The sequence below is a fragment of the Sebastes umbrosus genome, chromosome 19 (genome assembly GCF_015220745.1).
Source record: "Sebastes umbrosus isolate fSebUmb1 chromosome 19, fSebUmb1.pri, whole genome shotgun sequence".
Lineage (NCBI taxonomy): Eukaryota > Metazoa > Chordata > Actinopteri > Perciformes > Sebastidae > Sebastes > Sebastes umbrosus.
This window is the reverse complement of record NC_051287.1, coordinates 6,312,656-6,439,220: the sequence shown is the minus strand read 5'-3', so window position 1 is coordinate 6,439,220 and position 126,565 is coordinate 6,312,656. Positions and strand designations below refer to the sequence as shown.

The 126,565-nt window shown below is 39.7% G+C and overlaps 5 protein-coding genes across 8 annotated transcripts; 3 read left to right on the top strand and 2 right to left on the bottom strand.

The window, feature by feature from the left end:
- The first annotated feature begins 6,674 nt into the window (after nt 1–6,674).
- mvb12ba (multivesicular body subunit 12Ba) lies at nt 6,675–13,633 on the top strand. 2 transcript variants are annotated; one of them, XM_037753617.1, is made up of 11 exons: nt 6,675–6,888; nt 8,525–8,612; nt 9,087–9,209; nt 9,381–9,488; nt 9,618–9,714; nt 10,075–10,204; nt 10,470–10,613; nt 11,092–11,186; nt 11,960–12,015; nt 12,406–12,465; nt 12,560–13,633. In XM_037753617.1, the coding sequence occupies exons 3-11, from the start codon at nt 9,099–9,101 to the stop codon at nt 12,644–12,646; spliced, it is 888 nt and encodes a 295-aa protein (XP_037609545.1). In that variant the 5' UTR covers nt 6,675–6,888; nt 8,525–8,612; nt 9,087–9,098; the 3' UTR covers nt 12,647–13,633. The 2 variants fall into 2 exon arrangements, with proteins under 2 accessions (XP_037609545.1, XP_037609544.1); XM_037753616.1 differs by lacking the exon at nt 8,525–8,612 and having other exon boundaries at nt 6,676–6,888.
- Nucleotides 13,634–18,243: 4,610 nt separating this feature from the next.
- On the top strand, nt 18,244–31,007 carry mapkap1 (MAPK associated protein 1). Its single transcript, XM_037753355.1, has 12 exons — nt 18,244–18,461; nt 21,415–21,914; nt 24,498–24,587; nt 24,991–25,139; nt 25,706–25,878; nt 25,965–26,141; nt 26,260–26,369; nt 27,886–27,993; nt 28,246–28,386; nt 28,775–28,912; nt 29,651–29,748; nt 30,115–31,007. Exons 2-12 carry the CDS (start codon nt 21,632–21,634, stop codon nt 30,235–30,237), a joined length of 1,590 nt encoding a protein of 529 aa, XP_037609283.1. The 5' UTR covers nt 18,244–18,461; nt 21,415–21,631; the 3' UTR covers nt 30,238–31,007.
- Nucleotides 31,008–39,918: 8,911 nt separating this feature from the next.
- ajm1 (apical junction component 1 homolog) lies at nt 39,919–55,424 on the bottom strand. 2 transcript variants are annotated; one of them, XM_037753683.1, is made up of 3 exons: nt 55,143–55,424; nt 47,732–47,757; nt 39,919–45,286 (listed from the first exon to the last, which is right to left on the bottom strand). In XM_037753683.1, the coding sequence occupies exon 3, from the start codon at nt 45,230–45,232 to the stop codon at nt 41,954–41,956; it is 3,279 nt and encodes a 1,092-aa protein (XP_037609611.1). In that variant the 5' UTR covers nt 45,233–45,286; nt 47,732–47,757; nt 55,143–55,424; the 3' UTR covers nt 39,919–41,953. The 2 variants fall into 2 exon arrangements, with proteins under 2 accessions (XP_037609611.1, XP_037609610.1); XM_037753682.1 differs by lacking the exon at nt 47,732–47,757.
- Nucleotides 55,425–57,405: 1,981 nt separating this feature from the next.
- Nucleotides 57,406–60,962, top strand: LOC119478571 (major intrinsically disordered NOTCH2-binding receptor 1-like homolog). The gene is made up of 3 exons (XM_037753404.1): nt 57,406–57,578; nt 58,263–58,511; nt 59,594–60,962. The coding sequence occupies exons 1-3, from the start codon at nt 57,432–57,434 to the stop codon at nt 59,783–59,785; spliced, it is 588 nt and encodes a 195-aa protein (XP_037609332.1). The 5' UTR covers nt 57,406–57,431; the 3' UTR covers nt 59,786–60,962.
- A 697-nt stretch (nt 60,963–61,659) lies between these two features.
- Nucleotides 61,660–124,441, bottom strand: slc12a2 (solute carrier family 12 member 2). 2 transcript variants are annotated; one of them, XM_037752095.1, is made up of 27 exons: nt 123,346–123,972; nt 98,650–98,769; nt 96,626–96,701; nt 95,026–95,121; nt 93,202–93,341; nt 92,117–92,227; nt 91,911–92,019; nt 91,650–91,777; nt 90,142–90,226; nt 89,891–90,051; nt 89,658–89,765; nt 89,258–89,381; nt 88,707–88,808; nt 86,824–86,979; nt 86,284–86,383; nt 85,284–85,395; nt 83,820–83,960; nt 82,843–82,949; nt 81,393–81,472; nt 80,678–80,821; nt 78,324–78,371; nt 75,740–75,862; nt 74,270–74,381; nt 70,232–70,318; nt 69,043–69,178; nt 68,205–68,272; nt 61,660–66,885 (listed from the first exon to the last, which is right to left on the bottom strand). In XM_037752095.1, the coding sequence occupies exons 1-27, from the start codon at nt 123,970–123,972 to the stop codon at nt 66,750–66,752; spliced, it is 3,537 nt and encodes a 1,178-aa protein (XP_037608023.1). In that variant the 3' UTR covers nt 61,660–66,749. The 2 variants fall into 2 exon arrangements, with proteins under 2 accessions (XP_037608023.1, XP_037608024.1); XM_037752096.1 differs by lacking the exon at nt 78,324–78,371 and having other exon boundaries at nt 66,750–66,885; nt 123,346–124,441.
- Nucleotides 124,442–126,565: the final 2,124 nt, after the last annotated feature.

The following is a 126,565-nucleotide window of genomic DNA, read 5'->3' as shown; positions in this document are numbered from 1 at the left end:
TACGGAGGTTGTAGAGTACATAAATGGGTTGATTCATGGATTAAAACCGACTGCCTCTCCAACACACGTGTATTGTGTGTAATTGGCATTTATGGGAGAAATCACAGAAAAAAACTTAGCCTATAGTTTCATTTAAGAAAACAATTCATCCTTTCTTTACTTGACCTTACCTTGACCTTTAAGTTACACTTTTTGTTTTATTTAGAAATATATATATTTAAGTATTTTTTATTTATTTATTTTTATTAATATTATCACTATTATTTATTTCTAATTATTTATTTAATTTATCTTTATTTAATTTTTTTATTTTATGTGCTGCAGATGTATGTGCATGTATGTATATATGTGGGGCTGCCCCCTTTTAGTCAATTGGTCGACTAATTGGTCGTCTCAGTCGACTAGGATTTCTTTTCTTGTGTTTCCTTCGTGCTGGGCGACCTGTCTTCAAGAGATTTGTGAGCTCAATTATCGTAAATACAAGACTTGGAGTCGTACTTTTGTGGGATTCTTTGGGGAAGAGCTCAGTTTTACAGACGTGTTCGAACTAACTGATCAATTGGCCGACAGGATGGTGGATACGTTGGTCGACTCAAGAGTTTCTTTGGTCGGGGACAGCCCTGGTATTTATGTAGGTGTATAAATGTGTGTGCATATACTGTATGTATATATGTGTTTATGTATGCATGTGTGTATGCATGTACTTATGTATGTATGAAATTGGACAATGCACGTATGTACGTATTTCACCGTATAACCCCGAAAACCCCATAAATAAATCATTAAAAAAAAGAATAGAAAACAATGAGATGCAGCAGCCTTGATCCAATCAGTAATCATTCAAAGTTTCTAAAGGAATTGTGAAATATTCTCAAATATAATATTTCAAAAGAAAAAAAGGTATGTAAATTTCAAAAAGAAAAATAACATCACCCATCTTGTAAACACTAATTTAAAATGTGAGCCATCGGTTTTGAGTAAAACATGAATGAGTGTCAGCTGATGGCGTTTAACCTGCACTTTAACAAACATGAAAAATGTGATTAATATTAGGCCATTGCATCATGGAAACGTGTTGTTAATTAACATGTACATTTCAATTGATTAATTATTGTATTCTGAAAAATATCTACCGATGCTTTTTTCCATTTGAAGAATATTAAAATCCATTTAATCAGAGCTAAAATAAATGCAGTTTTTGAAAAAGGTGTTACTATGTGCGGATAAAACATGAAGCCAATTCTTTCCTATTTGTTAAGGTAGATTGTCCCAGTGAAGGAAAGGATGGAAGTCCAATCCTGACGCCCTGTGGTCAAAAGATGAAGCTCACCAGGAATAAAGAGCTGGTGAACGGATGAGAGAAACAATAGGAGCAATAGGAGCCCTCTCTCTCTCTGAAATGACCTGTTATTGGCCAAAGTCTTCCATCACAGGTCCTATAGGGGCTCAATCAGGCCAAGGTGCCATGCTAGTTTTGAATGAAGCCTAATTAACACACTCATTCTGCTAATTTTCCAGCAGCTGTGGTATAAAACAGATGCAAAGAAAAGAGGAGGTCTGATCTCCTTAACCATCAGAAGCCACTCACTGCCTGTAAACGTAACGCAACACATGTCTAGAAGAGGATGAGCGTGTCGGAGCAGCAGAAGACTCTTTGATGACATGTGCCTCACACATTGACTTTCATCATTTCTATGATTTTAACAAGCAGATTTGTCAAAGGGAGCTATAAAACAGTCTCTTAGGAAATCCGCAGCAGTTGATGTCCTTGTAAACACGTTTTTATAATGTCTAAGAAGTCTAAGAAGTGTGTGTGATGTATGTGAGCAGTTGGAAAAGTTGTGGAAAATTAGGCAGCAGTTTTAAAGTAGTTGCGGTGGTGCCAACACAAAGCACTCTGGGTAGTTGTGTGCAACAGACTGCTGTAAAATTAAGACCATGAGCAGAATACCATATGAGCAGTGCCATGCTTTCTCTCACACACAGGACCTATACACTTATGAATATGGGGAGATAGCAGAGTGATGGGGCTGCCACACACATAGCACAGCTCCCCAAGCAGTTATAGGGGCTATGTGCCTTGCTCAAGGGCACCGTGGCACTCTTCAGTTACCAGTCCACACTGAGCTGAGCTGCAGCTCCTCTGTACCAGCTTCCATCTCTCCACAGCCTGTCAGTGCTGCCCTCAGGCCAGTCTGCCTGTGCATTTAAGTGAAGACAATTCCGTTGTCCATTAATCATCAACTAAGTACATCATCAGCCCGATACAAGTATCCACTTTACAGTAATTGCTGACATGTTAATTACACATAATGACAGGTGTGCTGTACTCTAGGAGGAGGTGGACTGTCTGTGAGTACAACTGTGAGGAAGGGCTGAGAGATCATGTGTCTATAGTTGTGTTGTCAATTGAATTTGAAGCAAACTTTTGAAATGTCGCAAAAAAAAGAAATGCGAATTAGTTGCGTTTCCATCAACATGGTTTGGAATGAATAAACTTGGCTACAATGTAGTTTGGTCAGAAGTTGGCGCTATAGGATACACATGGCTGCAATCCACCAGTAAACAGAATAAGAGGTAGAGATTGTGAACCGTAAACAACAAGGTTGAGCAGGAGAAACACTACGCTGCTACTGTATCAGGACTACCACTGCTTTTATTTATTTGTTTTAACCTCTTAAGCCCCTGGGTGCTGGAAGGTGTGTGGTTCGCCTAGACAGACATACCCAAAATAAATCAAGAATAGCTCCACAGCTACCAGGTCTATATGTGTGATCTTGGTCTCTATGGATTGGTAAGACCTCAGAGAATTCATCTCCAGTGTAAGTAAAATTGTGATTGGTTACTATGCCTGAGTAAATTGTGATGAACCATGGAAAAATTTACATTTTTATCCTCGCCTAAAATGTTTTCTAGATTAGACAGTGGATAACGCCATTATAGCAATGATGCCATGCACAGAGATGCCACTGAATTCATTAAGCAACTCCTTGACCACAAATGTGCCAAAGCAGATATAAATAATACAAAGCAGATAGATTCTAGAAAGGTTTTAGTAAAGATAGGACCAGGCAGACTCTCCATTTGGCCACTTGGATACCCAAAGTGTGCCAAATGGGTTTTCTACCTCTTGAAATAGAATCTGGCTATAATATACGACTGATATCCACTACAGGAGATGCACACAATGGAGCCTTTGGCCATGACATTTACCCTGTGTATCATCACATTCTACCATTGTGCACAGTTATAAATCAATAAAAAACAACTAAATTGTATAATTTTGACGAGTAGTTTTAATATAATAATGAAATATGATCAAGTAAAACTTAGATAATAACAAATAAGATCAATAATAATAATAATGTAGCTATAGACCACTGCCAGCAAACGTCCCCGTTGTGTGATCCTGAACTTCCACATGTATCGGGCCAAGGAATTGGTACGGAGCGCCATCAGAGAACGTGGTCAGCTTCAATATTGAGGACACCAGATCCAGATTTTGAGGTCTCCATCCCAATACAGTGAAGGAGAATGGACTTTCATTTGTATTGCTCACAGCATGGAAAGATAACCCACAGACCTCACTGTCAACAGTTTTCATTGGAACTATTCCCTCAGTAGAAAGTAGTACGATAGCTGCAATGCTAAATTATACTTGTATATGTACTTCATATTTCTTTAATGGAAATTGTAACTCTTTCTTTGATTCTTATGATTTGCATAACTACTCATGTGGACTGGAACAGCTGTGATTTAGAACAAGAACAATACTGTGCACAACATATGACAAAGTAAAGTCAAACGTCCATTGAGGTTGTTTTTTTTTTCCACTTCTTTCCTCTGTGGTTGGATAGTGATGCAGCTCCAGATGTCTGTCGACCGCCGTTGTTTACTCCTGGCAGGAGAAGCCACATGTTTGCTGGAGAGCTAATTGACTCGAGTTTGTAAGTAAACCTTTCAGAAACAAAAACACACAGAGAGATGAAACACTGCAAATGAACCACAAACAGTGTGTGCAAATTTAAAGCAATGGAAGAAAACCACACTGTGAAGCTTACTGTATGTTGGCTTCTCCGAGACTCACTGTGAACTGAGCTTTGAAGCTTTAATGGAAAAGTATTTCACAGGAAATCTAATGTGAGGGGGAGCTGTGTTTGTGCACATGTTTGTTTAAAGTCCTCTGGTCCTCCCGTCAGATGATTTATATAAAGGGCAGCATTTAAAGCACACAGGTTTACAGCTTACATTAACGAAGAGGTACTTGTCAGGCCTCTTGTAAATTGTTTACAGTACATGAGCAGCATCTTGTGGCTGCAGGAGCAGGAGGCGCTGGCTCATTACATGCAGCTCAATGTGACCTGCTATATCAGTCCATACTTGACCATAACACTGTAATCAGTAGATGAACTGTGGACAGATATAACCCAGGCACATAGTTACATACAGCCCATGAACACTCTAAGGAGTTAATGTCTTAATATAACTGTAGTATGCATATTTTAATTTAAAAATGTATTCATATATTAGGCCATAATTATGAATGAAAAAGTAAATATATATTTTTCTGTCACCAGGTCAGATTGTAAATTTTAAAAACAAAATAAGCACTCCAAAAAACACATAATCAAGCCATACAATAAAACAGGATACCCCAAACATTTTCACCTTGATCAGAAACAAACAAACATTTTCATGCAGTTCCAAAATCATATTGTTATGTGGTAATAACTGGCATGGTGATTTACTAGGACTGTCAATCGATTAAAATATTTAATCGCGAATAATTGCAAATTATTCACACATTTTTTATCTGTTCAAAATGTACCTTAAAGGGAGATTTGTCAAGTATTTAATACTCTTATGAACATGGAAGTGGACAAATGTGCTGCTTTATGCAAATGTATGTATATATTTATTAGTGGAAATCAATTAACAACACAAAACAATGACAAATATTGTCCAGAAACCCTCACAGGTACTGCATTTAGCATAAAAAAATATGCTCAAATCATAACATGGCAAACTGCAGCCCAACAGGCAACAACAGCTGTCAGTGTGTCAGTGTGCTGACTTGGCTATGACTTGCCCCAAACTGCAAGTGGGCATGTCTGTAAAGGGGAGACTCGTGGGTACCCATAGAACCCATTTTCATTCACATATCTTGAGGTCAGAGGTCAAGTAGGGACCCCTTTGAAAATAGCCATGCCAGTTTTTCCCTCGCCAAAATTTAGCGCAAGTTTGGAGCGTTATTTAACCTCCTCAGACCAGACTTTAGTTTGTTCAGGGTGGGTTTGGTCAAATACTGTCTGTGGATCAGTGGGAGGTTGTTGATAGCTTTGTTTTTGATTCAAGGCTTTTGTTACAGCTGACAATCTTAAACACATGCAGGAACATTGCGTTCCTGTAAAACTGTCCCACACCAAAGACAGGAAGTTGCAGTTTTTAAATTAACTGCAGGAATAAAATATTCCAGGATTATCAGAAGCTGGACTCAATAAGAAAGAAAGATAAGTGTGTGTGAGCATTTGAGTATCATATCTCATTTTCTTTTTCTGAGCTCAACTACCTACCTACCTAAACTTTAAAGATAAAGGCATGTTTGACTGTATCGAAAGCCTTGCAGAAATCATTTAAGGTCCCATATTGTAAAAAGTGAGGTTTTCTTGTCTTTTATATTATAAAGCAGGTTTAAGTGCTATATAAATACTGTTAAACTATCAAAACGCTCAATATACAGAGAAATACACACAGAACCGCATTCAGAAATTGTGCGTTTGAAACAAGCCGTTAGGATTTCTGTCCATTTGTGATATCACAAATATTCAATATTTAGACCATTACACGGTTTTAAACGTAAAGATTTTAAATGTGTCCAAGTTTATTTCCTGTTGCAGTGTATGTAAATAACATCAGCTGACAGAAAGTAAACATGGACCCAAACTCTTGCCTAGCAACGCAATTCCGTTGAAATGCACTAAAACGGAGCGTTTCAGACAGAGGGTAAATACAGGTATATTCAGGCAGACAGTATGAGGAAAATAAAGTTTTTTTTCAACATTACAGCATGTCAACATGTTCTAGTAGAAACACAAAATACAAGTATGAACCTGAAAATGAGCACGACATGGGACCTTTAAATAAAATGAAACAATCATCATGGATGAGGTAACTATAAACAATTAAATCTAGTACTAATCTGACATTATTAACTGATTATGTCTCCCCTGCATGAATCCAGATTTTTCTTCATTAATTATCTTGTGTATTCCTGTTTTTAGTCTTTTTTGAAAGGAGTAGTGCAAATAATTTGGTATCATTATTTAATAAACTAATTGGTCTCCAATTATATGAATATAATTTATCTTTATTTGGTTTTGGAATAAGTGTAATTACTCCTTGTTTTAAAGAAAGCATCATCAGCAAGTGTGTTGGTGTTTACATGGATGTTCAATACGTAGGCATGGTGGGTGGTTGGGTGGGAGGAAAGGGGTGCTCCTTCAGTCGGTTCAGTGATCCAAGGCCTATGGTAAGGAGGCTAGAACATACGTCATGAACGCGTCATCTCATCGGGGTATGGCACATGCGCAGTAGAATCTGGCCTGCACGACCGCGGCTTGAGTTACAGCGCGCATGCGTATTATCCCCGTATTCCCCAGACCCGTGTCCTAACCTCCTTCTATAAGCCTTGCAGTGATCACTCCCCGGTTAGTTAGCTCCACCGACGGCTGCACCACCATGCTATCTGGAGAACCACCATGCAAACAAACACAAAGCAGTTAAATAAGATTATAGCAATTTCGTAAAAAAGCTGTGGAAAAAGTACAAGGGAGGATAACACAAGAAAATACACCGGAGACCGGAATTCAACTGTTATAACGTCGCTGGGTGAGTACTCAGCTAGCTAGCATTAGCATCCACCACAGATGTCTGGAAGCGACACTATAGCAACGGAAAGCTGCTGTTAACGGCGATATAACGTTACTATAGTGACTTAGATATGTTAAGGTGATCTATTATAGTGCCTAATGGATAATGCTTGACCATGAACACCTTAGCCACCGTTAACGTCTGACAGCTTTGCCCGTTTGTCGCAGCTGGTGTTGGGTTACTTCTAGCTAGCAGGCTAGCTTGTAAATCCCCCGAAAAATGCAAATCTAGTTTTTGATACTAAATCACAGCATGGCTTTTTCTATGGTGTTCCTCAAGGTCTTGGTGTCTTAATGTGGTATTTTGAAGAGGTTATTGATCATTTTTATCAATTCTCAAGTGAAAAAAAATGGTTAAATTTATCACCAAATCTGTAACAAATGGTATCAATCCCAAAAAATGCTGCATAACAATTTATAAAACATGATATAGCATTGGAATGACCAACATATACTTGAATCATAATGTTCTAAACCCTTATACACTTTTACAGTTAATTTTAAATAATGAATTCATGTTTATTTCTGATTTATGACACAACTTGACACACTTAAACACCCCTTAAAAAAGACAAAAACAGGTCTATTGTGGGTCTCAGAGGGTTAAAAGCAGATGAAATCAATACATAATGTCTATGAGATTAATTAACAGTACAATACTGTATGTTATAGTTATAAAGTAGCAGTAAAAACACTTTATTTTTCTTTTATTTGACCTGTTTGTTGGGAGATAGCAGGTCAACAGTAGATGTCACATAGAAGTGGTGAACATCATCTGAAAGCTGAGAACCTGGAGATTAATTTGAGATGCTGCCCAGCACTGTGTGTCAAGTTGTTCTAGTCATAAATCAGAAATAAACATGAATTAATTATTTAAAATGAACTGTAAAAGTGTATAAGGGTTTGGAACATTAGGATTCAAGTATATGATGGTCGTTCCCATGCTCTATTATGTCTCATAAATTGTTGCAGCAATTTTTAGGTTGATACTACTTTTTGATTTCAGAATTTGGTGCTAAATTTAACAATTTTTTTCCACTCGATAATTGATCAAAATGACCAATAATCCCTCCAAAATACCACATTAAGACAGCACTGTGTGTCAAGTTGTTCTAAGGGTTTAAAACATTATGATAGAAGTATATGATGGTCATTCCCATGCTCTCATATGTCTCATAAGTTGTTGCATATCAAAATGATCAATAATCACTACAAAATACCGCATTAAGACACCAAGACCTTGAGGAACACCGTAGAGGGAAATTAAAGTTTCCAGCATCACATTTCCATAGTGCAAACATATCAGTAAAAAGGCACAAGTAAGTAGTACAAAGTATAAAAAAATATACCAGATATAAAAATACCAGGAGATGAAGAAAACTGTTAAAAATGAATATAGTGCAGGGTAACAACTGAGATACAATACTGTTCAAAATGTGACTATAGTGCAAAAAGTTTCCCCCTAAAGAGCCCCTGTCACCCCTAAAAAAGACAAAAATGGGTCTATTGTGGGTCTCAGAGTGTTTACCATAGACACACCAATATTGAGTCGGTCAGCCTTTTCTATAGAGTTTTATTTCCTCTTTGTTCCACAGCTCTGAACAAATGACTTTGGTAGTCAAGGAGATGCTATGCAGGAGGCCTCTGTTGTCCAGGCAGCTTCAAGAGTGATTCTTGCTCTGTGTAAATCCCACACTACTTACTTCTTATTAATATGCTAGTACGGATCCTATGCACCGTTTTATAAATGGCCATCATTGCTCCCTCCAGTACATGGGTGTGTTGGTGGGTGGAGAGTGTGGATGGATGATGGTTCAGATAGACCACATCTTTGTGGCCCAGTGCGCAACTGGTACAACTGCTCTTTGAGAATCCCTGGTCTAGAACTAACCCTAGTCTGTGTAATAATAAATTAAACGCATATTAGGATATTTCACAAAACTTAATCGTAACTTGAGCATTACAACGAAGCTATCCGCTCACCAGCTGTATCTGTAGACTAGAGGAAACGTCCTGTAGGTACAGTAGAGGAAAATGCAGGTTTTTAGCTCACCTTCATTTCATGTGAACTGACTTTGATCCAGGTAAATCCACCCTTCTCCTACTTCTCTGGACCACTTTCCAAGAAGTTAATCCGTCATGGTGCTTTTGTTGCAGAACGCTACAAAGATGCCTGAGGTTCGAGATCTTTCTGAAGCTTTGCCAGAGATGCCCATGGACCCGATCACTGGAGTCGGAGTAGTAGCCTCCAGGAACAGGGCTCCCACTGGATATGATGTGGTAAGTTACTGAACACAACTTGGGACAGATTTTGAGAGATTTGTAGATATCTCTGTTAATTCCGAATAGCCAGGCTCAGCTATTAAATGTTAAAACATCTTGTGTCATCCAGATATTGTAATTGTTGTCTCAGTTTAATGACCCCTCATCTTTTGACTTATCTGCCTCCAGGTCTCTACAACAACAGACGGCCTGGATGCTGACCTGTGGAAAGATGGCCTTTTCAAATCCAAGGTGACCCGCTACCTCTGCTTCACAAGGGTCTTCTCTAAAGAAAATGTAAGTTAACTCACCTCACCAACCACCTATGCATGTTACAATCTTATGTCGAATGAATCGTTTGGTGAAGATTTTGAGCTGGTTATATTCACTTCCCATTTGTCCTTCTCTGTTTTTCTTCTTCTATAGAGCCATTTAGGCAATGTTCTTGTGGACATGAAGCTGATCGATATAAAGGACACTCTGCCTGTGGGTTTCATCCCAATCCAGGAGACTGTTGACACTCGTAAGTTATCAAGTCAAGTAGAAAGGCACTGATAACATCACTGTGTGGTAATACTGTTTGTCTGAAAAGGATTCGGATTAAATCTTTAAAACCCCAAAGATGTCGGGCCCTAACAATAAGAACTGCTGTGCTAATATTCAGAGAACCTTTCTGGCATCAATGTATAGTTAAAGTGGCAACAGACAACTCCCTCCCCGCCCCCCCGCATTAATTTTTATTTTTGTCCAAATTTCTAACACAAATCAATATACACATACATCGTTGGCGATCAACATTTACTTCATAATGATAAGTTAAATCATAACACTTGTCTATTGCCACTTTAATGAGCAAACTGTCTGTCTCTTGTGTGTCCCACAGAGGAGCAGGCCTTCAGGAAGAGGCGACTCTGCATCAAGTTTATTCCACGGGACTCCACAGAGGCCGCCATCTGTGACATCCGCATCCTGGGACGCTCCAAGCAGGCCCCCCCTCAGTACACCTTTATCGGGTGAGCAGCTTGGGTTCACATGAATGGATGTTAGTTTCAGTTGTAGACTTAATAGTTTAGACTTGGCTGCTGTGGAATTTGAAACTTGACTTGTGAAAGCAAAAGCATTGAAGTTTTGACTTCTGTCTGGGGTTCGAAACAGAAAAGAAAAAAAGTATTAATGAGAACAAAAAATGTGGGCTGTAACATGTACTCACATTTTGAGGAAGAGAAGTAGACATTCTTTTGTCAAGCGTGTAACTTTTTGTAACTTCTTGTTTAACAGAGAGCTCAACAACATGGGAATCTGGTATCGCATGGGGAACGTACCTCGGGCCCAGGACTCCACATTCACCCCAACCACCAACAACATCCAGAATGTGAACTCCTCCTCCGGCTCAGCCCCAGTCCCAACCGCTCCTATGCCCAAGTATGTCCATGCTAATGATATGTTTGTACGCATGTGCATATATGTGTCTGATTAGAGGTGTAAGAAAATATCAATACACATGAGTATCGCGATATTATGTTTTGCAGATACTGTATCGACTCTCAAACGCTGTATCGATGTATGTCTGATGTGTCATCACTTATCCAGATAGCTCTCATGTATCCTGCATTTACACACCTGGCTGAGACACTGCTCAGTCCTGATACAAGGAAAGAGGATGTTCACTGTCCTTAAAGTGGACATGAAACAGTCGACCAAGTTATGATGGTTTAATAAACGGATTTCCACTCTAATCAACAATTGTATAACAAACATGACAAATGTCAGCATTTAAAAGAAAAAAAGAACAGCACAGCACAGTAGGCTTTGGACGTGAAGCAAGGGACGGATGCATAGATTCAGTATTTTGTCTCCATTGAACTAACCAGATGCTATATTTTTTCTTTTTGTCCCCAAGACATATTTCTATGACCCTCCCAGCCAGCTTCAGAGGGAAGAACACCACCAGACCAGACTATGAGCACCAGAACTCCAACCTGTATGCTATCTCAGGTCAGCAGTTTGTCTTCCTCTCAACATCCTCTCCACCAATGTCTTCTTGAAATGTGTCCTTTGGAATTTTTTCCTTTCATTCAGAACATTATGAGGATACAAAGTCCATTGAGTTTGTTTCTGTTGCAATTAGTGTGAGGTCGATCCACATTTTGGGGTAAAATGCCTGTACTAATAGCTTGAGACCATGTCCCAGCCTCTTTCAATGACCCTTTGTTAATACAAGCTCAACAAAAAGCCCTGTAGAGTTTCAGTGGACAGAATCCTTTCATGTCCTCTATTGTGAAACATATGAAGGACCTTGTTGTGAAAAATTCAGTGACCTGCGCTGTTTAAATGTAGCCACTGCCATCTTGTGGCACTTGTACGTTACTATAAAATACAGTTTGGCTGGGGCATTAGCACACATACACCCCAGTGACTGAAATAGGACACTAACACTTTAGATGAGTAATCCAGAACAACAAAGTGTTGAAAATAGCATGATTATATTGTTGAATTTATTAAATTACAGCGATGGAAATGTACATTATTCTTAGTTGGCATGCACAATATATGACAGGCACCCTTGTTTTTTTCCCCCCGGCCAGTATTTGGGACCTGTTTTTATTTGTTTGCGGCAACACTGCCCCAGCCGTTATTTGAAAATATGGGTCCTTCGCGTTTTGTTTTGTTTTTTGTAAATTTGTGAATAACTGTCTTTTTCTGTTACTTCTTTGCTGCCACTGTAAAAGACACATTTATGGAGTATTTATTTGAACTGTCTCTTTCAGCAATGGATGGAGTGCCTTTCATGGTCTCTGAGAAGTTTGCCTGTGCCTCATCCGATGTAAGTTGCCTGAGTTGAGTCTTGAAAAATTGACGAAAGATTAAGGGCATAACATTTTTGATTTTTATTTAAAGATAAATGGTGTGTGTATCAACTCGCTGTCAGAGAGAAGACAGAGCAGAAAGTATCGATACTGTGAAAAATGAGTATCGAAACCGTTTCAAATATTCAGTATCGATATGTATCGATACTTAAATATTTTTGATAACACTTGATCCTCCTGTAGCAGAGGTGTCCAGTCATGTGCTTTAACATCTCTGCTCTGCAACAGTTCTGCACCTATGTTTAATAGGAAAGAATAGTGTATATGATCACCAGAGTTATTGAAGCTTAACTTGTCTACATAACTGGACAACTAGCTAACTAACCATCACTGCTCTCCATGTTCAGCTGCAGCAGGTGGATCTGATGGGCATTACAATCAAGTCACTGGCTGAGATTGAGAAAGAGGTGAGTAGACAAATGTAATCAAACCTGATTCGTGATTCGAGTTTTTTTTTTTCCACCCTTACAAAGTAATAATGTTTGACTCTCCCTCTGTCAGTATGATTACAGTTTCCGCACAGAGCACAGCGCAGCAGCTCGACTCCCTCCCAGTCCAACAAGGACCTCCCTGAGCTCTGAGGCCTGAGGATCCCCTCCTAACACCCTCCCTAACAACACTCTCCACACCAGCAGGAGAGACCTGTACACAACTACTGAGTACCTGCCCACAACAAAAAAATGAATTTCCTAACTTTTGGGAGATGTCACGGTCTCTGTGTTTGTTAGATGTGCTGAGAGAGAGAGAGACAGAAGCAGAACACTGAGGGACTCTTGGTCTGGCTGAAACCACTACGTACACCATTGATGAGCTGGCTTTTAAAAAGAGATGGAATTGTTGGACAACACAGACCTTTCTCGCTGAAGGACTCTCTCTCTTATGATTTTAAAATACAAAAACATCTCAAAACAAGTGTGAAGTGTTGTAATACAAATAACCACGTCCAACCTGAAGGACTTGTTACAAGCAAGATAAAAGGATTAAAAGGATATTCTGATGGACGTCACCCATTTGGCCTTTGCTGTCTGAAATGGAATGAGAGCAGTCATCATGTCTTCATCATTGGACTGAATCACGATACCAGGAGGGAAAAATCATCCCAGTTCATATGTTGGAAATACAAAAAGTAAATGTCAATGGGATATTGTATTCAAACTTGTACTGCTTATCTTAATGGGGAATGATTCTCATCGTTATTACTGTAATATACTGGTGTGACTGTGAGTGCACTTTGTATTTGGGAATTTCAGTGTGCTTCCTGTTTGCCACAGATATTCTGTTAACCACTCCTCCACTGTCTGTACATGAGCCAGCAGCTTGGCTTGTCTATAGAACCACTGTTACTGTTTATAGGTTGCTAAACCAGGACACATGTTACAATGCTGGACTACACTTACCACTATTCTTAGGATTATTGTCAACCATTGCTTATAATGTAATGTCTGCCTTTTCTTTTAGTGCTGGGTATCATTTTATCACCATATTAGTGATGAACACGTGCGTTTTGGTAACAGTACTTAACCAATATTTTTTACAATACCTTACTTTGAATTACTATTCTTTTTTTTTTATATATATATAAGAAAAAATAGTAACACTTAGTTTTACGTGTCCGCAAATTTCATGGTAATTAGGGGATGATTAGCAAGTAACCTATTTGAAATTTCTTTGGAATTACTGCCAAATTACCCCAATATTTACCTCAAAATTGATAAAAAATTACTTTATTATAAACGTGATTAGCAAAAACAGAAATTTAATTTAAAAAATATTTTTCTATTAAACTGTCAAAAGTTGGCAGGATATGGTTATCTTGCCAAGTTTTGACAGTTTTCAATACTCTGTGCCACGGACATATTTCAGTCACAATCACAAAAAGTTACTGAAGTTTGATACCCAGTCCTTGTTTGTTTACATCATCAGAACTATCTTCACTACTATTTTTAGTTATTTTTCTAAGTGCAATGTTTAAAGGTACTAAATTTGATATCCAGAGCATTAATATAGCATCAAACAACTATTTGCTATGTTAAGATATAGAGGAGTAATGTCTACCTGAGCAGAGGATGAAGTCACCCTCCCTCTGTGTGTGTGTGTTGTAATCAAAGCTTCTCTGTGCTTTGTTGACATTGCCGGGCCGGCCGCGCGTGCCTTTTAGTGCATGTGAGCGTGCCCTACTGGCTAGCTCACAGCCGCTGTTCTGCATTGCTCTCATCCGGCAGTTACAGCTGATAACGGCATCCTGACTGACAGCGTTTTGTCGTGGATGCGTAGCGCCCACCCTCCGGTAAACACTGTTAGCTCCGTCAGCACTGTTGCTGTTGTTTGCACTGTCAGCACCGTTAGCTGCGAGCTCAGCCGTCTCCATGTTGAGAGCCGTACGGAGGCAATAGAAATACTCTGAATTTCACATTTAACACCATTTAACAAACAGAAAGATGTTGCGGTAAAAGTGGTTCAGTTCTTCATCACGCATGAACAAAAGCATAAGTTGTCAAACAAAAGTGCTCTTTTTTTATTTCAGTACATGGTTTACACGTGAAAAAACCTTTGTACCTACAGTGACATATTTATCCTTTGTATTAACAATGGTATGTCTTTAATGCTACTCGTTTAAACAAACTTTTCTTTTAGCTTGAATCTGTTTTAGAAATTGGATAACTCTAATTAGCTTTATTTTTTTACCCATTTGACATGTGAACTCAGAACCACTAGAATACATTTCTTTGTGACAAATGAAAAGGTTTTACCTTGAAGGGATTGTATCAGAATAATTGTGGCCTAGTGTTATCCTGTAATCCCAATTATTAATTACAGAATTGTAATCTTTGATTTGATTTTATCCATTAGAGTCCGACAATACTGGGTTTTTGACACCAATACTACTATCGACAGCTGATACATACACAAACAAACAGGTTACTTACAGGCAAACGTATATGCAGATACCGATATACCAGAAATTCTCAAATACCGTCCATGGCCTCGTTTCTTGTTTTACAAATATATTTTATCATATTTTGTTTGTAGGCCTTAATTTGAGAGACATTTTTGAAATCCGATCTGACATTCACTGAGACGTTACTCTTGAGTTCACTCCAAATAGATGTGTATTTTGTACGACTCTCCCTTTATGTTAATGCAGTATTGTGTTGAAAAGCATCAACGATGTGCTTATTTCACTCCCTTTTTGTTTCAAGTGTCTCTGCTATATTACCATTTCATAAATGCATGGATTAACTCCTTTTTATTTTATATTTTTGTTTGTCTAATTTATTAGTCATTTCAGTATTGTGACCATGTTGTTCTAAAGGCTCTCTATTGTTCTTGCTTGTTTTCAGAAATGTATAAAATTGTCAATTGCACTGCTGACATGTTTGATGGGCTCATGTGAAGCTCCGTGTATTTGAGCTGAGTTGTATCTGCCTGCTCCGTGATCAGCTACACGTATCATTTCTCAGCTGTGGTGTTTACTTCCAGCCAGTTTTTTGCTGAAACATTTAATAGCCAACTAATATTGTGTCTGCATTAACAACAAATAACAATCCTGCTTTGATATGTCTGTTAGTTTGCATGCATGGTGACATGAGGTGCCGGAGGTTTTAGTAGGACAGTTATTTTTTTAGGTTAATGATCAAAAGTCACGGATTTTGTCACATAAATAGATTTTATTCACTAAAGAACGAACAAAACGGCATCAGTTGAATTTGTATTATAAGGAAGTTTTATTAAACTATGATGAACTGAAGTCCTTTGACTTAAAGTTGGATTTGATTTTGGTAAGAATGGTGATGTCACTGAACTTCAAGCCTGATCAATACTGTATTCATGTGTGATGATAGTCCCTATAGTAGCCATTTCATTGTAGTGAGACCATTTTTTTAAAAACTTGACCTCTCTGTATAAAATGACCTGTGGTGACCTCTAGGATAATCACAGCTTCTTGAAACTTTACAGCCACAAAGAGAGATTAGTAGATTAACAATAAGGGGGTTTCTGAGCAGTTTCCAGAACAGAAGTGCTCGCCATCCAATCGCTGAACTATGCAATTCCTGCAGTGTTGCCAGAAAAGACAGGGATTGACTTAATTTACTCTCAGAGGTTTTTGGAAGCATCGTTAAAGAATGGTTCAGTTTTTTTTACAACTTTTCTCATAGTTTTGTCCATCATTTCTGTCAGTTATCATAACATTGTATAGCTGTAACAATGGGACACACAATAAAAAGGATGTTTAAAACTAGTAAACTATCTATGTCTATGGCTTTCCTAGGTAGATTGAGAAAAAAGGGGTTTCTGAGCAGTTTCCAGAAGGGAAGAGCTCGCGATCTAATCGCTGTAATATGTAATTCTTACAGAAATCTCAAAATGTCAAATGTTTTTGATACCAAATCACAGCATGGTTTTTTTTATGGTGTTCCTCAAGGTCATGATGTCTTAATGTGGTATTTTGGAGGGATTATTGATCATTTTTATTAATTCTCGATTGATAAAAAATCATTAAATTTAGCACCAAATCTGTGTAACAAATGGTATCAACCCAAAAATTGCTGAGCTGCATCTCATATAATCTTCAGGTTCCAGCTTTCAGATGATGTACACCACTTCTATGTGACATCTACTGTTGACCTGCTATCTCCCCCTAAAGACCGCCTGTACCCCCCTAAAAAAGACAAAAAATGGTCTATTGTGGGTCTCAGAGGGTTAAATATTAGTCAGGGTCCATGTGGACTGCATAAGGAAAGAGGACCACAAGCTTCATCCTTTGTGAAAACAATGTGGAGGTGGATGAGTCAAAGGCGGGTTGATGTGAGCTGAGCAGCAGCGAGGAGCACAGGTGAGAGGTTGTTCCTCGGGGGAGGAGGGGTTAGCAGCCTGAAGACAGGGATATTGAAGGCATTGTGTGATGACTGACAGCAGTGTGTCAGGAAACAAATGAACAACAAATGGTATCAACCCAAAAATTGCTGCAACAACTTCTGAGACATAATAGAGCATGGGAATGACCATTGTTAGAGAAATTATCTAATAAACAGTCTCTGGTCATTCAGTTAAGAAGCAAATACCATTTATTAAGCAAATGCATTTGGGTTCATACAGCAGACAAGTCAGTGTACAAAGACCAAGAGCTACCTCACTACATCATTCTTTATAATCTTGGTTTAGCCTTCCCCCCCTTGTAGCCCACACCTTCCACCCTGCTTCTGAGTGAAAGCATTGTCTATTGTTAAAAAGAGTTACTTGTGATTAGCTAGTTTTAGCAGCGTGCAGAGGCGAGGATGATAAGTAATGTATCTAAACTAGTACAGTCTGTGCTTTCCCAGGGTATTCAGATTTATCTGAGTACACAAATTCTACACAAGGGTCATGGTATTTTCTCTCACACCATCATGTACTTTGATAATAATGTTCTAAACCCTTATACACTTTTACACTTCATTTTAATTAAGTAATTCATGAAGTAATTAATGTTTATATCTGATTTATGACTAGAACAACTTGACACACATGTTATATTATGACTTTATTCTCGTTATATTATGACTTTATTCTCGTAATATTATGACTTTATTCTCGTAATATTATTACTTTATTCTCGTTATATTATGACTTTATTCTCGTAATATTATGACTTTATTCTCATAATACTACGACTTTATTCTCGTAATATTATTACTTTATACTCATAATATTATGACTTTATTCTCATAATATTATGACTTTATTCTCATAATATTATGACTTTATTCTCGCTATATTATGACTTTATTTTCGTAATATTATTACTTATTCTCGTAATATTATTACTTTATTCCCGTAATATTATTACTTTATACTCGTAATATTATTACTTTATACTCGTTATATTATGACTTTATTCTCATAATATTATGACTTTATTCTCGTAATATTATGACTTATTCTCGTAATATTATTACTTTATTCTCGTAATATTATTACTTTATTCTCGTAATATTATTACTTTATTCTCGTAATACTACGACTTTATTCTCATAATATTATTACTTTATACTCGTTATATTATGACTTTATTCTCGTTATATTATGACTGGGGTGGGTAGGACATGAGAAACAGGGTGAAGTAATGTGCTGTGTTAACCTCTCATGTACAGTAGGTGGCGGTATGCACCTTTTAAGCTGTTTGCGATTCACCATTAAAACCAAGAGAAGAAGAAGGAAGCGGAACCGGAAATGAAACTGGGCTTTGCGACAGCTCAGCTCTGAGCGAATCAAAGTGCTCTGGGTGGCAGCTGTGTTATGATGTTATGATTCTGCTATACTGCTTTATTACGAATAGAAAGAGTTAGTATCAATACAGGGAGTGTGCATGGATAACAGGGCAATGTGGACACGTTCTTCCACTCATCGGATGTGACTTCTGAAGGTGAGTCACCGTCATGAACTAATAACACTTAAACCAGGGAGGCTAGCCTTTAGCAGCTAGCTCACCACAACCAGATCACCACAGACAGCTTAGCCTGAACAAGCTTTACCAGATAACTAGGTACAACCAATGCCATTCACACTGTAATTACATCTTCTTACAGTCTGAATACCAACTATAAAGCTGCCACTTATATGAGGTTTACATGCTGACATAGCTAGCTAATGTGTAGGTCAGGGGTCAGCAGCCTTTACTGTCAAAAGAGACATGTTAGGTAAAGATCTGTCTGGAGCCGCAAAACATCTGAGCATTGTGATGAAGGTAACTCAGTTTATAGTCTAAGTATATAAGTCTAATACAGTGAGGGACAAAGTGCAAATGTACTACAGAGTATTAGAGCCACATTGAGGGAAACACATCTGAGATTTACAGAATAAAGTCATAATATTACGAGAAAATAAAATACTAATATTACGAGAAAAATGTCATAGATTTATGAGAAAAAAATACTAATATTACAAGAAAAAAAGTCATAACTTTCCGAGAAAAAAATACTAATATTACGAGAATAAAGTCATAACTTTACGAGAATAAAGAAAATAACACGTAAAATTGTTACTATATATATATATATTACTATATATGTAATGTATATAATATATTATATATATATAATAATATATATTATTATATATATATTATATATTATTATATATTATAATAATATATATATTATTATAATATATATTATATATTATTATAATATATAATAATATATAATAATATGTTACTATATATTACTATATGTTACTATACGAGAATAAAGTCATAACTTTACGAGAATAAAGAAAATAACACGTAAAATTGTTACTATATATATATATATTACTATATATGTAATGTATATAATATATTATATATATATAATAATATATATTATTATATATATATTATATATTATTATATATTATAATAATATATATATTATTATAATATATATTATATATTATTATAATATATAATAATATATAATAATATGTTACTATATATTACTATATGTTACTATACGAGAATAAAGTCATAACTTTACGAGAATAAAGAAAATAACACGTAAAATTGTTACTATATATATATATATTACTATATATGTAATGTATATAATATATTATATATATATAATAATATATATATATATATTATTATATATTATAATAATATATATATTATTATAATATATATTATTATATATTATAATAATATATAATAATATATATAATATGTTACTATATATTACTATATGTTACTATACGAGAATAAAGTCATAATATTACGAGAATAAAGTCATAATATTAGTGTATATATATACTAATATTATGACTTTATTCTCGTAATATTATTACTTATTCTTGTTATATTCCGACTTTATTCTCATAATACTATGACTTCTTTCTCTTAAACTTCTGACTTTATTCTCATAATATTACGACTTTATTCTCGTAATATTATTACTCTATTCTCGTAATATTGTGACTTTATTCTCATAATATTATGACTTTATTCTCGTAATATTATTACTTTATTCTCGTTATATTATGACTTTATTCTCATAATACTACGACTTCTTTCTCTTAAACTTCTGACTTTATTCTCATAATATTACGACTTTATTTTCGTAATATTATGACTTTATTCTCATAATACTACAACTTTATTCTCGTAATATTATGACTTTATTCTCGTAATATTATGACTTTATTCTCATAATACTACGACTTTATTTTCGTAATATTATGACTTTATTCTCGTAATATTATGACTTTATTCTCATAATACTACGACTTTATTCTCGTAATATTATGACTTTTTTCTCGTAATATTATGACTTTATTCTCGTTATATTATGACTTTATTCTCATAATACTATGACTTTATTCTCGGGGAAAAGCAATTACAAGACAGCAATTAAATGAGTAGGAGAAGCTTGTTGTGCTAATAACTGGCTCTTAAAAATGAAAGGCCCGCACACAATGGGAATAACAATATGATGCTGGTCATCTGTTGCTTGTTTGCTAATGTTAGATAATGTCTTAGTGTGTCACAGCCTACTGCATTTAGCATGCTAATCTTAGCCAGGCTAATGCAGCACACAGTTGGACAGGATTGTTTTGCCCTTACTCACAGCTCTCATGTTGAAAATACCAACAGCTTGGTGTTCACAGTGTAAATACTCATGACAGTCACAGCTGGGTTTTTTGTAAGAGGCCATTTGTTTACTGGTCAATACAAGTGTCCAGTGATGGCTTACATCCAGTTTAAAATGTCAATATTGTGACAACACTAAATCATTGTTTTGACTGTTGGGTGACTCCGAGCTTATCCAAATAACCTGTATATATAGTGACGCTATCTAGTATGTTGATGTAACATGTTGCATGGCAGATGATTTATAAAGTAACCGGGTGTGTGAATAGTTTAATCTTTCTAAGTCATAAACACACAGTGCAGATTTACACTGTAATGCATAAAGGGCCTGCACTGTATTATTCAGACTCTAGGCTGACTGCAATAGGAATGTTCCTAACTGAGTGAAATGACCTGGAAGTATTTAAGTATACCAGTTCAAATTCTCTGAATGCCAAGAAAAGGTCCTTCAATGCTTCCTTTCTTATCTCCTTTAGCATAGGATACACTGGACCATCCTTTGCCAAAGGAAAGGAGATAATGCCGTCAATCCACAATTCCTTGCGGCCACAACTTTTAAAGTGACGCACCATTCTGCCGTTCATGAAAACAAACCTATCTTGCATAATATTTTCATACAGTCATATACTAATTGTCGAACAAGTAACAAATAAGTAAAACACAAAACAAGAATAACAAATAAAAATAACAAGAATAAACAAATTAATTTCCAGCCTGCACCATGTAATAACTGTTATTTCGCTCCAAACAGGTACCGGCACCTTTCCTGCCTTGGAGCACAGAGAATAATCAAGAAAAAGGAGATGGAAAAGATGACTGCTCTCCCCTTGTCATCAGCCACTACTTTAAGACTCTCAGAGAGAGACTGAAAGGAAGGAAGAGAAAAGGATCGTCTGGAATACAGGGAAGAGTGTGAGACAAAGAGAAAAACATCCAAAGCTATCAGCCACTTTATATAGCAGAGGAAAATGGCTTTCTTGGACAACCCAGCCATTATTCTGGCCCACATCAGGCAGTCTCATGTGACCAGTGATGATACGGGAATGTGTGAGATGGTACTAATAGACCAGGATGTGGATCTGGAGAAGTGCCAGCTGGCTCTGGTGCCTGGCAGCAGCTGTGGGTCAACAGGGTCGGAATCCCTGAGCGAGGGAGGCAGCAGCGTGACAGACAATCATGCCTGTGACCTCTCCCAGTCCATGGACATCACCTCCAGCTGGGACTTTGGCATCCGTCGGCGCTCCAACACAGGTAGGCTCATCTCAAGGCTCTGGCTGGTTTAGCAGGGCAGGCTTTCTGTTGGGCCCAAATCCCTCCTGTCATTATTATGGCACGGGCAGCCAGAAAGCCTGTTCTGCTGTTGTTTGAAGGGGCTTTGTGTGTCCAATCTGGGACAGTGGTTTAAGTGAGGCTCATGTCAAATTGTATGCTATGGAAGGTTGTTGCAGCACAAGTGGAAAGCATGGGGTTAGATTGCAGTTCACTGTGTGAAGTTTATAAAATGGCTATGAGGTGAGTAGCACAGATCACATTATCAATGATTAATTTCCCTTTTGGATGCCAGTATACATTGTAAATCAAGCAGTCAATGTCAGATTGCTCTTTTTATTATGTCATTAAGTACACAATCACTTTTAATGGATTTTAGTAACATGGTTAAGGATGCCAGAGCTACATACCAAAGAGTAATCCAAAAATCTGGCCAAAATAATTGCGATTCACAATATTATCACAATAATCATATCACAAAATATGATTATAACTCTTAAAATGGCATCTTTATTACATGGAACAACCGGGTTTCTTTTAGTGAACATCCTTTTTAGTGAAAAACAATCTTAAATAAGGTAGTCACAAATCATAAGGTCCCTTTCAGGGCTCCAGGATGCAACCAAAAATCTGTCAAGTACGTCTAAACATTTTCATTAGTCGCACCGGTGTGCTTGACATTTAGCAGGTCTGTCTCTGTGTGTGTGAAACTGAGCTCTGTACTTTTCCTCGAGCGACATCACAACCTTAAAACATCCCGGCCATTACCGGTAAATGAAGAGAACTATTGATTGTTTTTACTTCAAGACAACTGCTGCGGTGCGCCCATTACAGGCAGGGGAAAAGGGAATTGCAGTTGTCAAGACGGGAGGAAATAAAAAACATGAACAATCATCTCCATCTCAGCTAGGGACACAATGGGCCTGAGTTTAGTCAATGTTCTTCGGCTAGTAGAAACAGGAGCAACCCAAACTGTTTACATGCTGCTCAAGACTCAAAGCCTGGTCCATAGAAATGCCTAGATTATGGAGGGTGGATTTAACAGAAGTGGAAAGAGAGCCAAGAATTTCTATCACCTTCGGGACAGAGCCAGCTGGGGCAGAAATAAGAACTTCTGCTTTGTCTGCATTAGCTGTAGAAAGTTATCTGCCATCCAATTTTTTTGTGTTGATGAAGTTTTGTGGAACAGTTTAGTGACATTTTGAGTCTTAAACAAAATTTATAATTGAATATCGTCTGCATAACAATGGTAGGAGATAAAATTACTTATTATCTGCCCGAGAGGAAACAATGCAAATAGCATCGGACTCAGGTAGGGATGGGACGATATACAATTATATCGCGGATCACCATAAAAACATTCACAATAATTTGATCGTGGTGAATTTGTATTATCGGGATAATCGGGAATATATCGTCATGAGTGACTTGAAAAAGCTGTCTAGTTTGCTACCATGGTAGAGAAAAGGAGCTGTATTCAAAGTCCAAAATTGTCAGATATTTTACAAGATGGGAAAAGTTGAGATCAATATCTCCATTTGTCAGTCAGATGCTGATGTGACAAAAAAAACACGCCGCTGTACTAAAGCCATTTGGGCATCAAGAGTGAGAAGGGGAGGAGAGCTAGCTGCAACATTACCGAAGCAGCACAGAGAGCATCAAGATGGCTGTGTGGCTCTAGAGCGGAGAGCTACTGTAAAGGGCCAGATGTAGCTAGTTATCTCGACACAAATTGGGTCTGAACAGCCCCGGCTGTGTCACCCTTTTTTCACAGGCACAATAAGTTGAATTTGAGGCATACTTCTTTATGGGAAACAAGTATTGGTCTCTTTCAAACTCTGTCACCTAATGTTCTTGTGTCGCCCCGTAAATTTCAAGGTTTTCAAATGACGCTTTGCTTTGAGTTGGGATGTGGCTGGTGAAATATGACATATTGTAAAAAAAAATTGTATTCAGAGTTTGAATCCAATAAAAAGAGTGTGAATCTGTTTTAAGCTACATTCAAGTGTTTTAATTGGAAGGTAAATATGGTTTTGGTGACAAAACGGGAGTCCAAAGGCAGACGGCAAGTCTCTTTTTGGCTCTCTTGGAGTTTTGTATTTCGCTTGGTGGAGTGCTGCTCGTGGTTTTTGGGTTGTGGGTCGAAAGCTGAAATCCTTTCAGACTTGAGATTGAGGACTGACCTGTGGTGGCTGTCTCATCAGGAATCCATCAAGACAGCCGTGAGAAACCTGGGGCTGCTGGTAAGATAAGAGAGGGATGAACAACAAAATGCAAAGTATACAAGTTATATTTGGTGTTAGCTCTTCTTGGTGTGTGTATGATACATATTTGGGTGTGTGAATGTCTGTCAGAATATCACATGGCAGAGAGTGAGTGTGTCTTTTTCCTGAAAACAAATGTCCTTTTCTTCTCATATTGGTCTCACAGGCCCAATTTGAACCAAAGTACAGTGTACTGGTGTTTTAGTGGTGTGGTAATAATGACAATTTATTGATTTTACCAGGTTTTTTTAGGGACGTATTTGCACCTGACTGAAATTTAAAAGTTGTTCTTTCTTTTCAGCGCAAAGACTTGAAAGGTTAAGGAAAGAACGGCAGAACCAAATCAAATGTAAAAACATTCAATGGAAAGAGAGGTCGTCCTCCCATTCAGGTAGTGTTTCTTATTATTTTTACATACATATATATTAAACTAATTAAAATAGCAAAGCTGCATTCATTACTACTTTTGTAGCATGTTTCACTTTTTACTTTTACTGTTTCTGTGCGTAGTGAATTTTTTTAAATAACTTTATTGTGAATAAAAATGCTGCTGAGAAATCTGAATGTTCAAACTATTTTCTATGACATGCTCTAAAATATTATATGAAAGTCTTGAAATCATAATTAGACCACTGGACCTCCCCAAATGATGGCAAAGCAAATCTGAGGAGTCCAGACATGAAATCCTTCCATTTATCTATATACGTTCCTGCCGTAAGAAGAAAGTAACTACTGTTACTAATGAAAATAACCAAGTGTTTGCTGCATGTATTGCCGTCATGCTTTCTGTCCAGTGGATGATCTGGGGTCCCTGTTTGAAAAACGGGACTATAAAGACCGGCCGCGGTCAACAGGTACCAAATCCACCCTTTCACTGCGGCTGGAGCAGTGTCCCCAGCAGCTCAACAACCCCTTCAATGAATACTCCAAATTTGATGGCAAGGTGAGTTATTCCCCATTTTGTTCCTCTTTATTTGTATATTCTTTAAAAGAAACTCATTTAAAAACGAGCGTGTTATTCTATTTCTCATCTATTTAATTGAATTAATCCAATACAGAAGACCTTCTGTCTAACGTGCGGGTGCAGAGTCAAAATGTCATCACTTCATCATTTGATCCTATTAGACATTTCTATGAAATTGTAATAATAAACAGAAAGAATTGTATGAATTATATGAATTCTTGAGTCGTGGCCAATCTAATCAGTTCATTCTTGAGTCCAAGTGGACGTTTGTGCCAAATTTGAAGAAATATCTTCAAGGCGTTTCTGAGATATCGCATTCACGAGCATAGGACGGATGTGAGGTCACAGTGACCTTGACCTTTGACCACCAAAATATAAGAATGGACTGGACGAGCGTCCCGAAAACATAATTCCCTCGGCGCAGAGGCATACAAATATTAAATACTAAAGTTTTGTGTATCATATGCTGTCTCTTTGTATCCCTTTACTCTCTGTAATCCAGGTTTTTCTCTTCATGGTGTACTCACTGTCTCTTCACCTTTTAGGGCCACATTGGCACAACGGCTACAAAGAAGATAGACGTCTACCTCTCAATGCAGATGGCTCAGGAGAAATTGCATCCGATGACAGTGGTGACCATCGCCAACGCCCGCGTCCACGACCTCATCGGCCTCATCTGTTGGCAGTACACAAGCGAGGGACGAGAACCCAAACTCAAGTGAGTACGAACACATTTCAATATCCGTTTCTCAGACTGTAAATGTCTGTGTGACACTCTCTCTCTGCACTCACGTCTCTCCACAGTGAGAATGTGACCGCTTACTGCCTCCACATCGCTGAGGACGACGGCGAGGTGGACACGGACTTCCCTCCGCTGGACTCCAATGAGCCAATCCACAAGTTTGGTTTCAGCACTCTGGCCTTGGTGGAGAAATACTCCTCACCTGGCCTCGCCTCCAGACAGTCACTGTTTGTCAGAATGTGAGTAAGAAATAAGGAACATAGTCATTCAAATAGTCACCCACAATGATGATTACTATGATTAAGATAAATCTACAGAGGCGTCCCTAACCTTTTCTGCTTTCTTTTTCCATTTTAGAAATGCTGCTCATGGTTTCTCTTTAATTCCTGTGGACAGTCTGAAAGTAACCATGAAGGAAATTCTCCAGAAAGCACTCAAGAAGAGGAAAGGCTCACAGAAAGGCTCAGGTAATGACCCCCCTCTCCCTTTAATGTAACCGTGGAACTTATTGACAGATTAAGTACATTATGTCTTTGGTTTGTTTGGTTGTCTCTCATCCAGCACATCTGTGCGTTCAGGTACACCCTTGTACACTATTATGGACTACAAATAAAAACCTTATTTTAGTTTGAATTGACACCTCAGTCTGAAAAGACTGTGAGACATGAACCGTAGGCTGCATTTACCATCAAAATGCTGTGTCTACATACATACGTTGTCTGAAGGTGAGTGTTTATTATACTTGTCTTATTTTGAAAGGAGGATCAATATATTAAAGATGGTGATGAGGTTGTTGCCCACTGTCTGCATGTGTACATCCTCACAAGCCCTGTTTCCACCGCAGGAACTTTCCCCTGGAACTAGGAACCTTTTGAGGAACTCATCGCGTTTCAAACGCAGGGTTCAGGGTCTAAATTAAGTTCTGGGGACAGTTTCTGGGGCCTTTTTACCCGCCAAAAAGGCCCTGGTCGCGTCAACTTTATTTTAAAGTTGTACTTTAAAATAAGGGACCTTCAGGGTGGAGTTTGCAGGGATGACCGTCGCTAATTGGTCAAACACGCACACAGCGCTACTGCTTCAAATGTACCGCTTCATTCATAAAACAAGGAAGTACTCTAGTATTGATTTAGGACCATTTTGGGACGACGGGAGAGCATTTCTCTTTGTTTGATAACATTAAATGTTAGGCTTTGCTGTCGGCTTCCCGACTCATTTTTAAAAAAGACAGAGAGAAGGATTGCACGAGCAAGCCGAGAACTTCACGGCGGTTACGTTTTAAAGCACAAATAAATAACCATCAAACACTCAACGGATGATTTACTGTGGAGACAGATGCTTTTAGTTTCATCTCCCTCCTTTGCATTTCATTCATTACATCCAACGTGCATCAGTAAATACTATGCATCAGTAAATGCTGTCGCAGTGAGACAAAACCTTTATTTTTATTTCAGCGTGTTTTTAGAGTAAACAGGCGGACACATTGAACTGCAGGCTGCAGAGTGTGTTTACCCCTGTGAGCACCAGCAGCCCTCGTCCCATGTCATGGCTGAAGAAACCTTTACGTGTCTTGAAAAGTTGCCCCCCCGAGACTAAAATTACTCAGAACTTCTTGGTGGAAACCCGGCTACACGCAAACAGTCAGGAGGGGGCTATTGTCTCATTTACATTTAGATGAGTGGTGGACATTTTAGTCAGAATCATCCTCTTCACACTCACATTTTCTTTATACAAGGACAGTCCAAGGTCATACAGTGTTGCTGTGTTGGAATCATGATTTTTGGCTTATAACCGGCATGTGATCAACAGCCCTGAACATCACTTCAGTCACTTATCAATTTTACTTACCATTATGTACCAAGATGTCTTATTTCCAATCAATTTTGATGGATTGATGGAGCTTTGCAGCATCAACAAGAATGACAGCTGTCCCCCGCCCAACCCTGAGGTGTGTTGCTGTCGTCTGACTCAGTCATTCTCCAACAGGGCCCATGTATCGCCTGGAGAAGCAGACGGAGCCAAACGTCTCAGTAGACCTGGACTCGACACTGGAGAGCCAGAGCACCCTGGAGTTTTGCCTGGTCAGAGAAAACAGTAAGTAATCCCAGTAGGTCATCACCACAGCCTGCCTTATCTTTTCAAATGAAGAAGCTGGTTACACTCCACCAGCTTCACTTCACCTCTTATCTGACAGTGATTTCATATCTTAGAAGAGTTTGGACTAAAAGAATGAATCACTCCAAAGTATGGCTGCACAAAATGAGATTTTGTTTCCACTCTGAAGTGAGATCATTTAACATTTAAATTCTGAGCATTTTTGTGATTGATTTTCCTTCTTGTCTCCAGGCTCCAGGGGCGAGGAAAGCTCAGAGGAAGACCCTCCTATTGACATCACCACAGTCCAAGACATGTTGAGCAGTCACCACTATAAGTCCTTCAAGATCAGTATGATCCACAAGCTGCGCTTCACCACAGATGTCCAACTAGGTACATATATACTGCTCACTGCAGGCTGTAAGGGTGTCATCATCACCCCAAGTATTGTGATAGTATCGAATCGGGAGATAGGTGAATCGTCTCAGCCCTGGTGGTTACTATGCAAAATAACCCTGCTCAGATGCTTGCTATAGAAGAACACACTTGGACAAGCGTTATGTTCAAACAACATGTTTCACTTTCACAAGAGAAAAGTCTTAGAGGATGAATATTGATTGTTATAGTTCAGCAAACATATTTTAGGTAAACTTCCCCCAAATTCAACACAGAGCCGGACGGAGACACGGATATTAGAAAAAGCAACAGGGAAATCAAATCGCTTTCTGACCTCGACCCCTTTATGTATTCCATTCATGAGCTGACACAACTGTTTCTGCAGGCATTTCAGGAGAGAAAGTGGAGATCGATCCCGTCACCAACCAGAAGGCCAGTACTAAGTTCTGGATTCGACAGAAACCCATCTCTATCGACTCGGACCACCTCTGTGCCTGTGACCTCGTAGAGGAGAGAAGCCCCAGTGAGTTGACCACGGACTACACATCACAATACATGTTTGCACACATCTGGATACATGCTCAGCACTGTGTAGAAGTGACTGGTTTTACGTAGCTTTTCACTGAGGGGCTCTTTGAGGACAATCGAGAACAAGTTAAAACACAAAAGACATACTGTACATCTACAGGGTTTTGTTTCCTTCATTAAGATGACACATGACTGTGACCTTTCCTTTAGAGATTAACGGTGCTTTCACCGCTGTAGTTTGGTTCATTTGGTCCAGACCAAAGGAAAAAAATGATATTGTTGCATTTTAGCTCTGATTTGGTTCCTGTTCACATTGACTTTTCAAAAAAACAAATCAGAGTAATAAACATGAAGTTATATACAGACTGACCGGGAACTCAATGATCGTCATCCTGCATCACCAGGACTCACGTGGGGAAATCATATTCCGGTGACTGACAGATGTTTATGCAGCACTTTAATGCTTCTGTTCCTTGATTAATAACTGATTATACGCATTATTAATATTAATATTATTAGACTGCAAATCGACCGCATGTTATGATGAATAATGGTAGAGACAAGACTGTACAAAAGCTCCTAGATGACGGGTGCGAACGCTGGGGAGCGTACAGAGTTTTTTTGTCTTGTAAAGATATTTTCATATTAAGTGACGTCTTAATCTTATCAACAAATTTGTGTTATTTCTGTTGTCCGTCTCATTAAACACTGTTTTTTCCTCTGTGTCTTACAGGTCATGCAATATTTAAGCTCACTTATCTCAGTAACCATGACTACAAGCCACTCTACTTTGAGTCTGATGCTGCTACCGTCAATGAAATAGTGCTAAAGGTGAGTTCTGGCTGGATGTCTGTGCTGTTCCGTGTTTCTCTTTTCTTAGGACACATTTTTTAACAGGTTAGGTTTAGTCAGGGCATGAACAATTCCTCATAATTCAGGTTTTTATGAGTTGTTCCAGGGCGCCCTGTCTCAATTTGTTTCCCCATTCACATATATAAAAACTTCTACTGGATATGGCGACGCATGAGTGGCAGTAAGTTTGAAGTAAAGGACATTTACTTATTACAGCTTGGTCTCAGAGACTTCAAATGTATAACAGAAAGCTCTAAACTAAAGACATGGCAGGGAGGGTCTAATGGAAATGTTTCAAATGAACATTTTAAAACACTATCATGAATGTTTTTTTGTTTTTTTTAGGTGAACTATATCCTGGAGTCGCGGGCCAGCACCTCTCGGGCTGAGTACTTTGCCCAGAAGCAGCGGAAACTGAGCCGCCGGACCAGCTTCAGCTTCCAGAAGGAGAAGAAGTCTGGCCAGTAGAGAGGCTGAAGCTGCTCAGCCACCTTGTCCGTCTGAATATGAATAAACAGACTCATAAACGAGGCCTGACAGTGTCACACGCAGACGGCATTAGGCTAACCAGAGGTAAGACTGACAGGAAAGTCAAGTCAGAGGAGACGGAGGCTGAAAATGGACCAGGAAGACGCGTCTCTGCTTCAGCTGAACGAGCTGCAAGTCTGAGTAGGCGAAGTCCACGAGCAAAAACAAATTCTTCTTCTTTGAAGAATTGCGGGACAGAGTTGTGTCTACCGTGTCACCGTCAGTTCTCGTTCATTCAACTCTGCCTCTGAATATAAGCTCTGTCCTCCAGGATGGATTCGTACAGCATCAACAAGTCGGCAATGTTCACACAACGAACAAAACAAAGCTATATGCTGAAGCTTTGCTTGTGTCCTCCATCAACTGATTCAACATGAGAAGTCACAATTGTTATGTACTGTACATAGACATTTTACATTCAGGAAATGAAATGATGATGATTTAGAAATGAAACAACCCAGTCTGTAATTTTTAAAACCAGGAAGGACACCCGTCTGCCTTGAATCCAAATAGCAAATCCTCAACATCATCTACACAGTGGCCAGTTTATTAGGTACACCCAGCTAAAACTATTGCAGTCTAATACAACAAGACCTGCAAATTGTGTGATGTTATACTGACAGGTGTTGAACCTTCTTGATATGAATGGCATGGACAAAATAATAGAAACACCTCTCTCTCTGTATAACGCAAATACAGTTCAACAGCCATTTCTGTCTCCCACAAAATGTTGTTCCCATACAACTAAACTGCATTCTTAATTACGTTTCAAGGTAAACGTAATTTCTCCCGGATTACAGTCGCAATTTTAAACTGGTTTAAATGCGTGGTTAGTGTTGTAAATTCAAACAAAACAAATCATAAATCACAGCTACTTCCTTAGGTTTAGGCGACAAAACTACTTGATTAAGTTTAGTAACAAAAAAAAAATAGGGCTGTCATTTGATAAAAAGATAAAATAGCAAATTAATCACATATTTTTTTATCTGTTCAAAAAGAGAGATTTGTCAAATATTTGTCTTATCAACATGGGAGTGGACAAATATGCTGCTTTATGCTAATGTATGTATATATTTATTACTGGAAATGAATTAAAAACACAAAACAATGACAAATATTGTCCAGAAACCCTCACAGGTACTGCATTTAGCATAAAGAAATATGCTGAAATCATAACATGGTAAACTCAAGCCCAACAGGCAACAACAGAAAAAGGCTGTTAGGAGGGGGCTGACCAGGAGGGATCACCCGCACACCCACAAACATGGAGCTCGTTCATTGTTTGGGGGTCACAACCTATTTTATTTATTTAATTTAGGGCTGTAAATCGATTCAAATATTGAATTGCGATTAATCATTTTTTATCCAGAGTTAATCGGGATTAATCGCAAATTAATTGTACTTTTTTATGTGTTCAAAATGTACCTTAAAGGGAGATATGTCATTTAATACTCAAATATGCTTGCTTTATATTTATTATTGGAAATCAATTAACAAAACAATGACAAATATTGTCCAGAAACCCTCACAGGTACTGCATTTAGCATAACAGATATGCTCCAATCATAACATGGCAAACTGCAGCCCAACAGGCAACAACGGCTGTCAGTGTGTCAGTGTGCTGACTTGACTATGTGATTATCATAAAGTGGGCATGTCTGTAAAGGGGAGACTCGTGGGTACCCATTGAACACATTTTCATTCACATATCTTGAGGTCAGAGGTCAAGGGACCCCTTTAAAGATGGCCATATTAGTTTTTCCTCGCTAAAATTTAGTGCAAGTTTGGAGCGTTATTTAATGACATGGTTGGTACCAATGGATTCTTTAGGTTTTTCTAGTTTCATATGATACCATTACCTTCACTCGAGCTTTAAAACTGAGCCCGCTACAATCTAAAAATTGCAAGTTGCGTTAATTTTGACAGCCCTAGTAAGAAAAAACATCTTGGTTTGGCTTAAAATGACGACTGTACATATGTAAATGTTGACTTTTAGATTCAGGCGGAGACACAAACGGCGGTCTCCTGGAGGAAAGTCAGTCCTGTGTTTGTTTGTTTGTGTGTTTGTCCGGCGGTAGTGGACTTTTTCGCTTGTTATCCTCGTTATTATACCACGTCACATTCATTCACGGTCACTCGATATACTACATCACCTACTCCAAATGTAATTAAGAATGCATTTTAGTGACAATGCAGTTGATACCTCTCTAAAACAGTTCCATCAAAAACTGAACATTTGAACTTTCAGGACTGTAGTATATTAGACTGCTTTCGTTTTAGCTATAGGTGGACCTAATAAACTGACAACTCAGTGTATTCACAGTGTTCAAGTGGAATTTGGAAGGGTGTGACCGTGGCACATTTTTAGTATAATGATGCTTCATATTAAAGCTTTGAAGAGACGGCAACAGCTGAGAGAAATGGTTCTGAGTTAAGGTCTTTTGAAGCTTGAAAATCCACATTTAGGTGTATCACGGTGGAGCCGAGGTCGGTCGAGCAAGCACGTTGGCTGAGTGTGATATGCAGAGACACCTGTCAATCAGACCAACACATAAGCCTCATAAAGCCTTAAAGGTACCCTGTGGAGTTTTTTGCCACTATGCAGCTGTGATGAGACGCAGGTGGCACAATGCACAGGCTGTTCCACTGATCGACAGCTGGTGGCGGTATCACAAAAAGAAACATAGCAATGCTCCTGCAAAAGGCAGTGACAAAACACTGTTAACACATGAGTAAGAAATGCAGGTTTTGAATGTTTTTTAAGGGAGGAAATGCTTTCAACATGTTGTCGTTAACACATCTTGCAAGTGTGCTTGTGTTGGAGCAGATTATGTAGTATTCAACTCTGATTGGCCAGTTATTTTCTTACATATTCTGTGACCTGTAGAGCAACAACCCCTTTCACCTTCAGGTTACATTAACTGCATCATGAAGGCAGGATTCAGAAGCCTCATTTTGCTGCGGCTGAACTTCAGAATACATTTTCATACAGAACGAGGACTGTGGATTTTGTCATTTGCAGCGTAGTTGTAAGTAAGTATGGAGAGAAGGAATGATAACGGTGAACAATAACACTTTCAATGTAAAAATCTGATGATTTAATACCTTGATTTTCCTTCAAGAGAGAAGCCAGAGATCTTCTCTTTTACTTCATTACAGCCAGTTTCCTTGGAGACATCCGGTGGCCAGTGGAAGAAGTGCAGCTCCAGGCACACTTAGTTCATTTCTAACAAACAGGTAATTGATTGTTCACCTGTTTCGCTGCTTTACACACTGCCAATGTGTACGTTTCTCTGTTGCCTTGGCTAATGTAACTAGCCTAATGTTACTTGAATTTGAACCACATATTCTCATGTATCAGCAACCAGCAGGTGAAAAACTAATCAAAAACACAACAGGACTGTAGACGTGACTGAGCAAAGAGGTTAAATTCAACCTGTACAACTGCTCTTTGGTGAATGTTTCATACAGTACTGCCATGAATCTTTGTACACAGCAGCTTTACAAACAAATAGAGGCATATTTCCCTCCAAGTGCATCAAATATGTAGACGTGCTTTCTCTCAATTATGACTTTCACATCTCATAATTATGATTTAACATCTCACATCTTTGAGATCCTGTAGAGATATTTTGGTAACGCTTGATGTCAAAGACTACGGAACGTAATTTGGTTTTAATTTGTAAAAAATGCTACAATTGCTACATTCCCAATACATCCACATTTATGAATTTAGATTGAGTTAATGTGTGAATAACTGGGATTAATCCTTTCCCCTCCAAAATAACACGTAAAATTACTACTTTATAATATTAGGACTGTATTCTCATAAAATTAAAAAAAAAATTCTTGGAAACTTATGCTTTTATTCTCATAATATTATGACTTTATTCTCATATTACGACTTTTTTTCCCGTAAACCTATGACTTTATTATCATAATATTGCAACTTATTTTATCGTAAAGTTACGACTTTATTCTCATAATATTACGACTTTTTTCTTTTAAATTTATGACTATATTCTCATATTACAACTTTTTTTCTCGTAAACTTGTGACTTTATTCTCGTAATATTACGACTTTTTTTCTCGTAAACCTATGACTTTATTATCATAATATTGCAACTTATTTTATCGTAAAGTTATGACTTTATTCTCATAATATTACGACTTTATTCTCATAACATTACAACTTTATTCTCATAATATTACGACTTTTTTCTTTTAAATTTATGACTTTATTCTCATAATATTAAGATTGTTTTTCTCGTAAACTTGTGACTTTTTTCTCGTCATATGACTTTACTCTCAAATTCTGAGATTTTTTTTCCCTCAATGTGGCCCTAATACTCCGTCGTACTATTCTCAGCTGAATATGAAAAAAAGTCAAATTCAAGCATGACACTTTAAAATCTAGTAAGAAAAAAAAACCTCAACTCAAGGTCCACTTGCTTGCTTTTTCCAGTGTTTACTTAGGAACAAGTAGTTGAAATCAAACACCAAGAACTATTTAACAAGTTCAACTACATCATTTCCTAAAAGATGAAAAGTACTCTGTACTGTCCCAGAAGATTGTATCTATTGAGCCTATAATTAGTACCAAATTACATAGTTCTGTCTAAGTTATTTTGTCATAACTATAAGATGTCACGGTTATGATATATGAAATTCATAATTATGGGGAAACATCTTTTTTTTGGTCAAACAATGTGTTTCTGTATATTTCTGTCAGTTATTTTGGCTTGTATACTGTATCATAGGCTGGTAGATTTGTTTTCTTTTGTTAAGCTGTCCTGCTGCCTCTGTGGCTAAAGGCTACAGTATACTTCAGATGAAGTAGTTTGTACAACATGTTGTCTGACGCCGTCTTAAGGCAAAAGTGTTTCTACCTGTTAGGAACGTCCACATTTGAAGGCTGCATCCCCATTTTTCAGATTATAAGAAACTAATTCAAATTCTGCAGCCTGTTTGTGTATTATCAAGCTTCACTATACATCAGATGTATAACCTACAACAAGAATGAAACAAGCAAATGTCTAGAATAATAAATACGGTACATAGCATTATTTCTTCTCTTGCATCTTCACGTCCACTTTGCCATGGATTATGGGTAATCTTTTTGAACGAAGTCTGTACCCCAAGCAGACTTTCTGGAAGTCCTTCTTAGGAAGTTCTGTCATAATTACTACGGTCGCTAGAGGTCGCTGTCGTCTTCTTTTATACCTTCTTTCGGTGATCTACCATGTGAATAGATGATAAAAACTTACTTGAGAGTGTAGTAGGCCCCTATTGACCCACATCTATGGGGCTTATAGCGACTGATAACGCCTATTTAATAGCCTGACAACAGTCTAATCGGTCTTTTTGACGTACTTTTTACGTGTTCATATTAGGGATGCACCGATACCACCTTTTTTCAGACCGAGTACAAGTACTGACATTTGGGTACTCGCCGATACCAAGTACTGATACGAGTACTTCTCTGTGCCATAAGACCCCCGTTAACAGCCAGCTGGAGGGTGAGAGTGACACACGGCAGGCCGGGGAGTCCCGCATACGAGGCGGTGCGGCGCGACCGTCTCTAGGTCGGCTTGGAAAGGCTCGGGGCGAAGGTGGTTCGCGGCCGCAGTTTTACAGCGCTCCCCGTCCGGTCCTCGCCGCACCGTGGACAAAGGGCTCGCTGCGCCCTCTCTCCCCGCCGGGGAGGGACGGGGCCCCCTGCTCCCGGTGCGACTGTTGACCGGGGCGGACTGTTTTCAGTGCGCCCAAAATTGCGTCGTGCCGCCAGATCGGGGCTCGGCCCACATAAAAGGCGCCAGGGGTCTGTGGCGTTGTCGGCAACCCACCCGACCCGTTTTAAAACACGGACTAACGCAAGTGCGAGTCAGAGGGTGCAGGCAAAACCCCGTTGTGCAATGAAAGTGAGGGCCGGTGCGCGCCGGCTGAGGTGGGATCCCGGCCCAGCGGGGTCGGGCACCGTAAAGTGTTGTTGGTGCCATTGTATTGGAGCCGTTTTGCGAGTACAAGTATGAGTACAGGAGCACAGCATCGGACCCGATACCCGACACTGGTATCGGTATCGGTGCATCCCTAGTTCATATAGGCAACAATAGTGACAGTATAGTGGTCAAGTTAGCGTTGACTGCTTGACTTCAGATACGACAGTCTTCTAGTAGAGCCTCAGTTGGTCTCCGTTAACTACATATTCAAACAGTTCCACTGTTCATGTCGGGGCTATATAAGGTCTGGTAGTGATGCTGCATAAAACTGGAGGATTATGTAAATGAAGAGCTTATAATGAGCCGGCGTTCAGAGACCACCAAGGTTTCTTGGCCTGTCTCGATCATTAGCTCATTTCCTGAATTCACTTCCGAGAGCTGTAGAACTTTCTACTGGACTCACCCTTAAAGAGGATCAACCCAGAGACACTCTGCTGATCCCACTCTGGGTGTCTTTGCAGCAGGGACATTCCAGACGGTGTTGCCAGAAAAGACAGGGATTGATACTCACAGAGGGTTTTTGGAAGCTTCGTTAAAGGATGGTTCAGTTTTGTACAACTTTTCTCGTAGTTTTGTTCATCATTTCTATCAGTTATCATAACATTGTATAGATATAACAATGGGAAATACAATAACAAGGATGTTTAAAACTAGTAACAGAAACAGCTTGTCTTCTTACCCCCTTTTTTTGCCTTTTGTTTTACTCCCATGGCCTACATTCACTGGTGAGTTTTCAGAGCACTTGTATTGACTGTGCCTATACAGTGGAGCTGCTCTCCTGAAGGGACCACAGTGCACTAATGTGCTGCACTTATCTGAGCCTCCACACAATCTTGCCAGACTGCCAGCAGTCACAAAAGATGCTGAGCCGAGCAGCTTGATGCCCAGCCAGAGGAAGGAGGGCTGCTCTATTTTACCCCGTACTGCTTTACATTCTATCACTGTCATGGCCTACATTCAGTGTGAACACACACGCACAGCCCACACACACACACACACACACACACACACACACGCACACACACACACACACACACACAAACACACACACACAGCTGTGACAAAGCCTGTGCCTGCTCGAGGAAGTGCGAATGATTTATTGATTGTGAAATCGAAGGTGGAGCGTGCAAGGATGTAGGATGGTGGAGGTCAGCACCCAGAACGGTGACGGGGGACTTCAGAGTCTGAGGCTCCATCGAGTCCCACTGAGGTCCAGAGAGAGAGAGAGACCATGAAAGAAAACAAGGAGACAACAAGAGTGGTACTGTCGGTGCAAAGCCCTGCTGAGGTCTTGGATAGCTTCTGATTTTTCAAGTCTTTTTTTTTTTTAAAGATTGAATTAGATTAGATTAGAGTCGTTGCACAGAGTTCAGTTACTGAGACAATGAAATGCAGTTTAGCATCTAACCAGAAGTGTAAAAAAACCCATTAAAGTGCAGAGTAATGTACAGGGTAATATATAAAATATAGAATAAATCAGCCCGTTCTCATTCCCAGGGCGTGAAATACCGATTTGTCACAGCCGTCGGCGTTCAGCTTTCCATTAAATACGATGATCTTGAATAGTTAAGGTTAGGCATTGATCTCAAATAGTTAAGGTTAGGCATTGACCTTGAATAGTTAAGGTAAGGCATTGATCTCAAATAGTTAAGGTTAGGCATTGATCTCAAATAGTTAAGGTTAGGTATTGACCTTGAATAGTTAAGGTTAGGCATTGACCTTGAATAGTTAAGGTTAGGCATTGATCTCAAATAGTTAAGGTTAGGTATTGACCTTGAATAGTTAAGGTTAGGCATTGACCTTGAATAGTTAAGGTTAGGCATTGATCTCAAATAGTTAAGGTTAGGTATTGACCTTGAATAGTTAAGGTTAGGTATTGACCTTGAATAGTTAAGGTTAGGTAATGACCTTGAATAGTTAAGGTTAGGTTTTGATCTTGAATAGTTAAGGTTAGGTATTGATCTCAAATAGTTAAGGTTAGGCATTGATCTTGAATAGTTAAGGTTAGGCATTGACCTTGAATAGTTAAGATTAGGTTTTGATCTTGAATAGTTAAGGTTAGAATAGGTTGTCGAGAACCGAGAGTTCTTGCAAGTTTTTGCAGATTTCAGATCAGATTTTGCAGTTTGCGGGTTACCTTCTAGACACGACCATGAGTGATGGAGGGAGAGAGCAGCGATGGTAGAGCAAGCTAGGAACCTAAATATATAGCTGTTGTATGCTGCTTACATTAATCCTTTATTATTATTATCAGCTGTTTGCACCTCATTTGGATATTGTTTTTCTTACATAACACTTGTGTTGCTTGAACTTTCAATGTCTCTGTCACTTAGTAGGACAATGGAATTATAGGAAATACCCCTAAACTGACATTTTCTCATTACACAAAGTGAACAACTGCAGATGAATTATATTTCATGCACGGACCGATATAATCCCTGTCATTATATTATTTGCCCAGTGGTGCGCAAATAGATTATGGGGTGTTTGGATAGGAAGGCAATCCAGGCACTCCAAAATACTAAAACAAATGTCAACGAGGAAGGAAATATATTTTTTAAAAAAGCCTTTATTGTAGTGGCTAAATCATTATTAAAAAGCCAACATGTTTCGACCACTGTAGGTCTTCATCAGGGCTTAAAACAAAGCGGATGTGGCTTCACCTGTATGCTATCAACAACCAATGGTCATAAATAATCACCATAGTATTACAAAATATCACAAAATTCAAGTTGTGTACTTTTTATATTACCTATACGTCTATAATTTTGGATAGTTTGTACATTTTCTATAATAAACCTTCAAAGTCAAGAGGGGGTTTGCGCTTTAACATGTGCTGTATGTTTCTGTTCATTTAAGTTGTGCCGTTTCACTGCAGGTACTATACAGCTAAATACAGTACACGTACAGTAGTTCATTTAAAACTCACGTTAAAAATTAAACTATGAAATCAAAACTTTCCATAATGTCTCAGAAATTAGATTTAAACTTGAGACATTTAACTGTATAACAGATTAAATAACAATCCAAAAAATGCATTTGAATTAATTCTTTGCTTATTGTATACCATATATATGTACTGTATATGTATACAGTATATATAACTAAAAACAATTTAGGAGGACAGGAGGAAAACCAACCCACATATTGCTCAACATCCTTCAAGAAAACAACAAACTAAGGCATTTATTGTTAAATTTATATTTATATTACAACTTTTTTTCTCGTTAAGTCATGAATTTATTCTCGTAATATTCCGACTTTTTTTCTGGTAAAGTTATGACTTTTTTCTCATAATATTATGACTTTATTCTGGAAATATCAGATGTTTATTCCCTCAATGTGGCCCTAATACTCCGTCATACATTTGCACTTGGGCCCTCACTGCATTAGACTTATATACTATATACTTAGACTATAAACTGTGTTACCTTCATCACAATGATCAAATGTTTTGCGGCTCCAGACAGATTTTTATTTTTATTTTTATTGCCTAAAATGTCTCTTTTGATAGTAAAGGTTGCTGACCTCTGTCCTATCCCCTATGTCATCATTCCTCCTCATGTGCTGCTTTGAACAATGTTGTTGCACTTCACCTAAAGAACAGGCAGACAGTGGCACCCAGAGTTCCCATTCCATTTATTAGATATGGTTTATAAATAGACACACTCAGACACATATGTTGAAAGTATAAAAAATACAAGATTACAGGATTTTCTAGACATTTTTTAGATAGGTCTCTTCTCTCTCTTGTTGCCTTTGACACGTTATTTTTAACTTTGAATGACTGACGGAAATGGAAAAATTCATTTATTTTTTTCTTACACAGCATAGTAGTTTCACACTTTCACAAGTCCATTCATCGAGCAAGTTACTATCATCAAAGGGTCATGTTAAAATGAGATCAGAGCATAGAAAACAGTCACATGCAGCCAGCAACTTTTCACTGAATCTGTACAGCACGTCCTGTCAGCCAGACAAGTGTTAACACAGTGAAAATTTTCAAATATATATATGTACTTCAAGTTTCACTGTACTTTCGTCTTACAAATTCTAAGGAAAGCTGATATCACAAGGGGAGAAATGGAGAACAATGATTAATAACTGGGGGGAAAAAAACAGCTTATTCAACCTTTTACTGAGGACTGATTGCCAAAAGCTCCTTCACATCTTCCAGATATGTTGAGTCATTTGACAAATGGGGTCAAACCATTTTTTTTTTTTTAAATAGTTTGGATATTAGCATACAAATATGTTCCAGCTGCACTGTCGAGTTTTTAAAACTGTAAGTTTCAAATCATCGTCAGTGCGCTGGCAGGAAAATTTGGGATTTAGGACGCTACAAAAACAAAGTCAAGAACTATATCTTGAGAGATGAGGCAACATGGCTAAGTTGCATTGGTAAATGTTTCTAAAAACTTCTGCAACCGACGAGCAATGCAAAGGTTCTGATTCTGCTAAAACCGAAAAAAGGACAATATAAATCACACATGTAATAAACCTAGTGCAGCACAAATACACAACTAATGTCTTCTTCAAGCATTTATGTACCATATAGCTACTGTGCCAAATCTGGCTCAACTTGTTTCTAAGGACAATAAGTCCTGCTGCTAATTCATATATTTTAATTTGTAAATATATCTAAAAAATACAACTCATCAACTTCAGTGTTATAGGAAATTGCATGATTTATTGGTATTATACCAAGTTTTGTTTTTGTAACTTTCACTATTCACAGTGTTTAAAACTGAACAGCACAGGCCGACACCTACTGTGTGTGGCTGGTAACTGGCACCATTTCAATATTCATTTATAGAGGTTGCTTTCAAGTCCAGTACTGCTCCGGTACTGGATTTAGCTTGAATCTCTCCAGAGTACACCATTAAACAAAAAAAAACTTTCAGTATAGTACTTCTATATAAGCAACAATACGACTTCATGCTGATTTTTATAGATCTTTCAAGTAGCACAACTGTCTCTTTTTTCAGCTTTCATTATTTTCTTACGTTGCCATCAAAACTTTCAGTATTTTATCTGAATTTCAGCAAAACTTTCTTTACAGATGTGTATAATATAATATATTATAATATAATATATAACAGCTCCTTCTACAGGAATGTGGTACTTAAGTCATGAAGCAACTTTGCATAGAAAGTATTTACGTATAGCTAAGAAAATAATGTTTAATATTTTCTGCATGATATACCATTAAAGTCGCATATGAAAAATAGTCATGTCAATAAATGGACTCTTTCATTTAAAGAGGCTAAGTTTAAAAAAAACAAAACATACAGTTGTTATGTTAGCTAATAATTTGCAAAAAAATCAAAATACCTTTAATGTCAGTTTAGGTAATCCCTACCAAAGGGATTGTGTTGTAACAGTAAATAACCAGGATACAGATAAATGACTTGTTGTGGATAAAAAGTATGTACTTGTTAAAAAGATTAAAATAAATAATGTACTGTAACTGTGCTCATTCTGCACCTGACAGGAAATATTCTGAAAAAGAACAATACTGACCAAGCAGACATGAATATATATATCATTTTGATAACAAAATACTTATCTACAAATGTTTGTAATTGGATTGATATATAAATGTGTAACAATATATATGTATTTCTATACATATATATTTATAACAAAAGGTGCACTTAAATAATGTCATCGAGGAGATGCGGGGTGCCTACCCAGTCCAACGTCCTGGGCTCAGAGGCAGCCATGATCATGCACATAAACTGTTTACCGGTCCTCTTATCAATAGGATAAATAGTTGTGGGTGTGAACCTTCTGTTACTTTCCACAAACTCACAGAGCTGCTGATAAACCTGTGGGTATTCATGGCGTAGGAAAACCCCTCGAATCCTTAACTCCCGTTGTATATTTATAAAACAGATTTCTCTGGCCTTCCTGCCTTCCTCTCCCTCTTTGTCGATATCTGCCGTTCCAGGAGGTGGAGTGAGGATCAGCGTTTCCATGTCACTCTCTTTCTTGTGAACCTTTCTCTCGGGGCTGAAGGAAGCCAGTGCTACCTTTGCATATTTTCTCACAGTTGGAGCTTCGTTCCTTGGCGATGGCCCATCGGGCAGTTGGTCACCAACAGCAATGGATACATTCAAGATGAAACATTCGTTGGGGTCGTACTCTTTACCGGCTTCCTGTAGCTCCTTACAGTACTCCCCTAGGTTGTCCTTGAAGCTTTCAAGCTCTCGGAGGGACAGGTACGTAGGAGACATGAGTAGACTATCCAGGCCGTACTGCAGGAATTTACTGGATGCCGCAGGATTTGGAAAACCAAGGAACAGAACTCCTCTACCTCGAGAAAGGTAGCCAACTTTGGCAACACGGGAGAAGGCTTTGTGGATTTCTGCGGTCTCCCGGCAGTGTTTGATGATGTGACGGCATATGCTGCCAATTCTTCCGTACAGGCAGCTTTCTTTATGAATGTCCCAGTCCTCCCTGCGACAGTTACGAGAGCAGTAGTAAGTGTAGCAGCTGTGGCAGGATTTAAAATATAGGCAAGCATTGAACAGGGTCTCTGTCCTCCGGCATTTGTTGTTAGAGCACATCATTGTATCGTCCTCATCTGGGCTCTGATCTGGGGAGCACTCGTCTGCACTCTTCATCGCATCACTGGCCCCGTCCATGTCTCGAAAAGCATCGGGATTCATTCTTATCGAGGTCGGCTGCTTGTCAAGAGGAGGTGGTTCCTCTGTACATGGCTTTGAGCCCTTTCTGGACAGAGATACTGCTTCTTCCTCGTCAATTAACTTCTTTAGCTGATCAAGAATGTCCTCACTTGCCCTTCTACTGGGTGGCTTGTAATCGGTCACAAGATCTGCCAGAAGCTCATCAAGTTGTTCAAGGCTTTGCTGTAGTGAGGCGTTGTCGTGTGGCTTCTCTTTGGTTGAGCTTTCAAAGTCACGCTGAGTCAGTTCTGGGCCCTCGGTGCTTCTGGAGTCAAGAATGTCCCAACTGGCAGACCGTCCTTCAGCCTTATTAAGTTTCCCCGGTCGCATGTCATTATCAGTGATTGTTATCTCAGGCGTGACAAACCAGAGTTTACTAGCACTGTTCTTGGATGTCTCTGTTGGGCTTTTGTCAATTAGTGAGTTATCCGACATTGATAAGGCTGCATAGCGTCTTGGCGAACTGGAAAGATTGACTACCACCGGTTGCGGTTTGTCACCTGTGGTTGCAGCAGGCTTCCTGGAGTCAAGAAGATCATCGTAGCTCTGACCCCGCTGTACAGGAAGAGGTTGTTCCCTCTCTACACGAGAGTTAAGGATATTGTCCCAGGACCTCGAGTAAGACTTTGACTCTGTGCCAATTCTTGGAGGTTCTACACATGGGCTGGCATACCAGGGTGTTGACGCAGGCTCTTGTTGGACTCTGGTTGGAGTGACTTGAGATACATAAGAGGCAGGATTGGTGGAATAACCGGATATTTCTGAGCCATACCAGTCATCTGTTTGTGCTTGAATGACTCTAGCATGTCTTCGGCCCTCCGTGTAATATGCTCTTGCCGGGATATGATGCTCTGGTGGCATTGCATACATGTCGCTGGAATAATAAAACCTTGGCGGAGCAGTCTGGATTTGATAAGACCTTGGATCGTCCCCATAAAATATTCTAGTTGGAGGTGTCTGTATGATATATGGTCCTGGTTCATTTGCTGCATAGGGTTTGGGATACCCTGTCTGCACAGAGTATGGATAGGTCTCCATCTCAGGATAATAGGGTCTTGTAGCTACGGCATGCACCATTCGAGTCCTTGGATCTTGCACATATTGCACTTTTGGAGTATATGTTTGTCCTGGTGTGTAACGTTCATCCTGAAAGCAGGAACTTGGTTGAGGAGGAGCAGTAGTAACGTATCTCCCTGGGTCATCCGCATAGAAGAACTTGGTTGGCACATTAGGACTGGAATGAGCTCTGCGTTCCCTACCATAGTAATCACTTGATGACGGCATTCTTTGCAAGGGAATCTCCATGGGTTGTAAGTAACTATTTGGCATGCTGCGGGAATATTGATAAGCTTGCCTACCCTCTGTACCTAACGAATCAGTGGGAGTTGGTGTTCTTGAATAGGAGAAATGGCGTGGCACAGTCAGACTCCTACTCCCCCCACTGTGGTGCCTCTGCCAGGGTATGTCCACATGAGGTGTAGCCTGTTTCCGTCCTGAATGATGTAATGCTGCGTCATCAGGTTTGATGTCCACCCGACACCTGACATGAGGGCTAGTTGCTGGTTTATCCAGCCCTCCGTCCTCAGGATTATCCACAGCATAGTGAGGTGAGTATCTACTGGTGTCACTCATTTGAGGCTGCAACTTTATGGGATGGACTTCATGCATGTGAGCCCTAGTTGCTGCATGGGAGGACTCCCTTCGCGGTGATACTTCTGGCCTCCAGCGAGAGTCTCTCGGGGCCCTTTGGGACTCCCTGCCCTTCCTCCCCGAAGATGAGGACCCTTCAAAAGACACAGGGGTGAGACTGGTCTGGACCCGAGGGGCACTTTTTGACCTGGTCCTTCTTTTTTGTTCAGGGACAATGACTTCACTGGTCATATCTGCAGCCATTGGTTGAGGAGTTAACCTATGGCTAAAAATGTCCGGGGCAGAAAAACGGTATCTCTGCTGGCGGCCCAAGGCATTCCAGGCAACATCTGGGTTGGCTGCATGCCTATCAGCCTTCTTGTATGGGGACTCCATTGAGTAATTGTGTGATTTTGGGTACTCCAATGACTTATAGTCAAAGGTGCGGCAGTGCCTCTTATTGACTTTGCTCTTACTGTCCTCCAGTTTGCTGTAATTTATAGAATCACATTGTTTGGAGGGTTGCAAGGACTTGTAGTGTGAAGAAATGGGGACCAATTTAATATCTCGATGCACAGTTGATACCAGTATGTCAGGAGGGTCTGTACGTGTCATCTTCAAGGGACTCCTCTAGTTATCATCATCAAGTTGCTTTAATGTTGATGTTGCCTGGAGAGGTAAACAAAGAATTTTAGTTAGTGACATTTATGCAGGCAATACAAATTTGTTCCACCAACTATGCACGAATATAAAGTACAATTCAGCATGGGTTACTTGTTAGCGAGTTAGTCTCTAGCGTAAAATATTGGCAGAAAATATTAAACAAAATTTAGAAACATATTTTAGTGTAATGTTTAACTGTAAAATGACTCGACTGTTTTCAACACTGAGGCCTGGTCACAAACGTTCTTATTTTACAGCTAACAGTCCACTAAATATGTTGGTTGTGGAAATACGCCGTATGTCGTAGCAATGTGCCAGCACAGGCAGGAAATAAAGAAGACAGCTAGCAAGCAACAGATATAAACGATGCAGGATTTAAAATATTTCAAAAATTTGCTTTGCAAATGTTTTTAAGGAAGGAAATGTAAACAGAAACTTTTCTTTGTTTACAAGAAAAATGCTGCTGAGCTTTCAGTATAGGCCAAAACTTCTGCTCTACGTCTGTCCGTCTGTCTCTGAATATGATGCTGCTAATTCATGAGTCTTCCTGATTGGCCTGAGGATGGCCTAAGTCACAAATTTCTTGTGTTTAAGTCGTCGCCAGTTTTCATTTTGTAATGGATGGTTTGTAATGTGTCAATCGTGAGAAAGTGTCAGTGTTTTCTTGAGACTATAAAGTCTCTTAAAGAGACAAGGCACCCTTGAGCGTCGGTATCGAACGCCGACGGCCGTGACAAAGCATCAGGATTTGACGCCCTGGGAATAAGAACGGGCTGTAATTATCCTTATGAACATAAACATATGGCTATTGTTAGTACTCACAGCTGGATAATTTTTAAATCTAGAGTACTCTTGCTAGTTTCTCAACATTACCAACCCTAGCTTTAAGTCAAGGATTAGCAAAAGGCCAAAAAAATCCCTGGTGTCAGTCACTCATGCATCGTAGCCCAATGAATAATTTATGCCATTTGATGCCTTTGATCACGCTGACTGCACTCGCAATCTGCATGAATTTAACATATGATTTAAAAGGCAGCAGTTGGAAAGTGACAGGCACGTGCATTCTTAAAAGATGCAGTTGAGTGGTGGGATTTGTCTACGATCAGAAGAAACTTTTGACTAGAAAACAAATTAAGTAATGACATTTCAAGATGTTTACTAACGCTGTAATCATTCAACAAAAATTATTTAGGGTCTGTTACTCATAAAATCATGATCTGTATTCATAGAAAGGTAATTGTAAAATGTAGAATTACAAAGATGCAGGAATTAAAATACTGCTTACATAATAAAATACATAAAAAATACAAGCTGCTGCAACCTGTGTGAGACCCCCGAAGGAGAAGCATCTGACCCAGATTGAGCAACTGGTCGAGCAGATGCTCAGACCGGAGCAGATGGAGGATAATTATGGTGTTGACATGGCTGATGTCTCCCTAAAATCCTGTGGCAACTGCAGCCATGTGCACATTTGTAAATGTCCTTTTAAAAGAGGGCAACTGTCAGAGTGCAGTAACAGTTCAGCGAAGGTCATGTTCAAATGCTCAGAAAAACTACAAGTCTTTGCTCCAGTCCACCAGACTGTAGTATGGTTAAATGGATCCAACTCAAAGCTCTCAATACCAACCCCTGCTTACTATTTTCATTTTTCAGCCATAAATCCACTTAAAAATGATAGAAAAAAGACATGAATATTAGCTGGTTTTTTGCACTATCAATATATTTTTCTGACAGGAGTCAGGCTTAGAATGTCACATCAAAAACATTGTAAAAACCCTTGGGTTGAAAGGGTTAAAAATAACCTCTCATTTATTTGAGGATGGCCTGTGATGGGCTGACGCCTTTCAGTAACAGATGGCTGCATGGAGTAAGTGTTACTCTGCCTTCATACGGCCACAGGCCACTTGCAGTTCTCCTGCAAGTGGCCTGTGGGCACCTCAGAGAGTGTGCACATGACATCATTGAAAGTAAATTTCCTAGTGCTGATACTAATATATATGTAGTTTCCATAGAAGGGCATAAGGTGGATAAAAAAAAAAGTTAAATTAGGGCTTATTAATGCTTCAAACTGGTCCCTCGTGCACAAGATAGTAAATGACTATCCAGTCTAATGGTTGTGACTTACTTCTGGTCAGTGATTATAGTGAGCACTGTTTTTATAGTGCATTGTGGGTATTTTCTATGGAGCACTGCAACACTGCACCATTGGCACTGAACACCCTAGAAAATGTCTCTCCGGGCAGAACTAATTCATCCTTTCCAGACTTACCCTCCCCCAACATCAACATTCAACGCTACACACTGACTACCCCATATACTACTGAGACTGACACTTTGAGGGGAGCTCTGTTCCACAGCTGTATGTGTGCCAACTTGGAGGGAGTAGGGAGTTGTGGGAATTGGGAGTGTTTGGAAAAGTTATGCTTAAATGTTTTTTTTCTCTATGCTCACCATGGAAATGGAGCCTGATGTGAGACCTGAAGAGAGATTTGCAATCGAAACATTTCAAGTGCAATATTGGCCAATAATCTGTCAATGATAGGAGTGTAAGGGTACACAAAATCCATGGTTCGATATATACCTATATATGGTTTTGGAGTCATAATAAGGTATGTTTTCAGTACAGTAACAACGAGAAGCAGAAGATAACGTTTTTGTTGTTTAGTAAGGTGTATCAAGACGATGTAACACTTGCAGTAAGGTGTATCAAGACAACGTAACGCTTGCAGTAAGATGTATCAAGACAACGTAACGCTTGCAGTAAGATGTATCAAGACAACGTAACGCTTGAGGTAAGGTGTATCAAGATGATGTAACGCTTGCTGTAAGGTGTATCAAGACAATGTAACGCTTGAGGTAAGGTGTATCAAGATGATGTAACGCTTGCTGTAAGGTGTATCAAGACAACGTAACGCTTGAGGTAAGGTGTATCAAGACAACGTAACGCTTGCAGTAAGGTGTATCAAGACGATGTAACACTTGCAGTAAGGTGTATCAAGACAACGTAACGCTTGCAGTAAGGTGCATCAAGCAATGTAACGCTTGCAGTGAGGTGTACCAAGACGCTGTAACGCTTGCAGTAAGGTGTATCAAAACGACGTAACGCTTGCAGTAAGGTGTATCAAAACGACGTAACGCTTGCAGTAAGGTGCATCAAGACGACGTAACCCTTGTAGTAAGGTGCATTAAGACGATGTAACCCTTGCAGTAAGGTGTATCAAGACGATGTAACGCTTGCAGTACTGAGGTATGAAGACAACATACTGTAACGCTTGCAGAAAGGTGTATTAAGATGATGTATTCAAAAGAACACTAAACAGCGAGTTCAGAGAAAGGAGAAGAAAGACCAAGTCTTCCACTATGTTGCTCCTATCAAAAATTAGGTCATATGTCATTCTCCTGCTCATACAGCTGACATGGTGAGTCAGGCGACTAACTATGCAGGCTGCGCCCAAAAGAGAGGCAGTGATACTTGGCAACATGCTAAGAATGTGTAGCAAGCTCCATTATAATTCAGCCAGTAAGCTATGCTTTGTTAGTGTGCTTTCACCCACAGCGCTGCAGATAAAGAAGTTGTTAGTTGAGGGTCAATTAATTCAAGCCTGAGAGGATATGAAATTTATTCAGGCCCCTTCAGCATTGGGCCAGTACAGTGTAAATTTGCTTTAATCTTGGTCTAAAATCTCCCCATTCTGAAGCGCCAGAATGTCTTCACATCTCTTCACATGACCACAACACGTCATACCAGTGAAACCTTTGTGCAAAAGTAAACCAAACACAATGGATATTATTTCACATTCCTTCTATATATTGTCTCTGTGACCATCAAACTGTATTTTCTATACAGGAACACATGTCCAGACGAACATAGAGCACTGTACATCAATGATACACAGGTTTGCATGCTGTCGATCTGTTTGCTTTTGGCTCATGATTGTTCCTAATTCCACTGAAGTAGCCTCTAGTATCACGTGGCTCAGCCTCTTGACACCATTACATGTGAACTGGCTAGCTGACTCTTCAGCTCTATAAATGCTGTTTCCTGCTCCATTTCCTGCAATCATTTGCAGTATTGGCTCATGAGTCTCTTCAATGCTTCTGACGTAGTGATCCTGATTGTGTTGCTCCAATGCTATTTCACACATAATGTATTCCCCAAACACAAGTTCAGTCTGAAGAATTGACAGTTATTGCTATTGAGTCTTGTAATCATCACGCTGTTGCATGATTCTCCCTAAACAATGATGTTGGGAGAGATGTGAAATCCTGAAATGCCCCGTAGACTACGTCTATGTCTAAAATTATTGATGGATGCATACAAATTGTGTATAGTACATTACTGTAATTATATCCGTCTGGCAGCTGCAGTGCGCTTCGAGACATGTAGCCTATGTGTTGGATTATTCAACATCTGAATCAAGTTCACTGTGTATGCTGTTATGCCTTCGATGTTTGTTTAATGCCATGGTTTTTAAAATTATTTGTTTTTTACGTTATCTGCACATATCAGCTGAATTATGATGAAGTTATGGTTAAGGTTATGCATCTGAAACACTTGGTTAAGGTTAGGAAAAGACTGATTTTAAAAAATGAATGTAACTGTTGGATTGTGACAGAACACAAACTCCTACCTCCTGCATGAAAGGTATTAAAATTGGAAGCAATATGCCTGTCCACCCACCCCAATCTCTACTTTTAATAATGAACCTTGGTTACGTAACCGTAGCTTTTAGCCAGGCAGAACGTTGATATTGAACAATGTTCAATAACCACATCTTAAACAATATCTGCAGAAATAAACTCCGTTGAGGTAGCCTACAGTTAAGGTCAGACGACTAAAATAGAAGTAAGGGGAAGATTGTGGTTACGGTTTAATAAAAAGCATGGCAGGATCATAGAAATAAAAAAAGGAGTCGAATGGACATTACCATTCAAATCAAGCCCCCAGGAAGAGCGCAGGTCGTTGATGCCAATTTTCGTAGTGGCCAAATGGCGGTACTACAACTTCCATGTCTGTCACGTGATGCCACTGGGCCCAAAAAGACTCTTTCCCATAGACTCACATTGGGAAAGAGACGTCTGTAACTCAGCGGATAATTTTGTTTTTAGATAAATCAACTTCCCAGTATGAACACTTGAGTGAATCCAGAGTTATTTCCCTTCCTCCGTTCATGTGAATGAGACCCAGAGGGAGGCTGGAGCGAGGGCTGGGAGGCGTCGATAGCAATCCGTGATGACACCGTGACGGTTGTGACCCCGTGACCGAGCCATGTGACCAAGCGGACGCTACTGCGCCTGCTCCAAGGGCCAAATGGATGCGGAAGATCGCCGGAAGATCCGGGTACTTTTCCACTCGGAAGTTGAGCCATTTTGGCATCGTTTGCCACTGAGCAACTTTCATAGGAATGAGCGGTGCCCCGCCTCCAACGCTGTATCCAGTTCTCTTAATACATCCATGAGAATCGCCCTCTACGAACATGGTTTTTAGGGATACTGGGCTGATTGATGTGGCATTCTTCACCCCACATCTCTTGGAAGAGGTGGCCCCTCCAAGACTAAATGGTTGATTTTATTCAGTGTTTACGCCTCATAGGATTTATCAACCTTCTTCAAGTAGAACCACAGTGTAACATATGGAGTATCCCATTAAAGCTACAGGAACCTGGTTTTGAGAAGCCTTAATATGCGTCAACAGGGATACAGTATGTCTGCAATTGTTGGTGGATTTCAACTTCAAATGATGTAGTAACTACTTAGAAAAAAACCCAATATGAAGATAGGATGATCTATGAGTTGGTATAGCTGACAAAAATAGAGAATACGCGTCATGCTCTCACTATCCATTACCGTTGATGAGACGAAGAAGCCAAACCCTGCATCAGCTATAATCCCCAGCTCCTCAAACGACTACAGAAATGAGAACGGCAGGTGTGTAGAAGTCTCAAAGGCAGACGGCAGACTGATCAGAAACCTTTAAAGGTTCAAATTAAGTCTACAGAGATATAAATACCCAGGTTACTCAATGTTCCCTGTAAACATCCAAAATGTGATCAAAGAGAAGAAAGCACTCAGTGCACTCTCTAGGAGGTGCATGGTTTAATCTATTTTTCGCAGCAGTGAAATATGGGTGGCTGCTGCTTTTGGAGCATTGTATTATTATGCCATCTAGCCACAGGGCATTAGTTGGTTGGTTGGTTGGTTGGTTGATCCAACACATTAGTCTATATGAAATCGGGTTCAGCTTTTCATGGTCTCCTCAGCATAAATTGTAATTGTCAGTGGGTCAGAGACCGCTGCTAGGTGTGACTGGCTGGCCCCCCACGGGCACATTTCCTCCATGGCACTGCGCCACAACTGGTCGGCTTGAAAAGGCCTGGGTTGAAGGTGACTCGCCCGGACCTCACTGCTTCCCGGGGCTGTGGATTTAAAGCTCGCTGAGCCCTCTCTCCCTGCAGGGATGGACGGGGCTCCTGGCGTGACTGTCAACTGGGACGGACTGTCCTCTGTGCATCAGGAGTCTGAGCATGGATGTATTAGGAGAACTGGATACAGCGTTGGAGGGCGGGGCCCCGTTCATTCCTATGAGAGCCAAAATGGCTCGACTTCCGACTGGAAAAGTACCCGGATCTTCCGGCGATCTTCCGCATCCATTGGGCCCATGGAGCCCTAACTCCGCCGACTCCCAGCCCTCGCTCCAGCCTCTTTCTGGGTCTCATTCACATGAACGGAGGACGGGAAATAACTCTGGATTCGGCTATTAGTGCATTTTACAACTTTTAGGCCCTAATGATTTAAATAAAGGCTATTCAAGTGTTCATACTGGGAAGTTGATTCACCTCAAAAAAAAATATCAGCTGAGTTACAGACGTCTCTTTCCCATTGTAAGTCTATGGGAAAAAGTGTTTTTGGGCACAATGGCATCACGTGACGGACACAGAAGTTGTAGTACTGCTGTTTGGCCACTACAAAAATTGGCATCAACGACCGGTGCTCTTCCTGGAGTCCTGATTAGGGGTCTGAGGTGATGTCAGCAACCCACCTGACCCGTCTTGAAACACGGACCCCGTCTTGTTAACCGTGCGTTATGGGTGTGACTTTTTTGCCGTCATCACCATTCATATCTATGAAACCAATGTGTTTATAATTACAGTAAATTGTTTAAGAGACCACAAAATTGTATCTAGCCTCTTCAATTTGCTCTCAAATTGCAAATTTAGGGTAATATTCCTATATATATTTTTTCATATTGCATTATATATCGCAGAAAAAAAGAATATTGCAATGTGTTTTTTCCAATGTCATGCAGCCCTAACTGGAAGAGGTTTCCCAACGCTCGTGTCAACACTCGCTCACTAGCAAGCCGCTTGCTCGTTAGCAAACGTTGTGTAAATAGGCGGCCTACTTTCTCAAACACTTATGTGACTTTGTTCTAAGCAGCATTTCATTTAGTTTATTCTATAGCGATATTGAGGACATGCAAAAGAGAGATCACAAAAACTCCAATAATGCTGTTCTTCTCCACTGATATTTATCCACACCTGGTTATGACTCAACTTCCTGTCCCACCAACTGCATCGCTTTCAGCAAGTCATATGGAGCTTTGAGGAGAGTTCAGTGGGCCTACATTGTTAGTCTTGTTTAAAACATATTTCAAAAACATAAGAAAAATCAATGTAAATGTAGAAAAACAGACAGGAATAAAGTTAAGAGTATCACCAGAAGTGACTAACTCACTAACTGATGTGTTTGTAGGCATTAGGTTTGTGTTGGGATTCTGCTGCCGCCTCAGAGACAAACCCATATTTGGCCTCCTACAGTACCGCAGGCTGAAAGAGAGCTCCTCTCTCTGGGTCTCACTGTGTTGAATGAATAATACAAAGATAGTGCTGAAATGATTGGTTGTAATCTTATCTTATAAGCAACTGGGGCAAAAGTACCTACTGTAGCTACAGTAAATTCTTTTGAACTAAAAATACCAAACATGTGCTTCAGCTTCTGTTTGATGGTGATGAAACTGAACACTTGAGCTGTTATGTGATGATCAGTAGCTTCTGATTGATGATGAATTGTTCATAAATTATACAATTAAGCTTCAAATGTAAATTAATTCTAGGGGTGGGGCCCATGTGTTACGATTTTTTTTTTTTTTTTTTACAATTTTGAAATAGATTTTTTTTTAATGCCAGAATCGACATATTTGCTTCATTTGAGTCTATGTGGAGGTAGAAGGAAGTTACTGCTTACATCATATTATTTTATAGAGCAACAAAGTCCATGTAGGGTGGGTTGGAGTGGAGGATTAGAATGAATGGATTATATTCCCCAGACGTATAAAACATTACATGTCCCTTATAAATTAAAAAGAAAATACCACTAACTTGTGAGGGGAAATGTCTTTATCCTTTTATTTGACTGATATATTTGACTCCAGGACATCTCTGACTACATACATGCTGAAAATCAAACATTTTAATATACTAATTTAGATATTTTCCAAAGTAAAAGTCCCTAGAAGTGTACGATTCATCTTTTTTCTCATGGTCTAGTGTTTAAAAAAGTTAACAAAAATCGCAATAAATCGTAATATCGAATCGCAATACTTAAAAATCGCAATACATATCGAAGATAGGTGAATCGTCCCAGCCCTAAATTAATGCAAGATTTGTATTTTTGTCACACAAATTTAGAAATTGTAATTTCACAGCTGTAGCTGCATATAATCTATCTATCTATCTATCTATCTATCTATCTATATATCTATATATCTATCTATCTGCCTATCTACCTATCTATCCATCTACCTATCTATCTATCTATCTATCTACCTATCTATCTATCTACCTATCTACCTATCCATCTATCTATCTATCTATCTATCTATCTATCTATCTATCTATATATCTATCTATCTATCTATCTATATATCTATCTATCTGCCTATCTACCTATCCATCTATCTATCTATCTATCTATCTATCTATCTATCTATCTATCTATCTATATATCTATCTATCTATATATCTATCTATCTATCTATCTATATATCTATCTATCTGCCTATCTACCTATCTATCCATCTACCTATCTATCTATCTATCTATCTATCTATCTATATATCTATATATTTATCTATCTACCTATCTATCTATCTCACTATCTATCCATCCATCTGCACACATATTGTGGCCTCTGTACAACTCTGCAACATCTGGCTAGGCTATTCTCTGCCGGTCTTCTGGTGACAAAATCAGAACAACCCATCATGCAACCTCTGTAATACTGCAACCATGCAGTGCTGAGGGGCTTGTCTAGTTGGAAATGAAATGAACTTGGGTTGCAGAGCAATGCATCTCCTGTATAGTCCGAACAAACGTCGCATTGACGCCCCTGAGCTAGCAAACACTGCGTAGTATCCTGACTCCTGACTGCTGCTGCTGCTGCTGCATGAAGCTGAGCTGCTGCTGCTGCTGCTGCTGCTGCCTAGAGCCACAATCCTGATGAGGATGAGGATGATGTCAGTGTTCCAGGATGGGAACACATTTGAGGAACATTAGCCAGCAGGGGAAACAAACTGCATGGACAGAATAGTAGCTCTAATGAGCAGGATCTGCATACTCATCTTCTCTGTGTGCTCAGAACATGCAGAATCACAAACAGGACGACATGCTGTGCAAGCTACAAATGCAATTTGATACGTGCACAAGATGCAAAGAATCAAAATGCACGATGCTCTGATGTGTATCATCATCGCAGTGATGTCAGATTAAAACAGAAATAAAAGAGGAGGTTGGAGGTTAAAGATGCTGCACGGTGCTGCAAAATGCAAAGCCTCCATCCATCCATCCATCCATCCATGTCTTACCGCATCAGTCCGGACTGCCAGCAGCAGCAGCATCCTCTGCTTCTCCATGTTTTATGTCCGGGATGTGCGATGGTGGTTTCCCAATGACGACATCAGACATGTGCAAAAGATAAAGCTGCAATATCCGCTTCATTGGTCAGGTTTCCTCTCTCCTCTCTCTCCTCCTTTTGACGTTACATCGTTGGTGGATTTCTGCGCAAACCCCTCTGCTGCTGCACCATCCAACATCTCCTCTACGTGGCCATAACCACAACCCAGCCTCTCTCTCTCTCTCTCTCTCTCTCTCTCATCACGCCTGCAGCACTGACAGCTTTAAACCTCCGCCAAGGAGGCTGTGATTGCCTCAATCCTCCATCTGTTTCTGACTGTGACGAACATATTTCCATATCAGGGGAATCTGTTGTGCACATATTCTCATATTCAATCTCCAATCAGGATGAATCCTCACCACATTTTGGTGCCACTCCCTCAGAGCCACCATTAGGATTATTATACTAGTGTTTTGCATGTTGGAGGTGATTACAGTTGAGTGCAATAATGTCACTGTTTCATGGGGCATCACAACTCTATTGCATGTCTGAACTCACCCAAAACATTTCATTTATGCTTCCAAAGCTAGTTATTGTGTCAGTAAAATTGGCCACCAAAATGGAAAAAGTTGTTTGGTCATCCTGTGAGCCGTATACTGGCCAAAATGTTTAGGTGTTTTTTTCACCATGGCACTCAACCCTGGAAATGTTTCTACAGTTTTTCTCATTCGCTTTGGCTCAATTTCTCAGATGAGAATTATTTTTTTCAAAACAATGAGTTCAAATCTCTGAACAATTAGTTTGTTGTTAACAACAGATTAGGAATTCTCATTCATTCAAGCAAATTGCACGTGTTTTGGCACATGTGAGCAAAGAGTCAGTACAATTGACTGCAATTTGCACAATAACCACTTGCACATGGCTTATTGATCATGTATGGATGTGTGTGTGAATGCTGATATGTAGTGTAAAGGAACCATGAAGTGTTTGGCATTTTTGCATGCATACCTACATAAAGTGTCAGTAGGCAGTATATATTTAGCATCATTGGGCAAAAATTCTATAATAACCTTTCTGCATATTGTAATTAAAGTGTTCTGAGAGATAACTAGACTTCTGCACCTCCTCATGGCTCTGTTTACAGGCTTTAGAAAATCTAAGACTTTGACCAATCACAGGTCATTTCAGAGAGAGAGAGCGTTCCTATTGGCTGTGCTCCGGCTGGTGGGCGGTGCTTGGTATTTCCTCAACTGATCTCAACATGGCTGCCGGGTCACAAACTTTCTCATTGTACAGCTAAACAGTACACTACAAGATGTTTCTGAAAACATTTGAGGAGAGAAATAGCCATTACAGTAACAGAATATTAATTCATATTTGATCAGCGCTGCCTAGTTTGACCGTTTGGTCGGAGTTTGCGAGTGATTGACTCGTCTCCTTCATAGACGGCAGCTGGATGGCAGACTCCGGATCAGCTCTGATTGGTTGTTTTCCTCCGGTCTGTGAAATCTTGCAGATGCCGTTGGGAGCACCGGAGGACACAGAGGCACATGATTTTTTTCAGATTACGTACTTTTATTACATATATGGCCGAAAAAATGCCAAAGTATGTCCGAAATATGGCCGAAAAAATTTCCAAAAAAAGGCCGAAATATGTCTGAAAAAATGCCAAAGTACTGTCAGGATATAATGACCGCTTTATAAAAATAACTTTTTTAATCATATTTGCTCCATTTCTTCCCACTGCAGCTCTAAACTATTAGCAAAATAATCAATTTTCTGTCAATCAAATATGAAGAGCGTATCAATAATAACTAAAGTTGTCAAGTAATTATAGTGGAGTAAAAAAGTAAAATTTATACCTCTGTATTGTAGCGGAGTAAAAGTATAAAGTAGCATGAAACAAAAATAATCTGGTAAAGTAAAAGTACCTCAAATTGTACTTAAGTACAGTACTTGGTTACGTTCCACCACTGGCAGGTTTTACGTAACGTAATACCCAGATGACTGGTGATGTGTCATAGTAAACTAACCACCTCTCTCTCTTCTCTCTCTCTACTGACACTGTTGGTTCTCGGCGTCATGCTCTTAATAGTCAGGTTGGGTTACACACACCTGCAAGTGATACAGGCTCATAAATATCTTGCTCTTCATGAATTATTACAAAGCTTGCAAGTTTGTCGTGAGCATGTGCATCCATCCATCCATCCAGGCAGCCGGCAGGTGAAGCGGTCAGTGTGGATGGAGCATCACAGCCGGGATGGACATCTCCGTTTTACCTAACAACAACCACCCGGAGAAGTTCCTCCAGCTGGACGTGGGGATGCTGCCGGCCACGCACGGCATGTTCCAGGTCGGGGCAATTATATCCAGTCAGAGACACTGGCAGAACAGAGTCTACTCCCAGGTATGGACTATGTCACATTCATCTCTCTGTATGCTTTTATTTCTCACCTTTGACATGGGTAGCTGTATTTGGTTCCATAAAAATGATTCCACGTTACAACCCAACCCAAATACATTATTTATGATGTGCATTTAGTCTGCATGAAGGATCTTCTACATGTAGCAGCGATCATCATCACAATCAGGAGCTGTGTGGAGATCTATAATTAGATTCTGGTCATTTGACTTATTGCATTAGGTAAGGGAATTTACAAAACTTAAGTACAACATTAACTAACTTTCACACCAAATGCCCCAAAGCAAGTTCAACTCAGTGTGGCTCTCTTTGGGCTTAACTGAGTTAAGTCTAAGCCGAGTTTGACCGTTTGGTCGGAGTTCGCGAGTGATTGGCAGCCGGCTCTCAAAGATGGCAGATGGACAGCAGACCTCAGATCACAACGTCTCCTTATGTTATTCTGAGCTGCAGTGATGGAAATAAGAGTGTAAAGGCATTGACACTGTCAGGAATCATGTTGAAATAAAAGCAAGGAAGTCGCAAATTAAATGCAGAAATAATCGTCATGTATTTTATGCAAAGTAATTCTGGTTTATTCTATGTTGTATCTATGTCTCTAGTGTTTTCTCGTTGTCTATAGAAAGTGTGCATGTGGTGAGAATCCAAAACTCTGCCTCATTGTCTCGACAGAGGGATCGAAGGGTAAAGACTGCAAGCTGGTCTCCTCCGTCCCCAGAGGGCACTCCTGTGGTGTTTGAGGACAGATACCTGGAGAGACACATCACACCAGTCACTCTGAAGTCAAACATTAAAAGAAACCCTCTGTTCATGGACATAAGATCGATGGAAGTAGTGGACATCAAGAAGCCCACGCCTTCCTGGACTGTCAAGGAGTATGACACGCAAACAATCCACGGAAACCTTGCAGATTATTTAAAGGTAATTTGTGGAGAGAAAGGGAGGCTGTGGTTGATTGACGGGATGAATGGGGGTTTGGGGATGGGTTGCTGCAAAAACAAAAAAGTCAGACAGGTGGACAGCTTGATAGCAAAAGGGATGTAGACTGTTTGATTTCATAACCTAGGACAAAAAAAGTCATGGTATAGCATGTCAAAAAATTTCATTGTAAAAGGTCATAGTATAGTATGTCAAAATTTCACGAAAAAAGCTTATAGTATAGTATGTCAAAACATTTCATGAAACAAAGTCATAGTACAGTATTTTGAAAAATTTTATGAAAAAAAGTCATAGTATAGAATGTCAAAAAACTTCACCAAAAAAAGTCATAGTTTAGCATGTTGGAAAAATTTCATTGAAAAAAGTCATAATATAGTATGTTGAAAAAAATCATGAAAAAAGTCATAATATAGTATGTTGAAAAGTGTCATGAAAAATGGTCATAGTATAGTGTCAAAAGATTTCACCAGAAAGTCATATTATAGCATGTTGAAAAATGTAATGAAAAAAAGTTATAGTATAGCATGTCGAAAAATTTCATTGAAAAAAGGTCATAGTATAGTACAACGAAAAAAGTGATAAAAAGTCATATAGAATTTAAAAAATAAATTCTTAAAAAATGTGTATGTCGAAAAAAGTGATAAAAAGTCATAGCATAGTATATGAGAAAAATTGATTAAAAAAAGTCATAGTATGTCGAAAATAGTCATAGTATAGTATGTAAAAAAAAATACATATTATAGTATGTCGAAAAAAGTCAGTACAGTATTTTGAAAAAAGAGATTAAAAAAGTCATAGTATAGTATGTCGAAAAAAGTCACAATATAGTATTTTGAAAAAAGTGATAGTATAGTATGTAAAAAAAAAAGTGATTAAAAAGTGATAGCATAGTATTTCGAAAAGTGATGAAAAAAGTCAGATCCCTGAAATGCTACACACTGGCCGGCCCTTTAATACTGAAGCCTCTATATGACCTACATAAGCAAACGAGACCACCAGCAAGAGCATGAACGTTACTTACAGTAACTTTAAGCCTATTTCCACTACCCTTGCAGGAGGAAGAGAAAACTCCTAAAGATCTGGACTTCTGGCTGGAGGATCTCTACACACCAGGATTTGACTCTTTACTGAAGAAGAAAGAAGCAGAACACAAAAGAAAAAAACTTTGTAAAATTCTTTCTTTAATCATTTTGTGTGTTTGTGCAGTACTTATTGTGATTGTAGTGCCAATTGTGGTTTTACAGAAGAAAAACTGATTGACGAGGACATTGCCATTTTATAGTGCAACTTTTAGGACCTCTTTGTAAGTGCTGGTAATATATTGTCCTGTTCTCAGTCATAATGGAAATGTTTTTGCTACCCAGCTGCCCACTGGGGACTGTAAATATCCACAGCAAATTCTATGGTAACCTGGCAAGCAGTTGCTGAAATATCTAGCTCTGTACCAACATGTTGGAAGTACAGACCGATGACCGGAGAAAAAAAGTTGCCGTTGAGGACTGCTTAGACTTTAAAGAAACATTTCTTTCCACCGTGAAATTTGACTCGTTAACACTGACCCCAACATCAGTGAATCCAGAGGCTGTATTAAACATGGACATAGCATCCATAATGTAACCAGTAGGTTTTTCTAAAGGGATGCCCTAGAGCTTGGATCTGGCTTTACTGCTTACTAGGCCAGAAAATCTACATTTTGAACATAAGAGGATGGAGCCTAGTTGGAAGGATGGAAAAAGCAGCAACCACCATGACTGCAAAAAAAATCACAGTGCAGCAAATATGCTCCTGTAAATCATTTGAAAGATGATGTAACCACACAAGAGTTCCCAGTGGCTTCACACAGCAGCTTCACACCAACTGAAAGTCTAGTTTTTGCTGACCTCCAGTGGTTTAACTTCTCACCATGCTGCAGTGATGTAGTCTAGGGTGTGTCAGTACATCGTGATATACATATATACCCTTCATACATAGTACCCTTCAAGTATATTTCCCTGTTTCACCTAATATCAATGTACTAGTAGTATACTTGTAAGTGTACTAATTCAATACTTCTTTCTAGATTTGAAGAAAAATGTTCGAAAGATATATTGTTAAAATCAAAATTATGAACATATATAGTCAAATCAAGCACAATTATGGCACTGAATCTTATGTTCTAACAAACTTATCAAGGAGTCAAAGGTCTTTAGTTGCACAGTTAAGAACAGGTATCCTTACTATGGCCTCTCCTCCTGGTTAGGAGAAGTTGAAAATGAATCACATTTTCTTTTGTATTGTATGATGAGTTACAAGTTTCTATTATAAATGAAATGTCTGTTCAAAATCCCGAAATGTTTTGGTGCTCGGATGATGACGAAATGGAGTGGCTATTTAATTGAAACGCTTATATTGTTGGCTACTCATATTTGTTGCACTCTATAAGAACATGCTTGACAGAGTCCGGTTTATTACAGTGCGTGCATAGTCCAGTTGGGTGCTTGCCTATTCTATGGAGTGTTCAGTTTAATCCTGTATGTCCTATTTTCAGACGGGTAATGTCCATCTCTTCCCTTTGGTCACAACAATGACACAATAGTTATCTGAACTTAAAGGTCCCATATCATGCTCATTTTCAGGTTCATACTTATATTTTATGTTTCTAATAGAGCATGTTAACATGCTGCAATGTTAAAAAAAAAAAAACTTTATTTTCCTCATACTGTCTGCCTGAATATACCTGTATTTACCCCTCTGTCTGAAACGCTCCGTTTTAGTGCATTTCAACAGAATTGCAATGGAATTGCGTTGCTAGGCAACAGCTTGGGTCCATGTTAACTTTCTGTCAGCTGATGTTATTCTTATATACTTAGTTAAGTTTTGGGAAAACATTGTGTTTGAGGTTAAAATAACTACGACCACAAACGAACACTGTCTATACTACACCTGTCATAATTACTATGGTTGCTAGAGGTCGCTGTTGTTTCATTTTGTACCATGCGACTAGATGATACAACCTACTATTGGGTTTAGTATGCCCCTGTTGACCCACATCGATGATGCTTATAGTGACTTATTACGCCTATTTAATAGCCTGACAACAATCTAACCGGTTGAAATTATACAGAGCACAAAAGGAGACATAAAATGTGACTGATTTCATTTGATTTATTTATTGCAATAAAGATGTACAAAGTATTGGTAATCATAAATGTTAAAATGTTAGAAAAAGCATATCTGTGACTGTTAACAGTACAGTGTATCAAAACATTACTGCTTCAACCGGCTGGGTCGATTCCATCCACATTTGTTTGTGTGAAAACAGGAGAAAACAGGTTTGATCTGCTTTTGACGCGATGTCTTTTGAAGAAAAGGCATCGAAAAGATAGAAATACACAGACTCCAAAAGAGAAAAAAGACACAATTTGCTAAAATCAAAAGGCAACAAACTCATAAAAGAAAAAAAAAACATGCAAATTAACTTACAACCAAAACCAAAAATATACCAAAAAGAAAAAAAAGTGGAGAAAATCCTGAACTAAAATAAATATCTTTCTCCATGTTGAAATTTGACATAAGTATTCCACTCCCCTAATGTATGCCATCAGACTATGAAGTTTATTTACAGGTTAGTTTGCAGTGTGGACAACATCATCCATCGTCATGGCTCGACACATGACGGATGGAGACTGGAGAGGAAGGAGGGGACTTTGGCAAAAAAAAAAAAAAACACATACAATGATTCAGTCAAATGATGACGTGGTGGCGGACATATGAGTACAGGTGACATTTGGTTTTCTTCAGTAGAACATCGTCAAATCTAACGGGAGATAAATGAAGTCACACACAAACACTATTATTTGGTAGTAAAATGATGACAGGAGGTCATTTTTGTTTAATGTGACATATCAAAGACAAAAAGATCCCCTCCAGGTCAGACTAATACATTTATATATGTGAGTTTATATAGGCATATATATAGATTCTTTAATATACAAATATAGAGTAACCCGTGTTCTTGTATTGTAATATTGTTGCTCTGTAACAGTAAGGGAGTGCTTCACAGCAGAACTGAAATGAATGGAGTTTAAAAGACACACTCCTTGATTTTGTTATAGTGCACAACAGCGCCCCCAAATGTTGTTTTAGCAGTTACTATACAAGAGATCAATATGTACCAACAGGAAATGATGCGATATCGACAGACGTCACACTGTAACTCTGCAAATGCCACTTAAAGCGGCACTGCAGTGATTTAGTGTTTCATAAAGTCAGGTCATTTGCGAGGAACAGATTTTTTAAAAATGGATATAAAGCAGCAGAGGTAGAGATATCCTAGTTTGGGGTCAAGTATACTTAGTTATGTCATTATTAAACCCATAACAAACAGTAAAATACATGTACAGGTCCACTTGGTTCCTTGAAACCAAGGTCAAAATTGAATCGAATTGGATCGGGCAGAGTCCCGATCTGCTTGATCCGCACGTCTAATGTCTGAACAGATGATTGGGTCGACCACATTTTGGGTCGGATTTAATTTAATTATCCTCTGGTCTATCTTGGACTGTGTTTCTTCTTGTGAAAAGTTCTATGCATGACATGTTAAGGAAGGTTTTTCACAGCCAAAAACCTCTACTAACAGCGAGCTGGGACGATATTTGGGCATTTGGGGGACGCTGTTGCATGCTATAACATAAGCAGACCTCGTCTTTGACTGTGCCTTCAATCAAATGGATTACACTTCCTCACCCAGTACATGCTTTTTCCACATACTTTAAAAGTACTCAGGGTATATTAAATACACTGGTGAGTGTGTATATAGTTCATGTGTATGTGCTGAACGCACTAAAAAACAACCTCTCCTCACATCACACATATGCATACATACATACAGTATGTATATCAAAGTCCTGGCCTACACATTCTGCAGGTGAAGCACATAGTGATGAGTGATACAGTCGTATGAGCGCTAACGGCACAACGAAGCTGACACACAGTACACTGCACCAACAGCAATCGATGCATGGAAAAGAGTTCATATACATGATGGGGAAACAAAAGGGCGACTATGTATGCTAACTCCTAGCGGTAGTGTTTTCATTATTATACAGTACATTCAACTAAGCTATAAGCATTGTGTCACAATCCTCTTTTGAAATTGCATACAGTTAAAGGACAGAGTACATGAAAGTAACAAGCTAAATGCTAATTTCTGGGGGGAAATGCAGAGGGGAAAAAAGTACATTAGAAGAAAAGAGAACCCTGTTTTATTCCATTGTGGCAGTTTCTAAATCAATAAACCCCCCCAGTCGCCATAATAAAGCTTTTCTTCTGTTACAGTTCACGCTCCTGGTAACGGCTGACGTTAAAGTGGAAGTATGGGATAATTTACAGTGAGCTGTGCAGTTATTTTTTGATAAATCTAGCCAAACGTTATCCTGCTTATACCACGGACTCTTATGTTGTCCGCAATTCAAATTAATTTTTCAGGGCAATGCACTGAAATAGAACATTTGTGTGTGTAAGCCAACCTTAAGGTGTTCAGACTGAGCACTAATGTGCAAATTCTTCTACTAAAGTGTTTCAATAGTCCATGTTTTGACTGCACAGCGGTTCAATGTAAGCTAGCCATCATCTCGGATTTCAAAACTTACCAGCGACTTCCTGTTAATTCTTTATTTTTCTAACGACTCAACTTGTAGTTTGCTTGTCTCCCTATTTTCATGAATTGGAACTCTTTGGGATAAGCATGATTTTTTTTTTTTCCCCACATGTTGAAACATTTTTAAAGGGGACATATCATGACAAAACTCACTTTTTCAGTGCTTGTGCACATACAGTACATTTGGGTAATCTGGAGCGCCTACCGACCCACAAACTGTGAAATAAGTCCGTTTTTTTTGTGGTCTGTCTCGATCAGAAAACATGTAATTCAACAAGCCATTCAGATTTGGCTCCCCTTCCTATGTCACATTTCTCTCAAGCCAATCAGAGCAAACTGGGCTTTTTCGAGAGGAGGTTTCTTAAAGAGACAGGTGCTTAAAAACGGAGCATGTCAGACGGAGGGTGAATACAGGTATAGTCAGACAGACAGGATGTGTTTTTTGAACATTAAAGCATGTAAACATGTTCTAGTAGAAACCCAAAATACAAGTATGAACCTAAAAATGAGCATGATATGTCCCCTTTGACTCACTCCGATGTGCCTAAATCTGGGCTGCCCAGGCGTGAATTTGCATCCATTGATTTTTACAAGCGATGTTGGAGCTTCCAAAATTCACTCTGCATTCAGTCTGAAAGCACCTTTAGAATAAATGCAACTTTACCACTCCAAAAATTACAGCTAAACCAGTTAACTACGTCAGAGCTGTGTGGTTATCTGAAAATAATCAACACCCCCTGGCCGAGTCAATACTCTCTGTGACCTTATTTAGAACATCAGTGTTTAAAATGATGAAATGGTCTATACATGGCTTTTTCTTGGTACCCTTAAAAGGCTACAAGCCAGCGCCTAACTTGCCCTTTATATATGAACTGAGGAGAGTAGATCCTTTTACATGGACACGGACTTTTATTACAAGTACTTACGCAACACAAGCTCATATGCATAGAGGTATATCTTCACTCAGCCTCGACACATTCTACTGTCACATTCTTCCTGCCAGCAAGTCTTCCAGTGTGAAGCTTGTGTGTCGTTCATTCTCAGTGCCCATGTACTGTAGGCTTTCGTAGGAATGGGAGACCAGCAGATGGCAAACAAGCAGCCAGACAGGCGTGCGTGAGTGCAAAACTCCAAGTCTACTGTGGCGCTAACTAGCTGGCAAAAGTGGAATATGTTTACATGTGTTGATTGACCACTTCGCCAGCGAACACGCAGGCCTACAGTAAGCAAAGTAACAGACTAATGCAGGTGGACTATGGGATGGAAAATTAAGATGCATATACAGTAAAGAAGACAATTGTGCTGAAAACACTTCTCATAACATGTAACCAATGGATCGCTATCTGCATTTACCCACAAACCGTCCAGCCAGTATGGCTTATAAGAGATAATCATGACAATCGTTAGTTCTAGCATTAAGGCAAGGTTTTAGCTAGCTTGTTGGGTAGCGCAGTTTCTTTTTTCTTTTTTTTCAGGGGAAGAACCGTACATGTGGACACAGAAACACAAAACGTTGTTGAAAGAAAGACTTAATTTAGTCAATCAGCAGAGATAGTCTTTCCACATTGACAATGATTGGAAAACTAGGTTCACATCTTTTCTGACAAAACAAGAAGATCTTAAATTTAAGACCCTTATAAACATTATTTTTAGGCGCCGTTGCCTAAAAGATAAACCGTGTCTCGTGTCGACTAGCTGAGGCTATCGTAAAACAGTTTTAAAAAGGAAGACTCAAAAGTGAATACAAAATAAAAACGCTATGGCCCAAAATAAAACATATTGATTAGGGTAAAAAGAGAAAAGAAATGACAGAGTAAGTCTTCATGCAATCAAGTGGACACCCTTCATTAAATTCATGCAATCCACTCGCATAAATACAACGCTCCAACTAAGAAGGAATCACATTTAAAAACTCAATAAAACTAACTAGTATCCACTAATATCATAAGTAATATTGTCAATCTGGATAGAGATTATAATTATTTCATCTGATTTTTAACTGGAAGGCACATCCATAAGGCTTCAGAAGGTGTTTGCAAAGCATTCTGCATGGTTCTCTCCCAATATTTAAGGATAACAACGGGGTGATTATTGCTGCAACACACAAAAACAACTGGTCCGATTAGGTATGACATCAAGATATCATGAGGACGACAATGTGAACATTGTGCACGACTGCTTTGGAGCCTGAGAGAAATCAACTTCGACAAAAATGAAAAAATGTCATGAGGAAATTATAAGAAACTAGAGCTACAAGAGAAAAAACCCAGACATCTTGGAATAAATAGAAAGAAAAAGAGCAGAGTGGGCAACCTTACAACCACCCCCCCCCTTTCCCACCCAAACCCCGACATTCCTCTATCTCTTTTTAGGGCTTTTACACATCTCAACCAATAGCACTTCCTTCATCTTTATTCATATTACCAGCATTGATTCCGTCAGTGGCTGTGTTTTCTACCGTCTCTGGAGTGTATGTGGTGCACCTTTAGGTCTGGACTGGAACTGGGATGTGTATGTGGGTCTGCTCCCCCAGAGGCAGAAGTGGATGTGAGATTTTAAAAACTTGGGTTTGTTTGTTTTTTTTAAGAGTAGAAGGTGAGGACACTCTGGTGGTTGCCGCGCACCAGGAGGAGGGGAGGCAGGTCTTTGGACAAGACCTCCAGCCAGCCCATGTACAGAGCGCTGGACACCGCGCCTTTCCTGGCCAATGGCAGACTCCTGCGAGAAGAAGAGAGGGCGATCATTAGTGGGGCTGCTGATACTGATAGCTTGTCAGGGAGGGAAGCTAAATAACACTCCAAAGCTGGGATACATTTTGGCGAGGAAAAACTGGCTATTTTTAAAAGGGGTTCCTCCTACAGACACGCCCACTTTGTGCTAATCCCGGGCAGTTTTCTGCAGTATAAATGTGTTATTTTTGCCTATTCTAAAATGGTAAATTTGAATATTTCTGCATACTGGGGTCCTTAAACAGTCTTGGAATTACATAAATTGGGTATCACTGTAAAGCTGAGACTCTTGTGGATCCAATGAGCCCAACTGTATTCATGTGTGATGATGTTAGTCCCCATAGTAGCCATTTCATTGTAGTGAGACCAATTTAATGAAACTTGACCTCACTGTATAAAATGACCTGTGGTGACCTCTAGGATAATCACAGCCTCATGAAACTTTACAGCCACAAACTAAAGACCTAGAGCATTCAGAGGATGGATGGCTTCCCTAGCTAGATTGACAATAAGGGGGTTTCTGAGCAGTTTACACAACAGGAGTGCTCGCCATCCAATTGCCAAGGAATGCCATTCTTACAGAAATCTCCAAATGTCAAAAGTTTTTGATACCAAATCACATCATGGCTTTTTTTTATGGTGTTCCTCAAGGTCTTGGTGTCTTAATCTGGTATTTTGGAGGGATTATTGATCATTTTTATCAATTCTTGATAGTAAAAAAATGGTTAAATTTAGCACCAAATCTGTGTAACAAATGGCATCAACCCAAAAATGCTGCAACAACTTATGAGACATAATAGAGCATGGGGATGACCATCATATACTTCTATCATAATCTTCTAAACCCTTATACACTTTCACAATTAATTTTAAATCACTTATTAGTTAATAAATTTGTGTTTATATCTGATTTATGACTAGAACAACTTGACACACAGTTTTGAGCTGCATCTCAAATTAATCTTCAGGTTCCCAGCTTTCAGTTGATGTACACCACTTCTATGTGACATCTACTGTTGACCTGCTATCTCCCCCTAAAACCCCCTGTACCCCCCTAAAAAAGACAAAAACGGATCTATTGTGGGTCTCAGGGGGTTAAAAGAGTCAGCAGCTACAGAGGTACACTCGCATTTGCAAATGTAAACTTGCATTCCTGAGGTGACTGTAATTATTAAAAAAAAAAAAAATGTCAGCAGAGCACAACCACTGTTATAGAAACTATTACACGACAAAGCCACCTGTGTTATTCAAGAGCACACACACAAGCACACACCCATACACATACACAAACAAAGAGTAGCAGCTTACATGACGATGAGGTTGGCTGTGCTTGAGTGCTCCTTCAGCAGCTCGTTGAGTCTGATCTGACGATTAGTCTGAAGAGCAAAAACAAACACAAAAACCGGTTCAAACATTCAGGTATCAGCTTACAGATAACTATCACGAGCTGCTGTGACGCTGACTACGAGCCAGCAGCACGGCTCACAGTGCTGCTGGCTCACTCTCAACTGTTTCCACTCAGTGCATTACAAATGTATTCTATGACAAGCCGTTTTAACATTTAATAGCCAAGCTTGACTATCCAGAATTAACATTACAGATATCTACAATTTCATCGTGACTAGTCAGAATTGTTATTCCAGATATCTGTAACGTCATTCTGACTGGTCAAAACGACAGTGGGAGATATCTGTAATTTAGTTCTGACTATCCTAATCAACAGGTTCAGATATCTCAAATGTCATTATGACTAGTTGTTGTGCATGACGTTGCTCATGCGAGGTTTCCTGTTGGATATCGGCCCAACAAAGCATCTGAACAGTGTTAACAGAAACCTTTGCTAACTTCCGTAAAGTTGGAAAGATATTCACAGGATCAATAACTCATAAGCGAAACATTGTTAAAACACACTCACTTAGCGAGAACAAAGCAATGAATCAGAGAAATAAAATGTTATTGCTGAAGCTCAGAAACGTCCCGAACACGGCGAAATAAGAAATAAGAAGAAAAGAGAAAATTCAGGCAGAGGGCTACAGGGCCTCTGTAGATACAGACACCAGGCATATTATACCTTTAAACTTGTGAATTAAAGAGACACAGAACGATGCAGAACACAGTGAATTAGAGTGAGTAGCAGTGTGCTGACCTTGGCGCGGTACAGCTCCAGCTCGTTGTCAGTGATCCTCCAGGGTTCGCTGTCCTTCAGCCTCTCAGCCGCCTCCTGCTCCATGTCGTCTTCCTTCAGCCGATACGGCTCGATCATCTCTTCAAAGGCCGACACGCTGCACAACAACAACAACAGTGTCGTGGTTAACCCCTTTATACAAGCCAGGCAACAACACCTTAAAGAACACTCATACTGAGATTACGTTCACTCATATTTGTTTTAAATGGGACAACGATAGACAGGGATACAACCGCACAGGGTTGTGTTGAGTGGTGTTATTTTGTTCTTGTAAAGTATATGGCCAAAGCAAGCTTCAAGATTTAAAGCATAACTCAGGTTTATTACAACTTGAGTATTGTTTTTGTAGTTTTGGCCATCGTTTTTATCGATTATGACGGCGATGTAAATACAAAGACATCCGTAGAGGTCAAGGACCCCGGACAAGTGAGCAGTTTATTTAAAAACCCTTTATTTAAAGGTCAAACTGAAAGGGAGAGCAGCTGATGCAGGAAGTCTGGGTAGTGATTTTACTGTTCTCCTTTGTTTGACAAACCTGTCTGATCACATGTTTCTGACTTCTCTTTAGGGATGTCACTGTGTTCCTAGATCTCTGACCACAATGTTTCTGATTACTGATATCAATGATGGACAAAGCTAAAAAAGTGAAACCCAAATTGTAATTAGCTGAAACCGTCCTTTAAGTTACAGCAAAACAACACTTATGGATCCACATGACCAAAAGCGATGTAGAATATATAATAATATATGTAAAATACCAGACCCCCATATAGTCATATCGAACATCATATAAATATCATCATGATCTGTTCAAAGCAAACTGAAATGTAAATGTAAGCTCATTTGTCTGAGCCTCTGATTCTACTGATGTCTTCACACAAACACATGAGGGTGGCAAATATTCTGCCTGCCTATACTGTAGACTCATCCATCTATTATCATTTATCGCAGCTTAATGACAGATGTGAAACATTGAACTTTAAATATTAAAGGGTAACTGTGCTACAACAATTTCTGAATCTGGTCCAGTATTGAGGGACAGCGCTGTACACGGCCCCTCAATATAGTTATGGTCTGTATTAGTGACCTTCATTTGAGAGGAAAACTGTTAAAATGTGTATCAGCTGGTAGAAAAGCTGGATGAACTTACTGCTCCTTCTTGGGCTTGGTGTTTATGTCTCCCAGCACGGTGATGTCCGAGAAGTCTATCCTGAACTTGCTCAGCAGAGTGGCCATCCTGCACAGAAAAAATGCAAAAACAAAGAGCTTTGGGGTGAATACTGGAAACCAGCTGCAAGACATTTCAAACAAAGGAACTGTGGACAGAGATAACAGCACTGAGTCATCCTGAAGGCCGGGGAAAAGCTGCTTTAAATAGCTCTGTTTGAACATGGAGTTTCTGGGAGGGGGGAGGCAGGTGGGACAGGCTTTAACGGGGAGCACTGTGGCATTCTGGGTATGAGAGTCATTTCCTTTGGCTTCAACTTCAAAGAAGCTGATAAAACTCACTCACTTCATAAGGTCAAATGTGTGATTTTCAGTCTAGAAAAATAAGATTATCTTTTCCCATTCGATATGAAAACTATTGAAAATGAGTTCTGAAGAAGTAAACAACATTTTTTGGGTGAAATTTGGATGAACTGAACCCTTTGAACTGAATGCATTAAAAGAAAGCAGGAAAAAGTTCAAAGTTAAACATGTGTGTCCTCTACAATCAAAAACATGAGGGATAACGCAAGTTAGTTTTAACGCCACTAATTTCTTTAATGCATAAATGATTTTTAGGTTATAGCGGACTACGTTTTAAAGCTACAGGCATCATGTGAAACTAGAAAAACCTAATGAATCTATCGGTACCAACCATGTCATACTAGATTGTCACGAAGGAGGTTAAATAATGCTCCAAACTTGCGCTAAATTTTGGCGAGGAAAAACTGGCATGGCCATTTTCAGAGCGCTCCCTTGACCTCTGACCTCAAGATATGTGAATGTAAATGGGTTCTATGGGTACCCACGAGTCTCCCCTTTACAGGCATGCCCACTTTATGATAATCACATGCAGTTTGGGGGCAAGTCATAGTCAAGTCAGCACACTGACAGCTGTTGTTGCCTGTTGGGCTTGAGTTTGCCATGTTATGATTTGAGCGTATTTTCTATGCTAAATGCAGTACCTGTGAGGGTTTCTGGACAATATTTGTCATTGCTTTGAGTTGTTAATTGATTTCCAATAATAAATATATACATACATTTGAATAAAGCTAGCATATTTGCCCACTCCCATGTTGATAAGAGTAGTAAATACATGACAAATCTCCCTTTAAGGTACATTTTGAACAGATAAAAAATGTGTGATTAATTGTGATTAACTATGGACAATCATGTCATGACAGCCCTAAAATATATACTGCAATCTACTTGCTTATTGATACAAAAAAAATGCTGTATGAATCCATTCAAGTTTGAGAGGGAAACATTGAAGTGTCAGATATCAGCTGAAATGGTAAATTTGTATTTTTTTTGGAGTAAACAAGCACAAAGGGGAGTTCAAAGTGCACACAGAGCGGCGTCCTCGTACACAGAGACAAAAGGATCGGCGACTAGCACCAAGCTAATTTTATCCAACAAAAGGAGGTAGGAGGCAGCTGTACGGGAAGGACAGTGAGAGCAGCAGAGGGTGAGACGCGTCTTTGTGCTGAAAACAGATTCTGTTGTGAAGGTTTATGATAATACTGGAAATATTATATCTAAGGAATAGTTCGACATTTTATGAAATAGGCTTATTTGCTTTCTTTCAGGGAGTCCGATGAGAATATTAATCTTGTGTTTTAAGTTCAGCACTGGTTTCTTTTTAAACTTTGGACAGAGCCAGGCTAGGTGTTTCCCTCCGCTTCCAGTCTTTATGCTAAGCTAAGCTAACCACATCCTGACATCTGCTCCGTACACAGACATGAGATTGATATCAATATACTTATCTCGCTGTAGGAAAGAAAGCTACCCGTATCTCTGAAACATAGGAAACTAATGTCTCGAAGACACTGAAATAGAGTTAAAGTGTTTGTCCTCTCTGCATGCTTTAATGAGATTTGCTGAGAAAAGCTTCTACCCTAATGACCAGTAAATTACCACTCTTGGCAACACACTAACGGTTCTGACGAAGACATAATCCAGAGGGAATACAACCACAAAGCAGACAGGATGTTCACATGATGTGTTGCTGCTCCAAACAGCTGGCTCCACTATTTATTTGGTCTATTTAAAGGACCTTTAAGGGAACATACTGGTAGTTTTTCTGGGTTTTCACCACTTTCCACAACATAGTCTCAATTCATTCCATTCCACTTTACAATTCAGTGTGCCGAAACTTGAAACTTGCTGTTGAATAAACACTCAGTTAATTTTTAGTTGCCCTTTACTTCTTGTGTAATAAAAGTCAGGGCTCAAAATAACATGTGCATATAATTCTCAGGCCTACATGCAGCGGTGCACGAAACTGTTCAGGGCTGCCAACTCTCTCGCAGAAAAATTCATTGGAAATGTCCTCATTTTTTAAACACTCATAAATTCAATGAATACATGTTTTTCTTCAGACATTTGTTGACATTTTGGATGTAATCCTGTCCAGAATGGCCTTGACTATGACCTCTATGACTATGAGAAAATTAAAGGGAATCCAGCTGAAATGACATTATAACTCCTTGATGGTTTCCTCATATTTGAATTATCATAAAAAAGAATGTTGGGCTTTTTTCGGTCAGATCCGGCCGTGGTGGAAGTGCCAAGAATGAAGGACAAATACACCAAATGCTGCATTGAAAACACTTTTTGGTGCAGGTGAAAAAAAAAGGTTTGGTGCATGGAGATTTAAAAGATAAATGCACCAGTGCACGTACGCAGAAAAATGTATTTCGACGAGCCCTGGAAGTTATCAGTTAAAGCGTCCGGTGGATTAGCTGTCTGCTTCATGTCTCTAACACCTTTCAGTAAGTGGACCTTGTGCTAGGAATGTTTTGTCAAACTGCTATTCCAAAGATCAATTATAAACCTTCAAGCTCAAGAGTCTGAAATGTTATTGGGAACTGGTAATCAGTAATGTAAAATTGAAAACATACTGGCTGGTGCAGAACCATCAGAAGGATCCTTTAGTTTATTTCTTCAGCACTTAGTGGCCTTATTAAGTAGCCAGTAAGTCAACTTTGTAAGTAGATTTTGCATTTTGATGCCTACAAAAGATCCTTTTCAAGATTCTGAGTCAGTTCAGACATGTATGAAAATGTTTGCATTTATGGTCCCTAAAAACGTAACTAAAATAAAAGCAGCCAAAGTTTAACTATATAAATCCATAATTCTATCTCCTAAACTGTGTCCTGACTACACATCGTCACAAAGTATGCATGAAGGACATCAACCAAACTGTAACTTTGAAATGGCCAATTTACAAATTTGAAAAATGTTTACAAGTGGCAAATAACAGTGTTTTGTGATTTACAACTAAATATTGTGTTGTGTTTGCTGTACATTTGCACCATATTTAAAATTTGACTGAGATTAGTCATGCTGCCAACTTTCCCAACGAAAATGCACAAGACACAAACAGGATTTCGAGTGCATCTTAGACATTTTGTATATCAGTATATTAAGTTTTTATGGCTGACGTGAACAAAGACTTGTGTGCAAACGCGGCATCAACAGAACAGAGTGTCTGTGTCTGTGTCAGTGTGGATTCTACGTTGTCAGCAGCAGCTGAGGAGAGGCGTGTGGTGCTGAAAGGAAAGCAGATGGCTGCCCTGTGTTCACTGCTAACAAGCTGCACGCCTGCTTTTATATGCACTTCTGCATGCACACGTTTGGGGAGTTTTCATGTTGTCCAGCTTGCACCAGGGCTTCATCCTGTTCTCATCCAATACCATGAGCCCGAAAAAAAAGCTTTTTTTTAATGTTTAATAATCATTATTGTCTTTAACTAATATCATTATTGTTATTGTAGTAGCAGTGGTAGTTGTTGTAGTAGTTCAACAATTCAAGGGTGCATGTAATCATTTCAAAAGACTCAATAACAGAGTTAATATCTGCCAGCAGGTGTGGTGGACTTGGGACATTGCTTTTGGTAAACGTACTATAATATTGTATTATCTACTTTAGATAACCTTCATAATTGAATCTGTTGATGGGGAGAACTTGCAGTACTTACGCTCGGCGGTCGTGATCAATCCTGTTGATTTTGCCTCCGATGAAGACGCGGATCTTGCAGTCCTTCCACCTCTTCTTGTTGATCAGCAGGTAGGGGATCAGCAGGGTCAGACCTGGACAAGATACATCAAACTCAGCACAAAGCGTCTGTGATTTCAACATTAAACACCTGCTATGTGTCAGTTGGTGGACGTAAAAGTATAGAATATATATAAATCGTCATCCAGAGACAGAAGTGTGATCGTTGGACTCCTAACAACAGTTTTGCCTGCACCAAAGAGTGTCAGAGTCTCTGCTGTCAACAGCGAAGCGGCCGACATGGTGATGATGAGGAGCCAGATTGGAGGTGTCACATGCCGCGGTGTCTCGAACACATGAGTCATGCCTCTGGTCTTGTTCACATCTTTACACCCCGCTGGGCTGACAGAGACCCCAAATCATTCTGCCAATGAAGTTACATGAACACAGTGGCTCCGCCGGCTCCACCGATCAACACCTCACTAATAGGTTTGATCTTCCTAACAGCTGTGGATTGATTTGTCAGAGCTCCGCGCCTCGGTGTTGTCCTGCTGACTGCAGCTTTATATTACTCACTCTGTTCTGGCACATGTATGTCTGTGTCCAGTAACCAACCAGTAATCAAAACCATTAGTCGACACTATGCGTTGTTGTTGTAGACTAATCGTTCATCTGTGGTTTTTAGTGGCAATGCATCTACAGCATATGTGCAGCTGGGGGCGCTGTGGGTACTGAGTCATAATAACTGTACAAGACACAAGAGTCATGATAGCCAGGCAAAATGTTTAAAATTGTGTTTTTTCTTTTTATGCTTTCATACTTCGGTTGCCCACCTGGGAAACTCTTATATAAGCTGCGGCGTCACACTAGTATAAACAATAATAGGTGTTATTTGGCTGCAAACCAGACACCTTTGATGTTGTGGTGGAGAGGAGGACACTGAACAAACTGTTATCCATCACGGATGACCCTGACCACCCTCTCTGTCCACCACCTACTTCTGTTTTTTAGTCCTGTAATATATATCTTGCACATGCTGAATTTTGGTCGAACATGTTGGAAATATTTTTTACTATTTTCTGAACGTTTACAAACAAAATGATTAATCGACGAGTTGAGAAAACAATAGGCATATTGATCGATGATGAGAATAATCATTCATTAAAACAAACACCATGAATGAAAAAAAATAAATATATATATATATATATATATATATAAATAAATAAATATGTATATTTCATGTACTGTTCCTGTGCATTGCTTTTCTAACCTGCTGCTGTAACAATAATATCCCAATCTGAATCTCTGGGATCAATAAAGTACATCTATCTATCTATCTATCTATCTATCTATTTTCCTGTTCCTCATGCAGTGGAAACTAGAGCATTGCCTCACAACTATTTGGACTATGTTTGATCTGGGTATAGTGGATAACAATCTCCAGACTCACCTCCGTCATCAAACAGCCACCAGACGTCCACGGTGCCCTTCCCTTGTTTCTTCTGGAACTGCTGGCTGGCCTCCAGCAGCCTCTGGTCGGACACATTCAGCGGTACAGTCGGGCTCTTCTTGTCTGGAGAGATGGTTGCCAAACGCACACATAAACAACACAGACACAGCAAAAGCTCATTTAGATGGCAAAGAACAACTGTAATGAGTATAATCATTTGTTGGCCTGGTAGACGTCCTGAGAACGGAACAGTAAGCAAGTAAGCAAAACTGTGTGTTGCTTGGATTTGTCATTCATGGACCGTCAGTGTGTCTGTGGGATTACGTTGCATTGTGTTTGAATGACAGTATGACTGGCCACTGCTTTTCTACTCTTGTAAATTTGTATCTCAATTTCAAAACATTTTGTCTTTTTACATGGTTTTTATGTGTAATTATAAGTATTTTGAATTGAATGAAATATAAAATGTCAGAAAGCAGTGGAAAACAAATTCTCATCACAATTTTCCAGAGCTGAAGACGATGTCCACAGATTGCTGGTAGTTTCTTCCAAACCAAAATATAATATTGGATTTACAACGACATACTGTACACAGATAAATGCAGCAAATCCACACATTTAAGAAGCTGCTCATCGTGATCGTTTCAGTACCGGTTAATATTCACGGTGTACTGAGATGAACAACGATGGTTTGCACTGATACGGTCATTAATGTCTTTATGTGAAGTCATAAAGTCAGTGAACCGACTCAGTGATGTCAGCAAGCCAACATCAGCCACCACAGGCTGCTGGTCAAACCAGACCAAGTCAGGCTTTAACACTAACATCTGTAAGTGTATTGAATTGAGCAAGGGTGACTGGCAAATGAACAAACTCTTCATTTGTTAGAGGAAGACTGATGCTGTGTCTCAATTCGGATACTTCCGTTGGTACACTTCCATGTGGTACACTGTGTACTTACTTGTGTGGTCGAACACAGCTGTTGTGCACTTACCGGAAATAACGATCGCAACATTTGACCGCTTCTTCTTGTTTTTAAGAACGCAACGTGTCGTACTCTGAAAACCCCGCCCACCAAAGGAAAACAATCGGCGCCACAATATGCAACCGAGGGCCGAAACGTTAACAAAACGCCTGCATCAGAATTCAGCAGGTTAATGGACTATTTTAGAACCATATGTCTACCAGGGGTGCAGCTGTTAACGAAAATGATCGTGAAGATGATGAAATTAGCTGTTAACAAGCTAATGTTAGCTATGTGTTAGGAAGCTCATGTAGCCAGCTAAGGCACTTGCAAACATAATACTGCATAGCTTCCTGATTTATCCACATTCCACTAAGTTGCATACCGTCACATGCTTCAGCTTAAAGCTAGGGTTGGTAATCTTAAGAAACTAGCAAGAGTATGCTAGGTTTTAAAAATGATCCAACCGAAAAACCCGGCCCGGTGTTGCCAACTCTTTTCAAATGAAAGCAGCTAGCGTCGCTAGCTCCAAAAGTCACTAAATCTAGCACCAAGTCGTCAACACTGACTAGTTAGACTTCCGTCACGTGACAACCCTCACTACAAAACACTGCACCTACATGCAGGCGTGTAATAGTCACGTCTCTGCGCCACAAAACTTGATGCTGACATGCTTTCTTCCGGTGGACAGGCGGGTCCATCGCAATGCTTTGCCATGAGACTGGGCTGCTTCAGGCCTCCCTCCAAAGCCACTCCCCAAAATAATCATTATCACACGCCGCCATCTCCGACATTTTCACAACTTTGGTGGTCCCTCCCCCTTCCGCTACGTGGCCAAGATGACGACCAGCGTTCCACAATCAACTTTTGACCGTTATGAGTACACCATCTGGCTTCTCATAGTGCACTGCATTTTGCCGTACTTGTTGGTGTGAACGCACTTATGCACTCAAAATATCAAGTGTAAGAATGCGGATTGAGACACAGCATGAGTTTTTGTAAGTATGTGTTAAAAATTACTTAAAGTTTTAACTATTTTTGGGGATTTCATTTTGGTTTAATGAACACAGAGGAACAGCACTAGTAAGAAAGAAGGAGAGCAGTTAGCTGGACGGTGCTGGAAACATGAAAACAGGAGAGCCGTTTTCATCCTGGAAGAGAAAGCTACAGACAAACTGTCACCTCCAGAGAGAGAAGAAGCAGCAGGCGAGACAGACTGAAGACAAAAAAAGGAGGAAATTGAAATGTTGGCACACACGCACAACATTAAATACTCGAGACGTGGACTGAGTTGAAAGGTACTATCACATAGAGTACAGCTTCAGAGGCTGGGCTCGAGCTACAAGCTGGCGACTGTTAACAGGAAGGCAGGAGAAAGAGAGGAAAAGACAAACTGTTATTCCCCAAAGCCAAGAAGCTAGCAGGCCGGAAACACGGACCAGAGACATAAGACAGGTGGCACGGTGTGGGACGGTATGTTAGTACAAGAGCACTTCAGAATATACAGTGAAATATGAGGTGATAGAAGGATGGATGGATGGAGATGAAGATAAAAACAAAGCAGAAAAAGAAAGAAAGAAAGAAAGGTTTTAAGGCAACACAATAAAGTGGGTCTCCTGCCTTTTTTCAACAGTGGCTGAGTTGGAGCTTTGCCGTCGTCGTCGTCATCTGAGAAATGTGAGACAAAAGGAGAGAAAACAAAAAAAATTGAGGTGAAATGTTGATGTGATGTGCCAGTAATTTACAACTGAGGTTCGTTGGTCGTGGATCCACATGAGTATAACAGAAGGTTTACAGTCATAATGCTTCATGACTGAGGTTCATGGAAAAACAAGAAGCTTTTGCTGAAGCTTTTCCACTGGCAGGAGCTTTAACAGAGAGCTCAACTTGTTCTCTCTGATTTCTGGACATGTCTCGACTCTGGTTCAATCAAACTGGCCATTTGGTGAGCACATGTGAGGGGTATCACGTCCGCATAAATCAGTTCTAATTCTCAAAGCTGAACTACTCCATTGACAATATGCTTGGATTAAAATGAAACCCCACACACACACACACACTAAAGAGGGGGATTCAGAGTGGAATGAAGTCCGCAAAGAGGAGGGGGGGACTTAATGATGGCTCAGGTACAGAGGGAGCTCAAGCTGGGACTAAGAGGATTACCCAAATCAAGGCATTCATCTTCACTTTGCTACTTCTTCTACCTTCACCACACCAACATGTTCACTATGTGTGTGGGCCCCCTCAATTTGGGTACACATTAACCCCCTGAGAACCTGCGGGATCACTTTACTGTCTTTCAGAGGCTCTAGTAGGTTCAGTTTTAGGGCTGGAGTGAAGACGCAGATATCATATGAAACTAGAAAACCTAATGAATCCATGTCACGCAACCATGTTGGGAAGGAAGCTAAATAACACTCCAAAGTTGGGTTTAATTTTACCCAAGAAAAACGGCCATTTGGTCCCTTGACCCCTGACCTCAGGATATGTGAATGAAAATGGGTTGTATGGGTACCCACGAGTCTCCCCTTTACAGACATGCCCACTTTATGTTAATCGCATTTAGTTTTGGGAACAAAACATGCCGTTTTTTTCACACAACTTGACACACAGTGCTGAGCAGCATCTCAAATTAATCTTCAGGTTCCCAGCTTTCAGATGATGTACACCACTCCTATGTGACATCTACTGTTGACCTGCTATCTCCCCCTAAAGACCCCCTGTACCCCCATAAAAAAGACAAAAATGGATCTTTTGTGGGTTGGTAGGCGCTCCAGATGTATGTGCACAAGCACTGAAAAAGTGAGGTTTTCATGATATGTCCACTTTAAATAGTGATCACAATATGCAGGAGCATTTAGAATTAGGACTGTATTTCTGTTAAAATGACACAACAATGTTGTATTTATAGAATTAGTGCTGTAGAAATTTTTCAAGAGAACAGGTAAACATGGAAGAACTGTTGAGTTTACATTAACGGTTAAGTAAAACGGGAGCTAAACAGAGAACAGGCGTTATTATTAAAACAAGTCTCAGCCGTTACTTTGGTGAGTAAAGTGATAGAAATGATAAGTAGGGTATGGGTGAGTGGATTTGGGCGACATGCACAGCATGGGATTTCGTTGCAGGGATAACAGATTTAATATTGTACCTAAACTTTGACCAAAATTGTAATGATTTCATTTTGACCTGTGTCAACATATAGCTCATCATCCTACAAGAAGACAGTAAAGAAAGCATGTACAGGGCTTTGTTGTTCATAATATGAAAGGCTTCCACAACAAGAAATATCAACACCAAATACTTTAACAGCCGTCATGAATCCAGACCGGATGAGGCCTGTTGCTCCAATCTGGGAACACTATCTTTGTTTGCTTGCTCAGAGTTGTGTGGGTCTCTCTCTCTCTCTGTGGACTAACAAACTTGGCCCAGTGGGACGACTGGAGTCATGGGTCACTGAGGCGACTTCCTGTCAGGGCAGTGTGTGTGTGTATAGAGGCACAATAAAGGAAGCCATTGATGGATTAAGAGGGATCTCTGAGAATGGTGTTAAACTGATTTCCTGGATGAAAAGCCTTCCTCTGACATGACCTGAACTGGTGTTTGAGTAACATAAACACACATACTGTATATAAATATATACATATAAAAATATAAAAAAATATAAAAATATATAAATATATATATATATATATATATATATATATAAATAAATAAAAAGAAAAAATATATATATTAATAATATATATACATAAATAAATAAATGAAAATATAAAACATATACACATATATATATATATATATATATATATATATATATATATATATATATATATATATATATATATATATATATATATAAAAATATAAAAAAAATATATATATATAAAAATATAAATATATATAAATACAAATATAAATATAAAATATAAATATATATATAAATATATATATATATTTTGAGGCAGGCTGACCTTTTTGCATTGCCGGACTGTTCTGGAGGCTGGTGGCCTTGGAGGACGGCTTGGATGAATCTGCGTCAGAGTCTTTGCTGGTGTCTATGGACACAATCACATCTTTCATCCCAGAGGACTTCTCCTGGTTGGACAGCAGCTCGTCTGGGAGGAAATGAAACGAGTGGGCAGATGGAGAGGAAGATGCAGAGAGAAGAGAGAATAAGGCAAGGAGAGGGGGGAAAAAAAAGATGTTGGAATTAGACATGGATTATTTTAAAGAGTGTGAGAAACAAAAACGTAGAAAAGGGGAAATCAGACATAACTACAGAGATAAGCAGTCATCACACAGAAACACAGCATCTCTTTTGAATTAAAGGGTTGCTCCAGAGATTTAACATTTCACTTCCATAAGGTGGGGGGACTCACTGATGAAATCAACAAACGATACTATCGAGTTGCATAATGGGAAATGTAGGATCCAGCATTTTTGGAGCTTGACTCATACAGACCTCTGCAGTTTAACCCGTTTCTCATCAGTCCCCCAACTTAATGGAAGTGCAACACTAAAATGCTGAAGTACAGTTTTTAGTTGTTCGCGGTATCGTTATAAACTGTGTTGATTATCAATTTGATTCTTTTACATGTGATTTTGGAGATACAAAAATCACATTGATCAACCACATTGCTAAACACTTCTCTGTAACCATGATGTGTGTATATGCATGCTTGATACCTTGTCCTTGGATATGAGACACATCCAGTCCCTCTTTTAGTCGTAGAATGACAGCACCGAACTGGAAGTCAAAGGAATCACTGAAAAACAACACAGAAATAAAAGATTAAAACAGGCAGTGGACAGAATGACGTTTAGTGACAACTAAACAGATACTTAAAAAGGAAGACAAATGAGCACTACTGGGAGAACTGCACATAACAAACAGCAGGTTCAAGCATGTGAAGGTTGAACCGTGTAGTGTGTACACTCACTGTCGGCTACTCAGTGGATGGAAAGTAAAGGGCACATTGCTGAGCGTATTAGCTGTGATTTTAATATTGCTACGCTGAACCATCTCTGACCTTCAGCTCTAATGCCATAATCCCCACACTTTACAATCATTCAGCTTAAGTCCTTCATTCACAGACTCACATGACATGATTTCACATGGACCAAACACAGTACTCCTGTCTTAATACAAGTACATACAGTGTGTGTAGTAGTACCTGGAATACTCCTAATACTATAAAAGTTCTAGGTCTGGATGAGGATACTAGCCATGGTCTGGGGGCCCCGGACCCTCGTGGGGCTTGAAGGCTTCAGGTTCTAACCAATTAGCTTGTGGTAATTTATTTTAGTGAATTAAGTAATTCATTGAAAATGTCTTAATAATTTCTGCACAAATAAAGCACACTGCAAACTAAAATGTATTTTGTAACCTGTATTATTGCATAACCTAAATACATTTTTGGATCAAGTTACAAACTAATTCTTGCCCCGGGGCTCCTGAACAGGTTAATCCGGCCTTGTGTCATGTGACATCACATACCTGTTTCTGAAGCCTGTGTGAAGCAGAAAGCTAGAAGGTACTGTAGTGATGGCACTGGTATCATATGAAATTTGAAAACCTAAAGGAATCCATTGGTACCAACCATGTCATACTAGCTTGTCATGAAGGAAGTTAGATAACACTCCAAAGTTACGCTAAAATTTAGGCGAGGAAAAACTGGTATGGCGATTGTCACAGGGGTCCCTTGACTTCTGATCGCAAGATATGTGAATGAAAATGGGTTCTATGGGTAACTACGGGTCTCCCCTTTACAGACATGCCCACTTTATGATAATCACATGCAGTTTGGGGCAGTTTTTTTCATGCAGTATAAATGTGTTATTTTTTGCCTATTGAGCACAGCACTCCTGGAAAGAGCTGGTGGAGTAACATGAAGGTATTTCCTCTCACATTAAGGTATTTCCTCTCACATGAAGGTATTTCCTCTCAGATGAAGTTATTTCCTCTCACATGAAGGTATTTCCTCTCACAACTACCATTCTTCTTCTTCAGAGAGAGTTTTCTCAGATGACTCAACCTCTTCAGTCTAATCAGTACAACCTTTGTATTACAATAGTGTGACTGGTGACTCTTTTCACTCAGCTTTTTAATGCATCTCTCTGGAGGAGCTCCACTTACTGGATCATACTGATGTAAGTCTCCACGTTCATCATGTCGCCGTCCCTCCAGTCGTTCTTGAAGCCCAGCACCAGGGTGTTCGGCTTGAGTCGACCCAGGCCGGCAGCCTTGAGACGGGGGAAGAATGGAGATTACAATCTAATTCATTCATTTTTTTCATTCCAAGGCTGGCTACATTCATTCTGGAGCAGGAAATTAAAAATGAAGCCTGTCACTGGAGCCAATTCTTATTAGATTCACTCTCAGGCTAGTTGTCACTGTCAGTTTTCACATTTGAGGTGGAAACTCTGGCAGCACCGAGGGATGCACCAATCCGACTTTTTCAGTCCCGATACCGATACCTGGGCTTTGGGTATCGGCCAATACCGAGTACCGATCCGATACCAGTCTTTTAATTATTAAGCTGTATGCCTCACTGTGTGGACGTGACTGGGAAAGACAACATCAGGCTTGATTTAAACATTGCTTTCCTAACTTGTTCCAAATTCAACAAGACACAAATCCAAGACAAGTGCAAGACTTGTGGTCTCGAGACCGAACTTGAGACCAAGACCGGACTCTAGTGCTACAGCCCTGAGACCACGTACGTGATACTGGGTTCTAAAAATAACATGATTTGATTTGCGATTTATTGAGATCATGTGAGAAAGTTTAAGCACAAACAGGGCCCAAAATTCAATATATTTTATAGCCTCTTACACAACGAATATTCTCAACCAGGAAAAATAACTTCAAACATTTCTTGTTGGCAATATTTTTGTGAAAAATGTGGCATTAGAATCATGTGCTTATGAACACCAACGGAATACAGTGAGCCAACACGGCTGGCTGTTGTTAGTTGTTGGCACTCGCTGTGGGAGTCTACGAGAGGCTTGAACAATGCCTCCTGAGAAAAACGGCTACGTGCAGAGCAGTCGTATCCTCCAGAGCAAGAGAAGCTGAATCCATTTTGAGATTGAGTATTGCTGTTTTCCTACCTGGAGCAGGTACTGTGCACCCTGCCTCATGTCCTCGGCGAACACAGGCGTGTAGAAGGCCTTGGTCTCGTTCTTCAGTAGCCAGCGCTGGTACCGGGCCTGGTCTGTTGTCAGATCTTTGAAGTTTGGCCTTCTGTAACCCTGTGGACGCACACACACATACATCAAATATAACCAATCCCACAGCCCTGCATGAAATACTGCATGTCCACATTTCTAAGGTCAGACATCACTTAATTTAATCAGATCACAGACAGGAGAATTCAACCTGTAGAACAAAGTCCTGCTCTGAACCTCCTCATCAGGGACTTTGTTTATTTCTGAAAAATAGAGCTCACAAAGCTGCTCTTCAGCCAGGAAACTGTAATGCCATTAGCAGAGAATGTTTAAACCATTTAACTTGGAAGAAATAGACGCTGGGAAGGGGAGGAGGAGGAGGAGGAGGGCCGATCAGAGGCCACTATTGGAGGACGGCGTGTTCCACAGAGCCAGAGGGCTGCTGGATTGCACAGAGCCTGCATTCATCCTATCAAAAAGGTCTTTCCACTATGAAGCAGTTATGACCGGCAGGGGATTTGTAAAAAGATTTTTTACACCGTGTATACAGGAGCGGAACAAAACGCATCAACATACTTGCCAACCCTCACGATTTTCCCGGAAGACTACCGTGTTTTGTCGCCGTCTCCAGGTTTCCTACCGGGGTAACAATTCTCCCGTATATCTCCCGATTTATGGCAAATTTTCACGCCTTTTTTTCCTTTTCGTTATTTCAGCCTGTTTCTGAACAGTGTGTATAATCCCTACTGTTTTTACCCGGACGACAACAGAGCTACACAAACTGTTTCCCGGCGGAAGAGAGCAGTCTATGCTCGTGACACAGCGCAGTTTGAACTCATGTTTAAGCTGCGCTCGCCACAGCGTGCAGCAAAAAGCTGTCGTGGCGCGGTGCAAGCCGTTAGAAATAACGGGTTTCAGAGCGCAGTGATGCCGTTGTGGTGTTGTGTCTGAAAGGACCTTCAGTGAGTGAGAGAAGGAGAGAGAAATGTAGAGAACTAAGAGAAAGAAATACTCAAGCAGGAGCAAAAATAAATAATAACAGATGAATATTAGTTTATGCCAGAGATTCACACGCCAAGTTCACACCAGAGGGGCGAATTATTCAGTTTTCTTTCTTGGAAGTTAAAGACGATAAAAAAATTAAACAAAGTCTTTGAAACGCTAATTTCTAGCATCCCTAGTCTTGTGTGTGTCGCCTCACTGTTTTGACCGATGCTCGCTGGCGTCACGTAGTGCGAGCACAAGCGCGAGCAGCAGGACGTTGACTGTCGTTCACTTCACGGCCACAGGTGTCGCTGTTAACAAGCAATTTCTGATTCTTACAGATAGTCCCTTTAAAACCAACTGTGTATGTTTTTTAGAACATATTTTTTAATAACCACAAAAGAAGAAGAAGTATCTACTCACCGCGCGAATATGACCACAGATCATCAGGCCTACGTTCTTGGTGAAGCTGTGGACCAGATCCAGAAGAGCTGGACGAGAGTTGGGGTAACCAGTCATCACCAAACACTGGGGTCTGCAATCAGACACATCCAACAGAAAACATCAACACTGTTTCTACTGTATATATATACACATAGTATATTCATCTTTTGCCGTGACATTTACAGCATTGCTAGCTTTTTAAATGGGCAGCTTGACCTTCACAGTGGCCTCTAGTCTTCTTAGCAAAGGACAAAAAACAGGAGCAGAGTAGCGCACATCAAAGCAAATATGTTAAGCACCACGGGATTTAATGGAGGCGCTGAGAGGAGACAAGAGGGAGCTCAGAGGAACACACGAGTCATTCTGAAGACACCATCAGATGCCTTTTAATCTCCTGCTTGGTTTGCTGCCATGGGAACAGTCCGAAGGCACATCACTATCACTAATACGTCCTCAAACACACCACATGTGCAAGCATGCAGAGAATAAACATGTGTAACATGGTGGACACAGAAATAATAATAGTACCTGCTCTGAGGTGTATTTCAAGTTCATGGATCATGATAAAAAATGATAATAAATACTATTACATTTCCAATTGTTGATGTTCCAGTACCATTTTTTCCTCCCCGATTATAATAATTAGTATTTTTTAACAGCTGTATACTACTAACCCTGTATGGATGTGATGTGATTGCTATCATTGTTGTATGCCCTGGCTCAGGTTAAACCCTTTGAACATGAACAAATATATACAGTGAATGATTCCCATATTTATTATCTAGTTTAATATTAAGTAATATTGATGTCAACCATATCATCTCGTCCTGGCCACAAATAAAGTTCAACAACAGCATTTGTTTATGTGTCAAAACATTAGCCTATGAGTCTTGCGTTGCCATAACTCCGTGACCACACAGTCTGATGAGATACCACCTGGTCCAGCTTTAATGGTGGGGTGCTTCTTTGTGTTTTGTACCTGAAGTTCTTGATGTGGTCCTCCACTCCGCTGAGGTGCAGAGTGTGGGTCAGGGCCTGGTGGTAGGTCAGAGCCTGGGTCGACGAGCCCCAGTTCACATCTGGAGGGGGAGGACGCATGCAAAGCAGAAACACACAGTTCAGTTGGGAAGTGTGTTTACGGGTCGTCCTGCTGGGCCAAAGGCCGTCTGACCCATGCGGTGTTACAGGCAACGGGAAGGCCTTGTATGTGTGTGTAGCTGCATGTCAAACTGAGTGTGCACACAGGTGTGTGTGTTCAGAGCAGCAAGGCCGGCTTTGTGTTTGCAGAGGTGCACAGATGTGTGTTGGGGGGGGCGCGGAACAACTTGACAGCTCAGTATCGTGTAGCAGTGCAATATATTAAACCACACTTTGTTTACAATTTTTCACTTTTGTAAAGTGAACAGTCAAACGTTTTTTGGAAATGCCACGACAGAGATAGGTCAGATCTTTAAGGCCCTGACACACCAAGCCCACAGTCGGACAGTTTGGGAAAAATGACTCATGCTTAACTACTCACCTGGCTTCTTGTAGCTGACGTAGATAAAAAGACCCAGAACGATGACGTTGGTGAGGAGAGCGGCCCACCAGTTGATGACAAACATCACCACGCAGCACAGAATCGCTCCAGCGAGAGAAACCCACATGTTGTAGTATTTGAAGCTGGGACGCCATCCTGCAGCACCGATGAAAACAAGTCAGAGCGTTGCAACAAAAAGGGCGAATGCTATTTTGAAAACATCAACTTAAGAGTGCTTGTCACATACTGTATCTGTATCACAATGTTTGCAAAAAATTAATAATGATGGTAAAGCGAGGAAATGTACGTGTTAAGGTTGAGTAGAAGTCAAAGACTCCTTAAACTGGGATCAAATTAAGTCAGACCTGCAATTCAAAAGACTAAAAATCAGGAGACAATGTGGCCATCCTCCATGAAAGGGAACATTTTCCAATAATTGTCATCGTTAACATGGCCTTACAATAGTAAATGTTGCTGTTAAAGAGCATGGATTAAGTTGAAGATATGTGCTTGGGTTAAGGAATGGGAGTTAGCCGCCTGTTAGACTGGAGACCAGAAGGTTATACCATCTATTAGAGACCATATTTGTTTACTGGGTACCACAGAAACTAGACTAGTGGGATTTTAGTGATGGGATACAGTCAGACTGTGTGTGGTTACACAATGACAGCTTCTAAACAAACCACAGGACATAAAGGGTACATTGATGGTGCAGCCATAATGGGGTACACCAAAACACCAAAATGGGGTAGTAATCGTTTGTGGTTGCAGAGGCAGTAAAATCCTTCAGTCAATGTCTGTATTACTGCTTGCCTCTAATTTGGGCATGTACCATTTAAGTCCATGTAATTATATGACCTGTTTGGAGGAATTAGAAGCAGATAGAGAATCTGTACCTGGAGTTCTGCTAGAGCTTTGGTATTGTGGGGGAAAAAAATACACAACTCAATATATAAAAGATCAACTACTGCATGTGCATTTCATTCAGATATTCTGTACAGTCTAAAGGGCCAGTTCACCCAAATTACAAAAAACAGTGGTATCCAACCATAGATAGTTTGGGTTTCATTTTGTGCCTGAGGCCCTGTTCAGACCTTGTATTAAGATGCGTCCTCAGTGATCGGATCACAAGTGGACAGCTCTAAGTACAGGTGTGAACACACTCAAGACGCATTGAGATCGGATCTTTCAGACTACATTCAGACGTGGTCTGGGCCTCATATGGCCACATTCTTTTAGCAGTGTGTACGTGAATGTGTCCTGGGCCACATTAACGACGTCCCACCGGGATGTGCGGGTTCTCTGAGCTCCTCAGGTGAATAGATAGGAAGACACAAGCGTTGGTCTGCCTCGCTGCGTTGGTCTGCCTCGCTGCGTGCTTTACTGTATCCTGTCGGTACAACTGTATTTTATTAAAATATATCTTTTCTATAGGCTACATATCTATAGACTATCAGACACAACCTATGAACAAGAGGTGACATTTTCTCATTTTCTTTGCCACTTGGCAAACACTGGCACATTTACAGCCATGTTAACCAATTATCCTGTAAAGAAGTTGTGTAAACGGTTATCTGACTGCTACTGCAGTACACCTTAAAAAACACACCTTAAATTCTACTTCAGATTTTCTGTTAGCTTCTCCAAAGGCAGTCTATGACAGGAGCTGTCTTGTGAGCTGTAAAAGCTTGAAGCTTTTAAAGCAGTTAAACATGTCCTGCGCTGCAGAGTGCCTCAAAGTGATTCCTTTTAAAACCCCCATTAAACATCATATGACTCGTGACTCGTCATCACGGCTGATGAGGCGCTCGTTTTTACAATCACACGAGGGATGTCTCTTATGATAAGTTCCTCTGTAGCCCTAATTTATTTTTTGATCTTACCTGGTGAGTTAGCCAGTGAGGCGTGGAATACAGAGAAGTTGATCAAGGCATAGGACGCCAAGAAAAAGTTGGAGATGATGGGGGCGATTACGTTCAACTTAGCTGCAAGAAGAAAACACAAAACAGTCAACTTACATTGGGTCAATACTCAAATGTCATGTCCTCTGGTCCTTTCAGCCAGGGCAAAACTAAACGGCTTGTAATTTGATTTAATTGAGTCACAATGGAAAATATTTTTCTAGTAAGTTTTCAGGATGTAATTTGGTGCTAATTATGGGCAAAAAAAGGAATATGTTTGAAATGATTGGTCCATTCAAACTAAAGTAAATGAATTATTCATTTATTAAATTAATTGTAAAAGCCCCAATTGAACACTTTTCAACATTACAGATCCTTAAAATAAAGTGCTACTGTAAAAACATAATTTTGTTGTTGTTTTGTTCATAATTTTTCAATGAACACTACAGCCTCTAGGCTTTTAGTCTTGTTTCTGTGATCTCATACAATAACCTTATTGTCAGAGTACAAATGAGCGATGTGTGCAGAAGTACCGATGAGGATGAAGGCCAGAGCGATGCCGAAGGTCAGGATGTAGCCTCGGAGGGGCTCGTTGTTCTTGCCGTAGCCTTTGGCGAACATGGCCAGGCCGGGGTAGATGTTGTCCTTACATAACGCCTGTGGAAATTAGAGGTGTAAGAAAATATCGACACAACTTGAGTGTCGCAATATTATATCGATCGATTCCCGGCCCAGGATAAGCGGAAGAAAATGGATGGATGGAACATATCACCTTGCTTACAGTATCGCAATACGTCGCAATATATTGAATCGTAACCCCTGTATCATGATACATCTTGTATCGTCAGATTCCTGCCAATAAACCAGTAAATTGCTCACTGGTTATTAGTTTAATCCGTTAGATACCATGATGCAGTTTCGGTCGGGTCTTACCTGAAAAACTTTAGGGGCGCTGACTAAAGAGGCCAGAGCTGAGGACAGAGTGGCAGAGAAGATTCCAGCAGTGATGATGGGCCCAAAACCAGAAACTATGCTCATCACCTGAAAGGAAGATTAAGGGCAAACTGTTTGACTTTTGTACCCAACAACCACACTTTTAACCTCCTAGTGTCCGAAATGTTCCTAACATACTTCAAACCTTATCTTCTGATAGAGCTGCTTCATACCTGGAAGTCATTTTGGAGTCCGAACTTACAGTCCCCTTTTTCGCTCTTGCACGAAGAGAAATCGTAGCCAAATTTGCAGGCGGCATCGGTGCAGTTCGTCATGAACTGAGCACTGAGCGTGTCATTCGCATTTCCAGTGGCGTCTCTCACAATGCAGGAGCCTGGTGTGAAACAAGTACACAAAACTCTGTTATTCACTTGAAAAAGTGCAGATTCTTACAGAACATTGCATTTAGTATGTGCTATTGTACCTGTTGAAATAGCAACACCCAGGTAGACTATTCCTGTGATCACTATGGCCAGAAGGGTTCCTCTGGGAATGGCCAGCTGTGGATCCTGCAACAAACAACCACAACACAGACTGAGATAACAAGCAACCCATCTATCAAAAACCTTTTAATCCTTATCAATAAAGGGCTTTTAGATGATGTCATCAATTCTCTGACTGCCACACTCAAGGTCATCAAGCTCAATCACGGTGACGCTGTGACTCGTTTCACTATTTCCAACAGAGTAAATCGATGAAAGCCCCCCCACACATTCACCTGTGTACAAGAATCTACACAGACAACAAGTTTGTTTTGACAGCTTTAGTCAAATCTATTACATCTCTTTTTCAAGGGGGGGTTTGGCAGGGTTTTTCCTGGCTCAAAATGAGGCAAATTGTGTTCATTTTAAAGTTAATTGCATCAATCTGGTGCACTTTGAGAGCAAAATGAGGAGACTAGATCTTGTACTCTTGTAAACAACTTTGTGCTCTAGCAGTGGTGGACTGTAGGCTACTCAAGTACTGTACTCAAGTACAATTTTGAGGTACAGCAAGCACTCACTCAACGGCCCCGCGAGCCACTTTCACCCCAGGCCCCGGGCCTTTCCTAGTCGAACCACGGCAGTGTGCTGACCGTCGTGGAGGAAACGCGCCCGGTGAGGGCCAGCCAACCCACCCGTTGAGAACATGGATGTTTTAGGAGAACTGGATACAGCGTTGGAGGCGGATAACTCTGGATTCAGCTATTAGTTCATTTTACAACTTTAAAAACTTAATTTTTTAAATAAGGGCTATTTAGTTGTTCGTACTGGGGAGTTGATTCACCTCAAAAAAAATTATCTGCTGAGTAACAGACGTCTCTTTCCCAATGTAAGTCTATGGGAAAAAGTATTTTTGGGCCCAATGCATCACGTGACGGACACGGAAGTTGTAGTACCACCGTTTGACCACCACGAAAGTTGGGATCGACGACCGGCGCTCTTCCTGGGGGCTTGGTTGAGAAGTGTAGTATTTTCGGTTCATTATGAAACTGTTCAGGCACACACTATTAACACCAGCAGTCAATATAAAACTATTAAAACATAAAACAGCAGGGAAAAAGGAGTTTTGTTTACTGTAGTGATTATTTTGCTGCGGTGGCGTTACCAGACGTTACCAGCGGAAACACTGTCGCTCCCGCTTTGCAGCGGTCCTGCTGAAAATATTTTTTCTTCCCCTTTGGCAGTTTTGGCAGCGCCTTTCCTGTTTCACTGTGCTGGTTATGATACAGCACCACCACCACAACGGCGCAATGCCGCAATTGCACTTGCAAATGACTAATCCATCATGTGCAACGCAATACACATATTAGAAAATAGTGTTTTCCGTGAAGACACCCATGAGAGTTTTGTCGAGAGCTGGAGGCGGGGTGAAATTTGACGGCGGAAGCCTCCTCGTAATTCTCTATGCAGGAAAACCCCCGGGTTTTGTTAATAGTTATGGGTGACTTACAGCAAGGTCTCCTGAAATGTTGGCTCCGGCCAGAATACCAGTGGCTGCAGGGAAGAAGATGGCGAAGACGGAGAAGAACGTCTCCTGGCCTCGGAAGTCAGGACCCATGTTTTCCCACATGATTTTACCTGACAGGAAAAAAGGGAGTTTAAAACACCAAAACACTGCTATAGCTAACCTCCCTCTGGGTTACGAGGTGGTACAGATGTTAATTCTGCCTTAAAAAGAAGTTTCACTTGAGAAATCAGTATGCGGTCATACCGTCATAGCCAAAGAAGCCCTGAGCTTCCTTTGTCGTGACAGGAATGAAGCTTCCGATGAAGTAGTTGATGATGGCGGTGATGAGGACGATGAGCAAGAATATCTGGGCCTACAGAGAAGGAAAAAAAAACATTTCAAATAACCAACTCATTTGTCACAACGGATCTACTTATCTGTCAGTGTCAGAGATGGGATCCTGTCTGTACCTTGGCCTCCCATTCCATTCCTGCCACGGAGATGCCCAGGAGAAGGATTACAGTGATGGTGCCGATGATGCGGATATCGTTGTCCTGATCTGTCATAAGTGCGTCTACACCCTAAGAAACAATACATGGAGTTGTTAAATAGTATAACAATGCCTAAGTGCTCACACTGTAGTTCTTTGATAGGTACTTTTACTCAATATAATAGTTTAGACAGAAGTCCAATGATGGGGCGCTCATAAATGAAGCTAAAATGAAAATACGAAATTCTGAAGCATTCCCGTTTTAACCCCGGTCTCGAGGTTAAAACAGGAATATTTGTTTGAATAGTTCGAAGACCTCCACAGAGCGATCACATTCAGTTTGCCTTAACACTGACAGCGAAACAGTAAGATAGGGATGCACCAGTACCGATACTGGATCGGATATCCGGCCGACACTGACTCAAAAAGCTGGATCGGGTATCGGTGACAATGGATCCAATCTATTCAATTTAGTTCTATGTTTATATACTATACACATTATACAATATAATTTGAATTCCTGTTTAAGTTTTGAAAATAATAAATACAAATTATGTTAATTTTGAAGTTTTTTTTTACCAAGATGCTTGTGTATGAATTATTATTTTAATAATAAATAAAAAGTCTGTTAATTTGGAAGATTTTTTACCAAGACGCTGGTGTATGATTTATAATTTTAATAATAAATACAAATTCTGTTAATTTTGAATGGGTTTTTTTACCAAGTTGTTGGTATACGATTTATTATTTTAATAATATAAAAAAATTCTGTTTATTTTTAAGATTTTTTTTAATAAGTCACTGGTGTACGATTTATTATTTTAATAATGTAAAAAAAATTCTGTTCATTTTGAAAAATTTTTTACTAAGTTACTGGTGTACGATTTATTATTTTAATAATATAAAAAAATTCTATTAATTTTGAAGATTGTTTTACTAAGTTACTGGTGTACGATTTATCATGTAGCCAGGAGAGTCGAGGTGGGGGAATTGCACAAACAAGACAAGAAACGCAGTAGTAATAACTAACTGTATGAAAGTACCATAAGGCACAAAGAGACTTACGGCAAGAAGCTGCACAACAGTTTCAGCAAAGCCCACCACATACATGGCTACAGCCACTGCATTGGCAAAGGCAAAGATCAGACCAATAGATCCTCCAAACTCTGGACCCAGACTCCTCGAAATCAGGTAATATGCTCCACCTGGAAATAAAAGTTAAAGGACATGACGTTAGTAAAAGTTGTGAAAACTTAGATTAAACTGATAGTATAGATTTACTATTTTTGTATTGGCTATATGTATATTGTATTATTGACTATATGTATTATATGTATGCTGTTTTGTTTATACATAACATTGCATCTGAAAGGATTGCACTGGGGAATAACTGTCAGCATAATAACTGTCTGTCCCCCTGTCAGTCCCCCCACCTACTCCTGTCACAATAACTCCTTTTGTTGAAGTAATAAGAATAAATAATTGTCATAAGCAATATTATCGTCATTTTAAGATCATTTTATGCCACTGATACAATGATAATATAATATAATAATAATGCTTAATAATAATTCTTGATAATAATTCTTAAGAATATTCAGACATTGGAATTTGAATGTGAAAAAAATATGTAACTATTTTCTAAATGAATAAAATAAAAACATACAACCAAAACAAAAATAAAAAAATGTACTCTCAGGCTCTGTTAACAAAAATGCCCCCAAGTCTTATAATGGTAGAGAAAACCCTGCTGTTTATTCTGGCATCATGTTGGCTAAAATGTTGGTGACGTCCTTATGCAAAACAAACACGCATGTAATCACAACTGGCAAAATCAAGGTCAGCAAAAATTATCAAGGTCATGTCCATAAAACGTACAATAAGTCGATAACGTAATTCCTCTCAGAGTGTGACGTGCTAGAGAACACCACAGCCCCACAGAACCAACAGTTGGGAGAGGTCTCCAGGGCAGCAGCCCATGCTCCACATCAAGCTTATTTTAGTTCCAGGATCACATATCACACTGCCAATCAACTGTTTGGAAAAAGTGTGTCTGGCTGGGCGTGCTACTGCTACTTAGCCTGTAACAAAGCAGCTTAGAGTTACCAAGAGGACGGGCTGGAAAATACAGCAGCACATAAAACGTTGGGCTGTGTTGTGGATGGTTCTGTCTATGGTACACTGTTGTAGAACAATTCATTTGATGTATCCAGGCACAAATGGAGCTCAATTTGGTCCTCGCCTCACCGTCTGTGTTGGAGTGACCTCCGTCGGGTGATGAGGACCGTGTAATATGGATGAAATATGCGATCACAATTTTGGCTTCCCACAATTAAATGACAACAATTAAATTGAGAGCATAAAATTCAGTATAGTTTAAGTAGCCCTCATTAGCATATGACTGTCTCGAGAAGGACTCTCAGCAACCAACCATCTTATTGAGCACAAAAGCCCCATTTGACACTACTTTCTGTCCGCCTCAAAGCAGAGAAAGAACCCAATTAAAGGAAAACTACATTTTGCAAGCCTGTTTTTCCCGATCAAGTGACTGAGGAATGTGTTAATATCCATGTCGGACCACCCAGTCAGAGCTGCCCCTGCTTCCATTCACTTCGACGTCGAAGTGTTGCAATCTGCAAACTCATTGAATTTCTCGTCTCGCTGAGATGACTGGGAGAGATGTGTGTCTAACCCCTTCTTTAATCTGACTCCAAATAAAGCTGCACACATAATGCTATCACTGTGATGGATGACGGAGAGCTGCTCACGCTGGTTAGAATCACACAGGTGGATTACCTCGTTTCACACCAAACAGCAGGAAGAGCTTAAAGTCGTCCAGTGGTCACTGGTGTTTTGTGATCATTCTACAGAAGAAAGTGATGCATATACCTCCTCGTACAAATCCGTTGGTGGCGATGGCAGAGGTGGAGAGGCCGGTGATGGTTGTCACTACGGTAGCCATGGCAACAATCAAACAGGCGAGAGCTGCAAAAAAAACAAAAAGAAACTTTATGAATCTCTTGAATGAAAAGAATGTGCAACACCGTCGACAGTTTTCTAGCAGGCCTTCCATTAACTCAGACAGCTCTGTGAAAAGTAACAAAGACTAGCTACTGCAGTGAAGTCGGCCACATGTGTCACTTTGTGGTGATATTTCACATCAAAGCGGAGAATTATCAACACGTGCTGGAGGGGAGGGGAGTCAGGGACAGTGGGGAGTTGTGTGTGTGTGTGTGAAGTGAGAAAATAACTGAAACAGAGTGTTGAACACCGGGTCTGAAATGGCCACCCAGCGAGCACCGAAATGTCAATAAATATGGGATGTGTGCCACACTGGCTCGCTAACTCTTCTGCACGGTGCTATTTGAATTTGTCAGTTATGTGCAGTCTTTGTCACATCAGAGTAAAACATTGGCTGTGTATCAAACAGGCTACCGACCCGCTGGCTGCTCTGATCCTCTGTAGCCTGGATTATCTAACATTTTTAAGGGGATTATTAAAATGAAAAACAATTGGCCAAAATGATAATTTGTAAATCAATTACTCACCCTGCACTAAGATGAATTATAGGGCTGTGTATTGGCAAGAATCTGGCGATACGATATATTGCGATATATTGCGATACTGTAAGCTATCAAGCGGTCAAGAATGAATATCCATCAGACCATAATTGTGTTTTTGCATGTTTCAAGTCATGTATTCTTCACATTACTGATACATGTGAACAGATGCTGAAGTGTTTTACAGTGTGTTGTCTGGTTTCCAGTATGAAAATCACCTTGTACAGACTTGACATACAGTATTATTCATTACAGGAAACATCATGACTGTTCATTTCTGCCAATGGTTCTGCCGATGTAACTGTTGCAAGAGTATTTATTTCGTAATCTGTATTGCATTATCATGTGACAATAAGTTGGGCCACAGTAAAAGCAGACAGGATGTTTACTGGAACTAAAACAGTTTCAAGGCTCTTCAAGCTGACGTCACAGTATAATACTGTAAAACAAATATCTGCCTGGAAGATAGAAATCAACCTCACAAACAAAAGTAGTAATGCAAGTAAATTTTATTTGTAATAAGTGGCGTCCGGTTGATTGGAGCCTAAATATGTCATCCTGACATCAGAACAGTCCGTACACTGATCACAGATTAATGGCGTGATGTGACAGCTGATAAGACGGAGCCATCTACTTGATAATGTGATGATTTTCTGTGTTCACAAGTGATGTTTTTAAACATGTCAGATCCAATGTAAGATTGGCCATGCCATTGTGGTTCCTCAGCATGATAACGCAACGCAAAAACGTTTCTGAACAGGAAGAAGGAGTCTTACACCATCTGCTTTTTCTGTTCTCATGCTTTCTTCAACCGCAGTCAGATTGCACACACACAACTTCCCATGTCCAAAACACAAACAACTGAGGGCTGAAAATGATTCTAAACAGGGGATTACATTGTCATCTCCTCATGGGTGATCTCTACTTACCAATTCCAGCCTGACCCACGATCCATGACATGCGAATGAAGAGCATCACACCCCAAATGTTCAACATGCAGCGGACCTGCAGAGAGAGGGAGGGGGGTTACCAATGAGGTTTTACTAATGAAGGTTTCCACCATTACAGGACTAAACAAAAAAGATTGCCCGCTTGGCAAGTAAAATGACACGTCGGGTTTGTAAATCTAGCAACTCACTTGCCCGAAAGTAGCTAAGGAGGGAGTCATCTTGCTTCCTTCTCATCTCTGGCCCTGTTCAGACCTGGTATTAACATGCGTCCTCAGTGATCGGATCACAAGCGGACAGCTTTAAGTACAGGTGTGAACGCACTCAGGACGCATTCAGATCGGATCTTTCAGGACCCGATCGGAGGTGGTCTGGGCCACATATGGCCACATTCTTTTAGCAGTGTGTACGGCGAGCATTTCAATTATCCTTGGAACAGGAGTTTAGGTGGGTGGCGTTAGAAGAGGGCGAAACCCCAGATTAATTAATTTAAATAAAGATTAAACAATTAACTTTAGTCTTTGTTGTTATTTGATAACCGCTAATGAATAAAACAATTTGTATCGGGGCAAGTAAAAATTAACTTTGGGCAAGTAGATTGTCCTGTTGCCCCGGTCGTTGTCTGTTATGATAAAAGCATCTTCAAACAGATGAGAGGAAAGGATGGAGTACTGTTCCATATAGGTTTGTCTGATGAGGATGTTGGTATGTTGCCACAAGGTACATGACACAACTAGAATTACTTGCTGTTAGGGCTGGGCAATATATCGATATTATATCGATATCGTGATATGAGACTAGCTATCATCTTAGATTTTGGATATGGTTATATCGTGATATGGCAAGTGTTGCTGGTTTTAAAGGCTACATTACAATAAAGTGATGTAATTTTCTGAACTTATTAGACTGTTCTATTATTTGTCTTTTACACTTAGTCATTATATCCACATTACTGATGATTATTTATCAAAAATATCATTGTCTAAATACTTTCAGAAAGCACCAATGGTCAACCCTACAATGTCGTCGCAATATCGATATCGAGGTATCATAAACTTAATTTCTGAACCAAAATCCCAAAAGGGATTGTGTTCATTTCCTTGGTATTGATTGACTGTATGCTACTTACAAACTGTTTTCATAGTGTCTGCATTATGTAGGTTACAACTAAATCTTATTGTCTGGTTGCCGTGCAACCAAACACAGACATAAACTCACTTAATACTTCTGTATCTCCAGAATCATACTTCAAGAAGATTATATTCAGAAAATACCATTCACAACTTGATAAAAGCCCTCGGAAACCAAAAGACATGAGGATGAGTGTGAGGTTAGCATTAGAGAGGAAGTAAGGACTTCTCTTGTCAAAATAAAAGCAGGGTGATAATATCCAGACACACGTCATCCTCTGCTGACTACACTTTGAATACATTTAAACATGACTCTCAGTTGCTGGGAGGAATTCCTTCCTCAGTGGTTTAACCAGCAACCAACCACTATCTGAGCCACCAGTAATTCACACTCATGGTCCAAAATCCTTAACAGAGTGTCTCCTACTTGCACATATACTGGCACACTTCTCATCTGTGATCCACTTCATTGAGTTTAACGGACCACTTGGACATATCATGAACATGAGAGGGACTTTAAGGACAAAACCATAAGACCAATACAGATGTCAGGTTTGTTGGCGCTAATTATAGTAAAGCTCCAAAATGTGAGACATCATGTGGAACCGTTGTTAAAGAGGACAAAGAGTAAAGTTATTTATCTTTCAGTATGCAAGCTGCAAAATTTAAAGTAGCATTAGCAGTAGTTCCAGTTTTGCACATATACTAATATGATCTGTTATATAACACTTTTACATATTCCCAGAGTCTACATTGTGATTTTGACAGTGCTTGTGGGTAATTTGACTTGAAGAATAAAAAATCTCTCAACAAGTAATGACAAAAGAAGATTTAATGACTACAAAAGAAAGCAGGGTTTGAAAGAAAGTGACTCACCAGCACCCCCTTAACCCAGCCAAACTTCACCACTCCTTTGGACTCGGCTGCTTCTTTAGAGGCAGCCTCCTCAGCCGGGGTCAGCTCATCCCCGTTGGCAAACCCATCCTCAAATGGCTCCTACAAAGCACAAAAAATAAAATCATGTTAATGTGTGGAGAAACATTGGTGATGTCATCTATAGCTCGCTGAACATTAATACTCATGGTAATGTTAGAGTCAGAACATTCATATATGGTCAATGGGGGTGAATCCTGAGTGTAGCTGTGGTGGGACAAGCAAGAAACTCCCATGGTGGAGTATGACTGGCTGAGACGAATGTCAATCGAGCAAATACGCCCCAAAACGCTCTTCTCTTTTTGGCCTTAATATCTCCAATCATTTTCAAAATCAAGAAAATGGAAAAATAAATTCTAAATAAAGGGAAAATTGTAGAAACAAATGTTGTGTTTCACAAGAAAGGTTGGTACTTCTCTACATCATTACTTCATTCATGTTGACTTCAAGTCAGATTATGGCTGATATAGTGTGTTGGTGTCACCGTAACAGTACACATTTTCAGTATTTTCAAGATTCAAATCTGATCTTGTAACACAATAAAGACTGCTCTGTGTAATTTTGGACAAAATATAACATGTAGAGTTCTGACTTGCCTGTATTTCCATGTGATGGGCTACTTTTAATTAACACCATAATATGTATATATACAAAAAAAAAGGATGCTAAGAGGCGAAATAATCATGTACATGTGATAGAAACCCACTGGCTTTCTCTTGACAACACTGGCTCTTTAAAAACAGACAGACACACTCTGACGGTGCTCGTCTGTCCCTGTGTTACTACAGCAGTTAAAACACAGGAAGCCTCCCTCCTGTGCACAGACAATGCTGTGACGTTGGTGGCCTCCCTGCCAGGACTCTTTGGGTATACGGCATACTGTCCTTTCTGCATTTACAGCACTTGTTATAAGCTCAGGATGAACACAGGACATCTACAAACCAATCCTCTGCTCTTATTCTGAAGCTCTCCCAGCATTTCATCCCTCCCCCCCTCTCTGGCCGGGAAGATTGAACATAAAAGGGTGTCAGACAAAAATAAGCTTAACAGCAGGACTTCAGAACGGCTCTGACATCCTTTACAACAGCGGAACAAAAGTGAGTCATTACCATCAATGCCGTGGCATAATGTTATATGGCAGTTAATTAGCTGGAGACTGGAATCCTTATTGAGAGCCACAATAGAAGTGAGAGCTGGAATGAACAACACTGACAATGTCCTTAGAGGATTGCTGCTTAGAAAGATAAAAATGTTAAAACATTTTCCCTCTGAGGACCATGATTGTGTTCAGCAAATGTTAAGACAATCAGACAATGAAATGATGTAATACACATGCAAGTTGGGTTTAAGGTTAGGCCAGGGGTCAGCAACTTTTACTATCAAAAGAGCCTTTTTAGGCAAAAGAAAATCTGTCTAAAGGCCACAAAACATTTGAGCATTGTGATGAAGGTAACGCAGTTTATAGTCTAAGTATATAGTATATAAGTCTTTTTTCTCATAAACCTATGACTGTATTCTCGTAATATTATGAGTTTAGTCCTCAATGCGGCCCTAATACTCCATCGTACCGTCGTACGTTAGACCCACAACAATGATATTAAAAATGTTATTCATTTCCAATTTTAAAAATCCACAGGGAGCCACTGGAGAGGGGCTTAAGAGCCGCTCCGGAGCAGATGGTTCCCATTCGAAAATGTGTCTTTTTTTTTTACAGTGGTGTTGTTTCATATTCAGACAGTTTTCTCTGGATATGGTATGGATGACCTTGGGTTTATGGATCCAGTGGAAGCACTGTGTCATTTTACAGCAGTGGAGAGGAAGTGCGGTGATATCGTTCTGGCCTGCTGTGCGGACCGTGTTCATTGATCAGTGGCTATGTGCGTATGCCCTCAGGGTCCATGTCCATGACAGTTAATGTGCACATCTGAAGAGTGACAGACACTGACTAATTGTGCAAATTAACACCTTTCATCGATGCATATTATAAAGGATACTGAACAACCCCCCCCCACAGACACACAGACACACACTGATATTAACAGTGAGTCATATCAGATGCATTTCTTAGTGACTAAAGACTTAGTGTGTATTTTCCTCTGACAGGGTAGTGATTCATGTATTAAGGGTAATAAATGCATATATTTAATAGGTGAATTCCCACCCCTATGTATCATTATTTTTTTTAACGATTTTGAAATTGATTTGTTTAATCCCAGAATCGATGTATTTGCTTCATTTGAGTCAATGCGGAGGTAGAAGGAAGTTACCTTCTACCTTTCTTTGTGTCAGCATTCATTTAATAATTTACTGTAAACTAACATGGCTGCATCCTGAAGGGATGGGGCAATGTCTGTGGTAAGAAAAAGAGAGGAAACAGGAAACAAATGGGAATGAACATCTCTCAGCAGCACAGAGGCTCTTTTACAAACGGCATATAAATAGGTGTTATAAATTATCCAAGAGTGCCGGGCCTGAGCTGTGGGAGGGAGAGAGGGAGGGAGGGCTTGAGCATCACTCAGCATCCCTTCACCTGGGCCATCTGTCAACATGAACACCCTGCCTGTGTCCCCCTCAATGACTCAGCAACACTGCTGCGATCTAGCTATGGCAGCCAGACAGGCTGCGGGCAGCCAAAATCCATCTTCACATCAGGTTTAGCTGCTGTTCCGAATGGATTTGAACCCTTAAATCTCATTAAAGGTTTTATTCATCAATCTTCTTAAAAGCCAGAACGCGATGTTAGGGTATTCTGTTCAGTTTAAGGTGATTGGTAAATGGTTTTCTAGTCTTCTGAACATTTAAAGCGCTTTACACTACATACTGCTGGCAGAGGCTGCCATGCAAGGTGCCAAAATGCCAATCAGGATCTAATCTAAATACTCATCCACACACACCGATGGCACAGCCTTCGGGAGCAATTCGGGGTTCAGGATCTTTCCCAAGGACACAGCCGGGGAGCTCAGAGGTAGAGCGGGTCGTCCACTAATCGGAAGATTAGAGATTCTGAGCCACAGTTTAAGGGGCCACAACTGAGCTTGCTAATAAAACTCAAATAACGGTACAGCAATTATTTATTCAACATTTAAGTAACCATTATGTCCTGATATAGCTGCATTGTTAAAAATGAAAGGGATTTCTTTGTTGACGGAAAAAAAATCTTTTCTTCTTTAGCCGTTTATTAGCATCAAGCATAAAGTGTTCCTTTTAGCATTAACGTAAAATGAAGAGCCCTAAATAAAGACCCAATCCCAAAATCCACACTCACAGACTTTAAAGCGCATTCCCACAAAGTCTGTGAGGGTTTAGGGACATCCCGCTGTCAAATCATCAAGTCCTTGAGGGCTCTGTCGCAGACATTTTGAGCCCTTTATGAACACTTTCCGTAAGTCTGCATTTCTGCAGACTTTGCCTGAGGGAATTACCCACAATTCATAGAGTTGTGACGTTAAACACAGGGTTACCACAGTTACCAGGGGAAGCCCTGAGGCGTATAAAAAGGTAAACAAAGAGGACGGCACACGGGTGTTCAGCCAGGCACATTTCAAATTGCTTATAAACATTAACATTAAGGGTTTAAAACGGTCCATAAAAACACATGAAATCAGAGGAATTACACTATATTACACACCTGGTTTATTCATCAACCAGTTCTTTTAATTTTGCTTTAAGAAGTTTGACAAAAACAAGTAAATTGATTTTTGACAGAGCCTGGAAGATGTTCAAATCGGCAGTAAAAAAAAAAAAAAAAAAAAAAAAAGGTAACGTGATATTTCGCCGCAAAGTGCTGTCCCATTCATATTTATACCGTTTCAAGCCCTTGTAGCCTCTCACATGCAACAATTTACCAGGTGATGTCAGTCAAGTCCCTGAGGGTTCAGGGCTTGAGGCCTTAGTGGGGGGACATTGGGATTGGGCCAAAGTCTCAGAATGATGAATCAAAAAAAGTGCAGGTTCTAATTAGGGCTGAATATTGAACTTTAATACTTTTGGGACATTGAATGAAATAATAAATAATAAATGTCTGTCGCACTGAGAAGTGCTGAAGCTGGCATTAAAGGCCTGGTAAGATTTTTAGCATCCTTGATTCTTTTTTTTGATTTTGGTATACCAAAACTCAGGTGCCATGTTGGCACTAGTATCAAAAAAAATAAAATGTACCATGTGTGCCCTACTTATTACCAATTATTAGCAAGATGCTTGACAAACCCAGTGGAGGCAAAACTATGCAAGGTGCACTGCGAGTCTTTTCCTTGTCAATGCGGAGTTACCAAAACACTGAAATTTAATTTTGATGATGTAATGATGAAAACAGATGTTCCGTTGGAAAAGTATATTGGAGAAGGTATAATATTTACCTAATTCCAGACATGGATATCAAAGAAAGGTGGTGTGGTGGGAATTGAGTGCATTAATGTGTGTGTGTCTGAGGGGATACAGTATATCTTACAGACTGCATGTGGTACCTGCATGAGTCACCACCACCCCTCCCTCCTGGGATGGTGACTAATGGAGGCAGTTAGACAATAGGAGGATGTCCACCTTAGGTACACTCTTTAATAGCTACACTGTGCAAACAAATTCATTGTGTTGGAATCAAACTAAACGTCAGGTATTGAACGCAGACATCAGTAAGGGTAATAAGAAAATTCTTGGCAGGAGCTGTGTTGGAATCAGTCCAAAAAGATAGCCGGTCTACACAGACACACGGGACAAAGCAGGGAATAAAAAGAATAATAGCCATGAGTCACACCCCCGTCCTTTAACTTGAAGCATTTGCTGTCTAACCCATTGTTCATTTTTAGAAACCCTGAATGAGTCCAAAGAGAGCAGAGACCCTATAAAAGTGGAGTAATGATATCATCCAGTTCTGGGTAACGATGACGCAGAGTCTCTGTTAATGGGCTCCAGCAGACACAGATGGAAGTTTCAAGAGAAAAGCTGAAGGCATGCAACAGAGAACATGTGATCAAGACTTAAGAATTATCGTAGACATAACTTTTGACTTATTTTACATGCCAGTTTTAATAAGAGGAATTCTTTCTTTAGCACAATATATGAAAACTGTGCAAACAAATACCATATAAACATTACACAAATTTGTATTTTAGACTATACGAAAAGAATAAAAGACTTCCTGCAGGATTTGCTGACCTTTCCTTTCAAAAAGCTGACAAAACACTGTCAAGATAAACTACAGTGTACAGATGTCTCGTAATCATGTAACCAGAGTTCTTCCTCGTCTTGCGTTGGTCGGGATGCCTCCTCCTGCTCTGTATTTACAACTTCCCTCTCCTCCTCCATGTCTGCCCAAATCACGTTGCTTTTGCGAGGCAGCTGGATTCGTGAGATTGCAAGATCGCGGGAAAATTGTTATCCTCATTGAGTGAGGTGGCCGTTTCTTTTCTCGAGTCCAGCTGTATTTTTCTACGGGTGCTTTTGATTTCGATAGTCGAAATTGAAAGCTAAATTTGATCGATTTCTGATTTAGGATTGAAATCGTGACACATCTAATTACGAGGACTTTACGCGTGTCATTTGTACGCCACACAACAAAACTACAGTAACGTCCGCAGTTAGGTTTAGGCAACAAAACCACTTGGTTAGGTTTAGAAAAAACGTCATTGGGCTTAAAACAAGTACGTAAACCAAGTAAAATATGTACCGAAAACAATGTAACAGAAGTACGGAAAACACTACACTAAAAAATACGTCACAAACGTAACTTACAAAAAACAAAACACCGGTCTTGAACACCGGTCTCCTGGTTGAAAGCTGAGCTCCAGCATACTTTTCTGTAGCACGATGAGGATGGCTTAACAACTCAAAAGATAATTAAATCTGCTCCTGGCATTAATTATTGAAACAGCTGGGCAATGGGACACATTCTTAGCTAAGTGAGTGATGTAAGGTCATACTGCTGATATCATTATGCAACACTGAAATTAACGTCTGCTGCCTTTGTGTGGCATTAGGGACACCGTCAACCAGGGAGCATCTGTTTGGTTGATTTGTAGAATTCTGGGGGGGGTCACACCAACTCCAGCCTGCCTCTGTTTCTTCATGAAGTTCATCTCTAGTGGAGACAAACAGTGTTCCTTACATTACTGGTATTATGTTCTGGTATAGCTTGATTGAAATGACTGAAATAACACATTTGTGAGGCCTGCTTGCTTTGACTGATCTTTATGCTTTGACTAATCTTTATGGCACCAGTGATGTTGAAGCTCAGGAATGTGGAAACGCTGGCTTAGTTCTCGGCATCATGTTTACGATCAGCAGACATTCTATAAGCAACACAAATACGTCAAAACTTGGGTCTCAATTCAGTGTTGTGCATGAACACGGTCGTGGAACCCTCTGATATAAGGAGCTTCACAAATCAGCGCTGAATCCTTCAAGACATAATCGTCTAGTATCTCTGATCTATATCTAACAACTTCTTATGAGCCAATGAGAAGATCACAGAGCAGCAGCATGAAATTAAAAGCAGCCAGCTGTTTATGATACTGAAAACCTTTGCCTCTGTTTTCAGTGACATATTTGAGGTGGAAAAAGTCCTGTCCAATTTTTCCACAGCATAGCCACAGCAGTTCCACACTAAATGGATTAAATTACTACAGCACATTATACAAAACAACATCTTCTGGGGAAGCAGGTGGAAGCCACAAAACCACTGGAGAAGACTGAAACACTTTCAGTAACGTCAGTGAAAGCTAGAGGAGAAGGAGGATACTCTATATTAGGACAATTTGTTCTTGAGTCACGCCATGTTAGAAACAGGTTGAAGCCATTTGTCCTAACATTCTTCCACAGTTTGGCAGTCTTCTTGTGCAACACCAGCTCCACATGCCACCTAGCAGGTATCAAGCAGACATTCTAACTTCAACCCCAATAACCGAGCTCTCGCTGCTGAATGCACAGCACGGAGAACAGTGCAGACGATACAGGATGACTTAGTGAACATTATCCACATGGCTGAAGCAACACAAAGGCTGGCTTTGCGCAACAATGACAGAGCATCGAGAGATCAGCACGGCAGTGCAAACTGTACCATGACTCGCTCCGGCATCGTTACAAAAACAGAAAACCTAATGATGCAATTAGATTTCACAAACGTTAACCCTGGACAAAGACGATCTCAAAGTCAAGTTAGAACCTTTTTCAAATACCGTTGACAACATATCAAAGAAGGACAGAGCATTTCCAGGAAACACCGGCCTGTTCTGCTGATTACACACTAATGAATAATTATAAATTATCAGGACTGACGCAACACAGCTAATCATAAAACAAATAAAGCTCCTGTTGGGTCGGTGAGGCTGGAACTGGCAGTTTCCCTCAGAACTACACACGACATCACGGAAAAACAGACATCACTCCAGCCACTTAGTTTTACAGAGGAGGGGATTATGTTGGGTTGTGTAAGAGCTGAGCTCTTCTGAATCAAAAGACACATGCTGAAGGTAACTTAGCTAATGGCATCATTCAAAGAAAGGAGTTGGGAGACTTATTATTTTGCCCTTGACAAAAGATCAAAATATTATTGTTCTTCTATTATTAATTTGGCATTTCATTACTCCCCAAAACATGTTTTCCAAGGTTTCTGATGACATGGAAATTGAAAGAAGAGGCACAGACAAAACACTTTCAGGAAGCCCAGTAGAAGTGAAATAGCCTACAGCCATTGGGCCCAAAAAGACTTTTTCCCATAAACTTACATTGGGAAAGAGACGTCTGTATCTCAGCGGATAATTTTTTTTTTTAGATGAATCAACTTCCCAGTACGAACACTTGAATAGCTTTTATTTAAATAGATCAAATGCAGGTATTGTTTGACTGGAGAAGTTTTGATAATACTTCTTGGTACTGGGTTTTTTCAGTCGATACCTTACCGATACCCAGCCCCAAAAGCAACACAATAAATAGTGTACAGTATGTAGTGCTTAAAAGCTTAGTCCATTAACGGACTACTTGATGTACAAAAAATTCGTCATAAACTATTTAAAAAATTGATTCATTGTTTATGTTATTTATTAAGCAAAAATACTAAACATTCTGTGGTTGCAGCTTCTTCAATGTGAGCATTTGTACATTGAATGTTTTAGGGGTCTGGACTGTTGAAGTGTATAGAGAGTTGCAGCCTTTATGGGCTGTTAGCATGGCTTGTAAGATTTTTGTTAATAATATCTCAAAAGCACCGTCCTTTGGTACACCGCGTCCGATATACGTATTGGTTTACATCGCAGTGGTAAGCATCATTTGAGCCACGCTGATGCTGATGGATTCTCAGATACCTATTTCAGGCTGACAGTCCCCCGCCCTCCCCTGCATGACTCTATCAGTGACTGAGAGGAACGATCAGATGTCCACTGTCCGAGACATCTCTCCATTGTTGGAAAAAACCTCCCACCACTCAGTTCATTATTCTTTTACTGCACTGAAACTCTCCCAGAGTTGGATTCCCTGCTGCCCACTGAGGCCTGTTGATTGAACCAAAATGGCCTGGCCTGACACTGCAGAGATTTTTGTTTTGGAATTGTGTCGAATTACTATTTGACTCTGGCGTGAGCGTGAAAGAGGTGACGAGTGAGGCACCTGCAAACAGTGAGGAGCTTTGTTGCTCAGCGAGGTAATGGTGAATGGAGTCGGATGGAGAGCCAGTTTTGGGAACACAGATCAGTTTTAGTTTGGGGTGGAATGGAGCATGTGTTTGGCTTTGGAAGCATTATTGGTTTCAGTATTTATCTACTGTATACAACTTTAGCTGATGAATCTTAAGTGGGGATTTGCCTTGTAATGGCCCTTTAATGGCTGTAGGGATGTGACGGCATCAAATTTTCAAGCTATGGTAAATGGACTTGCATTTATACAGCGCCTTTTCTAGTCTTGGTGCATCCCTAATGTGGATTGGATGAGCCGGGACTACAAACCTACCTCTGAGCCACAGCTGCTATAATTACTGCGGCAAAAGATATCACGGTAAACCGTGATATCTTATTGTATCATAGTTCCCCAAAATAATGTTATTAGAGCTGAAATATAACAAAATGACTTCACACCATGCCATGGATTTTATCAAACCTAACAATTACTAAAACTTTGTTGGATATTAACATAACATACACTTAAAACATCAGAAACACAAGCATGTTGGTTGTTTAACATTTAGGACATCTGACTAGAACTTATTTTAAATACAGCACAGGGTCAATGTGTCTTCATTTTCCACATCTGTTCATGTTTTCATACATGATTACCTTTGAGATGTTGGTGGTTCAAATACGTGGAACGGTACATTGGGCTTTTACAAACCACTAGCGCCACCCGCCCAGCCATATTTGCTCCTATGCCCTGTTAACTTCAAACTTTCCATCACATGTGCTTTGTAGAAATGCGCGTTTATAGAAGCGGGCCACCAAGAACGACTTAATTTTGCGATTGCATGGAAATTGACTGGATTGTGGGCACATCCTGCCATACGGCTCGCATGTGTACACACGAGCACCCATGTGGCAGCTTGTAAACTTGTATATATAAAAAGGATGTCTGCCAATTTTCCATGATGCTAAATACGCACTCACAGGAAGTTGATTTTAGCTCCCTCCTCATGAAACAGGCTGCTTCACTGAGCAGGAGAGGCGACTGCCGTTACATCCAACTGACCTCCAAACATCCTTGACTTGTTCATCAAACAGTTTCCTTCTGAACAACATGCACATGTGAACTCTGCAGACGTGTGGTACGTTAATACAGACAAAAGCTCTCATTGTCTAAGTGTCCTCAGTTCAAGGTGAATACTTGAGAGCTGGGAAGCTTGACTTCATTGTAGACTGCAATTGAAGGGAACCAGAGATAGCACTCATTTCCTGTTTAGAGGTGAGGCTAGTATGAACAAAGGGCAGAAAGCTTCTAAAAATGTACACTGTCTTTTACTGTGTGTTTTGATTATTTAGTGATAAATATATTGAGGGCTTAGTATCATTTGAAATGTTTACTAGTCCCAGTATGATACACAGGTTTTGGTACACATACACAAACAATATTTTTTACAAAACCTTTCTCTATTGAACAACATAAACCAATGTTCTCAAGCAGGGTCAGGGTCTGAAATTAACTTTTTTCACTTCCTGCCATTGTGGCAGGTAAGTATTTTTAATTTATCTGCCACTTTTGAAATCTCTGCGCTAAATGAAGGAATAACATTTTAGATCTGATGTCATTCAATGTTCGATATATTTTACATGAAAAACATGGTAAATTACAGTGTTCGAATTACACCGTAGCTTCTGGGGGAGCCCTATTTTTTGTGGCAGAGAGGGTACTGTACACAGTACTGTCCTGTACTTTGTTATTGTCATCTATAGTGGTTATTTGCATAAAAACACACAATTCAAAAGATTATAATTATTTACATATTTGCTTTGATTAACAAAAATCTTGGCATCAGTAGTTTTAATGATGTATTATAGGCTGCTTAGAGCTAGTGTTAGGTAGTTAAACAGGTCATAATTCCCTCTCTAATATCTACTTTATATTGCTGTGAAAACATCTCCTTCAAACAACTGGATTTATTCAAGTTTCTCGCCAAAAACTTACGAGGTTACATTTGAACACATCATGATAACGTTGTAATTTACCTTCACCCAGTGGTAAATTTACTGAGCACAGTTTGAACGCACCATACTGTAACTTAATGGCACCTCCGTTAACGTTAGTTGCTTCGTTATTTAAACAAGCAGGACTGTGCTGCCCACCGGCTTCTAACTGTTAACGTTACTAACTCTCCTCCTGCCGATTTCAACACAGATTTGTTGTTCACAGTGTCATATTATCAGGGAAAAAATAGGGTGCGTCCCCTCAGGTTTATAGCGCCACGCTTTTGAACGTTCTTTTTTTTCTCTCCGCCGTGTCTCCAGTCCCAAAGAAACTGAAGCATGATACGGCGTGCGTATGCGTCATTGTGCATGCACAACTGTCGGAAAGCATCAATAAGAGGACTCTATAGACACGGAGGCATGAGATGCCAAGGAATCAGACAACTACGGTTCTCTATTCCCATGCCCAGCATTTTCCCTGCCTGCCAAAGTGGTGGTTGGCCTGACGATTTTATCCGCCACTGACCACAATTTACCCGCATTTGGCGGGTGCCAAAATAAAATAGTTTAAAATTGGCAAAATTATGATTTAAATCAGAAACTTTCTGATCAAAGATTAAGTGAAGATTACAAATTTGAGCAAGCCTCTGCTACTTTCAGCATGATTGTCAGGAAACTCACATTTTTATTTTTAACAGTTTGTTCCAGTAAGTTATGTGGTCCACAGTCTATTCTGTTGGCCTTGACAGAATTTTTACTTTGTCTTTCTTCCAAGTATCACAGTCCTCCCCATTCATAGCAGCCGTAGCGAGTTTGTTATGCCACTCTACAGGGGTGGAGGGGTGCTATCATGTGAGAAAGTGATGTCAACATTCATCCTTCATACTGTGACTGAGCCCTGAAGTGAAAATAGTGCATGTGCTTTGTGAAGTGCTGAGCTTAGCAGTGCTGGGAGCCGACAGTCGATCTGGCGTGCAGTGCTGAGTGCTCCAAGAGCAAGGACTGCAGGCACAGGAAATGTGATTATGAAGGTCGCCACTGTGTTATTCCTAGAAGGGGACAAAATTCCAGAAAAAATTCCAGTGTGCATGTGCGTGTGTTTTCCATGTTGGAAAATATTATTGTAACCTACTTTTTTTTTTCCTGCTGATTTCAGTTTGTAGAGATTTCTGGGAAAAAAAATGATTTCCAGATGTTTAACTCCAGTGTTTCATTTGGATCTCATATACATCAAATGTTTACGACTGAAAAGGATTCCTTGGATTCCTTAAAGGAACATTTCCAAGGTAATGCTCATAAAGGGCTGTACTTTATATGTGGCTCAATTATAAGCAACCAGGCTGTGTATAACACATTCACAATTTCAGCGTTAACATGCCAGCGTGCATGCCTATCCCAGAGGTCTCTAATATAGGGAGTTAGGTGTTAGGTTTCGGGGGTCTGGTTAGAAGTGACAGTATGTAAGCTAAACATACAGGCTAAATATGTTCTTTAGTTTGCATTGATTTTTCAACACTGGTCTAATCAGGATGGTGAGGAGCTGACTGTTCCCGCATCTGCGTGTCTCTCTACTGGCCTTAAGCCAGCGGGCAACTATTATTGTTAAACCTTGGCATGTCTGGTTTAGTCAATACAACCACAATGTTTGCATATTGGAGTACATCTGACAGGAGCTGATCTGTTTTCATCTTATACACAACTGCCTCATTTGAAGCACAGACAAAACTACATTTACAGATGTGAACAGTTTAACTTGACTGATGATCTGCCAGCCTCTCAGGCCATCAATGATCTCTGTACTCACCACCACTGGCTCACACTGTGATGGACATACCAGCAGCTGCAGCAGCAGCATGGCACAATAAAGCTGCGTTCCACAAGTCAACTAAGCTTCATCATCAAGGTTTTTACAAGTTATCTGGACATTCTGGGCTCTTATATTTACCACCCCAATTCCAATATGCTTACTACGGGCCAAATGGTAGACTAGATTGTCTAGTTTTGGAGTAGAGATATTATAAAATTACAAAGAAAAACAACCTACGACTAAAATTACAATATATTAACTTATTATGCACTGAAAAATGAACTTACAAGTGCTTCCGCCATTTCTGACAACGTCAACAAACACGCCACAAGTCATGAACTCGGAGCTTTCAGAAACCACGAGAGGGGGGGCATTCATGTGGCCTGAACTCGTAAACACGGTAAACACGACCCAATTTGAAGGCACCATTTATCTCTGTAACCTGTTCTGTGTTGGCAGAAGCAATCCACCTGTGACCCTGTCGCTAAGCAACCATGACAACAGATATTTTTTTCCTTAGAGCTGGAGTGATACTAAAAGTGCAAAGGAATTAGACGTCACTAGTATGCGGTTATCATATCAGGGCTAGTTCAGGTAGTGTGATTTGAGCTACCTGCTTTATAATTCATCTTTGTAAGGTAATGGGGTGGTGGGGGAGACAAACTCCCATTTACTCCCAGTTTAATTACTGTACATGTAAAACTGGTACAAATGGTCTCATGAAGGGGGGGTGGGGTTGTTGTGCTATTTTTGACATCAGGCTCCATGTGACGCACTTGGATGTAGGGATAAGAAGGAAGCCAGGACCTCTGCAGACAAAAAAGCACACACTCTAACCCACATCGAGGTTTACGAGCTGTTGCCAAACAGCTCGTGTGTGTCTGTGTGTGCGTGTGTTACAACAGCTGTAAGGCCATCAGCCATGGCTGATGCTGAGACAAAAGGACTCCCTCTCCTGTCAAAGGCCACACCAGAAGCCCAGGGCGTCCTTTGCTTCCTGTTTCTGTGTACAATCTGTGCAGCAAACAAAGAGAAGGGGGAGCAGGGTAGAGACAGGGGGAGGGAGGGATTTGCTCCAAAAAAAAACGTAACACGTAACACTCAAACAACACTTCCATTGTGCAAGCTCACAACATCTCCCGTAAAGAGCAGCAAACTCAACAGCTGTACCTCACGGTTTGTCTGGCAACATGTGCTCAGAGCGGAGCAGTTGGGCTTGTTTTTCCTCATTTTCATAATTTTTCTTTATCTATAATTTCACAACCGCCATGCCTGAACTCAAATTTCATGAGTAATTACCTGAAGTAATTACCCGATTGAATCAGTACACTGGACACATGTCAGGACATGTTGTTCAGCTGCTCGGCAGTAAGCCTCAGAACTAGAACAAAATACTCCAATACAACAACCTGTATTAATTAGATTTTATACCCAAAAAAAAGCAGCTGAAAACATCCTGATTAGACTCTAATACAAGTCATGCTTGACACAAAAACCTTGATTTAAGGACAACATCCAGCTAAAAGTTAAATAGTAGAGTTGAAATCAGGTACTTTCTTGCGCAGATTGAACCAGAGTGAAAAGGCTGGCTTGAAATTGTTCAATACAGTGCAGGAAATATACCAGTGCTACTTTCATTTTGTCCTGTATTACTCATTGTGCGGCTGTACTGAATAGTTTGAAGCTTTATTGGTAAATGAACTTGCATTTATACAGCACTTTTCTAGTCTTCTGATCACTCAAAGTGCTTTACACTACATGCCAACATTCACCCATTCACACACCCATTCACACACACACACTGATGGTGCTAATCTGCCCATCAGGATCTGATCCAAATTCTCATTCACCCACCGATGGAAAAGCCTTCGGGAGCAATTCATTCATAAGGTTGATATTCAAATTCTAAATCAACATTTGAATGCTACGCAGCTTCTTTTTTATTTGCATGTCAATTAATTGTGTTTAAAGCCAGTATTTGTGCACAGTTATAGATAAAAATTAGGATACACTAATATTATTAGTATTATACTATTTGCGCAGGATTGTTTCCGACTCTTATGATCCAAACCATTGACTTTATATAAAGATGGACGACATGACAGCTCCCCAAAAGTGAAGCCAAAACATCTTGATCGCCCCCTGGTGGCTGGCTGCAGTATAGGTCATAAATCCCAACCCCTCCACGTTAACGGATGAGACATGGATCAAACTAAAATGTCAAAGTACAAGCCAAATACATTTTTCCCAAAGATAATTTCTGTCATCTTAGGTAGTTCTTATTACGCTGATGTATGTTCAAGTGTTCATTTTTCTGTTAAGTTTGGTTTTAATTAGTTATTTGAGGCTATAAAAAGGGGGCGAAACGTCATGATTGACAGCTGCTCTGAGTGGAGTAGTCGCAGGAGTCTGTGTAATAGAACATGTGTCAATTTGATCATAAATGTAGTTGTAGTGATATTATGGTTAGTTGTAGCCCCCCTGATCACTATTGCACAGACTCTGGCTCCAGATTACATCAAAAACACAAAGTGGCAGCTCCTGTATCAAGTAGGGGTGGGACAAAAAAATAAATAAAAAATCAATTCACCTTTGTATCGTGATTTTTTAACGATTTTTTAAAAATGTCAGAATCGATATATTTGCTTAATTTCAGTCTATGCGGAGGTAAAACAAAGTTACTGCTTTTATTGTTGTCGTCAGAGTAACGTGACATCATAACCGTTCCGTACCCGTCACCAAAACAAACCAGCCGGCCGAAAGAAAGTAGAAACCAGTGGAGGGTCTGCATGGATACGACCTGCACCCTCACATTTTAAATCCAAAGTGGTAAACACTACACATACAGTAAAGTATGGAAACACTTTGGGTTTCACACATTACCAGAAAATACAGAGCTAGACATCGTGGCTAAGGCTGCATGCTATCTCTGTCATGGACAGGAAACATTATTGTATTGCGGTAACGTGCGGTCAAGCCAGCCGCCACTCACATCTCCGTGGTCAAAGTAATTGTTAGTTGTCAGTGCCATGTTACACTACATTTTAGCGTTTACCGTCATCCCGTAATTGTCACCTGTTAAGCAAAATAGTACAATTGAAACTGGCACAAGAACTGTGCCATGTGTGCAGGGGAAATAAGACACAAAAGATAGTTTTTTTTTTTTGGTTTTTTTTTTGTTATGTCTGAGATGCCATTTTCAAACTAAGGTGCAAGTTTAGCTGCAAACTCAAAAAGTAAAGGGCATGCTACAGCTATGCCTTTTCTGATGCAGTGGAGCTGCTACACTGGAGCAACACTGAGGGTGGCATCAATATTTAAGCACAACGCATTTATGCTTGGCTGCTCCGGACTGAATAAATCTGCCCTGTCGTCCCTCTACTGACTCGTCAATATGGACCTACAGCACACTTCTGCTGCCTGATCAAGGGCCCGTTACACTAGGACAGCGAAACATTCCTCTCCCTGCTTATAATGTCCCACCAAATACACTCAATTTTCTACTTGTGGAGCTCACCATCTCTGCCCCTATCCAGTTACATGAAGAACCTGAAGTGTTCAGGGGTCATCAGGGAAATGCAGAGGCACTCAGTCTCTTTAACTACCATGACAGTACACTGAATGACTCATTGATCGCTGCGAACATGTCCGCAGGCGACAGTCAATTGGTACAGTGGAATTTCCATTCCACATTTCGATCTGCGCGTGCGGTACAAAGAGGGAAAAACTCTTCAATGTTAGAGAGGATACAGTGGAAACGCCAGGGTCATCATGACCTTCAAACCACAACAAACCCACCAAATTTCATATTGCAAAAGCTATTTCCCAGATATTGAGCCAAACAGTGCTGCCTCTATGAATGTGAGCCAACCACAGCAGCTAATTAAATCCTGCCGTCTATCAGTTGATCGTGCATATCTGCTAACAGCAGTAATTTAGTGGTGATGAAACAGACTCGACTTCTGATACTAGTACTACATACTTGCCATGGGAGAACAATAGGAGCCCTCTTTCACAACCTTGAGAATATATGAGACCAGCTTTTCATCACAAACTACTTGATGGCTCGATACGGGAACGGCTCATCAGTTGCTTCGGAGATTTCCGAACAGGGAAGGGATATTGCTTTTCACCATTTTTCATTTACTATAAAACTGACCGGCGGGCAGTGATCTTGGGCAAAAGCATCCTGCTTATGTTGAGAACATACTGAACAACCTCTTGTTAATCCAGAATCCAGCTACGTTTTTATGACCTGTCCCAACTGAACCCTAGTCAACTTAACCTGACTGGTGCTGTACATGTGTCATGTGTTGCAAGTAGGGGTGTAACAATTCATCTACTACATCGATTTATATTCCTACGATCCAACTACATCGATAGGTTCGCGACAAGTTGTCCTTCACGGGGGACGTATATCGATCTAAAATCGATTTGCAAGGTAAATAATCGATTGTATTAATACTAAGACTTTACTCCTTGTATTTAAGCACGACAAACGTTATATGGATATAGTTTTCAGCACCTTTAATAGTAAAGAAATGTTAAATGTTGCTTCGTTTCCCTCTCCCTCTATATGACGTCATCGATGACAACAAAAAAAAGCACGGCTGATATAGAGAAAGAGCCAGACGAGCGAGAGATTCTCAAGCCGCGTTTGTCGTCCAGCGGGTGGAAACATTTTGGCTTTTGCATAAAAGGGAGATAAATCGCTCGCTGTTTGCTGAATATGCAAAGGCCAGATAATATACAACAGCAAAATGACCATTCTTTCCACGCACCTACTGCTCTACCGTTTATATTGAAAATGAGAACAGAAACATGTACTTAAACTACGGTGACCAGACGTCCCCGGTTTGTCCGGGATTGTCCCAGTTTCAAGCTGGGTGTCTAGAGTCCAGACAAATATCTGTAAAACACTCAAATGTCCCGGTTTTCAACAGTCACTACCGAATTGTCCCGGTTTTCACCACAATTAAAATAATGATAATATTATACTTAGATAGACGTTTCATGCTCTGCCCCACTCATTAATTAATTATGAGATAAGTATAAATATACAGAGAGCTAACACAGCGGACCCTGTAGATAAGCAAATATCAGATAACGGATGAAATAAACAAAAGTATAACTTTCTCTAGTGGGGTTTGGGTCTCAAATTTTTTGCGGTACCGGTCGGGTTCAGTTGGGCAGGGTCCTATGAAGGGGGAAAGGCCAGGTTTGGGTCTCAGTTTTGGATTGTGACTGACTGTAGAATCGTAAATCAACTAACTTTTTTGCATTTAGCCCCAGAAAACAAGCAGAACCCTGCTTCCTGCATCCTACAGTGTTGGATTGGATATTTGACTTCATCATGCACATGATAAACTACATACAAAATATCAAAAGCTTTGGAGGAGGCTGATGTCCTTGACCTTGACATCTAAAGATCTAACCTGTTCAAAGAAGCAGGCCCGGATAAACTGACTGAGTAAAACCAAGAAATCATTTTCACTTCTTGATAACTGAATAAACTTCACAACAGACCCAGACGTATACACACTAGTGCTGGCTGTGTTTTTTTCTACTCTCAATACAGCAGCAACATGCATAATCCATTGGGCGTTACATCACATCCTATTTATTGATTCCAGGCTAAATGGTCATACCATTTCCAGTATAACAGAATGGCTGAGGGCAGCATATGTTTTCTAGATTTGTATGCAAGTCTGCATCTATGGCACCACTTAGACCAATTAGAGCCCAACCAATACCGCCTTTTTAGGCCTTTAATCATTCAAAAATCCAAATATCTTTACGAGTTGCGACAAAAAATATAGACTGTGTCAGGATATATTACAGCTGAGCAATGAAGTCTGTATGAAATAGGATTGGGCAATATGGATAAAACCTTCTACCACAGTATATAAATTTCTTTTACTCCTATTGAGAAACTGTTTTTGTGTATTAAATAAAAAATAAAATAACCAGGAATTACTGTTGTTGGCTAATCCATGGAATTAAATACCTGAGTCAAAACAATTTGAACAATATATTTTCAATTTGTTTCCCACAATACAAGTGCTTACAATAGAAACCACAGTATAGATATTTATTGCTTTGTGGTTTAAAAATCATCATAATGACAATTATCAATTTCATCAGTACATTCCATTTCAAAAATTGTTTTTGTACTCTGAATAAAACATATTTTATAATGCGGTTAAATACATGATAAGGGTAAAATATGCATAAAATTAGAGCCGACAAAATATTTATTTAATTCAATTTCAATATCTGCATATATATAAAGTCATTCTGATGTATCTGTAATGGAGTCAAGGATACAGTGTCATAAATTTGAGCCCGATGTATCAGTTGGGCACTAAACGTAATAAATTGGTGCATACAATCTGCACATTTTAATCTGCAGTAGTTATTATTCAGACATGACTCTATAAATAATCCCTATTGTGCTGGTATTTCTACATTATGGCGATTTATAGCTGAGTTATGAAGACAGTTTGGAATGTCTTCTTGCATTTGGATCTGAAGTTGATTTTTGGTTCAATACTAACATGTACAGTACATTGTGATGGCTTCATATAAGCGATAATTCAAGTGCAGCCATATTCTAAAGAGATGTAGCCTATGTGCTGCTGTTAATTTCCTGACCATTTGTTTCTCCGAGTCATATCTCATGCTGGAATGTTAACATGGCATCCCAAACGATGGCCTTCCCTTGAACAGCCTGATATAACGGCTCACTAATTTAATAAACAGAAAACAAGGTCAGTGGGATCATCACTAGTAGGCTAACTGGAATAACTAAACGTGAGGTGAACAGAACAGAAAAGATCCAAGCCTATCTCACCCTCTTTTATCTCACTCCCGCGGTCCGAGTGAACAGGTAAAAATAGGTGAAACCACATCGCTGTGTCAATTACTGGAAGTGATGATAACCAAAAGAACGTGTGCAGCCTAAACAAATAATAATCATGATAATAAACAACAGGCTAAATACACACTTTGGCTTCTAAACTGCTCATTATTTACTAAAAATAATCACTTCTCACTCTGGCTTGGACTCATTGCTTTTCTAAATAACCTCAACATCCTGACAAACACTTGGACACAAAACAGTACCCATGACATGTTGATAAGAGGTGTCTTGTACGTTTTGTTACTTCCGTTGTTATGTTAAATCCAAACCGGTACAAAGAAGGGGCAAATACCAAAAAGAGGTATTTGTCATCAGTGCAAGAAGCAATTAGCACTTTGATATGCAACTTTTCAAAAGACACGAGACAACTAATGGAGCTCCATTTCCATTTTTATTACCACTTTGAGGACTTCTCGTAAGTTATTTTATTCATGCATTACAATCACGGGCTGCACGGAAGCTCCCTTGGCTCTATCTGCTATATCTAAATTCTCTGAAGTATCAGAGTCGTCACTGCATAGTTGTAATGCTCATTGAGCCGCTATGACTCATCCTCCTTCATCTCTATTAAATGCACACATACAACGTGGCAATGTTATATCTGGGTTTGTTTACCAAACCAGTACTTTTTAATACCTTACTTTCAGAAATAAAAACGTGTTTCCACAATACCCATTTTTCATTTAACAAAAGAAGTTCTGAATTGTTAAATGATGTCTAAACACAAGCTGCTGTACAAGAACTCACTTAAACATAAAATCCAGTCTACAATTGGCAAAATGTTGATATAAAATCAGGAGCCATCTTATCAAAGAACAAGTAAACAAGATTATGGATCTGACAAAACATCCTGTACAAGCTTTCAGTGCTTTTTCGAAACACTGTGCTATGGGTACTTCCTAAAAAAGTAGCAGCCCAGCCCTACACCCAACATGCAACTAAGACGCCTTAGCAGTTGTTCGAAGGTGCCTTTGATGGAGCTAGGCTAGCTTTGTTGGTGCTAAGCGAAGCAAAACAAGTCTCAAAGCTACCTCTGTACTGAACACACAAATAAAAGTGATACCCATCTTCTCATCTAACTTGCAGTAAGAAAACAAACAGGAATATTGTCCTGTGTGTCTAGGCATTATATTAAACATACTGTGGCGCAATCCCTGGTGAGACTCTGATAGAAATCCATTTTCAATATATATATATATATATATATATATACATATATATACATATATATATATATATATATATATATATATATATAACATATACTGTATCTGACACTGATACTGATATATCTGTGATATATTAGCTGATAACTTCAGAACAGAAAATGCCAAAGATGTGTTTGAGGTCATTTAGAAACCATTGCATATTTTATATTGTAAAATGTCCCACTCAATACGTACCATGGCTACGTTTCTTTAATAACCAAATTTAAGGGATTATTAAGAAAGATGTTTGTTTATGTGTGCGACAAACCATTCATGACATCTGAAAAGGGGGGCATGGCTTAAGTATAGGGGGCGAGGAGTTCGTTAAAGTACACAGCCTATAAAACCCTAAAAATGGGCGAAAATGGTGCATTGAATTAAAAAATGGCTGACTTCCTGTTGGGTTTTGGGTATACCTCCAAGAAGCTTTTTTGTGCGTCTCCACATGTTACATCTGCCTACCATATTTCATACATGTAGGTGAAACTGGAACGAGGGGCTCAATTTTTCCAACTTTGTAGGGGGCGCTAGCGAGCCATTTTTCAACATCCAAGACCGAGACCCTTAAAAAAACACTGCATCTGATAAGTGTGCAAAGTTTAACAACTTTTTGATGACATTAAGGCCATCAAAAATGTGATTCATTTTGTGAAAAAGAATAATTCCTACAGTTTCAATACAGTCCTCGCTGCCCTTATAACATACAAATATCAGTATCAGCCTCAAACATCCAATATCAGTCGGGCTCTCTAAAAACTTCTCAAACAAAGATCTGTGTTCTTTTATGGCAACTGACTTCATTACTTAACAGCTTAAAAGAACACAGTCAAACAGCTACATCCCCAGTGCCCCCTGATTCATGCTCTGATTAATGCTGTTATCCAGATTTATAATTATCTGCTTGATCAAAGGACTGTATTTCTAATTAAAAGAAGGCACTTGGGGATATAAAGTTAAAAAAAGGGCGCCACAGCTTACGCACTGCATTTCATGAATGTCTTCTATTCATAGTCTGGATGTTTACAGTACAGGCTTTGGAATAGCTCTCTATTCCAGAGTGAGTAACCAGTGCAAATTCATCGGGGCTATGATGTATTAGTCAGGTTACTGCTGCCAACAGTCACTTTGAAGTTTATCAAAATATAACCTTGACAATTAGGCCTACAGGCAACTCAGGGTCAGATAAAAACAAATCCAGTTCATTGCACTCTAGTAGAAATTACTCTTTAAAAATCACTTCCATGATGGGACATGATTGAAGCCAATCAATACAGTTCAAGTCACTGAACCAGCTGACAGATGCTTTTGACATATAACCAAGATTTGCCATGTTATGATTTGAGCATATCTTTTATGCTAAATGCAGTACCTTCCCATGTTGATAAGAGAATTGAATACTTGACAAATCATTTTGAATAAATAAAAAAAATGTGCAATTAATTTGCTATTAACTATGGACAATGATGCGATTAAATATTTGAATCGATTGACAGCCCCAATAAGAAGAAATTTAATGTTGAGGTAGAGCTCATTTTAACTACTTTGTATACTGGTGTATAGTTTAATCTGTAAAGCATCATATTTTGTTCACTAGTCACATTTTCTGTATGTTGAATCTGAATCTGCAAAGTATCCAGTAACTGTAGCTGTAATGAAGTAAAAAGTACAATATTTCCCTCTGAATTTACTACTTTTTACAGTATATATATATAGGCCTACTATAGGTTTCTTTTGATCTGGGCCTGAAGTGTAGTGCTCCAGCATACAATGATATTTTAGACAACAGTGTTCTTCAAACTTTGTGGCAACAGTTTGGGGAAGATCCCCTTCCTGTTTCAACATGGCAATGCCCCCCTCCATAAAGAAATGGTCTGGTCTACACACAGAGGTCAGATCTTAACCCCATCCAACACCTTTGGGATGAACAAGAATGTCAACTGTGAGCCAGGTCTGTCGGAGTTGGACCTCATTAATGCATGAATTATGTGGAAAATTTCAAGAGAGAAAAAAAACATCTAACAAACCATGACGTTTTCACAGCACACTACAGAATAGCCGCTTGTTAACAAAGGGTTTCCGTCAGTGTGCCATTCACAATAGAATCACGTGACCAATTACAACTGGCTCAAACTATTCCTTTAATAAGTGTAAGTAAACAAAAGCCATAGCATAGTCAGCGATAGCTTCAGCCTTAACACTTGAATCTGTGAATGCAGTCATGCAGGCTTGCCGTGACCCAGAAGGAGCATTCAAGGAAAAGCACATGTTGTTTCTGTCTGTACATGTTCACAGACTGCTAATATATTCGCACAACACATGAATGGAATGAAATGATGGCGTCTGTAGTATTACTGGATGAATGGAGGATGTGAGCACTTGATTTGATCATACTCTAGACATCATGGTGTGCAATTTCCTTGTTATTACCAAGAGTTATTAGTGGTATTATTATTAACAGTCATAATTAGGGCTGTCAAAGACGTTTTAATGGCACTATTGTCTTTAATGCATTAACGCAATTTGAGATTTTTAAGATTGTAGTGGGCTCAGTTTTAAAGCCAAATAACGCTCGCTAAATTTTGTCGAGGAAAAACTGGCTTGGGCATTTTCAAAAGGGTCCCTTGACCTCTGACCTCAAGATATGTGAATGAAATGGGTTCTATGGGTACCCAAGAGTCTCCCCTTTACAGACATGTCCACTTTATTATAATCACATGCAGTTTGGGGCAAGTCATAGTCAAGTCAGCATCTATCTATCTATCTATCTATATATATATATACATATATATATATATATATTAGGGCTGTCAAAGTTAACGCGATAATAACGTGTTAACGCAAATTCGTCACTCCACTAATTTCTTCAACACATTAAACGCAGTTTTAAAGCTAAAGCGAAGATGTGAACATAGTGGCATCATATTAAACTGGAAAACCTAAGGAATCCATTGGTACCAACCATGTCATACTAGTTTAACGCGAAGGAGGTTAAATAATGCTCTAAACTTGCGCTAAATTTTGACGAGGAAAAACTGGCATGGCCATTTTTAAAGGGGTCCCTTCTTGACCTCTGACCTCAAGATATGTGAATGAAAAAGGGTTCCATGGGTTTACCCTTTACAGACATGCCCGCTTTCAGACTCAGTTTTGGTCAAGTAGTCAAGTCAGCACATTGACAGCTGTTGTTGCCTGTTGGGCTTGAGTTTTTTATGATTTGATTTGAGCATATATTTTTTATGCTAAATGCAGTACCTGTGAGAGTTTCTGGGCAATAATTGTTATTGTTTTGTGTTGTTAATTTATTTTTAGGTTGTAACGGGCTTAGCTTTAAAGCTGGAGTGAAGATACTGGCATCATATGAAACTAGGAAGGGAGGAGGATAAATAGCGCTCCAACCTTACGCTAAATTTCAGCGAGGAAAAACTGGCATGGCCATTTTCAAAGGGGTCCCGTGACCTCTGACCTCAAATTAGGGTACCCACGAGTCTCCCCTTTACAGACATGCCCACTTTATGATAATCGCATGCAGTTTGGGGCAAGTCATAGTCAAGTCAGCACACTGACTTGACTGAGTGTGTCATATTATGATTTGAGCATATTATTTTATGCTAAATGCAGTACCTGTGAGGGTTTCTGGACAATATTTGTCATTGTTTTGGGTTGTTAATTGATTTCCAATAATAAATATATATATAAATTTGCATAAAGGAAGCATACTTGCTCACTCCCATGTTGATAAGAGTATTACATTTCCTGACAAATCTCCCTTTAAGGTGCATTTTGCAACAGATAAAAAATGTGCAATTAATATGCAATTAAATTTGTTTTGACGATTGACAGCCCAGGTTATAATCCTGTTTACTATGACTGTGTCAGTGCTCACTGCCATATTATGATATATACATGTATTTGCATAAAGGAAGCATATTTGCCCATTCCCATGTTATTGATAAGAGTATTAAATACTTGACAAATCTCCCCTTTAAAGTGCATTTTAAACAGATAAAAATGTGCAATTAAATTAGTTTTGACGACTGACAGCCCTAGTTATAATCCTGTTTACTATGCCTGTGTCAGTGCTTGTAGCCATGTGTGTGATGGACTCACCTTGTCCAACTCGTCGTGCAGCTCCGACAGGGTGGGTCTGATGAGTTTCTCCCCCAGCGGCGCTGCTGTCTGCCGGTAAAAATCGATGTTGGGCACGGCATCAATGGTGTTGTGGCCAAAAGTCCTCAGGTAATAGGTGTTGGTGTGGGTGTCGTAGTGGTAGTGATGCTGGCCCCCCGTGGACGAGTGCAAGCTGCTCTCGCTCATCACCGTGTCCCCGTTCTGGAGCCCCTCAGCCGGCAATGCGTCCGGAGACACGGGGCTCTCCGCTCCGCTTGGACTCTCCGCGAAGTTCACCACCCGAAACCGGCCTTTGGCTTCCTCTCCGCAGACACCTGGATCCGCTGGAGCCGCTGGAGCTGGACCCTCTGGAGGAGGCGCCGCGACGGGAGTGGCCTTGTCGCTGCTGCTGGATGGGACAGTGGTGGAGGCGTCGGAGCTCGGAGACTTATCGTCACCGGCGGTTGCGCCTGCTGCCTCGGCAACAAGGTCCACCTGGAAGCGGCTCTGGCTGGGCGTGGGACCGGGCGGCCTCGGCCCAGCATCGGGGGCTAGAAAATCAGTATCCATCGCGGCGCTATCTGCCGGGGCGGTGGAGGGAGGTGGTGTGGATGATGGCGCTGACATGGCACACCAAAATGAACCGTTAAAACAGTGTTAACACGTTATGGAGCCGCCACAAACTAACTGCCGAAAAGTAACGGAAAGCCCGGGAGTTGCCCCGGTGACAAGCACCCCAAATGACGTTCTATATACAGGGTGAAGAAGAAGCACGCGCTGCTCTCCCGGTTAGAGACGCGCGTGAAGAAGCGGTTGGTAGTAGCTAGCCTCGAAACATGAGGAACTTTACAGCTATTCTTCTTCTTCGTAAATCCAAACAAATACTCCCTGGTTACTTTCACTAGCTCGACCACCTCCTCGTCCACCTCCTCCACGTCTTTCCCCGTTTGTTCGGGTGGTAAAAGGATGCTGTTGTCGACCTTTACTGCAGCTTCTTCCTCCTCCCTTCAGACTCCCGGAGCTGCCCTCGCTGCTATTATACACACACTGCAGTCGGCATCACTGAAAGGGTGGGCTCCAACTAAAAAGAGGAGATCTCGCGAGATGTCATCGAATCGCATCTCTCTTAAGATCTCTCTCTTAAATCTCGCGAGAAGACATCATATTACACCCAAACAGTAGGCGTGACGTTATTAGGGCTGCTGTATGGAGGGAAGAGATGGGGGCCTGGAGGAGGAGGAGGAAGAGGAGGGTGAAACTGCACCAACAGGCCTACCAATACTTGTGCTTGCCTGTCTCTTTCTTTGTCTTCCTGTATGGCTTCACGTGGGTCGTCTGTGACAAGTTTTGCTGCCATATTGTGAGGTCTAAACAGTTAATAACATGGTGTTTTTTTTTTATATAGTTTGAGGATTGATTACCACTTCCCTTGTTGTAGAGGTATTGTAGCCGAGCCTTTTGGGGGAGTATGATTTGTTTCCCACACCTGTGCCCTAGGCTCTGGCGGCTAGGCCCCAGTACATTATGTTCACCTCTACAACTGAGCATAAACATATGTCACAGAAATTATATACACACATGGTCATACAGTATTTTTTTTTTTAATTATATTTTTATTTAATAAAAATAATATTATTCACAGATATTTAACATTTCACTTTTCTCCAACCCCCCACTGCCTAGACAAAATAACGTATAATAACATATCTAGGGAATGATGGTTAAAAAAAATAATTTTAAAAAATAATGTAAAATAAATAAATAAAATAAAATAAAAATAAATAAATAAAGAATAAACAAATGCCCCAGTACATTATGTTCACCTCTACAACTGAGCATAAAAATATGTCACAGAAATTGTATACACACATGGTCACACAGTATTAAGTAACATTTTTTTTTTAATAATATTTTTATTTTAGAAAAATAATATTATTCACAGATGTTTAACATTTCCCTTTTCTCCCACCCCCCACCGCATAGACTATAATAACATATCTACACAGGGAATGATGGTTCAAAATTAAGTAATAAGATTAAAATATATATATATATAATAATAATGTAAATAATCAAAAGCAAAATAAATAAATAAAATAAAAATAATAAAATAAAAATAAATAAATAAAAATTAAAAGTATATAGGCTTATTTAACACCAGTTTTTAACACTACATTCTATAAATAGATAGATAGATAGATAGATAGATAGATAGATAGATAGATAAATAGATAGATAGATAGATAGATAGATAGATAGATAGATAGATAGATAGATAGATAGACATAGGGCCTATATATATATATATACGTATATATACATGGTTAAAAAAGTAATTTCAAAATTATTATTTTTAAATTTGTATATATATATATATATATAAACATATATTTTATATTATATATATTTTGTTTTAATATATTATATATATACTGTTTATATTATATATATATTTGGTGGCTGAAGGGCATTGTTGAAAAAAGTATTCATATGTTTTACTAAGTGAAAGTAGCAATACAAAATTAAAGAAAGCTCAATTACAAGTGAACATCCTGCATTCAAACTATTAAGTAAAAGCACAGAAGTATTATTTACAGATTGTACTTAAAGCATCAAAAGCATTTTTGCAGAAAAAATAGTGTTATGTTGATATGTTATTATCTCCTCCAGGTGTAAAGGGAACCCTCCTTGAATGGGAGCAGACGGGTTTCAGCATCTGGTGGGAAAGCCTGAAACCAGAAGAGCTGTTTAACTAGATATTTACATAATCACACTGTAGACTGTAGTTTTGGCTATATAGTGTAGTTTGTTTACGCTAGCCTATTACAATACAACTTAATTCTCCATCATCAGCTTGGCTCCACTTTGTTCCCATTTGAATCATTGTAATCAGGTTTGGCCGTTTTAAGGGTAAATTAAATTAGACCATGGATAGCTTAGTGACCTAATATGCATGGAACAACTTGTAACAAAGGGTTTTAATATAAATTATGATGACATACAAATTAGCTGAATCCTCTTACACCCCTATTATTATCTTAGGAGAGGGTGAAAAACTAGGCTGAGAGCAGCTGAAAGACAGCTTTTCTGGGCCGAGGGCCAACTTTAAGGCTAAACAAGCTCAAAATTACAGGTTTATTCCAAACTCAGAAGGTCTACTTATTGTTGGGTATCGCTTTTGTCAAAATAAAGTATATTAGGGGCAGAATAACTGTTAAAG

Excerpts from the sequence above, each read along its gene's own strand:
- slc12a2 (XM_037752095.1), bottom strand. The coding sequence starts at position 123,972 with ATGTCAGCGCCATCATCCACACCACCTCCCTCCACCGCCCCGGCAGAT. Across the intron at positions 89,382-89,657 it reads GCGCCCCTAAAGTTTTTCAG|GCGTTATGTAAGGACAACAT; the intron begins GTAAGACCCGAC and ends TAATTTCCACAG. Across the intron at positions 88,809-89,257 it reads TCTGGCCTTCATCCTCATCG|CTAAGTTGAACGTAATCGCC; the intron begins GTACTTCTGCAC and ends TTCTTCTTGCAG.
- mvb12ba (XM_037753617.1), top strand. The coding sequence starts at position 9,099 with ATGCCTGAGGTTCGAGATCTTTCTGAAGCTTTGCCAGAGATGCCCATG. Across the intron at positions 9,715-10,074 it reads CCAGGAGACTGTTGACACTC|AGGAGCAGGCCTTCAGGAAG; the intron begins GTAAGTTATCAA and ends TGTGTCCCACAG. Across the intron at positions 11,187-11,959 it reads CAACCTGTATGCTATCTCAG|CAATGGATGGAGTGCCTTTC; the intron begins GTCAGCAGTTTG and ends TGTCTCTTTCAG.
- mapkap1 (XM_037753355.1), top strand. The coding sequence starts at position 21,632 with ATGGCTTTCTTGGACAACCCAGCCATTATTCTGGCCCACATCAGGCAG. Across the intron at positions 25,879-25,964 it reads GGACGAGAACCCAAACTCAA|TGAGAATGTGACCGCTTACT; the intron begins GTGAGTACGAAC and ends GTCTCTCCACAG. Across the intron at positions 26,142-26,259 it reads CAGTCACTGTTTGTCAGAAT|AAATGCTGCTCATGGTTTCT; the intron begins GTGAGTAAGAAA and ends TTTCCATTTTAG.
- ajm1 (XM_037753683.1), bottom strand. The coding sequence starts at position 45,232 with ATGACACGTACAGACCCTCCTGACATACTGGTATCAACTGTGCATCGA.
- LOC119478571 (XM_037753404.1), top strand. The coding sequence starts at position 57,432 with ATGGACATCTCCGTTTTACCTAACAACAACCACCCGGAGAAGTTCCTC. Across the intron at positions 57,579-58,262 it reads AGAACAGAGTCTACTCCCAG|AGGGATCGAAGGGTAAAGAC; the intron begins GTATGGACTATG and ends TTGTCTCGACAG. Across the intron at positions 58,512-59,593 it reads ACCTTGCAGATTATTTAAAG|AAAACTCCTAAAGATCTGGA; the intron begins GTAATTTGTGGA and ends CAGGAGGAAGAG.